General features: G+C 43.5%; 10 protein-coding genes and 1 pseudogene across 11 annotated transcripts; 8 read left to right on the forward strand and 3 right to left on the reverse strand.

Annotated features, from left to right (window-relative positions):
* The first annotated feature begins 7,715 nt into the window (after window positions 1–7,715).
* On the forward strand, window positions 7,716–10,157 carry LOC128331093 (vomeronasal type-2 receptor 26-like). Its single transcript, XM_053264452.1, has 2 exons — window positions 7,716–7,734; window positions 9,592–10,157. The coding sequence occupies exons 1-2, from the start codon at window positions 7,716–7,718 to the stop codon at window positions 10,155–10,157; spliced, it is 585 nt and encodes a 194-aa protein (XP_053120427.1).
* Window positions 10,158–15,400: 5,243 nt separating this feature from the next.
* Window positions 15,401–16,381, forward strand: LOC128331094 (olfactory receptor 14I1-like). Its single transcript, XM_053264453.1, has one exon. The coding sequence runs from the start codon at window positions 15,416–15,418 to the stop codon at window positions 16,379–16,381; it is 966 nt and encodes a 321-aa protein (XP_053120428.1). The 5' UTR covers window positions 15,401–15,415.
* A 20,277-nt stretch (window positions 16,382–36,658) lies between these two features.
* LOC128331095 (olfactory receptor 14I1-like) lies at window positions 36,659–37,636 on the forward strand (annotated as a pseudogene).
* Window positions 37,637–38,299: 663 nt separating this feature from the next.
* LOC128330108 (olfactory receptor 14A16-like) lies at window positions 38,300–47,239 on the forward strand. Of its 2 annotated transcripts, none has more exons than XM_053262423.1 (5): window positions 38,300–38,614; window positions 43,753–43,978; window positions 44,372–44,497; window positions 44,612–44,674; window positions 45,849–47,239. In XM_053262423.1, exon 5 carries the CDS (start codon window positions 45,869–45,871, stop codon window positions 46,832–46,834), a length of 966 nt encoding a protein of 321 aa, XP_053118398.1. In that variant the 5' UTR covers window positions 38,300–38,614; window positions 43,753–43,978; window positions 44,372–44,497; window positions 44,612–44,674; window positions 45,849–45,868; the 3' UTR covers window positions 46,835–47,239. The 2 variants fall into 2 exon arrangements, with proteins under 2 accessions (XP_053118398.1, XP_053118397.1); XM_053262422.1 differs by having other exon boundaries at window positions 43,863–43,978.
* Window positions 47,240–54,906: 7,667 nt separating this feature from the next.
* Window positions 54,907–55,833, reverse strand: LOC128331096 (olfactory receptor 14C36-like). Its single transcript, XM_053264454.1, has one exon. The coding sequence runs from the start codon at window positions 55,831–55,833 to the stop codon at window positions 54,907–54,909; it is 927 nt and encodes a 308-aa protein (XP_053120429.1).
* A 10,999-nt stretch (window positions 55,834–66,832) lies between these two features.
* Window positions 66,833–70,654, forward strand: LOC128330109 (olfactory receptor 14A16-like). The gene is made up of 2 exons (XM_053262425.1): window positions 66,833–67,731; window positions 70,197–70,654. The coding sequence occupies exons 1-2, from the start codon at window positions 66,833–66,835 to the stop codon at window positions 70,270–70,272; spliced, it is 975 nt and encodes a 324-aa protein (XP_053118400.1). The 3' UTR covers window positions 70,273–70,654.
* A 2,447-nt stretch (window positions 70,655–73,101) lies between these two features.
* Window positions 73,102–74,064, forward strand: LOC128331097 (olfactory receptor 14A16-like). Its single transcript, XM_053264455.1, has one exon. It carries the CDS (start codon window positions 73,102–73,104, stop codon window positions 74,062–74,064), a length of 963 nt encoding a protein of 320 aa, XP_053120430.1.
* A 7,277-nt stretch (window positions 74,065–81,341) lies between these two features.
* Window positions 81,342–82,268, reverse strand: LOC128331098 (olfactory receptor 14A2-like). Its single transcript, XM_053264456.1, has one exon. The coding sequence runs from the start codon at window positions 82,266–82,268 to the stop codon at window positions 81,342–81,344; it is 927 nt and encodes a 308-aa protein (XP_053120431.1).
* Window positions 82,269–98,115: 15,847 nt separating this feature from the next.
* On the forward strand, window positions 98,116–99,033 carry LOC128330110 (olfactory receptor 14J1-like). The gene has a single exon (XM_053262426.1). It carries the CDS (start codon window positions 98,116–98,118, stop codon window positions 99,031–99,033), a length of 918 nt encoding a protein of 305 aa, XP_053118401.1.
* Window positions 99,034–105,800: 6,767 nt separating this feature from the next.
* Window positions 105,801–106,742, reverse strand: LOC128331100 (olfactory receptor 14C36-like). The gene has a single exon (XM_053264457.1). It carries the CDS (start codon window positions 106,740–106,742, stop codon window positions 105,801–105,803), a length of 942 nt encoding a protein of 313 aa, XP_053120432.1.
* Window positions 106,743–113,933: 7,191 nt separating this feature from the next.
* On the forward strand, window positions 113,934–127,279 carry LOC128331101 (vomeronasal type-2 receptor 26-like). The gene is made up of 6 exons (XM_053264458.1): window positions 113,934–114,082; window positions 115,915–116,206; window positions 118,703–119,566; window positions 124,958–125,185; window positions 125,707–125,833; window positions 126,372–127,279. Exons 1-6 carry the CDS (start codon window positions 113,934–113,936, stop codon window positions 127,277–127,279), a joined length of 2,568 nt encoding a protein of 855 aa, XP_053120433.1.
* Window positions 127,280–133,056: the final 5,777 nt, after the last annotated feature.

Here is a 133,056-nt window from a genome sequence, read left to right on the forward strand (position 1 = left end):
CAATGCACCTCTGAAACAATGAGTTCTGGACGCATATCATTCTGCGCTCCCCTGTGGAGCACTGCTCATCTGGGTGCAAAGGAGGCATGCCAAAGACCCGGGGCTTGTTCATCTGGGGGGAATGTAAGTTAAAAGCAGTCTCTCCTGCCCTGCCCACACTCAAGAGTGATGAGAATCACCTCAATGTGCCCCACTCCCACCACAGATAGGTAACCTTGAAAGTCTGCTATGCACTTCACATGCCCTCCAGCAATCTGAACACAAAGCTCTCCAAAGGTGCTGCTGCTCTGTTTCACAGATAGGAAAGAAATGGAAATTGGCCACCATTAGCCACAGGAAACAATAGGCGGCACAGACAGGGAGATATTTGTAAACCACTCTGCAAAACAACCTGCCTAAGCCTTAGGCAAGTTGCAGATTTAGACTAGAAGAATTTCAGCCTCTTCAGGTCAGGTCAGGATTCTAGTTGCAGCATTGAAGCTAGAGGGACAGATAAACTGTAAAGCAAGCGAGCTATGAGGTAGGGAATTCTCTTGCTTCCAAATGTGGGGGTGGAGGGAGCTGCTCCATGGACTCCCATGGACACCCCCCCCCCGAACTTCCACCCTTATCCCTCATTTCCCATTTTACTCGTAGGGACAGTCTCTCTCTTTTCCCCTTTTGATTCTCAATTTTGACTCGCTGACCAGTCAGTAGCAGAGTAAAACTATTCAAAATTCAGAGGGCAGAGAGGGAGGAACAGAAAACACACACAAGGATGATTGGAAGCGAATGGACTGCCTGCTCACAATAAAAAGGCAGCCTCTGAAGCAAGAAAGCAAAGTAATGATTGGCAAAAGCAAAGCTATATTTTGGTTTCGGCAATGAATTATAATAATATAAAATACCCGAGCAAATGTATTTGAGATACAAAAGTATTAAAAATATATATTTTAAATACTTGTATTTTAGATATTGCCCATCTCTGCTGCCTGCCTTAATTTAAACTTTTCTTAGCAATGTTTCAATGTGCATCACATCTCTTACAATTTATGGATGTGACATAACTTCCCCAGTGATTCTCAGATGTGGCATCACTTTTTCCCATGATTCTCAGATGTCAGTACAATTTCTGGATTACTTTAAAAATTAATTAAATATCAAAGGATGGACAGATTTAACTGAAATTAAATACACAGAGTCCTGTCATCCTGGACTATTTGTCCAGGATGTAGAGCTCTCTGCCAAGTTCTCTTTCAGAGCTCTCTGCAAAGCTATTTTTTTTAAAAATAAAACTTAACTTCACATACAAGCACTAAGAATAAATAAAAAATTAAAAAAAAATCAGTAAATACTCTAAACTTCAAGAACCAGAAGAGCACTTAAAAGGCAAATCATTATAGGACAATCAAGGCACATGAGAACAGGATTAACCACCGAGTGACTATAATGCACACTTGTTTAGAGAGTGAGCCCTCCGTTTGGGTGCCACACAAAAAAGGCCCACCGTGCAGTTGCCACCTGCCTCATCCCAGAATGAAGGAGTGAGAGGACCCTTAAGCAGATCCGAATTGGCAGGTAACCTCATGTGGCAAGAAATGTTCTTTCCCAGGTTCAAATCCAGATTTTAATCCATGTAGAGGTTTAATGCTCAAAACCATTATGTTGAACTGAGTCATTAATAAAGCAAACTTTCTGTTGATTCTCTCAAACTTTTAAAAAGTGTTCAGAATATTTAAATAAAAAAGCATACCCCAAACCTAGTATTGCTAGGTAGCTGTAAATCAACACAACCCTCTGAATAACTGTTTCTTCCAAATGCTGTTAATTTCATTTCCCCCACATTAGCTCACTTATGGCGCATATGAGGCTACGCTCAAAGGTAAAACTGATTTCTCTTCTTTGTACCGGATCTCACCAAGGGAAAGAACTCAGCCCACTGGGATTGTCCAGCTACTCTTGCATTTCAGATGGACGTGGGTTGGCCTCATTGTCACAGATGATGACGACGGAGAAAGCTTTCTGCAAATCCTGACATCTTTGTTTGCCCAGAACAGCATTTGTGTTGCCCATTTGCACAGAGTAGGAGGATCAAACTATATTTGGGATGATGCTTACCGCGAATATATGGAAACACTAAATTCAAAACTTCTCCAAACGGAAACCAATGTGGTTATTGTCAGAGGGGACTGCCCTTCTCTAAGAGGTTTACAAGTGGTCCTAGAGGAAAATGAATATTTCAGAAAAATTGATAGCAGGAAGGTGTGGATCATAGCTGCTGGATGCGATTTCACTCAAATAATGAATATATTTGTCTTGCCGACAAAAACATATCATGGCACCTTGTCTTTCTCAATCCAAACAAATCCAATGTCCAAATTCCAGGATTTTCTAAAGACCTTAAAACCTGACAGGTCACTGATGCACTTTCTTTGTGGATTCTGGGGAGATGCATTTGCCTGTACGTTTGTAGGAGAAAACTTCTCACATTGTTATCAGAATCCAAGGAAATGTACAGGGAAGGAGAAACTGGAATCCTTTAATACGATTATGGCTGGTGAGAGCTACAGCCTCTACAATGCTGTCTATGCTGTAGCACATGCTTTACATGCCATTCATGTGTCCAGAAAAGGAACAATAAGGAATAGAGGCAAAATCAAGCCCCTGACTATTCAGTCATGGCAGGTAACATTTTCAATCCAATGAACTTCTTGGCACAGATGAAATAAAGTTTGCTGACTAAACCTCTATCACCAAATTCTAAGCCAGGAAATAATTTACCTAAAGGCAACCATGAAATTTATTTTCCTTTTGGAAAGGAATCAAATAAAAATAAGTCACCCAGATTTAGATGCAGAGCAGGATCCAGACCGCTAGTAATCATGACTAAGCACCTTTGACATCAATGGGACAAGCTAATCATGAATAATAACTTCAGTCCTACTCATTTCAAGGGTCTTAGTCATGACTAATATAGTCTGGATCTTGCCAGTGGTGTGTGGTTGTAAGCCAACAGGATGATAACAGATATCTGCAAGGCAATATTGGGGTCCAATATGCAATTTGGGTCCACAGTAAAATGTCTATAGTAACTGTATTCTGTAGGAAACACATCTGAGAATATATCCCACTTTATAAAATTTGTTTAGTTCTCTCGCAGTCTAATTCCTCTCCAAATAACAATTAATTAGACTTTTTGAATGAGAATGTGATGATGGGAAGGTGAGGGAAATCGCAATGATTTGGAAATCACATTAACCGGCTACAAAACTCTTGGCTCCATTTGATAGCATCGGCACTGTCTTGGGAACTACAAGTATTCCTTTATAGTTGTTATGCCACTGAAGAAGGCCCTGTATAGGCTAATATGCATATGGCAATATTGGACAAGGAAGTATATTGTTCCCACATCCCAGCCCCAAGGAACATACACAGACAGATTGGGTGAAAGGGACACAACTTTATTGATTAATCGGATTAGCGAACTGGGGTGCATGATTAGCGAACTGGTGTGCAACTGGGGTGCATCATGCAGATGTCATGCCCCTGACTCAATACCAGCTCTGGGCTGTGTTGCATAAAGTTCTCATTCGGATGGCTGAGCCAGCCCACCTTTTCAGTCCCCACTCGTTCTGCATTGGTGCTGCAACGACAGCCCATAGGCTTGGTTGTGTGGATACAGATATGAAGTGTATTGGACACTGGAGGTCCAAAGTGTTTTTGTGTTATGTGCATTAAGCACTGTTTTGTTATTGTTTTGTTATGACCAGCCTGTTGCTGGGTGTTCACCGCAAGGCCTGCACCAAGCACAAGGTGCCACTTGCTGCAGCAGCCAGTTCAATCACCTCAGCTCTGTCCTTCTGGTAAGTCTTGGAATGTTGTTAAGTGCAGCTGCACAGCCACCCCAGAGAAGGAAATGTCTGAATGTTGCAGGCACCGATCATGGGGTGCCTGGTTGTTATGGGGAAGTACCTCTCTAGGCCTAAAGCCCCAGGAGAAAGCTACTACTACCTCCATCTTAAACAGTTCCACCTCCCATGGAGGGTTACATAGGGATTTAAACTGCAAAAGAAGGTCTGATAGCAGCTCAACAGTCATTGGCCACCACTTATCTCTAGCCCAGGGTCTCTCTCTAGTCCAACCCTCTAACACAGGCCTGACCCTACAGTCCCCCACGACATAAGCCTAGCAGATCAAAGTCTGAAGGATGCACAGGCAAAAGGCGGATGGCAGACTCTATGTCACACTTTGCTAACAGGACCCCAGGGCTGCAGCCGCTTACCATCCCAACCGCTTCATCAAAAGAAGTGTATCACACAGAACAGAGATGCTCAGGGATCCCATCATTAACGGATTACCCCTTGGGATAAGAAAGATCATGTATTAGGTGAAATTTACCAGAGCTCTTCTTGGGAACCACTCCTAAAAGTGACTGTTGCTGATCTTATGTTTCTTTTTAGATTGTGAGCCCTTTGGAGGCAGGGTTCCATCTTATTTGTTTGTTATTTCTCTGTGTAAACCACCCTTAGCCATTTTTGGAAGGGTGGTATAGAAACTGAATTAATAAAAAAGAAAGAAAGAAAGAAAGAAAGAAAGAAAGAAAGAAAGAAAGAAAGAAAGAAAGAAGGAAGGAAGGAAGGAAGGAAGGAAGGAAGGTGACACTCGCAAGTTAGGAAGGGCAGGGGCATCAAAGGAGCCCAGGACCCTACCTGCTGTCACTTCCTTGCTGATCTTTTTAACCACTACAATTTCCATCACAACTACAGACTGCAAATTGCGAGCAACAAAAGCCACGCTTCCAGATAACGAAGGAATCCTAAAACCTTCACTAAAACTGTCCTTCAAACAGACTTCAGCCCATCGGTCAGGGTAATCCACCAACAGCTGACCCAGTAGACAGGGAAGGGGGGGTTGCCTTGCTTAGGTGGGCGGTTCCTGAAACCTGCAGTCCAGCCCTTAGCCCTGTTACAAGCACACCTGGAGTGCTTGGTACCACAAAATCCACAAGCGTGGTGGAACCTTCAAGGGGACCTGGTACAGTGCCCCCCGCCCACTGCTGAATTCCCAACATACCAGGTGAGTCTGAACCCACTGCTGGCCAGAATCCAAAGAATTGGTAACAGAAAAAGAAGGCATTTTGGATGGGAGATGACCACTATCACCTCCATTATTCTAGAGTTGTGCACCAAGCCTTACTGCAAAATGCTGCCATATCTCTGAATGACAGAGAGAACAAGACAATAGCTTCCCTTTTGAAGATACTTGATGGTATTCTTTCTTAATCTAGCTCCACCGTTTACTGAAAAACATCCAGTTTAACAATGGTGCTGGGCATGAAATCTTGATTGAAGATGGAGAATTGTCAGCTGGCTATGATATCATCAACTGGCACATTTTTCCTAATCTGTCCATTTGTCAAGTCCATGTTGGAAAAATCACAGCAAGCCACCAGTTCACCATCAGGGAGGATGCCATTGTGTGGAACAGCAAGTTTAACCAGGTAGGAGGAATCAACTGCACTTCTTAAAGTGACAGCTGAATGGGAAATTCCGCTTCACCATATGATACAGCATTACTGTTGAATGACTTCCCATACATTTTACTAGAGAAGTGTAGCTCTAAAATTCAGCGCATCACATACTCATTTTTCATTTATTTTAAAAGAATTTATATTTCTTCTGCTGAGGAATATTTGCCACTGTCTGTAATCTTTCTGGTTTTGATTTTTTACAGCAAAAAAGTGATATTGGCTAACAAAGGCCATTATAAGCATAGTAGGACCATAAAAAGAAAACACACACACATCACACTTTCTAAGACCATTGGCAAATAATTTTTAGCTTTGAGGGTTATAAAGGAGGTATCAGGCTTAAAAAAGACAGCAATTGTGTTATTACTAATGACATTCACACTTAGTCACTTCACTTCTCTAAATATTCCACCATCATACATTTCCTTTTAATACAGCAGATAAATGAATTTTGAAATTTTGCACATATTCAGAAACTGAATTTTAATTTTCCAAGTTTGAAATGTTTCATTAGTTAGAATCATATCATTCACAATGAGCATTTGTTTCCCAGGATGGTACTGACCACCCCAGCCGGCTCAAATACTAATTCAACCCTAACACAACTTCCCTCTGGTGGTGTCTTTTTTATATTTCTTTTTAGATTGTAAGCCCTCTGGGGTGAGGGAACCATGTTCTTGTTATTTTTTGTCTATGTTCTTGTCGTTTTTTGGGAGCCATGTTCTTGTTAATTTTTGTCTCATTTTGTGAACTTTCTGTTTAAAAATGGCATATAATTAGTAGTAGTAGCAGCAGCAGCAGCAGCTGATTTCCTGATTAGCAATAGCAATAGCAATAGCACTTACATTTATATACCGCTTTATAGCCGGAGCTCTCTAAGCGGTTTACAATGATTTAGCATATTGCCCCCAACATTCTGGGTACTCATTTTACCAACCTCGGAAGGATGAGTCAACCTTGAGCCCCTGGTCAGGATCGAACTTGTAACCTTCTGGTTACAGGGCGGCAGTTTTACCACTGCACCACCAGGGGCTCTTGATTAACATAAATTCCAGCCATGGAATTTTAACATTTAACATTGGAGCAGAACTTGGAGGTCTTCTCCAACCTGCTATAGAAGCTCTTCAAAATAATCTAGAAAGGAAGAGCCTAGCACTGTACAAGGGAGATTGTTTCACTGTCAAACTCTTATAGTTAGAATTTGCTTCCTAGTGTCTAGGGATGTGCATAAAACTGGCAAAGCCAGGTTGGCTTGACTCCGAACTGGATTGAAGCCAACCCGGCTGGTTCCGGTCCCATGCACTGTCAAACCGGACCTGGTTTGTGTTTGAACTGAGCTGGTTTGAAAGGGCTTGGAGGTCTACTAGTAAAGGGGAATCCAGTGAGGATTCCACTTTACCAGTAGAGGGCAAGGGGAGTAGGGGGGTTTCCCTAAAAGTAGAGTGGGTGGGGGAGTTAAAAATACTTAAGTGCTGCCACAGGCTGCGGGGGTGCGGAGGCAGTGATACCCCACCTCACCTGTAGATGCATGGCCTCTGTGCATGCATGGAGGCCATTGTAGTGGCCTCCATGCCTGTGCAGAGGTCCGAACCAGGCCCGGACTGGCCAGGGCTACTCAGGGGGAGGCTGGCAGGGTGGGGGGAGCTGGTCTCCACCTGAGTAGGGGTCATACACTTTCTTACTCTCCTCCTGCTCAGTTTACTTTTAGGGAAGCCCCCCTCGCCCAGATTGGTTCAAACTTGAACCAGCCAATGTTGCGGCCACCCTGGCTAACACACAGGGCCCGGAGATACAAATCCAAAATTACGTGAAATCAAGGCCTGTGTCTAGTTCTTAATATTGCTTCAGATATTGTGGTTTTTACAGGCATTCTTAAAATCAGACATTGACATTCCATCTTCACCTTCTGAAAATATTATCAAAAATTGATTCTGTGTGACGTTTAAATTGGGCTCCACTGTGGTCTTGTAATATGAGATATTCATTCTCATAAATCTCTAGAATAAGAATTTCACATGTTGCCAAATAGATATGTGTCTGTACTTGGGGTTAGGAAGAGAATCATGTAACACACCTTCCAAGGTTTCTTTATGATTAGATGGTGCCCCATTCCAAGTGTGTTGAGAGCTGCCATCTTGGACACAGCAGGAGAGTTCAAGAGGGGAAACAACCTTGTTGCTATAACTGTGCTCTGTGCTCAGAAGACATGATATCTAACCAGACAGGTAAGTAACTGTCTGCAGATTTATCTGAGGATGTATCTTGTTTAAGAGGAAATGAGCATGACCTACTTCACAGGGTTGTTGTGAGGAAAAACCTAAGTATGTAGTACACTGCTCTGGGCTCCTTGGAGGAAGAGTGGGATATAAAATGTTAAATAAATAAATAAATAAAATATATGAGGCATTATAGAAATGTGCTGAATAAATAGACAAACTTGACAAGACACCGATGGAATGGGTCTTCCAGACTCCTCCGGACAAATATTCCAAGACCTGTGTCCTCGGGATCCATTACCTGACTCAACTTCAAGCATTCTTTCACTAAATGGTACCAAGCTCTGCCTGTCTCTCGCTCAGAGGCTCCATCCAATGGTTAGCCTGAGTTTGATTTCTCTAGCATGAGTCTTTTGTAGTACATAAACCAATCTTAATTATTATCCACTTCATTTCTCATTCTTTGATTCAGATTCTGGTCCAGAGTGCTTTTTCAATATGAGCTCCCACAGTCCAGCATAGTCCATTTATTTTTATTTATTTATTTATTTATTTTACATTTTATATCCCGCTCTTCCTCCAAGGAGCCCAGAGTACTACATACTTAGGTTTCTCCTCACAACAACTCTGTGCAGTAGGTTAGGCTGAGAGAGAAGTGACTGGCCCAGAGTCACCCAGCTAGTATCATGGCTGAATGGGGATTTGAACTCGGGTCTCCCTGCTTCTAGTCCAGCACTCTAACCATAATTATTAATTACCACTACACCATGCTGGCTCTAGAGAATAAGCTCCTCGTCGGCACACAGTAGTGCCTCTGAGTCAGGTGCTGAGGAGGCAGGAACAGCAGCAGTCATAATCCTGGACCTTGACAGAACTCCGGAACCTGTGCTCCAGTGCTCTAGAGTTGAAGTCTACCTTGATAGTTACCTCAGGACCTGAACTCACTGAGGCAGCACTCTCAATATCCAAGCCTACAGCAGAGTAAGCTTCTCCCACACCTCTGTGTCCCCCAGTATCTGCAAACCAGCATCACCAACAAGCTTGACAGAAGAAGATAGTTCAGAGAAGTGCCAGACTTCAGAAGGCTGTTCCTTTAAGTCTTTCATTCTCGAGACAAATAGGTAGAGTTCAGAAGCGGTGGTCTGAGCTCAGAAACACTAAAGGGATCAGTCTATTTCTGACTGCCATGGGGTCAAATTGCACCCTTGGACTTCTCCAAGGTCTTGTAAACCAGCCTTGCCTCACCTCACTGCCTTTGCCTTGGGTCATTGGAAACCAGGAGAGAATATGATGCATGGGAAGTAGGCCATATAATAGTCCAAAGGAATTACAACAAGGTTGTGTTGAGGCTTGCTTTCGATTAGTGCCGTTCCCTCTCACTTAGACATTTGTATGCATACAAAGGAAAAACAGAAAAGTGAGCCGTTCTTGTCCAACAGTATTCCATACTTCCTTATCTCTTCATACAGAAAATGACACTTGATTAATTAACAGAAGCACTAACACCATTTCTCCCCCTCTCAGATGCAATTCAATGTATGAAGTGCCCTGAAGACCAATATCCAAACGAGAACAAAGATGAATGCATTCACAAGGGCGTAAACTTCCTAAGCTACATTAAGCCATTGGGAATTGTCTTGGTTTCCTTTGCGATTTCTTTGGCTTTGATCACAGTTCTGGTGATGCAAATCTTTCTAAAGAATTGGAAAACTCCCATTGTCAAAGCCAACAACCGCAACCTCACTTGTATTCTTCTCAGCTCCATCCTTCTTTGCTACCTTTCTTCCCTATTATTCATTGGCAAACCTGGGAAGGCCAATTGCCTTCTCCGGCAAATGATTTTCAGCATCATTTTCTCTATTGCAGTTTCCTGTGTTTTAGCCAAAACCATAATTGTGGTCCTGGCCTTCCTGGCTGCAAAGCCAGGCAACAGGATGAGGAAATGGCTAGGTCAAAAAGGGGCCAATGCCATTGTTCTTTCCTGCTCCCTCATTCAAGTGGGCATTTGTGTGGCATGGCTGTCCACCTCTCCTCCATTCCCGGATGCTGACATGCACTCACAGATTGGGCAGATCACCCTAGAATGTAATGAAGGCTCTGTCACCATGTTCTACTGTGTACTGAGCTACATGGGCTTTCTGGCCCTCATCAGCTTCACTGTAGCTTTCTTAGCCAGAAAACTGCCTGACACCTTCAATGAAGCCAAGTTCATCACCTTCAGCATGTTGGTCTTCTGCAGTGTTTGGATCTCCTTCATTCCCAGTTACCTGAGCACCAAGGGGGAAAACATTGTGGCTGTGGAGGTGTTTGCTATCTTGGCATCCAACACTGGCCTACTGACTTGCATCTTTCTCCCCAAATGTTATATTATTATTCTAAGAGCTGACTTAAACACTAAGAAACTGCTAAAGGAAAAAAAGAGTTCACTCTGATTCTAAATTGACATGTTGTCTGTATTTGGGGAGTACAATTATGCACTGAACTCATTTATTTACAGTCAATGACCAAACAAACACTACAGCAAAGAGCAATACAGTGCAATACAATAACTTAGTTTAAAAAAAAAAACAACAGCTTGCAGGCACTTTATTTTACATGCCTCCAGACAAAAGCAAGCAATCCTATGAGTAACTTCTTTATGCCTATCTCCTAAAAAATAAACAATAAAATGTGCCTCAGACCAATCCAAATGTTTCTTTTGATAGGGGGCGATCTGAATGTAACGGGCAATATCATAGAAAGGGTAGTTAAACAAAGTATGTGTTAATGTTTCCACCTCAGCAGCTCCACATGGGCACAAACCTTCCTCCAAGGAGATCCCTCGAAATCTGCCTTCCAACACAGCTGAAGGGAGGACATTAAAATGGGCCTAAGAGAAGACCCTTCTCAGCCTGGGTGTAGGCAAATGTGTAAGGTACACAGCTGGCCTCAGGTAATTTGAAAAGCTGAGATAATTATATCTGGAAGCAATCATGCTAAGATCACTCTGCTTTTCTATGTCTCTTACCCTCTGTGTAATGATCTTTTTTCCTGATCGTAATTTAATGATCGTATGTATATATTGTTCTGAGAGGCCACAATTACTCAGGGTGTCATGTATATTCCTCCTCCAAATGGAACAGAAATCATCCACCAAAGTTAGTGAGCCTAGCCCTTGGAGGCAGCTAGCAAGTTTAAGCCAATATAAGACCGCTTCTGTATTTTCCTGATATTCAAGTAGTGGTCAGCGAAACATGTATTTCAAATTAATGTTTGCTGCTTCCTTTGGGTTTAGTGTGGTGGGTTGTATACACCATTTCAAATTTTCTGCCCCTTCCCCCCGCAAATGGTGACACTGGGAGTGTTAACTTGGATAGGTGGGGGAGTGGCAAAAGATGCTGATTTGCTATAATGAAAACTCAGGAAAGTTCCCTCATCATTAGATATAGCTCCAAATCCTATATGAACATGTGAGGCTGCTTTAAAGTTGAGAACACTTTGAGGGATGGGGTAGTTGCTCAGTGGTAGGATATCTCTATTGCATGCTGAAGGTCCCAGGTTCTCCCCCTTCCATCTCCTGGTAGGGAGGTTGCAACTGAAAAATACTGTAGAAAATACTGAGCTAGATGGACTAAGCTATATGGTCTGACTTGGTAGAACACACAGCTTTCTATTTCGAGAGGAGAACTGGCCTTGTGGTAGCAGGCATGACTTGTCTCCTTAGCTAAGCAAGGTCTGCCCTGGTTGCAAATGAATGGGAGACTAGATGTGTGAGCGCTGTAAGATATTCCCCTTAAGGGATGGAGCTACTCCAGGAAGAGCAGAAGGTTCCAAGTTCCCTCCCTGGCATCTCCAAGATAGGGCAGAGAGAGATTCCTGCCTGCAACCTTGGAGAAGCCACTGCCAGTCTGTGTGGTACAATCACTTTAGACAGTTTCTGTTCTCTGTAACTGGAAATCATTTTATATTGCATGGATTGCACAGTATACGCAGGTGCTGTGTACTATGGATGCTCTGCAGCTGCCTTGGGAAAAAAGATGCTCTAAGATTTAATTTTTATGGGGAAAAATATTCCTATAAACCAGAATTATTTACCATCACAGGAACTCTTTGTTCCAAAGTGTATGGATCAATAAAAACTTAATATAGGATTATGTATTTTTGGTATCTAATAAGTTGTTCCATAGATTTATTATTGGTTGGTTCTATTCAGAGGACAGTGATGTTTTTTGTCATTTTGGGATCTCATAAACCCAGCTGTTGCTTCTCTGCCTGAAAGCAAGGTAGGAGAAAAAGCTACCCAGGTTTTCCTCTAACCTTGCTTCCACACAATCACTTCTACCCAGGTTTTCCTCTAACCTTGCTTCCACACAATCAAAAATTGGGAGTACATACAGCTCCCAAACCCAGGTAGAACACAGTTTTTGATTGTGTGAATGACCTCAGTATCTATCCTGCACTTCCAGCTCTCTGTGGCCTACTCCAAGAGCACCAGATCACAGCTTGTTGAGTCTAGGGGTGTGTACAAAACTGGAAAACCCAGTTTGGCTTGAGTAGAACCAGACTACAGCCAAACTGGTCCCTGTCTGGTTCTGTGGATGCCAAGCCGGGGTCCCCTGTCACCGGGGGGGGGGATCCCTCACCTTGTGGGATTTCCGGGAGCTGGAACAATGCAACTCAACACTCACACCTCCGCAATGCCTGGGGCAGCAGCAGAGCATTTGGGTACATGATCTGTATGCCCAGAGCCAACAGCAGGATCATCTGCAAGGAAGGTAGGCTCCTGCAGCCTACCCCACTTCCCACTCTTAAGCCCTCTCACAGGATTGTGAGAAAGGGCACTTTATTAATTATTTAAATAAGGGGCACAAATGTATTAACTATTGATTAACTAACTTTATTTAAATGAGGGGCACAACTTTATGAACAATTAGTTAACTAACGTCATTAACTATGATCCGACTGGGGATCTCCCATTGCTGGGGGGTTTCTCACCAAGTGCTTTGTGGGATTTCCAGGGGCCAGAAAATTGCATCTGAACCCCCACACCTCCGCACTGCCTGGAGCAGCAGCAGAACATCTGACCACAAAATCCGTGTGCCCAAAGCTGGCAGCAGGATCATCTGTGGGGAAGGTAAGCTCCTGCAGCCTTCCCTGCTACGTGCTCTCAAGCCCTCTCACAAGATCATGAGAAAGGGCTCCTTATTAACTATTTAAATAAGGGGTACAACTTTATCAACTATTTAAAAGGGATATCCAGTGAGGCCATATCCCTGATTGTAGGCATGACTCTCTGGGCTGGAACTAAAGAAGCCAATAACCTCTGCCTCCAAATTCAGATGAATGACACCCTTGCTCAGATGAATGCCAAGGTCAATCAAGGTCAAGCCCCCCCCCCCCCGCAAGAAGGGAAGGTCTAGGGAAGTTCCCGTCCACCATCCAAATGATGCCTTTCCTCCTATTGTCCATTCCCTCATTACCAGCACTAAACCTTAAAGCTGTCCTAAGGTCAATCTTTGTTGGATAAAATATATTCTACGTACTAGCTGCAGGCAACTGGCCAATCTTGGACTGTCACCAAGGGAGGGTGGAGAGTGCTGAGCCTCTTTAAAAGGTCACGGAGAAGGTGACTACTACCAAAGTGGCCAAAGTGGAAATACATTGTCATTGTATTTCTCTGCAATTGCCCTTCATCTGGGGGTGCTGAAATCCTTCCCAAGGGCTTGTCATGTCTGCAACTTCCATCCCATTCAGGAAATAAATTACAAATATACTGTACGTTCCTCCATGCAATTAAAGAAGCACCCTTTCTTATGTCTGATATTCTGCTCTTGGCAGCTGTCAAAGTTTAAAGGCAGAAATGTGTGACTGTAAAGAAACCCTGAGATCTATCAGCCTGGACTCATGAGGGCTGGAAGTCACCCAAAGCATTACCATGCCTACAAATGTCATTGTTTAGGTAGGAACTAATTAAGCCATGTTCATTGCAGCCAAAATTATGTTTCTATTTTTCTCCACTTCTGTTCTCTAGCCAGTTCAGTATATTGATCTTTTCCCCTGAGCCATTATTGATAAATTTGATTGGTCTCCAGGGAGCAGATTTTCAAAGACCCACATAGAGAAGATACATATAAGCCCTACCTAAAAAGATATCCTACTACTGCCATTTTATCATGGAGCCAGCATCATAAACCTTGATCAAAGTACAACAGACCTGCATCTCAGAGGAATGGCATGAGTGTATATTTGAGAAGATACAATAGGAAATGTAACAAAACAAAACAAAATCCAACTGCTAGTATACAGAAGCAAATAGATGGAGAAACCCTGAAAAAATGAAAAGAAAAAAAACAAGAGGAAGCAAAATCTGGATGTAGTGTGAAACAGAAAGACAGGTGATGTGATGGTCACCAACAGATCTGCTGAAAGACAGATAGGCACAGAAACTGATGGGAAATGTGGCCAGGTAAAGGTGTGTTTCCAGGATGAAATAGCTACCAAGCAGAGAGGTAGACCAAAAATAAATAAATACTGAACAAGCATTGGAAATGAAAGAGGAATTACCACAGTTCAGACGAAATCTATACAAATATAAGTAAGTAGTATGGGATGTGGAGAGCCCATCTGAGAAAATCCTTTGTTTCTTCTTGGGAAGATCACTTCTGAAAGCATTGTAACTTTGCTGTCTGGGGTGACATCTAACAAGCAGAAATGAGATAATTTTTCATGTAGTTATTCTGCTTTTGATTGTATTTATTTTCTAGCATCTTGATCCACATTCTCAACAAACCCAGAGGTGGGTCAGAAATGGTACTAAGCAAAATAAGGCAAGCAAGTAAGACAATCATTTATGTTTTCATATATTTTATAGTGAGTGTTAGTGCTGTAGCAAGATGTGTACATTGCAAGGACGAGGTTGCAGGTCTGAATTCTTGCATGATTTCCTCATTAGAAAACCCATGCAAGATTTGAAATATAGGTAAAATTTTGGGGAAATACTTTGCCTAATCTCTAGATTCCAAGACTTGCCCAAAGAAAAGGCTGGCAAAATTTGGTGTACACTTTGATTTATACAGTTCTTGGTTTCATTGTCATGGATGTTACTGTAATTATGTTGACTCTTATTGTCTCACGCAATCATAGAGAAAAAAGTGTGTCTTGTTTAAGAGCCTCCTCTTAGGTGATCAAGTAAACAATATCTAGAAGGTGGACTGAAATGGCTGCTGCTATGGCAGCATTTTCTTTAGGAAAAACTAGCCTGCATCTTGAATTATATTTCAGTTACTATAATTGACACTTGGCAATTCTTTTTTAATTACCCTTATGGCTGTCCATCAAATATAGAATTTGAATTGCTCAGTCATCTGCCTTTTAACTAGTTAATCAATCTATATAAATGTATAAATTTGTATACTGCCAAATCCTCAGTAGAGGTGGCTTTTTGAGAGATTGCACCTAATGGAAGAAAATGTGTCTTCTGCAGCAAAGACAAGGCAGGGGGCAGGGAAGAAGAAGGCAGGGGGTCATAAGGGAGGGAAGAGGCCCATTTCCACTTCCTGGCTCAGGGTCCACTCTAACATTCCTATGTTCCTGCTCAGCTCAGTTCAGTAGTTTATATAGACACTCCATCAAACACATGCCTTGTCTTTCTCCCTTTAATTTCCCCCCTCTCTCCAATAAAAGCAGCACCATACAGAATCCTCAAAAAGAAATGTCCAACCAAAGCACTGTGAGTGAGTTTATTCTCCTGGGATTTTCTGATATCCGAGAGCTGCAGATTTTATACTTTGCGACATTTTTCATCATCTATCTGACAGCCCTGATTGGAAATCTTCTGGTGATCATTGTTGTAGCACTCAACCAATCTCTTCACACTCCAATGTACTTTTTCCTGATGAATCTATCTACTGTTGACCTTGGTTACATCTCAGTGACCATCCCTAAAGTCATGAATAATTCCTTGTGGGCAACTAGACAGATTTCGTATGTTGCATGTGTGACTCAGCTCTTCTTCTTTCTTGTATTTCTGTCATCGGAATTCTTTCTCCTAACAGTCATGGCCTATGACCGATTTGTTGCCATTTGCAATCCATTGCAATATGAACAACTCATGAACAAAGTGTCCTGTGTTCAAATGACAGCTGCTGTGTGGATCATTAGCTTTTGCAATGCTGTTTTGCACACAACATGCACATTTGGAATCACCTTCTGCTCCAATGTCATCAACCAGTTCTTCTGTGAAATCCCACAGATTCTCAGGCTCTCTTGCTCTAGCTCTTTTGTTCCAGAAAAAGGAGCTGTCATTGCTTGTTCACTCCTTGGTGTGGGATGTTTTGCATTCATTGTGATTTCCTATCTCCAGATTTTCAGAGCAGTGCTTAAGATCCCCTCTGCACAAGGAAGGAAAAAAGCCATTTCTACTTGCCTTCCCCACCTCATTGTCCTTTTCTTGTTCTACTTTACTGGAAGTGTTGCTTATTTGAGACCGATGTCTAGTTCCTCATCAGACACTAATTTAGCAGTTGCTGTAATGTACTCAATCATCCCCCCTTTCATGAATCCTATTATCTATAGCATAAGGAATAAAGAGATTATGTCAGGACTGTGGAGGCTTTTATATAAAAATAAAATTTTCACCTTCACTTACAAATGGGGTGTTGGCTTTATTAAAAAATAGCAAGGATAATCATCAACCTTCCAGATGCTTCCAGGTCCAGTTCAACGTGCTGGTTATCACCTATAAAACCCTTCAGAGTTTGGCACCTGTGTACCTTAAGGACCGCCTCTACCGTCCAACTTCGACCCACACTGTGAGGTCATCTCAGGTGGGCCTTCTCAGAGTTCGGGGCCCAGGGGAGGTACATTGGGTGGGAGGGCCTTCTCTGTTGTAGTCCCCGCCTTATGGAACATCTTGCCTCCTGAGATTCATAATCTCCCTCCCTTCTGTCCTTTAAGAAGCTTCTGAAAACTTATCTATTTTGCAAGGCTTTTAGTTTTGTGGGTGTGTGTGGGTGTGTGTGGGTGTGTGTGCGGGCGGGCGGGGGTCTTCTTCACTGTTACTGTTTTAATTTATGTAAATCACCTTGAGTCTACGGAAGTCAGGCAGTCAATACATTTGCTAAATAAAATAAATAACTAAAACCTGTAACATTCCCTTTCCTAGTTACATCCAGGCTTTATTTTTCACAGATTGTTTTGATGTATGATTCTGTTAATTCCCATCTTACAGATAATGCTATTCATGTGACCAGAGTTCCTGTAATAGCTGAAAACAATGGCCGAATTTGGATGTAATAGGAAACTGGAGGGCCCTTCACCACTGGTTGCCATATTTGCACATCCGAATGTGGGAAACCGGAGTTAAGGGTGAAAAGGGGCCCACAGTTTCCCACCCCAAGCTCCAATCTGAATATTTGGTTCAGAGTGGAGTTTTGCCACCTTTAACCCTGGTCTTGTGGTGCCAGTGTTACATCTGAACACTGGCACTACAGTTTTCCCCTCCTAGAACCAGAGTTGAGGGAGGAAGCTCCTCCCTCACTCTGGGTGCCATTGGGTGCCAGGACTGTCCATCATTAAAGCAGGAAGCCACATCAGTCAGTCCTCCATCCTCTCTGCAGTCAGCGAGACTGCAGAGAGGCAGCTGTCTACTTCATCCAAATATGGAAGGGAGGGTGGGGGGGAGAAAGAGGCGCAGAACCATGGGTCCATTGGACCTGAGGTTCTGCATTACATTTAAAGGTAGCAAGAGTCTCTTGACATGGATAGCAGATTGAGTTTTGAAATATAGTGGTGATGGTGGCTTTACATCACATAACATCACAGAAATGATGTTCTATCCATGGTTTTTAAACTATACCACTTCATCACCTTTGTCACTACATTATATACACCTGTCGGATAAGGAATAGTTGGAATCTCCCATAATTCATCACACCAGAATTGCCAAAGGACATGTATAAAGCATGAATAAGAAGCCCAAAAGATACATTCTGGACTGAGATTGCACACTATCAGTCAGCATGTACAAAAAATTGCTTACTTGTTACGCATGGGCCACCACTAAGAAAATATTATGACCAAGTCACAGACTATTCAAAGCAGAACTGAATTCCAGATATGAAATTATCACATGCCAATGTGGACCATTATATCTGATGAATGCCAAGACCTGTGTCTTGAAATGAACGTATGGCATTTCAGGTTCAAAAAAGGTTGTGTCTGCAGGATTTCTTTTTTCTGTATACTAAAGTACAAGTGCCTCATTCCTGCTCTGCACCTGATCACCATAGAGGTCCCAACATACAAATCATGGTTGCCATCCCAACCAAGTTAATCAATAGTACTCCTCAGCAGTTGCTCTAAAGAACAAATTACTTTCCATAGTACTACTCAAGAGTAATTCCATCTAAGTGTCAGTCAATAAGTTCTCCACATGGGTAGAACTGGGCCAGGGGTGCTTTCTGTCAGCTTTGGCTGATATACCAGCTGCATCCATTTCTTGAAATAAACAACCTCATAATAGTGGTACATATGCTGGTATTCTCCAGACTTGACTACTGCAATGTGTTCTATGTAGAGCTACCTTTGTACATAGCCCAGAAACTGCAGTTGGTACAGAATGAGGCAGCCAGGTTGGTCTCCAGGTCATCTCATAAAGACCATATAACTCCTATATTAAACGAACTACAATGGCTACCAATAGATTTCTGGGCAAAATACAAGGTGCTGGTTATAACCTATAAAGCACTACACAGCTTAGGTCCTGGGTATTTAATAAAATGTCTTCTTCACTATGAGCCCCATCACCCATTGAGATCATATGGAGAGGTTCATCTACAGTTGCCACCAGCTCGTCTAGTGACTACACAGGGACAGGCCTTCTCTGTTGCTGCCCCATGACTCTGGAATGCACTCCCTGCAGGAATAAGAGCCTCCCCATCTCTGATAACTTTTCAAAGTCTCTAAAGAGTACCCAGAATGTTGGGGGCAATATGCTAAATCATTGTAAACCGCTTAGAGAGCTCCGGCTATAGAGCGGTATATAAATGTAAGTGCTAGTGCTATTGCTATGTAGGCTCTGTATGTGCACTCAGGGCTGTACTTTTTGCCTACTAATACACAGTTTGCATGCACATAGCAACTATACAGATAGTAGTGAATGCATCTTGGTTGAAGACAGATTTTGCCACTGTTGTTCTGCTATGTATGCTTTCTTTTCAGACGATAATGTGAACACTGTTCCCATGTTGTCTAATTAGAAGAGAAGCAGGAGAATAATCATTTATTTGATTTTCAGATTACTTTGCTCAAGCCAGTACTCTCCAACTGTGGGTGCAAACGCTTTCTTATGTCATATCAAAACACCTGGGGTTTTAGTTTCACAGACAATGGGTGCTGCCCAACGTTACTTGCTTAAATGACAGGGGTAAATTTATGACAATGAATCTTATACCACCGGAATTACTTCTTCCTTTCTGACTAGACAGGGAGCAGGTTATCATTTAAGGAGCACAAGGGGAACAGTGGTTCTGCTTGTGTATCAGTTCTCATGTAACTTGTTCATCAAGAGCAGATACATCAAAATAGCTGACTCTCGGATTCTACAACTACAGAACAATGGGCAGTAAGGAAGGCCCAACTCACACTAATAGGGTGAGGCACACTACTGATCCTCTAGAGCAGTAGTGGTCAGTGTGGGTGCCACCAGGGGCAGCGGCGAGAGGCACCTTTAAGCATAAATTAGAAGGTGCTTACTTCTGCTCCAACAGTACCTGCAAACTGCCTGCCACCAAGCACTCCCCGGGGTGGGGGATTAACTCTGCCACTCACCTGGCTGCCAGTGGGGGATCAGTGATAGGAGAGACAGCGGATGGCATCTTATACCTAAGCTTCTACTTCGGGGTCATCAGTGGGCCCTGGCTTATCAAATGGTCAGAGGAAGCAGTACCAGCAGGAGCAGAGTTAGGGTACACTCAATGCCAGGTGGCTAAAGGTTCCCTTTTTAATTTCCCCACAGTGCTTCTGACATCACATTACTCCAGAGTGACACTTCACAGTGGGTGTTTTGGTGAAATGAAATTGCTGTTCTCAGTGCCAGGAAGGAAAACAAACATGAAAGGAGGCCTGTAATGTTTTGGCAAGTATAGGGTTAACATTTTGTTTTGACTGTGCTAGAGAGTTTCCAAACTTAGCTGTCAATCAAAATGCTCCATTAGAACAAGGATTCTCAATGTTGGGTCCTCATGATATTGGACTTCAACTCCCATAATCCCCAACCAAAGGCCACTGGGACTGGGGATTATGGGAGTTGAAGTCCAATAACATTTGGGGACCCAATGTTGAGAATCCCTCCATTAGAAGGAGTGAGAGGACAGTTTGAACTGCAGCAAAATAATCAGAAAAGGAAGAGTCTCTTTTAGGACTCAAAGAAAATATAGTTTTAGATATAAACTGGGTTAAATAAAAAGAGGGCCTGAAGTGGGTTTTCTTGGTACACCTGCTGAATAACCTATGAATCAGCATCCATTAAATGGAAATCTAAGTATCAATAAAGAAGTTGTGAAGGAAGCCAAACCCCTGAGGCTTTGGGGGAAAGGTTACACATTTGTTTAAAATCACCCGCTTGCGCATTCCTTTTGTGGGGTTGGTGGTAGGTAGCACCCATCATGTCCCACCACAAAACCTACTTTGGTGTTCCTAGGAGCTACCCATGGGGAATAATGGGGCATTTCACATTCCCCTATTGTTCCCTGTGGCAGGGACAAGCTGCACTCAGAGTGTGCATAAAAAGTTTTGCATCGCAAACTGCAGTGCATTTTGCAACCCTGCCTTGAAAAAACACTACAGAAGCAAATGGTAGAAGGGAATCTTTCGAAAAGAATCACTGAACCAGAATCCACTGCCAGCCACAGTGCCTGCACTGCAGTAAATCATTGGCACAAGTTGCTCTCTCATGCACAATTATGACTTCTTACTTCCTAGCATAGCAACAGCTGCCACAGCAACACCCTTAGCAGCAAACACAGCCATAAGCTCAACTAGAGCAACTACATTTTGACTGAGCAGACCTTGTGATGCAGTTTGCAGAGCAGACCAGAGCAGTGAATGAAGCACAAGTTAATTGCATGGCAGGATTGCCTGCCGGCCTTGCCTGGGCCTCTGTGGAGGCAACACGTGAGGCTGATGGAGCGCTGGATGGGAATCACAGCCCACAGGGCAAAACGGCACCAGAGCTCCCCAACTTGATGGCGGAGCAGGAAAAGACAGGCAGCCTGGGCAGCCGGAACACTCCCAAGAAGCAGAGATCTGGCTGTGAAAGGAAGGGTGACGCAAATTGCAATAATGTCAGCAATGTGCATTGAGCTGAAGGGAAAGGGCTGACTGAGGGAGGGTAAGGAAGAGCAAACAGGGAAGGCACAGTAGATTTATGTAAGCAGTTGTGGGGGTTAATAAAGAGGGGCTTGGGCTCAGTTAATGGAGGCCGGGAGTGTGCTGCATGTGCAGGGGCCTATAAAGAGGGTATAGACCTATGATGAAGGGGCAAGGAGTGAGTCACAGGCTTCTGGAGAGAGGCTGTACAGAGAAAGAAACATTGGTAGACTTACCGTGAAGGGTTCTTTTTCTGGTATGGGGAGGGCATCCGTTACTGATGGGATTGTCAGCCTCTGCATGCTCCAAGACAGGGCCAATGAAAAACGAGCACGTAGTCCACTCTCTCCGCTCTGCCCCCTGCTTCCCAGTTCTGGTCTTGCGGAGCACAGGGAGAGAATAATAAGGTAACTTGCTGCCATGAAACATATCAATGAATAACTACGTACTGAACTTGAACTGCCGGACCTCAATAGAAAAAACAGCACAGGGTAAATAACAGAGAAGATTCAAGTAGGAAGAATCAAAGGGATAGCGTTCACTACAACCACTAGGAGTTGCTCCACCACCCAAGGCTTCCGCCTCTGCATCCGCGGGCGGGCTGGATGCCCTCCCCATACCAGAAAAAGAACCCTTCACGGTAAGTCTACTAATGTTTCCTTTTCCAAGGTATGGGGAGGGCATCCGTTACTGATGGAACATACCCAAGCTAACCACCGGGGCGGGATGCGGATGCTGAACTCAAACCACCTTTTGTAACACCGTACATGCTACTGCGGCCTGCGGTTCATAAAATGAAGGAATTTTGTAATGTTTGACAAAGGGTGTTGAAGACGACCAGGTGGCCACCTTACATATGTCTTCCAGCGAGACCCTAGCCGAAAATGCCGCTGATGTAGCAGCACTCCTGGTAGAATGTGCAGAGATATTAGCTGGAGCCTCCAACTGCAAGGTCTCATACGCCAAAGTAATAGTGGCCCTCAACCACCGAGCCAGTGTCTCCTTGTTAACTTTCGAACCTAGATTCAAGGGCAGGAAAGAAAAAAACAGCGAATCTGATTTTCTGAAGCTACTCGTCCTCTTAATGTAGATGCGGAGAGCCCTCCTAACATCCAATTTATGCCATACCTTTTCCTTCTGATGGTGGGGTTTTGGACAGAAGGACGGCAACACCATTTCTTGGCTCCTATGGAAAATTGTATTCACTTTTGGCAAAAAGGTCGGGTCCAGTTTTAACACCACGGATTCGCTTTGGAACACACAGAGTTCGTCTCTAACGGACAGTGCTGCCAGTTCGGAGACACGTCTGGTTGAAGTGATAGCCACCAGAAACAGCACCTTGAATGAAAGGAGGCGCAGGGGAACCTGATGCAAAGGTTCAAAGGGCGACAATGTCAAGGCATTCAAAACTTTGTTCAGGTTCCACGTGGGAAACCTATGAATCGGTGGAGGATTCAGGTTGGTTGTCCCTCTCAAAAAACGGCGGATGTCAGGGTGGAGACATAACGACTCTGTGGAAGTAATGGGGAGGACCGAAGCCAGGGCTGACGTTTGCCGTCGTAAGGTGCTAGTACTGAGCCCTTTATCAGCCCCTGCTTGCAAAAAGGCCAGGACTGCCGAAACTCCTGCATTCAAAGGATCCACCCCAATTGATTGGGACCATTTGCAAAAAGAGGACCAAGTGACCTGATAGATTCGATTGGTCGATGGTCGTCTAGCCACCAGGATGGTATCTTGGACCTTTTTTGGGTACCCTTTGGTAATTAATGCTGAGCGCTCAACCTCCAAGCGTGGAGGTGGAGCCACTCCAGGTCTGGGTGGAAAATGGGGCCTGGATCAACAAGTCCTTCCTTAATGGAAGAGCCCATGGTTCCTGGATCGACAGTGCCATCAAGTCTGAGAACCATGGACACCTTGGCCAATAAGGGGCTATTAGGATGACATCGGCTCTTTCGATGACCACCTTCCGGACAACTGCCCCCAGAATTGCTATAGGAGGGAAGGTGTACAGCAGCCCCTGGGGCCACTTCGTGACCAGTGCGTCCACGTGTTCTGTGTGGTGACAATGGAATCTTGAATAGAACCTCGGGAGTTTGTTGTTCTGTGGTGAGGCGAACATGTCCACCATCGGCAACCCCCATCGAGATGTCAACTGCTCGAACACCTCCGGATGAAGTTCCCACTCTGCTGGATCCAGAAATTGTCGACTCAGCCAATCCGCTTGGCAATTCAGAAGGCCCGCAAGATGTTCCACAGATATAGTCTTGAGGTGACTCTCCGCCCATGTGAACAGGCGGCCGTCTCTTGCATCTGAACGGGACCTCGTTCCACCCTGATGATTTATGTGGGCCTTTGTGGTGATATTGTTGGTTCTTATGAGGACGTGCCGACCCACTAGATGATCCTGGAATTTTTTCCAATGCCAAGCGGACAGCCTTCAATTCCAGCCAGTTTATATTGTGTCTCAGGTCCGCCTGAGACCAGCTGCCTTGAGCCTGGACTTCGGAGCAGTGTGCCCCCCACCCCGAGAGGCTCGCGTCAGTGGTCACTATGAGTCTGTCCTGGACAAGCAAGGGAAGACCCTCCTTCAGGGCCGGAGATGTCCACCAGACGAAAGACCGCTTGACCTCGTTGGTCAGTGGTACCCAAAGATGTTTCTTCTCCATAATGGCATCTTGAAAAGGCAGAAGAAGCCATTGTAACGCCCTGGAGTGCCATCTCACCCATGGCATGCAGTCTATGCACAAGACCATTAGTCCCAGGACATGAGCCAGCTGCATTAGTGGTGTTCTGGATTTTAGCAATAAAGGGCGGAGTGCTCGACAGATCTTCAGCTGTCTTTCTGGGGAGAGACTGATCAATGCCCTCTTGGTATCGAATAGGACCCCCAGGTGTATCAAGCGCTGTGACGGTTGTAAGTGGCTTTTGCTTTGATTGATCTTGAAACCATGCGCTTCTAGGGTCTGGACTGTGTATTCCACATCCCTCGCCGCTTGTGCTTCCATGTCTGACCTCACTAAAATGTCGTCTAGATATGGGTACGCATGTATCCCCCGCATTCTGAGGTGGGCAATGACCGCCACCAGGAGTTTGGTAAAAACTCGCGGGGCTGATGACAGGCCAAATGGGAGGGCCCTGTACTGAAAAAACTGAATCCCGTATGCGAACCTGAGGAAGCGCCTCGATGACGGGTGAATTGGCACGTGCAGATAGGCCTCTGATAAGTCGAGCGATGCCAGCCAGTCCCCTGGAAGAATCGCCGCCTTGATGGTTCTGAAAGATTCCATACGGAAAGGTCTCTTCCGCACGTACCGATTCAGCCTTTTTAGGTCGAGCACCGCTCTCCAGGTGTCGTCCTTCTTTGGGATAAGAAACAGTAGGGAGAACACCCCATCGGGTTTGGGGGACACCGGAATGGGTTCTATGGCCCGGATGTCCAACAGGTGTTGGATCGCGTCTAGCATCAATTTTTCTTTTAGAGGATCCTTTGAAGCATGCGTTCTGGAAAAAGAGTCCGGGGTGGTGGTTAACAAATGCAATATCCCTTTGAAACTGTTTGTAAAACCCAACGATCCGAAGTAATTTCCCCCCATAAATGTGCAAAAGCCCGTAGCCTGCCTCCGACAGGGTACGAGTCATTGCTTACGGTTCTGACGTTCTTGATGGGAACCAAATGAGCCAGTCTTTCGGCTGGATCCTCTGGGTTTCGGGTTCCAGGATTGACGGCAGTGCTGTCTGTACTGGGCTCCTCTGAAGTCTCTGTCTCTGAACCCATCACGGAATCTGGGCGACCCCATCCTGTTGAATGACCTGAAGGGGCGAAAGGAACTCTGGAATCCTGCAGCTCTGAAGGACCTTCTGTCCCACCGTCCTATAGGCATAGCCTTTTTCTTATCATGTGTTTCCACCAGAACCGGCTCGAGGGCTTCGCGAAAAAGCTTTGCGTCTCTGAACGGGATGGAAGCTAGAGCCGATTTTGACTTTGAATCCACTCTCAAGTATCTGAGCCATAAACCTCTTCTGACCGCCAAAGCAGCCACCATGGAACGAGCTGCGTGCTGCAGGCAGTCCAGGCTAGAGTCTGCCATAAGAGCGGACACCCGGGCTACCTTGTTCAGACCTTGCCTCAATTTGGTATTATCAGGCGGGACCAATTTTGACAACTCCTTGGTCCACAAAATAGTTGCCCTAGCAAAAACCGAATTGGTTGCAGCAGCCCTGATAACCGTTGCCGACGCCTCATGGCACTTCCGTAGCAAGTGGTCTGTTTTCTTTTCCTCAGGAGACTTGAGGAACTCTTCGCCTTCCTTGTTGACCAAGGCGCCAGTCACAAGTTGGGCCACAGGAGCATCCACGACGGGAATAGCTAATAAAGACATAATCTCAGGGGGTAAATTATACAATTTCTTTGGGAAATGCAAGGCTGGCTTTGAAGCCACCGGCACCCCCCATTCTGCCAACATAACATCCTTAAAGAGTGAAGGGAAGGGCACCGTGGCTGGAGAAGCTGAAGTAGATGGAAAGACCTCCTGATCTAATCCAGCCACTGGTTGAGAGCCAGAGTCAGTGGAAACATCCTTAATGGCTCTCTTTGCTTTTGCTAATAAAATTTCAAACTCTGCCATAGAAAACAACCTGGCGGTGGTTGGCCTATCCGCCGGTGTCTGTTCATCTGAGAGCTCCCCCTCCTCTTTTTCGGATTCCTCAGAACTCGAACCCGTGTCCCTTGGAATAGGCAAAGCTTGAGGATCACGGGATGGTGCATTCCCTTGTGCCACCAATTGGGGCACATTGGTGTCCCTGGTCTCTCAAGATAGATGCCCTGAGGTAGCAGGCCCAACATACTCGGGGGGGGGGCCTGATCTGGAACTGCCACTTCCCCTATAAAACATGCCCGCTTGGGCTGAGAATGAGTCCCTTGCCGGTAATGTTCCTCCTCAGATGAGGAGATGTCCGGATCTCCACGTAAACGTCTCCTCCTTAGTTTACTCGCCATCCAGACACTCTCCCCTAGGGGAATCAATTGTCTAATAGGGCTAGTCCCTGGGGACAAAGAGAACAATGGGCGACGGCCCCTTCGAATAGGGACCACCAGTGCGGGGGCTACTAAGTCAGCTTGCGCCGTTTTGGTGCCTTGAAGCACACTGGATACAATAGCCATGCACTGTTTTTGAATGAATGCGCTCAGCCAAGAAATCTCTCTCCCTGAAAGCAGCTCCCCGTCGGGTACTGTTGGATCTCCTCCCGTCAGAAACCCCCCCCGTATGAGCGCTCTCCGCCACTGCCCCCGCATTGTTACCCATGAGTAAGGGTTTTTCCTGAAGCGTCCCAGTCAGATCGGCATCCCTGGGCCAGCTGCGGTCGCCGTTGGAGTCGAAATCGGGTCTGTAGCAGCCGCGGACGGAGCAGGGAGAGGCAAAATGGCGGGCGCGATTTCGGCGGGAAGAGCCGTTAGTACTTTCTCCTGCTGCAGCCCTTTTTCCCGCTGCTGAGCCCTGATGGCCCAGAGCTGCAGCCATTCGCTGAGCGGGGCTTTTTCTTATGTCACTTTCTTAGATTTTTGTCTTTTTTTAAAGTCTGGTGCCTCCAGCCCCTTCCAGGTGCTTGGATTTCTTAAGCACTTTAGCTGGCTTAGGTATAGTGGCCAGCGTACTGCTCTCTCCCATAGGAGGAATAGCCGGGTGCATGGTGACCGCAATCCTTCCCTCCCCAACTTCCGCAGAAGTTATTGGGGTAATCTTAGGGGTATCTGAGAGAGGGCCCTCTGACAGGGAACCTCTAAGCATGTCACCGGTCTGTGAAATCTCCATTTTAAAGGTGGTGAGGGGGGGGAGGGGATAGACGCCCGGAAAATAAGAGAAGAGAAGGGTAATACACGTGGAACAAACAGAAGGGCAGTAACTCATGAGACTGAACAATCCGTGAAATAACAGCAACTCCTTACCCCCCCCTGCACACAGAGAACAAGATGAAAGAACGAGGTCCAGCAAAACTAGACTGTCCTGGAGCGAAGACAGGACCAGAACTGGGAAGCAGGGGGCACAGCGGAGAGAGTGGACTACGTGCTCGTTTTTCATTGGCCCTGTCTTGGAGCATGCAGAGGCTGACAATCCCATCAGTAACGGATGCCCTCCCCATACCTTGGAAAAAAAGCACAACAAGCAGGAGGACTGAAGTATCAGGGTTCCCTTGACGCCAATAGGGGAGGTTCGTTCCTGGGCGGATGGAGCCCAATAATCAGCCCAGACGAGAGGACTTAAGATCAAAGATTTATTTGCCCTTAAGTAGCAAAGGTGCTGCTTGGCTCACGCTCAAAGCAGGACAAAGACCTGATACATAAGCAGCACATTTATACACCAAAGCAGGTTACAGATAGTTACAGAAAAAGAAACAGTTATATGTCATAGGTCATAACTCATGGTTAGTTCCCCTTTCGTCTGGAAATGGGTCCGGCATTAGGTCATAAATCAGCCGGGCAAGCAGTAGGCCAGTCTGGTCTTTATCTTGCCCCCTCAGCAGCTGCAGTTCCCATGCTAAATATGAATTCTGCTAACTGTGGGAAACCTAACTACCAGGGGTGAAGATCTTTCAGCATAAGCAAATTCTTATTACAAACTCTAACAAAATGGCGAGGCTTATGTCAAGCAGTTAACATCTATATTCAACTTATATTTCCATACACCAGGACCAGTGAAGACCTACCAGGAGGGTGAAGAACAACCCCCTCCCCTTGGTTTTTCTGAGGCCTCTCCCTAAGGACCTGCCATGCAGCCAGGGCGAGGTGGACGCAAAGCTCCCAAGTTCAGTTTTTTTCAATTTGAGTTCCTACAAAACCCGATAGTTATAGCACAGCATATGATACTCAGTGCTGAGAAAAGAAAACCACAAAATTCAATCTCCCTTCCTCCTTTCCTGATGCATCCTCTTCAAGAGAGGAACAGTATAAGGGCTCTCTGTCACCCAGTCCATTTGAATACATTTTGAACTTTTACAACCAGCCTTCATTTATAACCAGCCTTCATTAATTTTATTAACAGATTATTTTCAGTTTATAGATATCACTTATGCCCTGCATCAGCAGACTTTTACAGTTTTATGCACATATAATGTAATGTAATGTAATGTAATGTAATATACAGTTATATCGTTTTTTTAAATTTTCTATTGTTTTAATGTCATGTCATTATGATATCCCCCATTGGCAGACTTGTACAGTTTTATACATTGCATTAGTTTTATATTGCTTTTATGATATCCCCTATTGCTTTGGTTTTATGCTCGTCTATGACTGTAATAAGGATTATTAATACTTTTTTAAACTCCAACCTTTTGGAGTCCCCCTCCCTCTTCCCTCCCCTCAGCCCATTGGAGCAGAGTTGCCCATGACAACACTTGATTTGTATGATAACAAGCCAACCAAGAGGACCACAACCCAATCAGAAGCCAGTGCCAGAAAACCAATAAACAAGGCAAAAACAGGCCTTCAAAATGGCACTCAAAACACTGAAATTCTTTGATCAAAATAGACCACTTATTTATGTTTTGTTTGGAAACACTCAAAACAGTCTGTTTTGAGTCGAAGCATTTTGATGTCGAAACATGTTGTACATCCCTACATCCTACAATTTTGTAGTGTAAAAGTAAGACTAGCAAAACTAAGTGAAAACCATCTGTTTAATAAACTTTATTCTATTTACTTGTTTTAAACACCAGACAGTGAATTTCTGTCAACCACTCTATCTTTGCAAACCAATTTCAGTGTGCTAAATACCAAGGCTTGAAGTGAATTTTTAAGGTGGCAGCAATTATAAAATCTAACTGAAATCTTCAGGAACATTTATAAATCATAAATAACTTTGAAATATAACTCCTAACGACACTGGGACATGACAGGGCCCAGTGCAGGAGTCAGTGGTATGGGCTCTGCTGGAGCTCTGGGGCTGCAGCATTTGATTGAGAGTGAGGTCTGGATGCAGTTTGTTCATTATTCTGTCTATCTATTTATCTTAGATACTGCCTGATATGGGTGTCTCTAGGCAGTGTACACCATTTAAAATACATCAAATATAAAACAGAGTAAAAACAATTTAAACAATTTAACAGAATAAAAGGTTAAAACAATTCAATGGGATAAAAAAACAGTTTGAATGACAATGAATGAAAAAACAGTTTAAAATTAATTTCAGTTAAAAGCCTGAGAAAACAGGTGTGTCTTGAGGGTCTTTCTAAAAGCAATCAGAGATGGAGATGATTTTATTTTGAGAGGGCAAATATTCCAAAGCTCTGGAGCACCCACAGAGAAGGTCCTGTCTTGAGTTGCCACCAAATGAGCCAGTGGCAACCGTAAAGGGACCTCCCCAGATTATCTTAATAGGTGGCAGGGTTCATGACAAAGAAGGCACTCTCCTGGACCCAAGCTATTGAGGTAATAATCAGCACCCAAATCAACATATCAGCACCCAGTGCAGTTCTTTTAAAAGTAGTGTTATATGGTCCCTATGAGTTGCCCCAGAGACCAGTCAGTCACTGTAGACTGCCACATTCTGTACCAATTGTAGTTTCTCAATTATGTACAAAGGCAGTCCCACATAGAGTGCATTACAGTAGTTAATCCTGGAGGTTACCAGCATCTGCACCACGGTTTTAAGGTCATTTACCTCCCGAAATGGGTGTAGCGGACATACTGTATCACCCAACGCTGATAAAATGCGCTCCTGGTTAGGGGTGTGCATGGAACCAGTTCTGTTTGAATCAGAACCAGTTTTTAACTGATCCAGCTGGGTCCAGTTCCATGTCTGGCTGAACGAGATCCAGTTTGGTTCAAACATCAAACCTGGCCAAACTGGTTTGGGGAATGTACTTGTAAAGGGGAAGCCAGCAAGGATTCCCTTTTACAAGTAAATGTCTTTCCTTGGCAGTGGAGGCAACTCAGGGGTGGCTGGGTGGGGGTGGCAAGGAGGGGGGGAAGCTGCTCTTACCCTGCCCACCGCATTTGCCGGAACTGCTGCTCACCCCCCGGTGCTCCAAGAGTCCTCTCCTTTCCTTTATTGAGCCACCAGCTCAGCGGCAGCTCAGTTCTGGCCACCATGTGTGTTGTGCACCACAATTTGCATGGTGATGCAAATGAGCTCTGTGCATGTGCGGAGGTCATGAAAATGGCCTCAGCACATGTGTGGAAGCCAGAACCAAGCCACTGCCATTCTGGTGGCTTGGTAAAGGAGGGGGTAGTGCACTAGGAATGCCAGGAGGAAGAGCAGCAGTGAGTGGTGGCACAGGCTGCCATGCCGACTGGGGTAAGAGCAGTTTTTCCCCTCTCACCATTCCCGCCCGGCTGCCCCATACATCCCAAACTGGTTTGCTCAAACTGGGCACGTTTGATTCAATCCCAGACTGAACCACACCCAGTTGGGTCTGCGTTCGGACCTCCAAACCGGCCCTGGTTTGAGGAAGACTGGTTTGGCACAAACCATTTGTGCACACTCCAACTCCTGGCCACTGCCTCAGCCTGAGAATCCAGAGAGAATTTGGGATCCAGGAGCACTCCCAAGCTACATGCCTGCTCTTTCAGGGGGAGTGTAACGCCATCCAGAATAGGCACATATACATCATCTCTCAGGTCCCAACCCAACACAGTCAGTACCTCCATCTTATTTCATTTTGTTACCCCTCATCCAGCCCATTACTGCCTCCAGGCAGGCATTTAGGGAGGTTATGCCATTTCCTGATGTGGTCGATATGACGAAATAGATTTGGGTGTCATCAGCATATTGATAACATCCTGCACCAAATCTCCTGATGATCTCTCCCAGTGGTTTCATGTAGATGTTAAAGAACTTTGGAGGCAGTATGGAGCCTTCTGGAACTCCATACTTTAGTTCTCACTTTTCAGAGCAGCAGTCTCCAAGTGACACCATCTGGTCTGGAATCTACTAGAGAAGTAGGAACAGAACCACTGTAAAACAGTCACACCCAATCTTACCTCCCTCAGGTGACCGAGATGGATACCATGGCCAATGTTATCGTAAGCCACTGAAAGATCCAAAAGGATCAGCAGAGTCACACTACCTCTGTTGGTAGCCAATTGGAGATTGTCCATCAGGCCAACCAAGGCAGCCTCAACAGCACCAATTTGAAATGGGTCTAGATAATTAGTTTCCTCTAGGACTGTCTGGAGCCTAGAGGCCACCACCCACTCAATCACCTTGCCCAACCATGGAAGTTTGGAAACCAATCTATAATTAGCCAACTCTGAGGGATCCAATGTCAGTTTCTTGAAATAAGGTCTAATAATATCCTCCTTAAGACAAGGAGGCACCCTGCCCTTCTTCAGAGAAGCATTTATAATATTTACCAGACCCTCTCTGATAATATGATTACCAGATAAAATAAGCCCAGTTAGGCAAGGGTCAAGAGAACAGGTTGTAGGATATACAGTCCAAAGCAGTCTGTCCACATCCTCAGGAGTCACAAGCGGAAAGTGATCCAATCTAATCCTTAAAGTGAAGTTGCTGGTAGACTGTAGAGTCTCTGCAGCAACTGTGGAATCCAGTTTGGCCTGAATACTAGAGATTTTGTCTGCAAAAAGGTAATTGAAGACAGCGAGTGACTGATGGTTCCAAGTTCAAATTCAAGGGGGAGGGGCACATACTAGCCCCCTCACAACTCCACTGGATGTGAATTTTCAGAAGCCATACGGAAAGAAAAGAACCACTTCTTTGCAGCCCACACTGCCGAGCATAGATCTTCAAATGTGCTATGTGTTGTGATCTGTCAGATTTGTGCCAATTCTTCCTGCACTTGTGCTCTAATAATCAGCCTCACTGCTTTAGCTCCCCTAGTTATTTTAAATAATATGGGGCTAATTTTGAGTGAAATCTGAGAGGACACTTAGGAGTGATTGCGTCTACTGCTCTAGTGAGTTCATTGTTCCATGTTTGCACCAGAATATTAACAGAATCACTAGCAGAGCCAACTCTAAACACTTCTCAAGTGTTATTGGAATCCTATTGGATCCAGTAACCTTTCAGGCAGACCAACTTAATAAGTTCACCCCTTCAGAGGTGAGTTGTGATTGCAAGTCCTGCGTTAAGCAGATGGTGGTCCTTCCATGACAATGGGGAGATGACAGGTGTCCCTACTCATGGGACCCCACCTTGATCAGAGCACAAGACCAAATTGAGCTTGTGAACAGCATTATGCATCAGTCTAGAGACCAGTTGGGATAGGCCCATTGTTGTCATGGCCATTATGAGCTCCTGAGCCACTCCTGACAACCCAGTCCTGAAATTAACATTGAGGTCCCACACCAACAACAAGCTGGGCAACTCCAATGCCAACTCCAGATCCATCAGCTCAGTTAGGGACTCTGTTGGGCAGTGCGGTGATCAGTACACCAACAGAAAGTCCCTGTCTATCCTTGGTCCCTAGGCTTCAGTACACACATTCTATATAGGCCTGTTTTATTAATCATTTTACATTGTATCTATTTTAGTAATGTTGTGAGCCACCCTGAGCAGTAGTGTACTGGAGGAGTGGGGTATAAATATTTTAATATTATTATTAATAATTATATTTATATTAATATCAAACCCCTGCTAACTTGGCAACGAGGCACCTTTTAACTTGGTGATTCTCTTTATTTAGTGGGGGAGAGTAACTGGCCCTATTCACCCCCAGCACAGTACCCCTCCAGTGACTGTTGCTGGTGTCTATCTTATGTTTCTTTTTAGATTGTGAGCCTTCTGGGGACAGGGAGCCCTCTTATTTATTTATTATTTCTCTTTGTAAACTGCCCTGAGCCATTTTTGGAAGGGCGGTATAAAAATTGAATAAAATAACAACAACAACAACAACAACAATAATAATAATAATGGGGGGGGAGGCAATGCTCTCCAAAGTCAAAGAGGAAGTAGTGCTTCTTGAAAAGGGAAATAGCAATTAAATTTTTGAGTTCCCTTTCCCTGTAATGGCCCACTGACCTAGCAGGTCAATATCTTTTTTGATTTGCCACCCCCACTGGAAAAGCTGCCCCAGAATCATCCTGAACCTCCCCATCTCTGTAAAACACAAGACACATACCTGCAGTAGGCCCAACCAATTACTAGACAACAATAATACTGTTGTCAGCAGGAGTCTTCCTTTTATGAGTCCAAAACAATATGTTTGGACTTGCCCTCAGTCCCACCCACAAAGGCCACTGCCAAAAGCCACATCCCCCCCCTTGGAGGCCTGCCAACTGGTTGGCTGCGCCCCTGGAGTAGCTCTTCTTTATAAGGGCCAACATTTTAGATGCCCAATAGGCATGGGTCTCATCCATCCCATCAGGCAAACCCAGCCCAGGTGCAAGATGTTAGAGCAATTAAAAGTTAGCAAAACAACAACAGATAGGTAGGCCCAAGGGAGAAGTGCTCAAGTGCCACAGCCAAGTCCCTCTCCCAATCCAGAAGTGGATGGGGTGAGGGAAAACCAGATGAAATAAACTCCTACCCCTCAGAGTCTCTTCCAGTCTTAACAACATTTATACAGATACTTTGTATGGCTTTACTATTGCCTTGTGTTGGCTTCCTCAGATCAAAGTTCTTGGAACACAAAACAGATATTAATAAACCTCCTCTCTGTGGAGATAATCTCTCATTGCCACTACAGATAGACTTTTCATTGCCTTGAAAAGGGCAGGAGAACGTGTGTAACAGGAGAGATATGCAGTGACAAGAGAAGAAAGTGCATGAGAAGCAAAAGCTATCTATGATTACAATTGGTAAGTCATGTATATTATTATTAAATTCGATTTCTATACTGCCCTTCCAAAAATGGCTCAGGGCAGGTTATACAGAGAAATAACAAATCAATAAGATGCATCCCTGTCCCCAAAGGGCTCACAATCTAAAAGAAACATAAGATAGACACCAGCAACAGTCACTGGAGGTACTGTGCTGGGGGTAGATAGGGCCAGTTACTCTCCCCCTGCTAAATAAAGAGAATCACCACATTAAAAGGTGCCTCTTTGCCAAGTTAGCAGGGAATTATATACTATACTATAATATACTATAACATATGTATGTACAATGTGTGTGTGTGTGCACACACGTGCATGTGTGCGCGTGTGTATGATTATCTGCAGAGCCATTTTTCAACTTCTCAGACCAAATTGGAATAAACTTTTACTTAAGAACATAAGAACAGCCCTGCTGGATCAGGCCCAAGGCCCATCTAGTCCAGCATCCTGTTTCATACAGTGGCCCACCAGATGCCGCTGGAAGCCACAGGCAGGAGTTGAGGGCATGCCCTCTCTCCTGCTGTTACTCCCCTGCAACTGGTACTTAAACAATTTATATATTAATCCTGGGGTTATTAACTTCAGTCTGCTGCACATTCTTGACATCTTTCAATTCAATTATTCATGTAGCTCTTTAACTGCTTTCCCACAAACTAATTTTGCCTGTCCCATTAGCCATAGAACTGAACCTTCCAATAAGGCTTTGAACTTCTTGAGTGAACTATTTCCCAGAAAGGAAAAATAACAGCCAGTCACACCAAAGTTCTATCTTTCCTCAGCCAATGGGGAATTCACATTTTAAATTAACTCTTGCTCCTCAAGCTCAACTCTAGAAAACTCTGTGTGCGTGTGTGTGTGTGTGTGTGTGTGCATGTGCGTGTGTGCGTGTGCGTGTATCTATATCTGTATCTATCACCTTCCCTTATCAGAAAAACAGCTTTTAAATCATATGTCCCAATATTTCTGTTTCTCTTTTCTTTGCATTTCCCTAAACATATCAGTTACTGATTAAGTATTCTAGTACCAACCTGAAACCCCCATTTTTTGTCATAGTCCCATTTAAATCAGTGGGACTTACTTCTGAATAAAACTTCATATAGGATTGGGCTTCAAGTAATGTAGTTACGATAAAGCCATCTGCTTTGATTCCTATAAATACCAAATAGGGTTTGGTGGTGACCTCCAAGCCACTGCCTCCACTTACAAGCCACTACCCTGGCTTATAGAAGAATTAACAGTCAGTTAACTAACTTAACTAACTAACTAACTAACTGTCAGTTCAGAGCTGAAGCTGAAGTGCACTTACTTGCGATTACTTATGGTAATTATGTGTCTATAACATCCATTGTGACAGAATGTGGTGATGTCCACCAGCAACTCTCTCTGCAGCAACTAGTCTTGATGGCTATACACTACCTCCAGGTTAAGAGGTCATTTGTCTCCTAATACCATTTGCTGGGAAAAGAGAGTCCTACTCTCTGGCTCTGGGCTCTGCCATGAACTGCGCAGTGGCAAGGGCCTGGGATGTCTTCCTCAGATACAGAACAGCTCCCTGGGAAAACAATCAGAACCATGGCCAGAGCTAATGCTCTGTTTCATACACCTCATTCAGATGTTGTTAAATCAGCTACAGTGGGGAAATTGGGGAGGACATCCCATCCCATCCCATCAGTCAGTGGGGCCAAAAGCGTGATGGATCACTGACTGGATCAACCCAGTTACACAATCTTAGAAGTGCCTGCCATCACACTTTGGATTTCCCCCTCCTCATACAAGACCCACTGTAAGCATGAACAGAGGGTCATGCTGCTGATTGACACAGTCGAGTAGGGCTTCTTACCCCCACTCTTCTGTACATGGCTACAGCAGGTCAACTTCATAACACCTGAATGAGGCTATACTCTGTTTCTAGGGGGGTGGGGTGACTTGGCCACACCCCTTTCACTGGAAAGCCTAGATATTTAAAGGGGCCATGCCCAATTTTGCTGGCGTTTACTCCAGTGGTACTAAAGGGCCTCCACCATGGTCTCAGGGGATTCCTCTGACTCAGGGGATGTGGGCAGTGTCCTTGGATAGGATTACTGATGGGGAATGGCTTGGCTTACATGTTGTGTGGGGTCCCAGCAGCATGGGATCACCCTGTGCCTGAGTGGCTGAAGTCTCCCAATAGATTTCGTCCCCCAAATTGTGTGCTATATCCCTCACTATGGGGATAGTTCTGGAGTCTGGGGGCTTGATCGCTACTTGCCTATATGACCCATCGCTGGACTTCTCATGATGTCTCTCAATACCAGTTGCTGAAGAAAACAGCAGGAAAGGGAGCAAACTTTCATTTCCTGTTTGTGTGCCTCCCTGAGGGATATGGTGGGTCACTTTGGGAAACAGGATGCTGGACAAGTTAAGCCTTGGGCCGGACTGAGCATGGCTTTTTAAAAATGCTTTTATGATAAAAATGGACATTACAGTTGTAATCTAACTTTCCTTGGATTTCTATCACTAACTTTTATTGAAGCCCAAAATACCACCAAAGTGAAATAAATGTCTGTTATAAGATACTACTAGTCAGAGGGCTATAGGCCACCTCCAGCCTCAGAGGCAGGATGCCTCTGAGTACCAGTTGCAGGGAGTAACAGCAGTAGAGAGGGCATGCCCTCAACTCCTTCCTGTAGGCTTCCAGTGGCATCTGGTGGGCCACTTTGTGAATCAGGATGCTGGACTAGAGGGGCCATGGGCCTGATCCAGCAGGGCTGTTTTTATGTTCTTAGAGCTATACATATAACATTTATATTTCTGTTTCCTTCCAGAGTTGAAATGCATCTTAGGAATGAGTAAACTATGGATAATAAGTCTTCTGGTTCCCACTTTATGCTCTTGGAATTCTCAGCCATTTGGGAACTGCAGATTCTACACTTCTTTTTCTTCATGGTGTTGTATTTGACAATATTGACAGGGAACCTTCTCATAATCTCTGCAATCATTTTTTACCAGCACCTGCATACTCCGATGTACTTCTTTGTGATAAACGTGGCCATGCAGGATATTTTTGCAATTTCAGTCATAATCCCCAAATCGATGGCCAACTCCCTCTTAAACACTGGAGAGATTTCTTATTCTGGATGTGTTGCTCAAGTCTTTTTGTCTTTGTTCTTTTTAGCATCTAATTTCTCTTTCCTCACCATCATGGCATACGATCGGCATGTTGCCATTTGCAATCCATTACAGTACACAATGGTAATGAACAGGCAAGCCTGCATCAAAATTGCTGCTGGAGGGTGGTTCGCTGGTCTTCTCTGTAGTGTTTTAAACACTGGTGGCACTTTTGCAACCCCTTTCTGTTCTAATATTGTCAATCAGTTCTTCTGTGACATCCCACACTTACTAAAGCTCTCCTGCTCCAACTTGTATCTAGTTGAAACTGGTATTCTTGTAGTCACTATTGTTATAGAGATAGGTTGCTTTGTTTTTATCATTGTAACATATGTGATGATATTCTCTACAGTTCTGAGAATTCCATCTGTTCAAGGAAGGCAAAAGGCCTTGTCCACTTGCCTTCCCCAGCTCATTGTCTTTTGTACATATGTATCCTCTGGGTGGCTTGCATACCTGAAACCTCCCTCAAACACTCCATCTGCTTTGGATTTGGCATTGACTATGCTATATACCTTTGTTCCACCCATGTTGAATCCAGTGATCTATAGCATGAGAAACAAGGACATAAAGGTTGCCCTAGCAAAACTATTAGTTCTGGTCTGCCCTCCTAATAAAATGTATTCCACATTTTGCATTTAAGTGTGGCTGTTTAAACCACTTAATTACCTTCATTTATGTGGAAGGAGGAAATATTCCCCACTAAGGATATTTCACACCAGAGATTAAGGCAAACCTTCCTTTCCCTCACTCTAGAGGCCAGAGGCCCCGATATTAGGGACTGAAAAGAATTCATTTGTCTTTAGTAATGTGGGTGATGGGTTACAATAAAGGGTTATCTCTATATGTACAGAGACAAATACATTGTAACCAGTGAAAGGTCTGTTTACTTGGCTCACTGACTCTACCTTTGTCTGTTTATAGGCAGTAGTTTTGACTGGTTTTTAGGAAGATTAAGGGAGAAGAGGAAGATTGTCTCTGCCCGAGAAACCTTCCAAAGAGCTGAATATCTGGCTTGAATGTCTCACAAAGAACTTGGGTCCTGCACCTTCACAAAGTCTAGATGTTGAGGGAGCAGCTGGTTTGTGAAGATAGGTTATCTTCGGGGAAACTGCCAGTTGAAGGTCTAAGTAAAAAGGGTTAACTGATTAGATTGAAGTTGTGTCTGAGACAGCAACGAAGGCAAAGCTCCTAAACAGTATATGAACAACTGTAGCAGAACTCTCAGTCCCCAACATTCCAAAGGCTACCTGCCTTAACAGCCATTAGAGGCCGGTGTGTGTGTGTGTGTGGGGGTGGGTGGTGATTGGGACCTTTTTGTTTTGTGTCCTGTGTTACCAGAATGCCTGAGTGAGTGAGTTGAGTGAGTAAGTGAATGTTTTGGGGGCAGTGAACAGGAATCTGGACCAAGGCTTTCGTAGGACTAAGCCCAGATCAATTATTAGACAAACCATTCAGACTTTACTGTATTTTGTCAGATAGAAGACGAGCCCTGCAAAAATAGAGGTTAAATTTTGGTTATACCTGTATTTACCCAAAAGGAAGAGGATTCTGAATTTAAAATGGCCCCCTGATTTCTAATAGCAAAGAACTAGGGGGGAAACCTAGGCTTGTATTCAGGTAAAGATGGTATTTTCTTGTTTCAAAAACTGCCTCATTTTCAGATCACCCTGCTTAAATATTTAATCTTTTTAATTATTCCCTTAACAAAAATACACTGTTTTTACATCAAAGGTATTTAATCTCTTAGTGTATGATTCCATGTCTAACGTATGTCAAAACACTATCTACTGAAAGGAGTGCCTGAGAGGTACTCAAACTTTTGGCAGCAGGGATGCTGATTAGCTGAGTACTAGGCCTGTGCAATGTCAGATTAGACATGTTAGAATTCATCTGAAATTTGAAGAAATAGTAAAATCTGTCATTTCTGATCTGACATTGACTTTCTGATATTGCATTAAAAATATGTGATATGATCTCAGAAAGTGAGAATTTGTGCTGGGAGTCATGTTGGGAGATTGGAAGTACAAAATGGTGAAAACCGCCATTTTAAAACCTTCAAAAAATGGATTTTCCCCCATAGAGGAAAATGGGGAAATTAAAAATTCATTAAAAATCACTGCTTGGCCCTAAAGCCTTTAGACTTGCAATACATGTGGAGAAGGAGGCCAGAGTTCCCTGTAGTGAATTTGAGGATAATTGGTTAATTTTCTGACTTTTGGTGAGTTTTTGAAATTTTTTGTAAAAATTTTGATATCTGGCTTGTTTCAAGCCAAAACTTAACAAAATGGTTCTGGATCTGAAGCCCTTCCTTGGACCATTATTCCTTCCCCAAGTTGGATATTCCTTTGATTTTATATTATTATTATTATTTTCCCCATTGCAGGAACAGTTAGACCTTTTAAAAGGGATTAGAAGGAATTTACACCTTTTAATACCTTAATTGCCAGAAGGGGAAGTAAGAAATTATTTCTAACCACAAAAACAGAAACATTCAAAGTGCTTTAACTTTTATTGACTGTGTGCTTCCACAATGGGAAAGACAAAAATTAATATAAAATCAACGGAATGTCCTTTTTCATCCACGTGGGGTTGGAATGATAGTACAAGGAGGGGCTTCAGATCCAGGACATTTTGTAAAGTTCTGGTCTGAAACAAGCCAGTTTTCACCAATTTTAGCCACTTCAATTTCCTGCAAGTTTTTTTTTTTAACCAAAAATCAGAGGAGTGGCCCAGAGTTTTGTGGGGGGTGGGAAACAATGCAGAGTCCTGCCAATGTCGTTTTCATGTGAGCCAGATTTCATGACTGTGTGTCCATCCATTCCAGAAATATAAAAAGGGGCATGTTGTTACCTTTTTTCATAAAGGTGTTGTGCTGCAGGGGTAGTTGAAGATTTAGAAGACCTTGTTCATGTACTTTTTCTGTGTGTGTAAATTATGTTTATACCACGAGGTGTCAGTAATGTACCTATCAATTTAAACACTTCACTGAAAGTCTTGTCCAATTGATCTCTAATACAACAGGATCAATTTGAAATCTCAGTTGGAGACTTGCCCAGTGGGTCTCCACAGGGTCGATTTAAAATATCTAACCCAAAGACTAGATACTTGACTAAAATCCCAAAGATTGATTTGAGATCTCTCTGTGTTAGAACAGAGACACACCAGCCTGATATTAGTGTCACAAATTTGAGATCCTCATTCCAGGAACTGTTCAATTCCAGTGAATAGAGTACCAGGTCTACAACTTTGAGTCCAAAAATTGTTCTGAGAAAAGGTGCCTCTCAGATGCTCTGTTCTCAGCTTTGAGAACTTTGAACTCTGCATATGCTCTAGCGATACCTCAGAGTAGGGATGTGCAAAACGTTTCAGGTACAAAACGGGCTGTTCCGTAGACCAAACAAAATCCCATTTTCCAAATTCGAAAGTTTGTACACAAAACAAAAGTCTCTGTTTCGGCTACAAAACGTTTTGTTGTTTCAGACCTTCATTTTGTGGTGATTTCTGAGTCAGTCTCCATTTTGTATTTGACCTCTTTGAATTTCCCGCCCTTCCAGTTTTCCGATCGGTGGCCTAAAGCATGGGCTGACCTGCTGCCGATTCCCTCCTTGTTCCACATTGTCTCTTTTGCCTCTTGCCACTCTTTACTGACCCCACATTGGCCAGGGGAAGGGTTGAAGAAGGGGCAAGGGTGGGGGGAGTTCAAGGAGGAGTTTTCAATTCATTCAAGTTAGTTACTCATTCACCATTCTGCCTTTCTGCCTCATTGAAGAGAGAGAGAGAGAGAGAGAGAGAGAGAGAGAGAACAAGTTTGCATTGCATGGCATGCTTCAAGTTGCCATGATGATGCCATCATCACCATGATTATGCCTATGCCTGCCTGCCTTGTTGCCAGCCTGAGCCCAGATTGCCAGCCTGCTAAGGCTACTGCATGCCAGCCTGGGAATGGATTTATCTGCTGCATTGCTTTTTTGTTCCAGAATATTTTTTTCACCCCCCCTTGAGAGATGCCATGCCATTGCCTATGCCTACCTTGTTGCCAGCCTGAGCCAAGCCTGTAGATTCTCTGTTAACACATGAGATTTTTCAACGACAAACCATTAATCCACTCTCATAAGCTACCAGAGAATCTACACAAAACATCTCAGAAAGAACAGAACCCAGTACCCCATGGGTTAGCAATCCATGGGGGTGGTTGGCACCCTATGTTCTCTACACCACCACTTGCTCTGGGCCACCCCAGTGCCCCCCAAAGTGCAGTTATGAGGCTGCTGAAACCTCCATAATTCCCTATGGGGAAGAACCTTAAAGATGTGTAAACTCCATTAAATCTTTAAAAACCAGCCATCTGCCCAATTCCTTTGAAATAATTCTGGCAGCTTCCTTGCCCCTACTGGGCACTACCACCCACCCTACTCTGCTCTGGGTCACTCCCTTTCCCCCCAACATGAAGCTATACTTTTGCTGAAACTTCCATTATTCCCTATGGGGAAAATCGTAACCTTCAAAAATTCACCAAAAATCAGCCCTTTCCCCACCTTCTCTGACATTTGGGTGGTAGCTTCCACCCATAGGGCCCTACCACCCATACCCACTAGATTTGCCCTGGGGCCATTTTTAAAATCCAAAACGTTTTGGATTCAGATTTTACAATTTTGAACAAAGAACAAAATCGGGGTGCTACGGATTGGCTGATTTCAAACAAAGAACAAAATGGGGGTGTTTCTGATTTGGGCAAAAAACAAAACAGGGAAAAAATGCACAACCCTACCTCAGAGTCAAAGGAACTGAACACTACCCCCTGGGGAACTCTCAATGGTCCTTTTATGAGATATAGCAATTTTATGAGATATAGCAATCAGGGAATTTTACAATTCTCTTCAAATTAACTTCAGGCATCTCCAACCTCCTTCCCCACATCTGTGACAAGTTTCTAGACTCTAGGACCAACTGCTGATTTTTTCATCTTAATATGGGGGAGATCTTATTTTAAGTCAGATTTCCAACTGGAAATCTGACCAAATAAAATAGATGGTTTCCTGTCCCCAAAAGGGTTCATAATCCAAAATGAAACATAAGGTAGACACAAGCAACAGCCACTGGCACTGGTGGGACAGGCCTTCACAGGGATTAATTTTAGTTTTGTATGCCCCTCATCAATGTTTCCAAGTGCTCTTCTTTAAATCTCTTCCACAAAACGCAATGGAAGCCTTTGGAATCTGTCTGAAATTGTGTGGAAGTTATGATCAAGGAGACAGCTGAGATAGAGGCAAAGCTAATCCCCACCCAAGATCCTGAAAGGAATTTTGCGTCCAGCTCTCTAATCCTCCAGACTGCAGCCCTGTAAACATCCCATTTAGATCAATGAAATCATTTTCACATTAGGGCACTGTGACATGCCCTCAAAACACATGGACACATTAGCCTCTTTACAGATGTAACTATGAGCACCACTTGGAGTGCTGAAAGTGGAGAGGAAGTCTAGCCCCAGCTCAGTCACTCACCCTCTTCTTCTATCCATACATGGTTATGGCTCCATTTGTCTGAAAAGGGAAGAACTGTAACTGTTATTCAGGATGGGGTGAGTGACAGCACCAAGGCAAGACTTCCTCTCCACTTTCAGCACTGCAAGCGGTACTCATGGTTACATTGATAAGGTCTGAAGAGGGTTATAGCCTCCTCACATTATGATGCTTCTGATACAGAATGTCTTGATTTACTCACTCACTCACTCAATTTCAAGTAAGCATAATACATTGCACCAAATGCCTAGGAATACAGAGACATTACTTAGTGTTTATAAACAAAGTTAATCAAAAGTCTATGAAATTTTATGGGTGAGAGGCTCCAACCCACTTCTTTCCATACCACCTTTCTTTATTCCAGTTCTCATAGCAGCCTTCCCCAGAATTCTTTAACAATTACTGTTTCTTTTCTTCTCCCATTTCATAGCCCCTTGGTTCCCCCTCACCCCTCCATCTGGCTCTCTTCCTCAGTTTCCCCCATGTACACTTGGGAAATTTTCCACATAGAAATAAATGGCAGCCATAAATGAACATAGGAGAAAATGAAGATCCCACACCACCCCAGAGAGAGTTCTAAATCTTTTCTTAGTCCCTGGTTATTGCAGCCATGAAAGACCATTCCTGCTCCTTTCTGGATGCTCCAGTAGCTGTACATATAGACAGAGAAGTAAATTTGGATCTCACTCATGATCCTGTAGCTCTCCTCTGCTCCTGTTGAAAAAGGTGCACCTAGGCATGCTCAGAAGCATCTAAGCCAATAGCGTAGCCATCATTGGACAAGGTGGGACAAATGTCCTGGGATGCTAGAGTCAGAGGGCAACATGGTTCCCCCCTCACTCCTCATTCAGGGCACCTGCTTCTTCTCCTATACCCAGCCAGCAAACAAAGCATTAACTGTTTGGGAGCGTGAGGCGTGGCCCCTTACCTGCACCTTCCCAGCAGGTGAATTAAGTGGTGCAGATTGTCACCAATCCACTATTACAGCCTGTCCTGTTGTGACCAGCCAACTTTCTATGCCCCTGATGAAGGCCTCTCCTTTCAACAGTCCACTTTTCGTGCTTTTGCTACAAGGCGAGGGTATCTGCTTAGGAAGTGGTTGTGGGGCAACCACAACCGCACTCACAGTTCCCAAACCTGGGTAGAAGCCAGTTTTAAATTGTGTGAATGCCTCAGTATCTGCTCATTATATTACCAAAAACACAGATGAGAGAAATAACTTTCTTCTACCTACAGTACTATCTTTCTGGCTTATGTTGAATTTCTCAGACCAAATCTCCAGGGCCACAAAACAGAAATCAATAAATCTCCCCTGTGTGGTGATAACCTTTTTACTGCCAATACAGACAGACTTTTCACTGCCTTGAACAATGTAGAGGAGCACTTATAAAATGCATACTTGGACTCAGTGATGAGAGAAGGAAGTGCACTGGAAGCCAAAAGGAACCTTTGAAGAACAATTGTAAGTCATTTATATAGTTATAATTTTACTAATCAGCAGAGATTACACTGGAAGAAATCTCAATGTATCTGAGTTGCGTCTACAGGCATTTGGCTATGCATATCCATTGATTAAATCGAACTTTGATGGGATCTAACACCACAATATTCTCATTTAGACTGATTCCATTCAATACAACAGCTAGGAGGGACTGCAGCTGAGTTAGTCTGAAAATGTCAGCTACTGGGAGCAAATCTGTCACAATTCTTTGTGAGATAGACTTACCAGCAGATGGAGTAGGTAATGCAGGTTTGTGTGTGACTGTATAATGTGTGCAGATCTGTTCATATGCACCTGTAGATGGAGAAAGGATTGCATATTGCTCTAGCATAGCCAAGTGATCTCTCTATTCAGATAATGGGACATCAGACACCTGTAAGTACAGCCCAAGGCTCTGGAAAACTCAAGAACTGAAATGAATCCTGGTGCATGAGTCGAATATGTCCAGGAACTGGTAGTAACTCTGTAGCGTGTGCAAAGGTAAGTTGATAACAAATCATGACATAGTTTATGTAGGCAGTTATTGTCTATTATGTTGGCATTTATTGGGCTGTTTCCTCCTTCTGTGTTTATGAGATAATCTTTCCTTTTCAGGGGCAAAAGTGTGAACCTGGACAAAGAAACATCTTTGGACTTCAAAACCGAAAATTCTAATTGGTAGCTATAGGGGAAAGGATGAGATTTCTTGTATTCTGTTTTTAATTAAATATAAATATATGTATATATTTCCAACAAAAGAATAACACATCATACTAAGCTAGTCCTTAGCACTCTTGCACTGGAATAACTCATGATTACAGTAAATGCGAAATGCATAAACTAGAATACAGAATCAACTGGTGGCTAGTGGTGCCAAACCATTATTATGCTTATTCCAGATTTGTTTCATAGCCTTAATACTTAATTTGCCCTTAATCTGCCATGTTCTGTCCTTTGTATCCCCATATAGTTTTGGGTAGCAAACAGGACTTGCTGGGGAAGAGAAGAATGTAAAAACATACCTCTTCCCTACTACACTGATGCAGTCAGCTTGGAAGTTCTGTTTGGCTGCATCTTTGCTCTGTACCGTATTTACCTGAATCCAAGACTAGATTTTCCCCAATTCTTTGATATTAGAAATTGATGTGTGTGGGGTGGGGGTCATCTTAAATTTATAATCCTCTTGTTTTGGGGTAAATACAGATATACCCTAAATGTAACCTCTATTTCTTAAATTCAGAGTCATCTTTTATTTGGGAAGATATGGTATGTCACCCTATGGTTAATCTGGTTTATGTTCAACAGAGTTCTTGTAGTCACTATTGTTACAAAGTGAGGTTGCTTTGTTCTTATCATTGTAATTATATTTATTTTTTCTGGGATTTTACAGGCTGTAATTCTACATACATGTAGGCTTCATAAATCTCACTGAAATCAGTGAGAGAATATTTTTAAAAAATGATCACAGATATGAAGCCAAATTCACAGAGTTCTCAAATAAGCATTTCAAAGATGGGGATGGGTGTAGAGCTGAATACAATTTCAGTCTAATTTTCCCCCATGCTCCATGTGTAGTTTGAAAGCATGGGGCTTCTACAGTCATTACAAGGTTCTTTTTTAAAGGTACTTAACAGCAAACTGCTTCAGCCCTGAAGCTGTCCTGTGGTGCAGTTTTTTTTTACAATTATACACTGTAAATATGGATATGAGAGTTTTAATTCTGCATTAGCTGGACAATTGTCTCCCCCCCCCCTTTTTTTTTTTTTTGCAGAGCTCTATATCTCTCCAAAATGAAGCAAATGTTACTGGATTAGTCTCTAATCTTAACATGTATGTTTTTATTTTATTCCAGAGGCAGCATCCTCCTTTGTAATGAGTAAAAGAATGGATAATCAGTCGTCTGTCTCTGAGTTTCTGCTCCTTGAATTTTCAGCAGTCCGTGAATTGCAAATTCTACACTTCTTTCTCTTCCTGGTATTGTACTTGGCAATTTTAGCTGGGAATCTTCTCATCATCTCTGCTGTAGCATTTGACAAGCACCTACACACTCCCATGTATTTCTTTCTGACAAACTTGGCCATGCAGGATCTTGGCTCAGTTTCAGCCATTATCCCCAAATCAATGGCCAATTCTTTCATCAGTGCCAGACACATCTCTTATTCGGGATGTATTGTTCAAGTTTTCTTTTTTGTGTTCTTCGTTGGATCTGATTTTTTTCTCCTTACTGTCATGGCATATGATAGGTATGTTGCCATCTGCAATCCATTACGATATGAAATGGTGATGAACAGGAAAGCCTGCACTCAGATGGTGGCTAGTGTATGGATCACAGGACTTCTCTACAGTGTCTTACATACTGGGGGCACCTTTGCAGTCCCTTTTTGTTCCAATATTATCAATCAGTTCTACTGTGAAATCCCACACTTACTTCAGCTTTCCTGTTCCAACTCTTATCTAGCTGAAGTTGGTGCTCTTGTGTTTAGTGCTATTATAGAGTTGGGTTGCTTTATCTTCATCATTTTAACATATGTACTGATTTTCACTGCAGTGCTGAGAATGCCCTCAGTCCAGGGAAGGCAAAAGGCCTTCTCCACTTGCCTTCCCCATCTCATTGTATTTTCTACATTCATATTTACCGGGTGGTTTGCCTACCTGAGGCCTCCCTCAGACACTCCATCTGATTTGGATTTGGCATTAACTGTGATATATACCTTGATTCCACCCATGATGAATCCAGTGATCTACAGCATGAGAAATAAGGAGATAAAGGTTGCCCTAGCAAAACTATTTGCTTGCATATGCTCTTCTAAGTCCATTTCTTTTACTTTGTGTATGTAACTGTGAACTGTTTATCTTCTGAGTTACCTTGATTTACAGCAAAGAAAGCAAAAATATATTGGCTGACATCCTAACAGTGCATGTATACAATGAACAATGTTCTGCTAGTGGAAGTAGATCAAGTAATGGTGCTAAATCACTGGAAGTTTGTTTGCAAATGTGCTGTTGCATAGACATTCCTTTTTAGACATATGAGGTGTGCCAGCTGCTGCACAAGTGCAAACATGTTTGTGCTTGTGCAATACTACTCTGGAACATTAGCTGCAGACTTAGTGGAACTCACCTGTGCAATGTTCTGGCACAAGTGCAATGTCCTTCCACAAGTGCACAGTTAGTCACGATGTCTGCCACTGCAATTGGAGATGCAGCTGAGATGGTACCAATCCTGATTCCCTTGCTCCAGTATTCCAGTATTACTCAGGTTTAGACATTTTATTCCCTGCCTCATCCACATCCCCATTGTGCTCCCATAAATATCTCCCATCTAAGTCAATGAAGGCTCCTTGTTATTCTGAAGGCTTGCCGTACCCTTGAGCAAGAGGGTGAAGGGAGAGGAAGTCCTGCCCCTGCCATGTTACTCATTCCCAAACCCATGGGTCACAGGTCCGACAGGGCTTGTCTGAAGAAGAAAAAGCCTCTCTGTGATGGTGGGTGGACCCGAGAATGTGAGGATGAATCAGTTCACCTTCTCAATCACGGGTCTGTCCACCATCATGGAGAGGGCTTTCCCCTCTTCACACAAGCCACATTGGATTTGTGAGCAACAGGGCATGGGGATTAGTGATGCAAGTGGGGGGCAGGATTTCCTTCCCCTTTGCCCCACTGGTGATGGGTACAGCAAAGCTTCAATGTTAGTCTGAAGGAGCCTTGAAAGTCTTTGAATTCTATAGGAAGAGGGTGCAAGTAGAAAGGGATGCAAAAAAGACACAGCTGAGGTAGAAGCAAACCCCATACTTCACATAAAATATTGAAAGATTGTTCTCTCTCAACTGACCAGTCTCTCCAGTTAAACTCACATTAGCATCATAAACTCAATGGGATAATTGACTGATAAGGCAGAGAAATGGGTCTGGGAAGTACTATTATTTATTTGATTTGATTTGATTTCTATACCGCCCTTCCAGAAATGGCTCAGAGTGGTTTACACAGAGAAATAATAAATAAATAAGATGCTTAAGGTACTATGAGGAGGTTCAGCATACAGAGACACTTTTCTTCACCTTCACATCTCATTAACCTTTTGACATGGAGCTTCTCTAGTCTGTACCCTCAACAAGAAAACAGAACACATTGTACTAAACATTCCTGTAAAGCCTGTATGAACTGAAAGTTCTTTGTGTGGCAAGCCTCACTGGGGAGGTTATTCCATATTTGTGATGGCACCACTGAAAAGGTCTAGCCACTCACCTTACCTCATTTGGCAGAGACACTCAGATTTAATATTTTAATAATTAATAATATGGCAATGCCCATCTTAGGATATATCTGTTGGTTTCCAGTATGTTTCCAGGCACAATTCGAGGTGCTAGCTTTGTCCATGAATGCCCTAAATAGGCTGAGTCCCTCCACCCACCATGCTTTAAGAGGTACTAGTGGAACCCTACACAGAATACCATCTTTGATGAATAAAAGCTCAGCATCCAGTAGGAACAGAACTTTATAGTAGACTTGTGTCTCCCAGGAGATTCATTGCAGATAAGAATTAAATATATTTTTTGTTCTGCCAGATCTTTGAAAAGGAGACCCCTAATTAATTATTGGTGGGTACTGAGGATTGATCTTTCTGCTGTTGATATGAATGGTTTTAAACTTTACTAGCCAACATGAACTGCAGTGTCCTGTTGACTCTGTGGAACATGCCGGGTCTGCTGTGAATGCATAAAGAAGCCCCAAAACTGTTGAAGACAATGACTGTGCAATCAGCACTGCTGCAATTGCTCCCATTTGCACTGTTGGGAGTAGCTGTGGCAGAGATGAATCCTCTACAATGGCTGTTTTGACTTTCATTCTTCTTGAATTTCTCCCTTTCCCTTAGCAACTGCTTATATCAAGGAAAAAGCCAGCAAGGAGATTCTCACGATCAATAAAAAGTGGGCTAAGGGAGCCTAGCCCACTTTTTACTGATCGCCTGCTGCCACGGGAGCTGTGTGGCTCCTGGCAGCAAACCCTCCTAATTTCCCTTCCCCTTAGCCGAGGTTAGCAGAGCGAGTGCTCTACTAACCCCCAACTTTTTGATTGTGTATTGCCACACCGTGGCTCTGCACCACAGCAACACACAAGGAGACCCCCGTCAGGAGACTGAAACAAGCCTCCCAACCCCAGGGCTCTCTCCAGGTTGCCCTGTGTGTTCGGGCAAGGCATCCTGGAACTTCTGGGGGCTGCGCGGCCCCAGATCCCCACAGCCCCTGCCAGCTCCATGGTGGAGCCAGCAGTAGTGTGAGTGGCCAATCCAGCCACCCAGGGCTTCCCTTCTGATAGTCTGTGGGGAAACCCCCGAAAGGCGAGTCTCACTGATTGTGAGACTTGCCTCTACATCTTTCCAACCTGGTTACCTACTACTTGATAGGGGCTCCTGCCTCAGTCTTTATGTCATAATGTGTTGCAGGGGTTTGATCACAATGAGAAAGAGGATGATGAGTGATGCTTTGAAGTTTGCATTGTTCAAGGCAGTTGCGACTTCAGAAATTATAAAGAGGGTTAGACTAAAGGATCAAATCCCTGGAGTTTAGAGGGTGTTTCCTCATCCTCTGCTATCCAAGGGATACAGAGATTCCCAGGGCCACTACAGAAGATCAGCATCAAGTAAGCATTAACATTGCTAGTTCTGTGGAATTCTGGGGTGACTGGGCTGGAGAATGTTGGGATGAAGGGAGTAGAAACAGAATATTTTCTTCTGTGAAAACACCCTTGCTCACTTAGATCTTCTAAGAGGGTTGTATTCCCAGTGCTACCCCCATCAGAAATGTGGATGGCCATGTCTTAGTTCTGGCCCTTCTTTATGTAAAATAGCATGAGGAGGTTGTTATAGCAGTTACACATGCCAACAAAGAAGCGTGTGGGAGGGAAATCCAAAACACCAAAAGCAAAATACTTTTGTAACAAGCCCAAGATCCCAGAGTTAGCACAAGAGCACCACCAACAGTGTTTGAGACTGATTTCCTGTGGAGTAATAAGCATATTCCTCACCTTTTCCTATTTAGTTAATTCAGAGAGGGCGGAGGGAGTGTTGGTCTGGACATGGGTGAATAGATGGGCAGTGAGCGGACAGGCTGGGGTGGAACTGCATCGCTCCTCCATCAATGGTTGTCCTTCCTTCGCATTCTCTGCTGGATACAAACTCTCCTCCTATTGCTGCTGCAATTACCCAGCCTACCGCTTCTTTTCCTATCTCATGGGAGGTGACATCATATTCTCTACTATTTGGCTTAAGACAAACATCTGTGGTTTTAGTGCAACTCTGGGCTTCTTAATAATATATGACATCTGAGTGGGGCTGGAAAATGCAAATTGTCTGGGCTCGCACCCATGCAGTAAATCTCCAAACAATATATTTTGGAGCTGCATTCTCAAAGAATGAGGGCAAGAAATGAGTGCCATGGCTGCCGGTTTAGGTACAGAGCAGGGCCAGGTATCCCCCCTGTTGGGGCAGAGAGTCATGAATGTGTCAAAATAGGCATCTGGCCTGTCACAATAGGTCTTTGGTTGAGGGATCAGGGGTGTCTTCTGCTGCTCGAGCTCTTGCTTACACTCACTCTCACTCTTTCTTCTTCTCCTGCTGATCTCAGTCCTGCTGTTCCTCCAGCGAAGGCTAGGCTAAGAACAATTTGCAGCCTTGCCACTTTGTCTCCTCACCCACCCAAATGTGTAGCAAAAACAGCAGAAGCAGCATGGACACGTGTATACATATGTGTATGCATATGTATATGTGAACACATAAGCACTGTTGCCTCCTCCTTGCCATGCTGGATGGAAGACTTTTAGAAGTGGCATGGCTCCTCCTGATACAGCCTTGTAAGGTACAGGGGGTCCAACTGGGGCCTGCCTTCAAAGGTCCCCCAATAGATAGACTAAGGCCTGTGTCTATCCCAAATATTTGTATGAGAGATTTGTTTGGTTAGGGGTATGATTAGCTTCTAGGTGAACCAGTCACCCAGAGAAAATGGGAAAATTACCAGACGTACTCTTAGATAACTAAGTGCCTTGAACCATGTTTTGCATTCTTCTCAGAGTTTTGTAACTCCAATATAATGCTGATAGTACTGGGTTTTTCCCCTATCTGTCTGGAGCAGTCTGAATCTTACTGTGCCATAATAATAGTGCTTGCTAAGATATACTGTATTACTATATTGCTGAAATGCTAACAATATTGAAATGCATGGTAGGGGGGAAATAAAGGTAAGTCAATGTTGACTCCTGGCACCCACAGAGCCCTGTGGTTTTCTTTGGTAGAATATAGGAGGGGGTTTACTATTGCCTCCTCCCGTGTAGTATGAGATGATGCCATTCAGCATCTTCCTATATCTCTGCTGCCCACTCCAGTCCCAGCGGGGATTCAAACTGGCAACCTTCTGCTTGTTAGTCAAGCATTTCCCCACTGCTCCACTTAAAGTGAGAGGAGGGAAATACTGACCACTTTACAATGATCCAGTGTTCTCATATGGTACCCACACCCTCCTTTTGTTATTTCTTTGTCACCCTTCCCTGTCCTGACCCAAGTTATTTACATAACTTTACTGAGGTGCCGGTGCAAGTTATTTACAGGTTTCTTCAGAGACAGAGTCTTAGTGATAAAAGCACCATGTAGCTGGAGAGGGGGACGACTGGGAGTGTACATATGCTGAGTCTAGAGCAAATGTTTTAAAGGCATGGAAAAATCCATCTGCAAGTCATAATGGCAGATTTATGAATCTGAACACTATAAGAGAAGTTGTCTTTAGGTAATATGGCAGTATGGCAATAAGGAAAGCAATCCACCTTGTCTGACTGTCTGTCTCACTCTTGAGTATGGACAGGGGTCAGTTTTCATAGAGAGAGCTTTCTGGGCTCTATGAGAGCTTTCTTGGCTGGCTCTCTCTGTGACAGAGCTTTGTTGCACTATGTAATCGGCATGCGAATCAAGTCTCCTATGACAACGTTGTCTGGGCCAGATCCAAGATGCCTGCTTCCTACACTTGCCATCCTGAGTGACTTGAACAGGAATTCATGCCTGACTGCCAAGCCTAAATGGGGTAATACTGCCTTCTGGTGATTCTTTCCATTGAAAATCCTCCCCCTCTTCCCTCTACTGATTAGCAGCAGCCTCCCTCCCTTTAAATGCCTGTATTCCCCCATTCACCCCCACTTCCTCTCCCTGCATTCACCTAAGTTGGTCTTTTCCCCTTCTCAGCTGAAACTGTTGTTTTTGAATTCGGTCAGTAAGAATAGATAACAGCTTACAAGCATTCAACATTAGAAGCTAGAATTGTGCTTTAACTGCTGATTGCTGAATGTTGTATGTAGTATTGCCCAGATGTTCCAGTTATTATTCTAATTTCTTACAGTAAAGCTTACATTTCTTCAGTAGCCTTGGGTCTCGTTCTCTCTCTGTCTAGCACCAGGCATTCCATGAGCCACGCAAAGAATTAGAATTGTGGGGGTTGCAGCACAGGTTTCCCCTTCACTAAGGTTTGGACCCTGGTGGTAGCCAACAGTCTGAGCCCAGACAGAGATCTGTTCCTGTATGGATTAATCTAGTTCACAAGAACATGATAAGCCCATTAACACAGTTTGAGCAACACTCATAAAACAAGTGCACAGTATACACAGATATAGATTTGTAAATAGGGTATGTTTTACTAAATGAAGGTACAAAAGTACATTTCCCATCTGTAAAACATTTGAAGGTCCTGTATCCAGATTCATTATTAAAATGAACATAAGTACAGCCATTCACACAAACACATGTACACTGATATATAGATATCTGTATGTTCATACAGCATAATGTCTACAACTGGCTGATGTTTTGGGTTTAGCTATCTAAATGTGAATTGGTTCCATATCATGTGAGTTATGAAGGGTAAAGGCAAGCATAATTCAAAACATTCCACTTCAGAAGACCTGCATGTGGGGAAAATATTCAACCTTGCATGTGGGTCTGCTCTCATGCAGAGCTGATTTGTATATATAGTAATGCACTTGAGAACCCACGTACAAACCGGCTAAGTGATACTAATACAGTAAAAATTAATTGTAGGTGAATTGTTTAGGGGACTTTGATGTCAATTTATTTCACATTTTACTGCAGTGCCTTCAAGTTCCTTTGCAACAACCAGGGGCAGTTTAAGCTTTTTGCCACCCATAGGCAGCCAAGGATTTGCTGCCTTTCTCTGAGGGCAGGGGAAGCCACAACAGCTGCACGGAGAGGGGGCGAGGGGAATATTCTCCCCTTTTACCTTTTTGAAAAAATGTTGCTGCACAGCAGGATGGGGGCAGCAAGGGCAACAAGAGCTTCTTCCAGCAACCCTCCTGCCTCCCAAATGACTGCACGGGGCAGTCTGTAGACCAATTGGGGCTTCTCTGCGCATGTGGAGAAAGACCCCAAATGGGTTGCAGACTGGCCCATGCAGTCATTTGGGAGGTAGGAAGGAGCTCTTGCCGCCCCTATCCCATTGAGCAGTGGCATTTTTTAAAGGTAAAAGGGGGCTTTCCCCTTTCCCACAGCTGCTGCATTGCTGCCACCACCCCCAGAGAAAGGTTTCAAAATTTGCCGCCCCCTCAAATTTTGCTGCCATAGGCAAGTGCCTACTTTGCCTCTCGGTTAACCCGCCCCTGGCAACAACACATTTCCTCCAAGGATATCAGAGCCACAAGGAAGGGTTTATCATCCATTAAGCTGAGTTTATCATGAGTTACATTTTAGCCTGAAAATTGTGCCTTGCCCAAAATTACCCAGTGAACTCCACGAGCAGGGATTTCATCCAGGGTTTCTTACAATAGGCTCCCAAATGATAATTACTATACGACAGTGTATATTCTTCATTCATTATGTTTTAAACATAATGCACTGGAACTAGATGAATATTTGCACAAGTGGAACAGCACTTCTATCAATGCAAGGGTGGGCAATCCGGCAATAGTGACCTTCAGGGACATATTCCTGTAGAACAGCTCTTTGGAGGGAGAAGAGAGTTACAAAAAGTTATCCCCACAACCACTCTATATTGTTGCAGGGCTGCAGAAGAGGGGAAAAGCCTTGCATTCTAGTAAGGATGTGTACAAATTGATTTTGTATTTTCTTTCAAATTCAAAATGAAGCACAAAATGGCAAAAACATTTTGTAAAAACAGCAGTAAAACTAGCTGACAAAACAACTTGAATGTTTTGAGGTGTTTTGGCCATAGGGAACAATGGGGAACTCAAATCGCCCCAATATTCCCCATGGATAGCTCCTAGGAATACAAAAGTGTGTTGGGTGGTAGGACATAATGGGTGCTACCTGCCACCCAAAACAAAAAGAAATGGGCAAAAGAAATGGGCAAATGGGTGATATATAACAAAATTTTAACCTTTTCAAAAAAAACCCAAAACCATTGGCGCCTATGGGAATGTTGGGCAAAGAATTGTAAAAAATACCTGCTTGCCTATTTCTTTTGCTGGTTCAGGGGAATGCCTTACCATCATAGGATTTACCCACTTCCAGGGCAGACAATTAGATGTAGAAAGCCAACAAAAAGTAAAATTCTAAAGAGGCAAAACTATTAGCAGCCAATGTGATCTGATAAATGAAATGTGAATGATATAGCTGGTGAACTGGAGGAATGAAGGAAGAGTGATTTTGTTAAATAGATACGGTGTCTCCATACCTGTTTCTGTTAGCAAATATTTCAGACAGAGCTTACATTCACAATTAAGCACATGCAGCATTCTCACTGACAGAAGAACATTTGGAGATGGTTGTTGAAATCCAGACAAAAGTCCTATTGATATTTAGCAGTCCTTTAGAGTAACTCCTTAGTAGTAATTTAATAAGAATGATCAATTAAATCAAATTGAATATGAATTTAGTTTAATCAGAATGTCTGCCTGAGGTCTTAGAAGAAGCCCCTTAAATAGAAAAGCCTTTGCAGAGCATTTTTCATCTCCTTATTTCTCATGCTGTAAATCACTGGATTTAACAAGGGTGGAACCATTGAATATATCATTGTAAATGCCAAATCAGAATATGAAGGCGTGTTAGAAGGCTGCCTCAGGTAGGCAAAGTAGCCAGTAAATACATATGTGGAGAAGACGGTGAGGTGGGGAAGACAAGTTGAGAAGGCCTTTTGTTTTCCCTGCACTGTAGGGATTCTCAGAACTGCAGTGAATATGTGCACATAAGTTACAATGATGAAGATAAAACACCCCAACCCAAGTAGAGTACTAAGTACCAAAACCCCCAATTCAACTAGGTATAAATCAGAGCAAGTGAGCTTAAGCAACTGTGGGATTTCACAGAAGAACTGGTTGACAACATTAGAGCAGAAAGGAGCTGCAAAGGTACTACTGGTATGCAATGCTCCATAAAGAAGACCAGAGATCCATACACTAGCAATCATTTGGATGCAAGCTGGCTTGTTCATCACCATTTCATAATGTAATGGGTTGCAAATAGCAATGTAGCGATCATAAGCCATGACTATGAGAAGAGCAAAATCAGATCCTAAAAAGAAAATAAACATGAAAACTTGAGCAACACATCCAGAATAAGAAATATGCCTGGTATTCATCAGGGAATTGAACAAAGATATGGGGATAATAACTGAAACAGACCCTACATCTTGCATGGCCAAGTTCATCAAAAAGAAATACATGGGGGTATGAAGGTGGTGGTCAGTAGCAATTGCAGAGATTATAAGGAGGTTCTCTGACAGAATCACCATGTACAACATCAGGAAGGCAATGAAATATAGCATCTGCTGTTGTCGAACTTCTGAGAATTCCAAGAGCAGAAAGCCAGACTCTGAAGTTTCATTGGACATTTTGCATGTAGAAGCCTGTTGCATCCTGTAGAAGGAAACACAAAGAGCCTGTAAACAATAATGGGCTATTTAAGAAACTAGCCCATTATTTAAGATCCCATCATTTTTGATCTTGACAACAATGACGATGATGATGATGATGATGATGATGATGATGATGATGATGAAACTATTTCCAGTAGGGATGTGTGCAAAAGTGCTTTTGCCAGTTCGGCTTGAGTCCGAACCACATTCGAGTTGCTGTACTGGTAAAGGGGAATCCAGTAAGAATTCCCCTTTACCAATAAATGTGGGGGGCCTGGGCATGGTGGCTTCCCTAAATGTAGTGCAGGTGGGAGGGGAGTAAGCAATTACTTACAAGTGATGTGTTGATGGTGGTGGATGGGGGTGGGGGCAGTGGGGCAGCGGGGGTGGCAGCAGCTCCATCCACCTCTGCTGGTCTTCCCCCGAGTAAGCAGGTCCAGTGGCAGCCTGGTTTGGGCCTTTTTTGGCTTGGCTCAAGGTTCTGCGCATGTGTAGAGCACAGCAGAATGGCCTCCATGCATGCATAGCGGCTTGAGCTGGGCCAAAGGCCCAAACCAGGAAGCTGCTGGCTCTGGCTACTCTGGGGGTGGTCGGCAGGCGCAAACAGGACACCACTGGCCCTGCCTACTTTGGGGGTGTTTGGCAATGGTGGGGAAGTCCTGCCTCCCATGCTATCCCCCCGCTACCATCACAGCCGCCACCATTGGCACATAAGTATTTGCTTACTCCCCTCCAGCCCACTCTAGCTTTAGGGAAGCCTCCCTGCCACTCCTTTACTAGTATAGGGGGATCCTCACTACATTCCCTTTTACCAGTACACCTCTGAGCTGGCTCATTTCAAACTTGGCCAAGTTCAACACTGAACCTGTCGAGTAGAGCTCTGCTCAAACTGAGCAGAATCGCACACTCCTAATTTCTCGCCACTTTACCTAATGCTGATGTTGGTGTTACTGTAATCACACCACAACCTTTGTGTCTTCTCTTTGTGTGTGTTGGTAAATAGTAGCCATAGTGGGGGTCTGGATCAAGACCGTGGAATATGAATATGAAAAATTTATGTCTTTTCCCCTGCAATGATCCTGATTCAGATTGGGGCCATACAGTTGTTATTTCCAATGAGGGGAAAGTTCCCTGATGCCAACAGGAGACTTCAGTCTTAAGCAAATGGCAGCTACAAGAGCAATGTGGATTGGGACCATGGGTGGGGAGGTTAGTTATTCATTTCCTGTTGAATAACTAACAGGAAATGCTAGAAACAGAAACTCAGCCACAGAGATTTGTTAGGCATGGTGGCCTTGTTGTTACATCATAGATTATGTACAGAAGAAAGACTGCTCCACTAACTAGCTTAATACAGTGAGGCTCTACACGCGATCCATGTGTAGAGCCTGCAGGGCTTCTGTGGGGAAAGTGGACTTGACCCACTTTCCCTGCAGATGATCCAGCGCTGAGCCCTGGATGGCTGGATTGGCCGCCCACATGACTACCAGCTCCATCATGGACCTGGTAGGGGCAGCAAGGATTGGAGGCCGCCCATCCCCCAGAAGTCCCAGCATGTCCCGCAGTGAGTAGCCTCCCAGTCAGGGGTCTACCTGTGAGTTGCCATTGCGCAGAGCCACCAATTGTGGTGAATCACAATTGCATAAACAGGGTTAGTGGAGCGCTTGCTCTGCTAACCCCATTTAAGGGTGGGGGTACTTTCTGCATTTTGCTGCCTTTATTCTTCCTCTTACATAAAAAGACTTTGGAATGTAATAGCAGATTTTTAATTTTCAGAATTATCTGGTTCTGTTGCCGTAATAGTGAATATGTCATATGGGTGGTTAGTTAACATACATTGTCCACTGTGAAAAATAAAACCAAACAAAAACTACAAAATTCAGAGATGCTGCCAGTTCATTGATATAACAACTTTCTATAACTATACCCAATTATAGCCTATAACATCCTGCTCAATATGGACAGTTCTTCTCATGAGATGTGGCTGAGACCAAGCATGCTTGAACCCAGGGAAAGTGGCTGGGACCCTCTTCTGCTACCAACTTGTACAAAAAATAGAGCAATACTAACAAAAATCGAAGGGGGAAATCATAAGTAATCTCACCCTCTTCCTTGCAGTCTCACCCTAGCCATCCATACATAAGCACTCATGAATGGGATGGGGAAGTAGGGGAAGGGGAAAAAACCAGAAGTCCCTGGAGAAATGGGGAGTAGGGGCAGCATCTCATAGAATATCTGCTGGAGAAAGGGATGGTGTGGGTATGTCACAAATGGCCATTGCCCATAAAAAATGCACTCGGCAGACATATGAGGGAAAATAAAGGTGTTGTTTGTGCAGTCTATCTTTGACCCGGACAAGTGGGAAGAGAGGGGCCCAATCCTCTCTTCTTGGGGGGTGGGGGCACAAGATCCTTCCTCCACAACTGTGGAAGACAGTGGTGTGAGCAATGTAAGGAAGGGGTTGAGGCACACACACCCCCTTTGAAATTGCAGCCAATGGTTGCAGCTTCACTAGCATGCTGACACTTTGCCAACAGTCTGGTGACATGAGAGGAGTGGAGCTTGCTGGGCTTCAGCCTGGGTGGACTAGGAAGAGTGGAGCTTTCCTCTGCCCAGAAGCCGGCAGTTGCCAAACTGCAATTAATGCATCGTCTGTGGCATGATTTTTGGCTTCACAGATTAACCACAGCTTCGTCTACCCAAGGTTTCACTCTATTTCCGAACGGGGCCAAAGAAAACAGGATTCAGCCCAAATCAAGCATTTTAAGTTCCATTGTTGCCATTGGGAGAGTTAAGTATGTGAATATATTTCTCCCTTTGAAATCAGTGGGACTTAGAATGAATCTGGTTCTTACATGGACTGCCACCAACTTATGTCAACTCCCCCTCTCCTCTTCCTTCTGTTACAGGGGGAGGGGGAGGGAATTTTACTAGTGGGCTACCATTTTCAACAGCTCCTCATGCCTCTTGTATGGATTATTTCTTTCCTGAAAACTCCTTTAAATGGGGTAGATTGCATCTAATTAATAAACAAATTGGATATTTTAATTAACTCATCCAAAGTATTTTTATTAATACATTAAAACTGCAAGTTATGAGAGTAGAGAGTATATCAGCAACTTACTATTTTTCTTCATGGATCTTATTGGTTGCATAAGCATTTCCTTCTCCATCCATCTACCTCAGAGCAATGTGTGTGTATCCAGCCACTGGTGATAATTTATTTAGCATTCTAGCTATCTGGTTTGTGTGTGTGTGTGAAACAGTAAAGAGGTCTCCCTCCATTGACACTAGGAAGTTGTGTCATCATGGGGCGGAGGAGTATTAATTGAAGCTCCTGGAGGCTTGGTCTCAGGAGTCCAGCCCAACTCAGTCATCGAGGCACACAGAGAAGTTAACTTTAAATTAACTTCTACCTAATAGAATTAGCTAGGCTGGATTTGTATATCCTACATCTTGCTACACAAACCTAGATTTGCGTAGATTTGCAATATTTATATAAGACTGAAATAGCAACCATGCAAGCTAATTCATCAATCATTTTTTTCAAATTTCCTTCCAACAGACCTCTGAGAATCTCTACTTCCCAGTGTGTTGTGTAAGATTAAAGGTTTTCATCCCCCCCACCCCCGTGCTGGTCTATGACTGCAACAGAAAGCTAAACCAAACTAAACTAAGATTAAAAGTCCAAGGATTTAAATATATATTTAAATGTTTTAAATTTTTATTGATCCTTATTTTTTATTCATTCATTCATTCATTCATTTGATTTATATACTGCTCTTCCTAAAGTGGCTCAGGGCAGTTTACATTACATTCAAAAACACATAATAACAGAATAAAAATCCTTTAAAGACATATAAACCAGATTAAACTCAAAATTAAACTAGCTATTAAAAGCCAGGCTAAAAAGATGGATCTTTAAGGCACTCCTGAAGGGCTTCTCCAAGGCCCTTATTCAAGGCTCTTGATTATCTCCAAGGAAGATAATCCTCTCATGTTCACAGGGAGTGTGTTCCCCAACCTATGGGTGACAACTGAGAAGGTCCAATCCCATGTCACCACCAGATGAACTGGTGGCACCTGAAGATGGACTCCTCCTGATTATATTAATAAGTAGTGGGGTTTCTGCAAAGAAAAGCATGGACTTAAACCATGCAGGGCTTTGAAGGTAATAACCAGCACTTGGTACATTACCTGGGAATGTATTAGCAGCCCATGCAAAGGTTAAAGAACAGGCACCATGTAGTCTCCCTGGGATAACCCAGAGACCAATATGGCTACCACATTTTGGACTAACTGAAATTTCCAAACTATGTACAATGAAAGCCCTATAGAGCCTATTGCAGTAATCCAATCTGGAGGTTACCAGCTGGTGTACCACTGTTTTCAGGTCATTCTCCTCAAGGAATGGGCAGGGGTGTAGAATCAATTGCACCTGGTAAAAGGCACTCCTGGCAATAGCCTCAACCTGAGGCTAGGGATGTGCAAACCGGTTCGAATTCAAACTGGTTTGAATTTGAATGAGGGTGGTTCGAAGGTTCGAAATCGAACTGAACCAGCCATCAGTTTCAAGCTGCAGGTTCAAATTCGAACCGAACCAGGGGGTGGTTTGATTCGAACTGGTTAAAACCAGTTTGAACCTGTTTGGACATCCAAAAATTGGTAGGACGGTAGCTGGTACCCAGGGGTACCTGTCAGCCCAACCCCAAAGTAATCGGACAGTCCTACGATTTTTAATGAATATTTGAAATATTTTCAATTATTTTTCTCATAGAGTATAATGGGACCAGAACCAGTCCATATCCCCTATTGTGGAGAACATAGGGGCACAAAAGCGGGGTGGATGGTAGACAGACAGGGGTGCCTACCACCCACAAAACCCCAAGGCAATTGGACACTCCTCTGATTATTGGTGAATTTTAAAATTGTTTTTGAATTCCTCATAGAGAATAATGAGGATTGCAGAAAATGTATAGCTTCATGTTGGGGGGAAAGGGGTGTCATAGAGTGGAGTGTGGTGGGTGGTAGTTCCTAGAGTGGGCAAGGAAGCTATCAGAATTATTTGAAAGGAATTGGGCAAAGGGCTGATTTTTAAGTAATTTTTGAAGTTTACGCGTCTTTAAGGTTTTTCTCCATAAAGAAGCATGGAAGTGTCAGCAAATGTATAGCTTCACGTCGGGGGGAAAGGGGTGGCCTAGAGCAGAGTGTGGTGGGTGGTAGTGCCCAAGGGGGGCCAGGAAGCTATCAGAATTATTTGAAAGGAATTGGGCAAAGGGCTGGTTTTTAAGTGATTTTTGAAGTTTATGTGTCTTTAAGGTTAGCAGATGAGAGTGGATTCATGGTTTGCCATTGAAAATCTTATATGCTACCAAAGAATCTACACTCAGAACACTTCAGAAACAACAAAACCCAGTACCCCATGGGTTAGCAACCCATGGGGGTGGTTGGCACCCTCTTTGCACTAGACCACTACTCACTCTGGGACACCCCAGCACCCCACAATTGGCTTTAAGGGTTTTCTCCATAGGGAAGAATAGAGATTTCAGCAGCCCCATAACTGCACTGGGGGGGGTGTGCTGGGGTGGCCCAGAGAAAGGGTGCCAACCACCTCCATGGGTTGCTAACCCAAATAGAAAAATAGATTTGGGTGTCACCAGCATATTGATACCACCCAGCTCAAAATCCCCTGATGACATCACCCAGTGGTTTCATGTAGATGTTAAAAAGCATTGTTGACAGAATATAACAACTTTCTATAACTATACCCAACTATACCCAAGATGAGTTTTGATAGACAATTTACAATTTTATTCTTTTTAATTCAAATGGACAAATAGTGTAATTCAAAGATGTGTTGCATCTTTTTATATTTATATGTCTCCATATGCACAATAAATTAGCACACCATTGTTAGGATCAGGAGAAAATGCGCCTATAAAAACAAAAGCCCTGTCCAGAAATAATGCAAAACCAGAGTTTAATGTGCCAGAGATTTGAGTTTGTGATTGTCCAAAAGTGTGAAGTCGCTCCATTTTTGCTCCCAAACCTGAATTTGAACGATTGGTTTGTAATGAGTTTCACTGCTGAAACCAGAGGCTAGAAGGCAGCATTTTGTCATCTGAATTCTGCTAACGCTATAACCTGGGTTTCATGCACAAGCTCCTCCCACCACCATAGAGAGGCCATAAGAACATAAGAACATAAGAATAGCCCTGCTGGATCAGTCCCAAGGCCCATCTAGTCCAGCGTCCTATTTCTCACAGTGGCCCACCAGATGCCGCTGTAAGCCGCACACAGGAGTTGAGGGTGTGCCCTCTCTCCTGCCATTACTCCCCTGCAACTGGTACTCAGAGGCACCCTGCCCTTGATGCTGGAGGTGGCCCACAGCCATTGATAGACCTCTCCTCCATGAAGTCATCCAAACCCCTCTTAAAGCCATCCAGGTTGTTGGCTGTCACCACGTCCTGTGGCAGAGAGTTCCACAAGTGGATCACACCATCTCAGAGCAGTCCATAAAAACATCAATTTTAGGGCAGCTGTGTTTCTCACTGGCCACCTCCCAGAGCTGATATCCCATCTTCTGCCATCCCCTTGCTTCTCCTGCTGCTGCTGGATGGAAGAGCATTCAGAAAAGCATGCTTTAAATGAAAGAAGGAGAATGGAAACACGTGCAAAGAGCTCTTTCATTGACTTAACACCTAATCTAGCCCCATTCCTGGGGCTCTCAGATCTTATCAATAGTGTATGTTTTCTTTGGGCTTAATGAACACAATGGTGTGGGAGGTGGGGACCAGACTGAAAGTCATAGCTGAGAATCCTGGGGGAAGACACCAGTTGTTGGACCACGGACGGGGTGGGGCTGCTCATCTGGTACACCAGGAGCACTTCAGGAAATACCATACATTGCATTATATGTTACAGGGGGAGGGGGAGGGAATTTACTACAGGGCTACCATTTCTTAGAGCACCCCATGCCTTTTGTATCTTCCACTGCTTGAAAATACACACAATTTCCTTCCTGAAAATACACACTCTGTCAGCGACTGTAAATAAACAGAACTGAACTATCAACTAGGCCAGATCCAACAACCTTTGAGTTAAAACCAAGCTGAGCAGGGTCATGATCAGGCCATGCAGAAGACCATTGCGTGGTGGCCTCCATAATGGCTGCCGCAATGGATGGCGGGCCCGGAACAGGCAGAAAACCACCTGAACTGGACTATTTGGACATAAACAGAGGCTGGCAAGTGAGGGGGAACATCTGAAGACCGCCCCCCCCTAGCCAAATCTAAGCCCCTGGACTGGCTGGCAGTAATTAAAATTTATTTTTATAGTAATTTAAAAAACCCTCACAACCCCTCACCCCCAAAATAAAACTGAATTGAAACTGGGGGGGGGGGGGTTCAGGGGGTGCCAAAACCTAACATGCCCAGTTCAGTTTGAGTCTGGTCCTGACTCAAACCAAACTGGGCAACCCGGTTTTGTGTACACTCCTACTGAATGGAGTTTCTGCTCTGAGATTTGTCTGCCTGTCTGCTTGGAGGAGTGGAGCCTTGGATTCCTCCCCCCCCCATTCCCCCCACCCCACCCCGGATGGCTAGCTGCTTTTATTTTTAAAGAAGAGGAGAGAGCACTGTTTTGCCTGGCTCCTACTGCCTGCCCAGCCAGCCACGCTCTTCTCCTGTAGGTTTTGTTTTTCAAACTCCACTGACTGGGCTTGACTAGTCTGAGACAGAGAGGGGCTTCTTTCTCTCTGTCTCATCCACTCCCCCCCCCACACACATTTATGCATTTATTTATTTTAGATTTAAGCTTTTTTAATTTATTTTCATTCGCTTTTATAATTCTGTTGTTTGAGTGAGTGGGTGGCCCTGCTGGGGGTCCCTGCTGCCCCCCTCTGGCTGCGTGCAAGTGCCAGGTGGAGGGCCTGTAGCCCCTGGACTCCAGCTGAAGAGGGCAAAAGTAGAAGACACCTGAGGGTAAATCTAGTTTTCAATCCCTTGCCCTCCTAGATTTGGTTTTTAAATACGGCCAGCCTGTAGGGGGAGTGTTGCTGTGTTGTTTTTGTGGGTGCTAGGTGCTGCTACTGTAGGTGTTTTCTTAATTATTATTTTAACTAAAAGCATCCAGGGTCAGGGTGATGGCCGACACTCATCGGATCCAGAGCAAGGCTCAAACCAGAGTGGTGGACAGAAGGAGGGGTCTCCCTGCTTGTGTGGTGGTTGCCAGGTGTGAGGCAGGCACGGGGGGAGCTGCCCACTCCCCAAGTCTTCTGCCCCAGTAAAGTGGCATGCAGGCTTTGCTATCCATGCAGGCTTTGCTAGCCCTGCGGCACTTCCTGGTGGGGGAGCTGATATTTGCATGGCACAAGCAGAGGAAGAGGGCTTGATGGCTGCTAGCCCAGCCAGACAGCCCTGTGGTTAGCATATCCTGCAAATCTGGTTACACTCTTTCTGCCCTTGATTTTTCCTTTGTAACTTAAACTTCACTCATGTATCAGGAAGTCAAAAGAGCACCTGAATTTCCTGAGAGTTTTGAAAAACAGTTAAAAAAGCAAACAAGGTGCATCTCTTACTTGTAGGCCTAATAAAGCCTGAATTATCCAGAAACCTTGGAAGCAGTCTGCTCAGTTTTGCCCTAGAAAATGCCCTTCCAAAGCTCTTACACAGGGAAGCTAGCCCCACCAGACAGCCCTCTCCATCTGCCTCCCCACTGATCCCACCCTCAGTGAGAGCCCTGCTGTTGAGCCTTGAATGGAGGAGGACTCTGCTGAGCCTTGCCCTTCTCAGCCCCAAATGGAGGGCGGTGTTGGGGTAGGGGGGTGGGCAGCCAGAGGGCCCAGTAGAACTGCCATCACGCAAACGATTGAAGACTGTTGCAAACAGTGGACTGTGGAAGCACTTTGAGCTCTGACCAACTGCCCTCACACATGCTTCTTATGACTACTGCAAGGCACAAGTCAGCAGGGGAAAGGACGTCAAGCTTTGAGGACCTCTTCAATCTGGCAATACATTCAGCAGCATCACACTCTCCACTGAGGAGTAACCTTCACATTTGCCCCAAATTTGAGAGGCATAATGAATTTGAGCTGGGCTTCAGGCCATCAAGTAACAATAAGAAATCAAGGAATTTTCAAATCAAAAACAATCAGACCACCTATAACATATTCAGCGACTCCATCCTCAGCAGTTTAGATTGTTTTCTATGCATTTGAATATGGAGTCAAGAAAAATGAAACTTTTCATTCCTGTATTGAATGTTTGCCTTCCACTGGGGAAGATTCCTTTCTCCAGAGGAAGGGAATATTTTAATAGAAACCAAAGAGTCTAAAATAAATTAGCCCATGTATTGGTGCCGTTCATTGGGTTATATCCAAAGAAAGTTAGTTGTGCTAAAATTATCTCATTGATTTCAAGAGTGTTTAATCATGATTAACTTTCTTAGGGCAGAACCTATTGATTTCTACTTGGTCTTTAGAGACTTCCTTTATGTAAATGCAGAAAACACAGGAAAGAAATGTGGGAAAAGTCCCTCCCCACCCCCTACCCCCCACCACAGAAGCATTTCTGTTTTGGAGATGGTTATGAATTTTTAAAGACTCTGAAACATACTTGAACACAAAAAAGCATCATTTCTCCTGTCTTTCAAGACTATTAAACCAAGATTCAACTTTTTTTCTCTTTGTACAACAAACCTCCATGCTATATCACAAACTCCATTTTCTCCCTTTAAAAAAAGATAACAAGTTAGTTGAAGAAGAAGCTCTCTCCACAGCATGGATAGAAATGAGAGAAAAAGGCTTCAAACTCTACCATATTATCAAATATTACCAGGCTTTTAGTTTATGATGTTTTAACTTCTTAAAGTTTTATTTATGGTAGGTTTAATTTCTTTTTATGTGACTTTTAGGAATTAGTTGTTTGCTTTAAATTGTAAACCACCCTTATTTTATACTAGACATTAAGCCCGTTACATTAACGGGCTCTAGAAGAGTTGTGTAGAGAACAGTCTTTCTTCAAGGGCAAGGGACGTGGACCTCCTTGTGCTTGTTGCCTCAGGTTTAACGGGTTGCTACGCGGACGTACGATGCAGAGACGGTAACTACGCGCACATGCAGTTGCGTGCATAGTTTCCGTTGGTGCGTCCGTGCGTGCTACACATGCGCAGAACACCTGCAAGAGACACGGACGCAGGTTTGCCTCAGGTGTAACAGGTTGCTACGCGGACCTACGACGCAGAGACGGTAACTACGCGCGCATGCAGTTGTGTGTGTAGTTTCTGTTGCTGCATCCGCGCATGACACGCATGCGCGGAACACCTGCAAGAGACACGGACGTAGGTACCTTAGGGGTTTATTATATAGGATAGGGAGATATAAACATGAGAGAGAGAGAGAGAGGTGGGATGATTATAACAAATTGTATCATTCCTTGGGTGTTGACCTTAATTCAGCTCAAACTCCACTGAATTTGGGCTGCTTCTTTGGGTCTATTATTATGTAGTTACATGAGTCCAAGAAGGTTTAGATTTATCTTCAATGTTAGCCACACTGCCAAAGTGCTTTGAAAACACAGGAGGGTTCCAAAAGCAGCTTGTGATATAGTATGGAGAAGACCATCTTCTCATTTAAAAAGGATTTTTTAAACATTCCAATGGCACACACCCTTACACCAGCTTAAACACACTTTCGATCTCTTCTAATGTGAACATACACACATTGTCACTCTCACATGCTCATCCAAAACTCCACTGTTCTGCTGCAATACTCCTGAGAGCTGAATTCCCTAAGTGTACATTGAAAAGAGACACATATAAAAGCCATTGCCATAGCTTTTCCCCACACAACTTCTACTACAAAGAAAATGATATTCAGAGTGTGTCAGATTGTCTCTCAGACTGGAACAGGACATGAGAAAGAGATAGACAAATATTCTTTATTTCACAGGCACCAAACAAAAATTTGCACACTGCAATGTCTAACCAATCAAAAGTGACTGAATTCCTTCTGCTTGGATTTGTGGATATTCAAGAACTTCAGATATTTCACAACATCATTTTTCTAATCATCTACTTGTTGGCCTCCATGGAAAACCTTCTCATCATCACAGTCATCATTTACAGCCGTCACCTTCACACACCCATGTACATCTTTCTGGCAAATCTGTCATTCCAAGACTTTGGCTCTATATCAGTCACAGTTCCCAAATCCATGGCCAATTCCTTGATGAACACCCAGGCCATTTCATATTCTGGATGTGTCAGCCAAGTTTTCTTCCTCGTTTTCTTCATGATATCTCATTTCTTCCTCCTTGGTGTCATGTCCTATGACCGCTATGTTGCCATCTGCAACCCTCTGCATTATGAGACCATGATGAACAAGAAAGTTTGCATCCAGATGGCAATCGGTGCATGGCTTGGTGGCCTTTTCTATTCAATACTGTATACTGGAAATGCATTCACAGTGGAATTTTGTTCCAATGTGGTCTATCAGTTCTTCTGTGAAATCCCACAGCTACTCAAGATTGCTTGCTCTGACTCATATGATACTGAAATCTGGATTCTTACCTTTGGTGCTAGTTTGTGCTTCATATATTTCACACTAGTTATTTTTTCTTATGTTCAGATTATCAGAGCAGTTCTAAAAATCCCATCTACAAAGGGGAAGCAAAAAGCCTTCTCGACTTGTATGCCACATCTTATTGTCATATCCCTGTTTTTGGTAAGTGGCACTTTTGCCTATTTAAAGCCAACTGCCAGTTCCCCATCAGCATTAGATCTTTTAGTTTCCATATTATATTGCATTGTGCCACCAGTGATGAACCCCCTGATTTATACCATGAGAAACACTGAAATAAAGAAGGCATTCTGGAAGCTTATTCTCTGAATCTCTCCACAATTCTTCATTTAAAAAAGTTCTCCTGTATATACACTTTAGGAAATAGTTTGACCTTTCCATACATATTTCAATAAAAATCTCTGGCAGGCTGTCTCAAGTTAAACAACTTTAAGTCAATTGATATCAGTGGGAGCATTAAGCATACGCTCACATCTTTCACACGGACATCATTGGGACCTAAAATTGTTTTGCTTAGATTAGTTTATGTCCTGTCGGGACATAAATTGTTTGTATCTATTCTCTTGTTTAAAAGTGTGTACAATAGGAAGGTTAGATGAAGGGATGGATGAATGGATGGTGTCCGCAATGGAAATATAAACCTATGGAAAAATATAATTTCATTTAAGTAACATTGCTGCTATGTATATTTTTGTAGATGCTATAAACCTCTCCCAATTTGGACACCATCCTGCATCCTGTGTGCACTACATATAGGATGTGGATGGGCTTTCACACAACCATGGCTTCTTATATCCTATGATCAAGGATCCACAAGTTAGCCCTTCCCAGGTTCCTAACATACAGACTTCTCCCAGAAGAAGGAGGATGGGGTGGGGGGCAAGAATGAGATAAGGTAGGCAGCCAAAGGTATTGTAGCTCCTAAGGCAAGCTCCAAAATGCTGCTTGGCCCAATGTCTGTGGTGGGGTCCATTCCTTTTCAAAACCAATCCTTGCAAGCTCTGAAAGTTCATGGGAGAAGAGAGGAGGAAAGGTTCCTTTCCTCAGCCTCCTCTTCTCCCCTCATGCTGCTTTCAAGCTTAGAAAGGAGTGAGCACAGAGGTGCTCCTTGCCAAGTTTGCAAAAGGCAAATCAGTCCCAAAGAGCTGCTCTGATGGTGACAATAAAGGCCATCTTTCAGCCCTGCTGGTGCCCCAACAATCTGCCTTCTGGGCTAACTGCTTCAGTTTGCTTCGTGAATAGGCTGCCCCTTCAAGTGAAGGATGTTCAAAGGTGTTTTTATTGTGTCTCGGAAAAGTGGAATGGAAATGTTTTAAATAAAGAATCCAAGTGCGTTCAGCAGGGCCACAGTGTACCCCAGCAGCTCCAAGTGCAGAAGGGAAGGGCTATGCTGGAAGCCTTTGTTGGAGCTGCTCTGCATTCCTCTCTTCTTCTGCACACAGCATGCAAGATTTTATCTTTTGCCTTTTGTAAGCTGCTCTGTGATTTTGAGCTGGAGTATGCCAGGAGATGGCAGCATGTCCCCATCTCCTAAGCCTAAGGCGAAGAACACAATTTGCAAGAATATGACATTAGATATAGTCTCTGAATTTATCAGGTTTGTGTGTGTGGGGAGGGGTTGCTTTTTCAAAAAAAACCAGGAGGACTTGAGAAAATAGGTATAGCTCAATGTTCTTCATTCTAAGGCCAGGGACCTGTGGTGGTCCCCATCAAGCCTAAGTGTGATCCTCTGACTAATTGTTTCTTGGAGTGGTGTGAAGCTTCCACCAACAGTCACACTCTACACAATCAACCTGGCACCATGCAGAGATAACCATTCTCATCATGCAGTGCTGCACTTTGTCCAGCACTGTGAGGGGGGGGGGGCTCCTTTAACAGCCTTCTTGATCTCTTGCACCATCTTGGAAAGGATGGATGGGGTGTGCTGGGAAGTGTAGCCCTACCCATTGCCAGGGATATCATTAGGGTACAGGCCATCATGAACAGGCCCACAATGAATTGCTCAGAGCCCTGAATCTCATTGGTAACTTCCTTCTCCATGATCTCTTCCAGAACAGAAGTGCGGCAGTGGAGGCACCTGTACAGAGCATGGGAAAGAGCTCCTTGCCTCACTTAGCTCTCTGCTGCTTCCACCTTCATAGGTGCTATATTATAATATTGAAGACCTTAAAAATGTATGTAATCATGTGCAGTGCGGTTAATTGTATATAAATGCCAAAAGGCAGGCTGTGGGCCCAGGGCCCAGCTCTTTTAAGTAAAGCCCCTGCCCAGCGCTTTCCCCACAGAGCTCTTAAGGGGGGGGGGCTCAGAATCTTTTAGACGGCTCTCCCCACACTGAAAAAGTGCAGAACTGTACAGAAGTTAGCACAGTGGGAACGGCTCTCACATTGAAAGTTTTTTCCCCCAGTTTCCCAACTTGAAAAATAGTGAAGATCACTGTTGTAGCTCTTTGAGGTATGTACTAATGTAGTTATCTGTGATTGGAACACGAGTATCTTCTAGTAATTAAAAAAAACACCACCCATGTATATTAGATGTGTTGTAAACAACTGCACGTGTCTCTGTTCCATTTTGAGAAGATAGAAACTATTGTTGTTTTAACCAAAGGCATAGCAAAAGAAAAGCATCAAAGGAAACAGTGTACACCCATTAAAACAATCTTTAATCATTCATGGCACAAAGCCTTCAAGTTTTATTTTCACATTATTTTGCCTACAGTTAATGTGGAATCCATATTGCAGACTAACAGGAAAGAGTAGAGAGTTTTAGCCTGCCAAGGGCTCACTGCAGGGTTTGGGGGTTTTGTTTTTGTTTTTGTTTTGTCTTTTGGCAACTGAAGGTATTGAACACCTTTGGTGCCACCCTTCTAACTACACCATTCTCATCTTGAACCCTCCACTTTAAACTAAAATAAATCTCAAAGGGAAGCATTCAGAGTAAATGTTGTGCATGGGGGAACTTCATAGAGGAAATTGAATCATCAAAAATTGTTCCTTCCCCTTGTGTGAGTGGAAGCATTCTGTTCATGTAACTTCTAATCTGAATTTGCCCATAATTTCTGATACAATAATATCTCATTGACCTCTCATTGGAACATTTTATATCTAGCAAAAACAAAGTTGTAAGTAACTGACGTGATTCTTAGGTGGAACCTCAGTGTTGAGAGATGGTACACCTTTGAACACCAGTTGTAACTGTAATCTCAAAGTTATTATTTTTTCTCACTCAGAAATGTGGAGAAGTACATCTTCCTGATAAAGGACAGATGACCTTGAAAAATGGGTGTTCTGGAAGTGGGGGGGGGACCATGTGTCTAGGCAACAGCCATGCCTTTTTGCTTATAAATCTTCATTTCTGCTCATATTTAGAGAAACACTAATTTGTTGCTTTGTGTGAATGTATTCAAAAATGTATGTTTTAATAAAGTAACTGACCAAAATGCTTAATAAAGTTTCTGAACTCATTGGGATATGCCTCCAAGGAAGCATGCATAGGCTCAAGCTGCAGTTATGCAAAGGGAAAGAGAAATAAATTAAAAGGTGCTGGGGCACAGAGAAAATCCAAACCAATGAAATTAGAAAAGCAGGATGAGACACAGGCAGTGTCTGAGTCTTCTAAGTTAGCTTTTGCCCAGGGCAGAGAGAGAAAGAAACACTCATGTACTGAAGCAAGCTACTGGTCTGGACATGCATGAACAGATGGGCAGTGAGCAGACAGACTGGGATGGAGCTGCATCGCTCTTCCACCAATGGTGGCCCTTCTTGCTCATCCTCTGCTGCATACAAACATTCCTCCTATTGCTCCTCACAGTTGCCCAGCCCACCACTTCTTTTCCTATCTCCTGGGAGGTGACCTCACATTCTCTACCAGGTGGTTGAAGAAGGACATCTGGGTTTGTAGGGCTACTCTGGAATTCTTTTCAATATATGACATCTGAGTGGGGCTGGGAAATGCAAATTGTCTGGGCTCGCACCTATGAAGTAACTCTCCAAACAATACATTTTGGAGATGCATTCTCAAAGAATGTGGGCAATGAGTGAGTGCTAGCTCATTGCTGCCAGTTTAGGTACAGAGCTGGGCCACGTATCCTCCATATTGGGGGAGAGAATCATCAATGGGTAGTAGGGCTGCCTGTCACAATAAGTCTCTGACTGGGTGACAGAGCAGCCTTCCACTGCTCCAGCTGACCAGGAGAGCTGGTCTGAGGAGAGGAGAGCTGGCCTTGTGATAGCAAGCATGACTTTTCCCATTAGTTAAGCAGGATCCTCCCTGGTTGCATATGAATGGGAGATTAGAAGTGTGAGCACTAGATATTCCCCTCAGGGGATGGAGTCACTCTGGGAAGAGCAGAAGGTTTCAAATTCCCTCCCTGGTTTCTCCAAGATAGGACTGAAAGAGATTCCTCGCTGCAACCTTGGAGAAGCCTCTGCCAGTCTGTGTAGACAATACTGAGCTAGATAGACCAATGGTCTGACTCAGCATAGCAGCTTCCAGCCCTTGCTCCCAATCACTCTCACTCATTCTTCTTTGGCTGCTGATCTCAGTCCTGCTGTTGCTGCTGAATAGACAAGGCTAAGAACAATTTGCTGCCTGGCCACATTTTCTCCTCATCCACCCAAATGTGCAGCAAACAACAATAGCAGCATGCACTGTTGCATATGTATATGTGCGCATATGAGCAAAGTTGCTTCCACTTTGCCAGGTTGGATGGAAGACTTGTAACAGTGGCGTGGCTCTTACTGATACAGCCTGAGCCCAAAATCTGTTTTAGTATGGCTTCATCTCATTCACAAGTACATGATATGTCAATTAACAAATTTTGTTCAACTCTTGTACACCCAGTGCTCAGTGTACACATGTACAGATCTGTACATAGGCACAGCCATTCACATGTTATGTAGAGTGGAGTTACAGAAGTAAACTTCCTATCTGTACCATGCATTTGAAGGGCCTGTATCCAGGTTCACTTTTTAAATGAACACTGGTACTTCCATTCACACAAGCACATGTATGGATGTACAGACATTTATACATTCATAAAGCATAATGGGAAAATCTGGCTGATATTTTGGGTTCAGATATCTAAAACTGAATTGGTTCAATAGCATGTGTTATGAAGGTTAAAGGCAAGCAGAAATCCATAATTATTGGAGATTATTAAAAATTAATCAAAACTATCAGTTAACTATCTATGTGGGTCCAAGAAGATCTTAGATTTCTTTTGAATGTTAGTCACGCTGCCCAAAGTTCTTTGGTAACACAGGAGGGTTCCCAAAGTAGCATCTGATTTAGTATGGAGAGCACCATCTGCTCAGTTGAAAAGGATTAAAAAAACAAAAAACAAAAACATTCCATCAGTATAAGCCATTACATAAGCTTAAGCAGCACTTCGGATCTCTTCAACATACCCACATTGTCACCCTCACATGCTCATCTGAGCCTGAATTGTTAAGCTGCATTACTCCTGAGGGATGGTTTCCCTGAGGGCACATTGAGAAGAGACACTCATACAAGGCATTGCCAAGACTTTCCCCGCCCCCTCAACTGCCACAGCAAAGAGAATGATATTCAGAGTGTGTCAGCTCATCTCTCAGTCTGCAACAGGGCATCAGAAGGAGACAGATATATCTCCATTTCACAGGAAAAACAAAAATCTGCATTCTACAATGTCTAACCAATCAAGAGTGACTGAATTTCTTTTGCATGGATTTGCAGATATTCAAGAACTGCAAATATACCACAGCATCGTTTTTATAATCATCTACTTGGTGGCCTTCATGGAAAACCTTCTCATCATCACAGTCATCATTTACAGCCATCATCTTCACATACCCATGTACATCTTTCTGGAAAATCTATCATTTCAAGACTTTGGCTCTATATCAGTCACAGTCCCCAAATCCATGGTAAATTCCTTGATGAACACCCAGGCCATTTCATATTCTGGATGTGTGAGCCAGGTTTTCTTCCTCGTTTTCTTCATGATATCTCATTTCTTACTCCTTGGAGTCATGGCATATGACCGCTATGTTGCCATCTGCAACCCATTGAATTATGAGACCGTGATGAACAAGAAAGTTTGCATCCAGATGGCAATGGGTGCATGGCTTGGTGGCCTCTTCTATTCAATACTGTATACTGGAAATGCATTCACAGTGGAGTTCTGTTCCAATGTGATCTATCAGTTCTTCTGTGAAATCCCACAGTTACTCAAGATTGCTTGCTCTGGCTCTTATGATACTGAAATCTGGATTATTACCTTTGGTGTTGGTTTAGGTTTCATATATTTCACACTAGTTATTTTTTCTTATGTTCAGATAATCAGAGCAGTTCTAAAAATCCCATCTACAAAGGGGAAGCAAAAAGCCTTCTCGACTTGCATGCCACATCTTATTGTCATCTCGCTGTGTGTGGTAAGTGGCACTTTTGCCTATTTAAAGCCAACTGCCAGTTCCCCATCAGCATTAGATCTTTTAGTTTCCATATTATACTGCATTGTGCCACCAGTGATGAACCCCCTGATTTATACCATGAGAAACACAGAGTTTAAAAAGGCATTCTGGAAGCTTATTCTCCGAATGTCTCCCCAATTCTTCATTAAAAAGAAATCTCCAGTGTATGTACTTTAGGAAACAATTTCACCTTTACATATATGTTTCAGTAAAAATCTCCTGCAAGCCCTGTCTCAAGTTAAAACAAATTGTAAATCAAATTGATATCAGTGGGAAAGTTAAACACATGTTTACATCTCTCCCACTGAAAGCATTGGGACCTAAAATTGTTATGTTTGGATTATATTCTGTCCCATCAGGACATAAAGCATTTTTTCTTAAGAAATAGTGTTTAATAGTAAAAGAGAGTGTAAAAAAGATAGTAAGGAGAGTCTCACGATCAGTGAGACTTGCCTGAATGGGGTTAGCGGGCAGATGAGCAAGCCAGAAGCTCTGGGCAGCTGGATCAGCCACCCACGACTGCTGGTTCCATCACGGAGCTGGCGGGTGCTGCGGGGATTGAGGGCATGTGGCCCTTGGAATTTCCAGGATGCCCTGCATGAGTGTGCGGGGCATCCTGGCGAGACACCCCCCTCCAGGGCTGTGAGGCTTATTTTAGCCTGCCGGCAGGGGTATCCTCATGTGTTGCCACAGCGCGGAGCTGCGGCGTGGCAATACATGATCAAATTGATGGGGTTAGTGGAGCGCTCACTCTGCTAACCTCGTCTAAGGGGAGGGCTACCTAAGCAGGTTACCTGCTTTGATTAAACCGGGCTCGCCTGTGATTCTCACTCTCGCCCAAAAGCAGGCTAGGCTCCCCTAGTCCACTTTTGGCCGGTCAAGAGAATCTTCTCAGTGTTTGTATCTATTTTCTTTTAAAATAGTGTATATAATAGATTATTTGGCTGAAGGATGGATGGATGGATGGGCTCTGCAATGCAAATGTAAACCTAAGGAAAAATTATAATTTAGTTTTAGTGACATTGCATGTGTGTCTATTTTTGTGGATTCTATAATGGTTTCCTCATTTAAGCACCATCCTGCATCCTATGTGCACATCCTATGTGTATCCTTGATGGGTTCCAATACCTTTTCAAAACTGATCTGATCCATTAAAGCTTTGAAAGTGCATGGGAGTGGGGAAGTGGAAAGGTTGCTTTATCAGCCTCCTCTTCTCTCCTCATGCTGCTTGCAAGCTTAGAAAGGAGTGAAAGCAGTGTTGATCCTTGCCAAGTTTGCAAAAGGCAGATCAGTCCCAAAGAGCTGCTCTGATGGTGACAAGGGCCATCTTTCAGCCCTGTTGGTGCCTCAACAATCTGTCTTCTGGGGCAACTGCTTCATCTCGCCTCAAGAACGGCCTGCCCTTGCAGGTGAAGGATGCTCAAAGGTGTTTTTAATGGAAATAAAACTGGAAATCCACTCAGAAAAGTGGAATTGATATATTTGAAATAAAGAATTAATAGAAAACATAAGAGAGGCTCTGTTCAACTTGATTGGTTGACCTGAAGAATCCAAGTGAGTTCAGTTAGGCAACAGTGCACCCCAGAAGCTCCAAGTGGAGAAGGGATCAGCTATGCTGGAACCCTATGGAGCTGCTCTGAATTCTTTTTTCTTCTGCACACAGAATGTAAGATTTCATCCTTTGCCCTTTGTAAGCTGCTCTGTGATTTAGAGATGGAGCATGATATGATATGGTAGCATGTCCCCATCTCCTACGCCTAAGGTGAAGAACACATCTTGCCATAAAATGGAATTAGATACAGATTTTTCTTTCTTTCTTAAAGACCCACAACAGGAAGACTTGAGAAAATAGGCCTAGCTCACTGTTCTTTATTGTAAGGCCAGGGGCCTGTCTTGGCTCCCATCAACCTTAACTGCGGCCTCCTGATTAATTGATTATTGGAACTGTGTAAAGCGTCCACTAACAATCACATTCTGTAGAGTCACCCTGGCTCCATGCGGAGATAACCATTCTCATCATGCAGTGCTCCACTTTGCCCAACATTGGGTGGTGCTCATTTAAGGGAAACTGAGTCCTCTTGAGTCCCTGGACCACCTTGGAAATCATGGATGGACTGTGCTGGGAAGTGTAGCCCTTCCCAGTGCCAGGGATATCATTAAGGATGTCACTGAACATTAGTATTGAAAGATTGTATACCTTTGAACACCTGTTGTAACTGAAATCTCAAAGTTGTTGCGGTTTTCCAAATCATTCATGTGGAGAAGTACATCTTCCTGATAAAGGACAGATGAATTCCCTTGAAAAAAAAAAGGTCAATCTCAGGAAAGAAAGAAAAACAAACAACCTATGTATCTAGGCAATAGCCATGCCCTGTTGCTCATAAACCTTCGTTTCTGCTCATTTTTAGAGAAACAGTAATTTGTTGCTTTGTGCGACTGTAGAGAAAACCCAAATGAATGAAAGTAGAGGGAGCAGGGTTAGATACGGACAGGGTTCACTTTTGCTCAGGAGAGAGAGAGAGAGAGAGAGAGAGAATCGGACATGGGTGAATAGATGGGCAGTGAAAATACCGGCTGGGGTGGAACTGCATCGCTCCTCCATCAATGGTTGTCCCTCATTCTCATTATCTATCTACTGTATACAAACTCTCCTCCTATTGCTGCTGCAATTACCCAGCCCACCGCTTCTTTTCCTATCTCCTGGGAGGTGACATCATATTCTCTACTATTTGGCTTAAAACAAATATCTGGGGTTTTAGCACAACTCTGGGCTTCTTAGTAATATATGACATCTGAGTGGGTCTAGAAAATACAAATTGTCTGGGCTCGCATCCACGCAGTAACTCTCCAAACTTGGAGCTGCATTCTCAAAGAATGTGGGCAAGGAATGAGTGCCATTACTGCCAGTTTAGGTACAGAACAGGGCCAGGTATTCCCCCTGTTGGGGCAAAGAGTCATGAATGTGTCACAATAGGCCTCTGGCCTGTCACAATCGGTCTGTGGTTGGGGGGGCAGGGGTGTCTTCTGCTGCTCCAGCTCTTGCTTCCACTCTCACTCTTTCTTCTGCTGCTGCTGCTCTCAGTTCTGCAGTTCCTCCAGCAAATGCTAGGCTAAGAACAATTTGCTGCCTGGCCACTTTTTCTCTTCACCCACCCAAATGCATAGCAAAAACAGCAGAAGCAGCTTATACACATTTGTATACATGTGTACACACACACACACACACAGAGAGAGAGAGATATATAGAGAAAGATATGTGTATGCATATGTATATGTGCAAACATAAGCACTGTTGCCTCCTCCTTGCTAGGCCGGATGGAAGACTTTTAGAAGTGGCATGGCTCTTACTGATACAGCCTTGTAAGTCGCAGGTGGTCCAACTGGGGCCTACCTTCAAAGGTCCCCCAATAGATAGACTAAGGCCTGAGTCTATCCCAAATATTTGTACAAGAGATTTGTTTGGTTAGGGGTATGATTAGGTTCTAGGTAAACCAGTCACCCAGAGAAAATGGGAAAATTACTAGACATACTTTTAGATAACTGCTAAGTGCCTTGAGCAATGTTTTGCATTCTTGTCAGAGTTTTGTTACTCCAATATAATGCTGATATTACTGGGTTCCCCCCACCCATCTGTCTGGAGCAGTCTGAATCTTACTGTGCCATAGTAACAGTGCTTGCTATATATTACTATATTGCTGAAATGCTAACAATATTGAAATGCATGGTGGGTGGAAATAAAGGTAAAGTGTGCTGTCAAGTTGATATTGACTCCTGGTGCCCACAGAGCCCTGTGGTTTTCTTTGGTAGAATATAGGAGGGATTTACCATTGCCTCCCGTGCAGAATGAGGTGCTGCCTTCCAGCATCTTCCTATATCACTGCTGCCCGATATAGTCCCAGCGGGGATTCAAACCGGCAACGTTCTGATTGTTAGTCAAGCATTTCCCTGCTGCTCCACAAGGTAACTGGGGAAAAATACTGACCATTTAACCATGATCCAGTTTTCTCATATGGTACCCACACCCTCCTTTTGTTATTTCTTTGTCACCCTTCCCTGTCCTGACCCAAGTTATTTACATAACTTTACTGAGGTGCCGGTGCAAGTTATTTACATGTTTCTTCAGATACAGAGTTTTAGTGATAAGAGCACCATGTAGATGGAGAGGGGGATGATTGGAAGTGCACATATGCTGAGTCTAGAACAATTGTTTGCAGCATGAGGTTTGACAGGCATGGAAAAATCCATCTGAAAACTATAAGGGCAGATCTATGAATCTGAACCCTATAAGAGAGGTTGTCTTTAGGCAATATGGCAGAGCAATAAGGAAAGCAATCCACCTTGTCTGACTGACTGTCTCACTCTTGAGTATTGACAGAGGTCAGTTTTCATAGAGAGAGCTTGTTTGGCACGTCACTATGTAATCTGCATGCGAGGCAAGTACCCTATGACACTACTGTCTGGGCCTGATCCGAGATGCCTGCTTCCTACACTTGCCAGCCTGAGTGACTCGAACCGGAATTTCGTGCCTGATTGCCAAGCCTAGATGGGGTAATATTGCTTTCTGGGGATTCTTTCCTCTCAAAATCCTCCCCGTCTTCCCTTTACTGATTAGCAGCAGCCACTTGTCTGGGCTGCTCAGTTTCCAGCCTCCCTCCATTTACTCACCTCTATTCCCCCGTTCACCCCGGCTTCCTCTCCCTGCGTTCACCTACATTAGTCTTCTTCCCTTCTCAGTTGAAACTGTTGTTTTTGAATTTGATCAGTAAGAATAGATAGCTTACATGCATCCAACATCAGAAAGCTAGAATTGTGCTTTAACTGCTGATTGCTGCACATAGTATTGCCCAGATGCTCCAGTTATGATTCTATTTTCTTACAATAAAGCTTACATTTCTTCAGTAGCCTTGGGTCTGGTTCTCTCTCTCTCTCTCTAATGTCAGTCAGTCCATGAGCCACACTAAGAATTAGAATTGTGGGGGCTGCAGCAATGGTTTCCCCTTCACTCGGGTGCCTGTTGATTGAGCATGCACGGAATGTGGTTTGGCCCCTGGTGGTAGCCAACAGCCTGAGCCCAGACAGATATCTGTTCTTGTATGGATTAATTTAGTTCACAAGAACATGATAGGCCCAATAACACAGTTTCCTCAAAACTCAAAACCATAGAATGAGTGCACAGCGTACACAGGTACAGATTTGTAAATCGGTTACAGTCATTCACATGTTTTGCTGAATGCAGGTACAGAAGTATACTTCCTATCTGTAATGCATTTGAAGGTCTTGTATCCAGGTTCACCTTTAAAATGAACACATGTACTGCAATTCACACAAACACATGTATGGATATAATATAGATATCTGTATGTTCATATAGCATAATATCTGCAACTGGCTGATATTTTGGGTTTAGCTATCTAAATGTGAAATGGTTCCATATCATGTGAATTATGAAGGGTAAAGGCAAGCATAATTCAAAACATTCCTCTTCAGAAGACCTACATGTGGTGAAAAGAATCAACCTTGCATGTGGGTCTGCTCTCATACAGAGCTGATTTATGTATAAAATAATGAACTTGAGAACCCAAGTACAAACTGGCTCACAAGAAGTGATACTTATACAGTAAAAATTAATTGTACGTGAATTGTTTTGGGGACTTTGATGTCAATTTATTTCACATTTTACTGCAGTGCCTTCAAGTTACTTTGCAACAACCAGGGGCAGTTTAAGCTTTTTGCCACCCATAGGCAGCCAAGGATTTGCTGCCTTTCTCTGGGGGCAGGGGCAGCCACAGTGGCTGCATGGAGAGAGGGTGTGGGGAATATCCCCTCTTTTACATTTTAAAAAAATGTTGCTGCATGGCAGGATGGGGGCAGCGAGGGCAGCAAGAGTTTCTTCCAGCTCCCCTTCTGCCTCCCACATGTCTGAATGGGCCAGTCTGTAGCCCATTTTGGGCCTCCCTGTGTCTGTGGAGAAAGGCCCCAAACGTTTTGCAGACTGGCCCATCTGCAACCCGTTTGGGAGGCAGGAAGATGTTCTTGCCATCCCCATTCCATCAAGCAGTGAAACTTTTAAAAGGTAAAAGAGGGAACTTTCCCATTTCCCACAGCTACTGCACCCAGAAAGGGGTGTTAAAATTTGATGCCCCCTCAAATTTTGATGCTGTAGGCAAGTGCCTACTTTGCCTATCCACTAATCTGCCATTGGCAACAACACTTTTCCTCCAAGGATGTCAGAGCTGCAAGGAAGGGTTTATCATCCATTATGCTGAGTTTATCATGACTTACATTTTAGCCTGAAAATTGTGCCTTGCCCAAAATTACCCATTGAACTCTATGAGCAGGGATTTCATCCAAGGTTTCCTATAACTGGCTCACAAATGGTAATTACTAGACTACAGTGTATATTCTTCATACCACAGATGTTCTAAAAATAATGAACTGGAACGAGAATATTTACACAAGTGGAACAGCACTTCTATTAGTGCAAGGGTGGGTAATCCAGTAATAGTGACCTTCAGGGATATATTCCTATGGAACAGTCCTTTAGGAGGGAGGAGAGAGCCACAAAAAGTGATCCCCACAACAACTCTCTACTCTTGCGGGGCTGCAGAAGAGGGGAAAAGCCTAGCACTCTAGTAAGGATGTATACAAATGGATTTTGTGTTTTCTTTCAAGTTCAAAATGAAACTCAAAACGGCAAAAAGGTTTTGTCAAAATAGCAATTGAAAAGGCTGTTTAGACAAAACAGCTCATTTTTTTTGAGGTGTTTTGGCCATAGGGAACAATGGGGAACTCAAAGCACCCCACTCTTTCCCCCCATGGATAGCTCCTAGGTATACAAACATGTATTAGGTGGTAGGTCATGATGGGTGCTACTTGCCACCCAACGAACAAAAGAAATGGGCAAACGGGTGATTTATAATTTTTTTTTAACTTTTCCCACAAAACTCCAAAGGAGCCTATGGGGGTTTTGGGAAAGATTTCTTAAAAATCACCCCCTTGTCCATTTCCTTTGTGGGTTCAGTGGTATGCTTTACCACCATCAGATCTACCCACTTCCAGGGCAGACAATTAGATGTAGAAAGCCAACTAAACGTAAAATTCTAAAGAGGCAAAACTATTAGCTGGCAATGTGATCTGATAAGAGAAATGTAAATGATGTAACTGGTGAACTAGAGGAATGGAGGAAGACTGGTTTTGTTACATAGATAATGTGTCCCCATACCTGTTTCTAACAGTTAGCAAATATTTCGGACAGAGATTACATCCACAATTAAACACATGCAGCATTCTCACTGACAGAAGAACATTTGGAGTTGGTAGTTGCCATCCTGACAAAAGTCCCATTGATATTTAGCAGTCCTTTAGAGTAACTCCTTAGTAGTAATTTAATTAGAATGATCAATTAAATCAGAATTGAATTGAATTTAGTTTAATCAGAATATCTGCCTGAGGTCTTAGAAGAAGCTCCTTAAATGGAAAAGCCTTTGCAGAGCATTTTTCATCTCCTTATTTCTCATGCTGTAAATCACTGGATTTAACAAGGGTGGTACCATTGAATATATCACTGTAAATGCCAAATCAGAATGTGAAGGCATGTTAGAAGGCTGCCTTAGGTAGGCAAAGCAGCCAGTAAATACATATGTGGAGAAGACGGTGAGGTGGGGGAGACAAGTTGAGAAGGCCTTTTGTTTTCCCTGCACTGTAGGGATTCTCAGAACTGCAGTGAAGATGTGCACATAAGTTACAATGGTGAAGATAAAGCAACCGAACCCAAGCAGAGCACTAAGCACCAAAAAACCCAATTCAACTAGGTATGAATCAGAGCAAGTGAGCTTAAGTATCTGCGGGATTTCACAGAAGAACTGGTTGACAACATTAGAGCAGAGAGGAGCTGCAAAGGTACCACTGGTATGTAATGCCCCATAAAGAAGACCAGTGATCCATACACTGACAATCATTTGTATGCAAGCTGGCTTGTTCATCACTATTTCATACTGTAACGGGTTGCAAATAGCAACATAGCGATCATGAGCCATGACTGTGAGAAGGGAAAAATTAGATCCTAAAAAGAAAATAAACATGAAAACTTGAGCAACACATCCAGAATACGAAATATGCCTGATATTCATCAGGGAATTGAACAAAGATATGGGGATAATAACTGAAACAGACCCTACATCTTGCATGGCCAAGTTCATCAAAAAGAAATACATGGGGGTATGAAGGTGGTGGTCAATAGCAATTGCAGAGATTACAAGGAGGTTCCCTGACACAATTGCCATGTACAACATCAAGAAGGCAATGAAATATAGCATCTGCTGTTGTCGAACTTCCGAGAATTCCAAGAGCAGAAAGCCAGACTCTGAAGTTTCATTGGACATTTTGCATGTAGAAGCCTGTTGCATTCTGTAGAAGGAAACACAAAGGGCCTGTAAACAACAGTGGGCTATTTTAGTAACTATTTAAGAGGCCACCATTCTTAATCTTGACAACAATGCTGCTGCTGCAACTATCTAGTAGGGATGTGTTGTTTTTGCTGGTTCCTGCTTGAATCTGGACTATATTCGATCTGACTCGGCCCAGTATTGTGCACGGTCAAACATGTTCAAAATGGCTCAAAGCTGTACTGGTAAAGGGGAGGATTCCCCTTTACCAATAAATTTGGAGGGGCAGGGCGAGGCAGGGAGGCTTCCCTAAAGGTAGAGCGGGTAGGAGGGGAGTAAGCAACTACTTACTAATACTGCATTGGTGGTAGTGGTGGGAGGTGGGGGCAGTGGGGGCAGCAGCAGCTGCCTCCACTTCTGCTGGCCTCCTCAGAGTAGACAGGGCCAGCAGCAGCCTTGTTTAGGCCTTTTTTGGGAATGGCTCAGGCCTCTGTGCATGCACGGAGCACAGAGGCCTGAGCTGGGCCAAAGAAGGCCCAAGGAGGCCGCCAATGGCCCTGCCCACTCTGTGGGAGGTTGGCAAGAGTGGGGGAGCTGCTGCCTCCCATGCTGTCCCCCCCTGTTGCTGACACAGCTGCCACATATAGCTCATAAATAGTTGCTTACTCCTCTCCTTCCTACTCTACCTTTAGGGAAGCCTCCCTGCCAGTCCTTTACTGATAAAGGGGGATCCTCACTGGATTCCCCTTCACCAATACAGCTCTGAGCTGGCTCAATTTGAACAGGGCCCAGTTCTACCCCAAACCTGTGAAGTACAGCTGTGCTCAAACTGAGCTGACTCACACACCCCTAATCTCTAGCCAGTTTACTTAATGCCGATTTTAGTGTTACTGTAATGACACCACTACCTTTGTGTCTTCTCTTTGTGTGTTTTTGTAAATAGCAATTATAGTGGAGGTCTGGATCGAGACCATGGCATATGAATATGAAATAATTATGTCTTTTTCCTTTCCATGATCCCGATTCAGATTGGGGCCCATAAAGCTGTTATTTCCCATGAGAGGAACGCTCCCTGATGCCAACAGGAGACTTCATCCTTAAGCAAATGGCAGCTACAAGAGCAATGTAGATTGTGATCGGGGGGGTTAATCACTCATGCCCCAATTTAATTTGCACATGCTTAATTTGGAATGCTGTGTACACAGTCACAGAAATAATAAGCAAGGGCCAATAATGGGATTAGAGTCTAGTTTGGCCCTGGGTTGTCAGAGTGTTTCAAAGCTACCAGGGATGTAGCAGGACCCCGAGGGGCCAGAGGACAAAACCCAGGTCGGGTGGCCCTATCGCACATGTGAAATGAGCTCGTGTCCCTGTACCCCAAGCCACGACCCCTGCATCTGATGTCAGACACAAGGGGTGGGGCAGCCGACATCTCTCCGCCACCACCCCTGCTCTGCCCTGCTGCCATCGCTCCTGCCCCACCACTGCTACCTATCTTGGCATCTGGCTCTGGGTGGTGGGTGGTGATCATCCCCGGTGGGGCAGGACAGGACAGTAGAAGCGGTGGGGGCAGTCTCTTTGGGGGCCTGACCCATTCAGCCCAGAGACACTTGTCCCTGCTTGTCCAATAGATGCTACGCCCCTGAAAGCTACCAGTCTGGGACATGCCCCATTTAACAATGATACATAAATATAATAAATGCATATGTTCTTTAAGAAAAGGAGAAGAAACAGAGCTGAAGATGAGACACAAACACTAAAATGACATCCATGGATCTATAGAACTTGATTATTGGGAGAGAGCTAACATTTTCCTCAAAACAATGTAGTCTTGTCATACAGCTTGAATTTATTTTATTTACTTCAACCAGGCTGTCCATGGTTTCAATTTTAAAAAAAATATTTGCAGCTGTCACCCTGACATTTGCACATGTGGAATTTCCTTGCACAGACCCTGGCTGACATCCTGATTAAAGCTGTGCTTGCACAAATATGTTGTAAGTAGCACAAGGCTGGCTGTTGCTCTAGCTAGTTTCATTAACTCTAGAATTTGTGTCCACACGACACACGTCTGTGCTTCCACAACAAAGTGCTCAATCTGTCACACATCTTGCAGGGAACTTTCTCACATGAGTGCATTTCTGAAAATCCCTGTGCTTTAGTGCTGCTGCTGCACAAACTTGTTGCATTAGCACAACTTCGTTCATTGTGCAGACACAGCTTTAATCAGGTTTGTTCCACCTTCTGAATGAAAAAGCAGGAAACATCATCATTATTACTATTAATATTATTATTATTATATAAAAATAACTATCTCATTGATTTCCTAATTTATTTGCATCTAGAAGCAGAAATTCAGCTACAGAGATTTGTTAGGCATGGTGGCCTCATTGTTACATTATAGATTATGTACAGAAGAAAGACTGCTCCACTAACTAGCTTAATACAGTGAGACTCCACACACAATCTGTGTGTAGAGCCTGCAGGGCTTCTGTGGAGAAAGCAGACTTGACCCATTCTCCATGCAGATGATTGGCTGCCCACTAGGGATGTGCACCAGACCAGTCCAGGGCCATGTTAGAGGCCTCTGAACTGGTCTGGATTGGGTGGGCCGGCGGTGGGGGGGGAGGGTATGTAGCTTTAAGGGTGGGGGTAGTATTTACCCCTCCAGCCGCTTCCCCCCCTCTGTTTTTGGGGCAGCAGTGTTCCTCCCTGCCGCCCCTGCCCCTGTTGTTGCCCAGAAAAAGGGGAAGTTGAGTGCACGCATGCGCCCATTGTGGGGCACACGCCCATCACCCATGTGCGCGCGCCCCACAATGGGCGCATGCATGCACTCTACTTCCCCTTTTGCTGGGCAATGATGGGGGCAGGGGCAGCAGGGAGGAACACTGCCGCCCCAAAAACGTTGCTGAAAAGTCAAGTGCCGGAGGGGGAAAAGTGGTGGGAGGGGTAAGTACTACCCCCCCACCCTTAAAGCTACATACCCCCCAGTGCCGGACCACGCCTCCGTGGTTCTGTGCACATCCCTACTGCCAACACAACTACCGGCCCCATCACCAAGCCAGTAGGGGCAGTGGGGATTGGAGGCCTCCCAGCCCCCAGAAGTCCCAGCATGCCCCTCGTGAGTACTCTCCCAGTCGGGGGTTTACTTGTGAGTTGCCACAGCACAAAGCCACCAGTCATGGTTACTCACAATTGTATAAACAGGGTTAGCAGAGCACTTGCTCTGCTAACCTCATTTAAGAGTGGGGGTACTTTCTTCAGTTTGCTGCCTGTATTCTTCTGCTTACATAAAAAGACTCTGGAATGTAATAGATTTATAATTTTCAGAATTATCTGATTCTGTTGCAGTAATAGTGAATATGTCAGATGGGCTGATAGATATATTGATAGATACTTTATTTACGGCCAATGGCCCAAACATCAGATGGGCAGTAAATTAACATACATTGTCCATAGTAAAAAAACAACAACCAAACAAAAAACAAAACTACAAAATTCAGAGGTGCTGCCAGTTCATCAATATAACAACTTTCTATAACTATACCCAATTATAGCCTATAACATCCTGCTCAATATGGACAGTTCTTCTCATGAGATGTGGCTGAGACCAAGCATGCATGCACCCAGGGAAAGGGGCTGGGCCCCTCTTCTGCTACCAACTTTTACAGAAAATAGAGCAATATTAACAAAAATTGAAGGGGGAAAATCATAAGTAATCTCACCCTCTTCCTTGCAGTCTCATCCTAGCCATGTTGGAGATGAACTTCCACTGCATCGACCTTTTGCACCAAGTGTCCTAATGACCACTAGGGGCATTGGGAGTAGAGACAGTGAGTAAGGGTCTCCCTATCTGTCCCTACACTATGACCCCTGAACTGACTCTGCAGCACTTCCTGTGCTGAGTCACAATCCTTCCTTTCCTCCTAGAGAACAGATGGAAACATCTCTCTTTCTCCTTACCTATCCATTATGTAGTCCTTTAGATTAGATCTAGGTCTTTCCTATCTAAGTGTATTTAACCAATAAATATTTAGTGTTTAGTCATACAAGGATCTCCATGTCTTTTCTCTAAATAGCTGCAATATCCAAACCATCCTCAGCTACCTACTCTGTAACTGGAGTGTGTGCTCATTCCTTAGTGGTCTGCTGTTTTACTTATTGTGGGTGAAAATCAACAAACTCTAACAAGCTGTCCATGCATGAATGGGATGGGGGTGTAGGGGAAAGCAGAGGGGGGTGGATAGAAGTCGCTGGAGAAATGGGGAGGAGGGGCAGCATCTCATAGAATGTCTGCTGGACAAATGGCTGGTTTGGGCCATTGCCCATTAAAAATGCATTCTGAAAACCTATAAGGTGTTGTTTGTGCAGTATCTCTTTGACCAGTACAAGTGGGAAGAGAGGGGTCCAATCCTCTCTTCCTGGGGGGTGGGGGCACAAGATCCTTCTGTGGAAGACAGTGGTGTGAGCAATGTAAGGAAGGGGTTGAGGCACACACACCCCCTTTGAAATTGCAGCCAATGGTTGCAGCTTCACTAGCATGCTGACACTTTGCCAACAGTCTGGTGACATGAGAGGAGTGGAGCTTGCTGGGCTTCAGCCTGGGTGGACTAGGAAGAGTGGAGCTTTCCTCTGCCCAGAAGCCGGCGGTTGCCAAACTGCAATTAATGCATCATCTGCGGCATGATTCTCGGCTTCACAGATTAACCACAGCTTCGTCTAACCAAGGTTTCACTCTATGTCTGAGAACGGGGCCAAAGAAAACAGGATTCAGCCCAAATCAAGCATTTTAAGTTCCACTGTTGCCATTGGGAGAGTTAAGTATGTGAATATATCTCTCCCTTTAAAATCAGTGGGACTTAGAATGAATCTGGTTCTTACATGGGGCTGCCACCAACTTATGTCAATTCCCCCTCTCCTCTTCCTTCTAATCTAGTACATCTTACTCCTTCTCCTACATCATTGTGTTACCATTGTGTTACATCATTGTGTTACCAATGATGTGGAGAAACAGTAAAGAAAATGCATAACAAATATGACTTCAGGAAATACCCTACGTTGCACTATATGTTACAGGGGGAGGGGGAGGGAATTTTACTAGTGGGCTTCCATTTTCTACAGCTCCTCATGCCTCTTGTATGGTTCATTTCTTTCATGAAAACTCCTTTAGATGGGGTAGATTGCATTTAATTAATAAATAAACTGGATATTTTAATTAAAACATCAACAGTATTTTTATTAATACATTAAAACTGCAAGTTATGAGAGTAGATGTTGCTGTTAAAGTAAATGGAATGAAATAATGTTATGAACTGGTAGCATATGTAAACTACAGAAATATTTATTGGCATCAGAATTAAAGGTATGTCACTATAAGTAAGTTTAGAGGGAATTAGAGAACAAAATATGCGTACATAGACCTAAAAATGCTGGGTATACATTCAGCCCATGGTAAACTGCTGAAGTATCAATAAAGTATATCAGCAACTTACTATTTTTCTTCACGGATCTTTTCAGTTGCATAAGGATTTCCTTCTCCATCCAGCTACTGCAGAGCAATGTGTGTGTATCTAGCCACTGGTGATAATCAATTTAGCATTCTAGCTGTGTGTGTGTGTGTGTGTGTGTGTGTGTGTGTGTGAAACAGTAAAGAGGTCTGTCTCCATTGACACTAGGAAGTTGTGTCATCATGGGGCGGAGAAGTATTAATTGAAGCTCCTGGAGGCTTGGTCTCAGGAGTCCAGCCCAACTCAGTCATCGGGGGACACAGAGAAAAGTTAACTTTACATTAACTTCTACCTAATAGAATTAGCTAGGCTGGACTTTGTATATCCTACACCTTGCTACACAAACCTAGATTTGTGTAGATTTGCAATATTTATATAAGAATGAAATAGCCACCATGCAAGCTAATTCATCAATCATTTTTTTCAAATCTCCTTCCAACAGACCTCTGAGAATCTCTACTTCCTAGCGTGTTGTGTAAGATTAAAGGTTTTCATCCCTCCCTCCCCCATGCTAGTCTATGACTGTAGCAGTAAGCTAAACCAAACTAAACTAAGATTAAAAGTCCAAGGATTTAAATATATATTTAAATGTTTAAAATTTTTATTGATGCTTATTTTTTATTCATTCATTTATTCAATTTATATACTGCTCTTCCTAAAGTGGCTCAGGCCATTTAAATTAAATTCAAAAACACATATTAAAAAATTCAAGATTCTTTTAAAAACATAGAAGCCAGATTAAAATCAACATTAAACTAGATATTAAAAGACAGGCTAAAAAGAACCACAATGATCAGCATGAGTAAAATTTGGAAGAGCAAAGATACTGGTTTCCTAACCAAATGCAGATTGGTTAATGCAATAATATTTCCAATAACCACATATGACTGTGAAACTTGGACTTTGAAGAAGGCAGATAGGAGAAGGATGGAGGCTTTTGAGATGTGGTGTTGGAGGCGATTGTTGCGTATCCCATGGACAGCGAGAATTACAAATAAGGAAGTTTTAGATCGAGTTAAACCAATAATATCACTAGAAGCTAAGATTACCAAACATAGACTGACATATTCTGGTCATATCATGCAAGCTGACTCACTCGAAAAGACAATTATGCTGGGAATGATCAGTGGGAGAAGGAGACGGGGATGGCCTTGTACTTGGTGGTTGGATATTATAAAAAATGACACTGGAATGACCATGGCAGACTCAAAGGAAGCTGTCTGAAATAGGATGGCATGGAGTGCAGTGATCCATAGAGTGACCGAGAGTCGCACACAACTGAATGGATAGAGATAGGGAAAAAATGGGTCTTTAAGGCTCTCCTGAAGGGCTTCTCCAAGGCCCTTATTCAAGGCTCTTGATTATCTCCAAGGAAGATAATCCTCTCCTGTTCACAGGGAGTGTGTTCCCCAACCTGTGGGTGACAACTGAGAAGGACAAATCCCATGTCACCACAAGATGAACAGGTTCCTGGGGAGCAAAGCACTTAGTGCCCTTCCTGTCATCCTGTCCCCTTTCCCTCCTGCTTGTCAGAAGCAGGGAGCAAGAGACAGAGTGGGATGAGGGGATGCTGCTTTATTACTTTGCTGCTTGACAGGCTGACAAGCTTGGGATGGGATGTGGCAGTGTCCCTGTTGCTAGGCAACTACATTGGTGGATCCCTGAAGATGGACCCCTCTTTATTATTTAATCAGAGGGGTTCCTGCAGAGAAAAGCATGGACTTAAGCCATTCAGGGCTTTAAAGGTAATAACCAGCACTTAGTATTTTACCTGGGAACATATTGGCAGCCTGTGCAACAGTTTAAGAACAGGCACCATGTAGTCTCCCTGGGATACCTCAGAGACCAATATGACTACCACCTTTAGGACTAACTGAAGTTTCTGAACTATGTACAAAGAAAGCCCTACATACAGATTATTGCAGTAGTCCAATCTGGAGGTTACTAGCTATTTTCAGGTCATTCTCCTCGAGGAATGGGCAGAGTTGTAGAATCAATTGCACCTGGTAAAAGGTGCTCCTGGCCATAGCCTCAACCTGAGGCACCAGGGCGAGATTGGGGTCCAAGAGCACTCCCAAGCTAAGAACCTTTTTCTTTCTGGAGGAGTGTAAACTCATCCAGAAGTTCTATCCCCCTTGCAGATTATGACCCCAACAATTAGCACCTCCATTTTGCTTGGATTCAGCTTCAGTTTATTATCCCTCATCCAGCACATTACTGCCTCTAGGCAGGCTTTTAGTTAGTTCTTTTATTGCAGCTGTAGGCCAAAGAGAAACAAAAGTGACAACAACCATACAGAATTACAATAAATAGAGTAAATATAATGATACATATACAGATAAACTAAAACTACCATAAAATCAAACCTATAAAAGACCATGGCTGGATGTCTGTCTCATCGCCCCATAAATAAATTTGGCTTCCACTTTGGTGACTTCATCCTCTAGACAGGCATTTAAGGGGCTAAAGCTATTTCCTGATATTGATGACAAGGAAGAATAGATTTGGGTGTCATCAGCATATTGATACCACCCAGCTCCAAATCCCCTGATGACCTCACCCAGTGGTTTCATGTAGATGTTAAAAAGCATTGTTGACAGAATGGAGCCCTGAGGGACTCCATATAGTAGCTCCCATTTTGAAGAGCAACTGTCACCAAGCACCACCATCTGAAATCTACCAGAGACATAGTAGCAGAACAACTATAAAACAGTGTCCCCACCCCCCAAACCCCCATGGTCAGTGGTATCCAAAGCCACTGAGAGATCCAAAAGAACCAGCAGAGTCACACACACCCTGTCAGTTCCCTGGAGAAGGTCATCTGTCAGGCTGACCAAGGCCATCTCAACCCAATAGCCTTCCCTAAAGCCAGTTTGAAATGGGTCTAGATAATCAGTTTCCTCCAAGACCATTTGGAGCAGGTAAGCCACCACCCTCTCAACCATCTTACCCAACTATGTGATGTTGGAGACTGGCCTGATAATTATTCATCACCAGGGTATCCAGAGTGGGCTTCTTAGGAAGGGGTCTAACCACTGCCTCCTTCAAACCAGGTGTCATCCTGCTCTCACTCAGGATGTATTAATGTCAACCTGACCAGTTCCAACAACCTCCCTGCAAGATGAAATCAGTCGTGTTGGGCAAGGACCCAAATAACAGTTGGTAGGCTGGAACACTCTTAACAGCTTGTCTGCATCCCCAGGAGTCACAAACTGAAACTGCTCCAATCTAATCCTGCAAGAGGGATTGCTGGACATCCCCCTCACTAGCACTGCAGAAATATTGTTGTCCAGATCAGCCCAGATGAAATGCATGTCCATGATTGCTGGACACCCCCCTAACTAGCCCTGCAGAAATACTGTTGTCCTACACACACACACACACACACACACACACACACACACACACACACCACCACCACCACCACCACCCAAATGCTATCTGCAAATAACTCATTGAATGCGTCACAGTATGACATTGTTTCCAGAAACAGATTTGAAACAGCTTTCTTGTTGCACTAGTGCAGTATTAAGAACATAAGAACATAAGAACAGCCCTGCTGGATCAGGCCCAAGGTCCATCTAGTCCAGCATCCTGTTTTGCACAGTGGCCCACCAGATGCCGCTGGAAGCCACAGGCAGAAGTTGAGGTCATGCCCTCTCTCCTGCAGTTACTCCCCTGCAACTGGTACTCAGAGGCATCCTGCCTTTGAGGCTGGAGGTGGCCCACAGCCCTCTGATTATAGTGGTCATTGATAGACCTCTCCTCCATGAAGTCATCCAAACTGCTCTTAAAGCCGTCCAGGTTGTTGGCTGCCACCACATCCTGTGGCAGAGAGTTCCACAAGTGGATCATACGTTGTGTGAAAAAGTACTTCCGTTTGTTGGTCCTAGACCTCCTGGCAATCAATTTCATGGAGTGACCACTGGTTCTAGTGTTGTGTGAGAGGGAAAAGAATTTTTCTCTCTCCACTTTCTCTACACCATGCATGATTTTATAGACCTCTATCATGTCTCCCCACAGTCGTCTTTTTTCTAAACTAAAAGGCCCTAGGTGTTGTAGTCTTGCCTCATAAGAATGGTGCTCCTAGCCCCTGGTCATCTTAGCTACCCTCTTCTGCACCTCTTCCAGTTCTACAATGTCTTTTTAAAGCTGTGGTGACCAGAATTGTATGCAGTACTCCAAGTGTGGCTGCACCATAGTTTTGTATAATGGCATTATAATATTAGCCATCTTATTTTCAACCCCCTTCCCAATGATCCCTAGCATGGAATTGGCCTTTTTCAAAGCTGCCGCACATTGAGTCGACACTTTCAATGAGCTGTCCACCACGACCCCAAGATCCCTCTCCTGGTCAGTCACCGACCACTCAGATCCCATCAGCGTATACTTGAAATTAGGGTTTTTTGTCCCAATGTGCATCACCTTACACTTGCCAACATTGAACCGCATTTGCCTTTTTGTTGCCTACTCCCCCACTTTGGAGAGATCCTTTTGGAGTTCCTCATAATCCGTTTTGGATTTCACTACCTGAAAGGGATTGGTATCATCTGCAAATTTGGCCATCTTGCTGCTTACCCCTACTTCTAGATTATTTATGAATAAATTAAAAAGCACCGGTCTCAGTTCAGATCCCTGGGGGACCCCACTTCTTTCTTCCCTCCATTGTGAAAACTCTCCATTTATACCTACCCTCTGTTTCCTGTCTTTCAACCAGTTAGCATTTTGTATTGCTATCTTTAGAATGAACACATTGCTGATAAGTCCTTCATGAGGAAGCCTCAGTGAAAAATACTGAATATCCAGACAGTTTTTAAGGACTTACTAGTGAAGGAATTATTATTACAAGCTTCAGATAACAGAACGGATTATTATTACAACATTTCTCTCTATGCTAAGGACCTACTTGCGAAAGAATTATTATCCTTACAAGCTCCAGATAACAGAACGGACTATCATTACAGCACATTTCTCTATGCTGATTTTAAAGGAGTGGAACTTTGCCAACATCTCCTATAAATTTATGTACTTTGGGAAATAGTGAACTTGTTTTGGTGTTCTGTTGTAACATCACAGTCCTTCATACTGATTAAGCAAGATTGGAATACTTTTACCATCTTCATTATTCTGTGCTCTGGGCAACTTTGGACATTTCTTAGTGTTCTTTTGAAATATGTATGTATATTAAGAGATATTTTTAAAGAATTTATGACACACATATATATAAAATATAATTATTTAATTTCTGAATTTGCATGTTTATATATATTTGCTGTTTGCACACGGTTTATTGCTAGTTTTGGTTGGAACAGAAGTTAAGCTAACCGGCCTATAATTTCCTGGATTGCCCTGGATCCCTTTTTGAAAATTGGTGTTACATTTGCTACTCTCCAGTCCTCTGGTACAGAGCCCGATTGCAGGGATAAGTTATATATTTTAGCAAGGAGTATTAGTCTGGATGTCTTGGCAAAGACATAATTTTGCATCTGCATACCAAAATATTTCTACATCTGACATCTCTGTATTGTTATAATTAAGGACACAACAACGTTCAGAATTCAAACTTTCCCCCTTGGCTACGGTTTTAGAAACTGAAAATTACCTTGGAACTCTGGCCGGCAAATCTGAAGTTTTTTACTGTCCTCATTTCCCCCCCTACATAAATTTTATGGTTATGGTAATGGCATTGGGGTAATGGGAGAGTTTAAGATCTATAGAACATTTACTATGTGATGACATCTGGAAGTAAATCCTTAATTAGTAAGTCATTGTATATAGTATATAGTGCAGGAACAACTCCCAAAAGACTGTACATCTGTTAAAGGGGTGTGATGAATATTGTGCCATAGGTGCACCTAGGTAATTTTGAAGCCTGGAGCTAAAGGCCTTTGGAGCCCCCCACTGCAAGTTAAACACCATCTCCCTACACACACACACACACACACACACACACACACACACACACACACACACACACACCATGACACTCACAGTATTTGAGGCACAAACAGCAACTTAACTCACTAGAATGTAAGAATATAAAACAAGTATATTTATGCAAATATACATTAACAGAAACTTTTCAACATGCAACTTGACATGTTGCAAACCCACATATTTCTTTCCCCCCTCCCCCTTCTACCTCTAAAGCAGAGGTCACGCTCAGCTGCCCGGCACAGGTCACAGTCATGCTCGGCCACTTGGAGCAGCGAGATCGTGCAGTGTGGTGTGCTGACCTATCCGCCAGGGACAAACTCAAGAGTAGCGTTTTGCACAAATCATTATTTAAAATTCTATTTGTGCCCAAATTGAATCACCCCTGATTTGTTTTGTGTTCAAATGTGTCCCTCTAAATCACCCCAGATTCGATTTGCATTTGGTTTGATTTGATTCAGATTTGGATTGATTCGGACAACTTATAAAGGTCCTAGGGACACCATGTTTGGGTAGTGGGTAGGTCCCCATGGGTGCCACCTACCACCCAAGTTTCAAGGCAGTGGGGCACTTGGTTGATTTTTTAAATATATATTTTTTAAAAATTAATGATTTTGTATATTTCCACAATAGGAAATAATGGTAATTCAAAGTCACCCTATCCTAAGCCTAACATGGACCTCTTAGCTGTTTCTTTTCTTTTTTCTTTTCTTTTTTAAGAAAAATGGGAATCTGGAAAAAATAATAAGAGGAATCCAAATCTTGAAGCAATTCAAATCACATCTGGCAGAATTTGGACCTGAATTTTTTCTGTCTCCAAATTGCCCAAATCAGCTAGATTTGGGTACAAATTGATTTGTACCTGAATCGATTCTCTCATCCTTAATAAAGAGGATTTGGAGGCCCTCAAGGGTAAGAGCACCTCTTGAAGCAATTCGAATCACATCTGGCAGGATTTGGACCTGAATTTGTTCTGTCCCAAGTTGCCTGAACCAGCTAGATTCAAGTACAAATTGATTTGTACCTGAATCAATTCACACATCCCTACTAAAGAGGATTTGGGGGGGCAGGGGTAAGAGCACCTCTGTGCTGTGCTGAATTCTGACACAAGAACCCTTAGAGACGAAAAGTTGGCTTTTGAGGGATGTGAATAAAATAAAAACATAATAAAGAGCTGAAGTTAACAAAATAACCAATCTTGTAATCAACCATACAGTACTTTCTCCTTTAGAGGCACTCAGCTCATTTGCACTAATGATCACTTCAGTTTCTGTGGTAAACTTGATGCAATGCTGGACTCCTGAGAATAAAACACTCCAAACTCTGAGGAGAAGTGAATAAATCTCCAGGAATTTTTTCACACTCAGATTTTAGTTTGCATCACCTCCAGAATGAAGGTGTGCATTCACATATCAGTTAGCTTTACCCTGATATTCCAGTGAGCTATCAGGGAGCACTTCACAGGCAATTCGGGTTCTTCATTGCACATTCGAGTGTAGCCCGATATATATCTGGGGCAAAAAAAATCCACTTTTTGGATTGGTTTTTTGAGGCAACTTCAAACTGGCACTAAAGCCTCGCAGTAAACCTATGGTGAAGCCTGCTGTCTGGGGAATGTCCTACACTTGCAAGCCTTTTCTTGCTGCTTGTCAATCAGCTGCACAGTTTGTGCTTAGCTCCAAAGAAGACTAAAGTTCTACAGTTCTCTGTAATGCTCTAGAATGGATAGACCTTCATGCCAAGCAAATATATGAATGAAAAGGTAAGTTATATATTTTGTTACTCTATGAGCATTTTCCTCTTTCTCGTGCATGCTCCATATTCTCTCCCCCTCCCCCATATTAGATGTGCCTGGAACAGAGTTTGCCAGTTATTCAGGCCTAGTCACGGAAATGATGGTTTAATGCTCAGGAATTCACTGTTCTTATAGTTGCTTACTACCAGGATTCTATTGGGGTGACTACACTAAGTGTGGGGAAAATCCTTTCCAGTCTGGTAACCTTCCATGTTTCTTTAAATCACATTTTGTGTTTTCCTGTTGGTTATTTGCCTACCCAAACACACACTCTCTCCTTTCAGGGTAAAGTGAGACTTTTTAAAATTGTTATTTGTAACAATAATAATAAATTACCTAGAAGTTGCCTAGAAGCCTGGCAGCATCTGTTGTAGGATTCTCTGATTGTCACTTTGGTCCTAAGTCTCCCCCTTCCCCAAATTCTTTCTGCCATGCTCAGAAAGATTAGCAGTATAAGTTGTGCTTTGTGTTAATATACTGAGAATGCAAAAAGTCTTTACTGTCCTTAACTGACATCTAGGGTGTGCATTTTGGAATTTTCTTGTTTCGTTTTGTATCCAAATAGAAATACCCCCATTTTGTTTTGTAACCAAATTTTCTGAATCCGAATCACCCATTTCGTTTTGTAACTGAATTTTCAGAATCCGAATCCGAATCAATTTGGATTTTTAAAAAAGGGTCCCAGGGCAAAAAGAGTGGGTGGTGGTAGTAGTGTTCAATGGGTGGAAGCTACCACCCAAATTTCAAAGGAATTGGGCAAAGGGCTGATTTTTTGTGTGAATTCTTTAAGTTTACACGTCTTTACGAATAATTTTGGTACTGAAAATGACCTGCTACTTCATTAACAAAAGCTGCACCAATTCTGTTCACCAATGACCAACCCTTCATCTCCAGCTGTTAGGATCCTTATGAGTGTCCTGTGACATAATAGCAGATTATTGTGGTATTGCCCAATGGGGGCAAGGAAGCTACCAGAATTATTTCAAAGGATTTTAGCAAAGGGCTGATTTTTTGTGATTTGTTGAAGTTTAAGTGTGTTTAAGATTTCTCCCATAGGGAATAATGGAGGTTTCAGCAGCCCCATAATTTCACTTGGGGGGGAATGGGGTTGCCCAGAGCAAGTGGTTGTGTAATGCACACAGGGTGCCAACCACCCCCTACTGACAAGTCCCTGGGGTACTGGGTTTTGTTGTTTCTGAGGTGTTCAGTGTAGATTCTCTGGTAGTATATGAGATTTTCAGTGAAAAACAAGAATCCACTCTCATATGCTACCAGAGAATCTACACTCAGAACACCACAGAAACAACAGAACCCAGAACCCCATGGGTTAGCAACCCATGGGGTGGTTGGTACCCTATGTGCACTATACCACCACTCACTCTGGGCCACCCCAGTGCCCCCCAAGTGGAGTTATGGGGCTGTTGAAACCCCCATTATTCCCTATGAGGAAAAATCTTAAAGATGCGTAGATTTTAACAAATCACAAATAACCAGCCCTTTGCCCAATTCCTTTGGAATCTGGGTGGTGGCAGACTGGCAGGCACCCATTGGGGCACTACCACCCAACCCACTCTTCTGCCCCTGAATCCATTCCCAGGCTGATATGCAGTACCCATAGCACGCTAGGCTCAGGCTGGCAACAAGGCAGGCATAGGCAATGGCATGGCATCATGGCAATTTGAGGAATGCAATGCTGTAAACTAGTTTTTCCTCTCCCTCTCTCTCCAATGAGGCAGAAAGGCAGAATGGCAGCTACTAACTTGCTGAATGAATTGAAAACCCCTCCTTGAACTCCCCCCCACCCTTGCCCCTTCTTCAACCCTTCCCCTGGCCAATGTGGGGTCAATAAAGAGTGGCAAGAAGCGAAAGAGCCAATGGGGAACAAGCAGGGAATTGTCAGCAGGTCAGCCCATGCTTTAGGTCACTGATTGGAAGGCTGGAAGCCGGGAAATTCAAAGATATGTCAAACACAAAATGGATACTGACTCAGTGATCATCACAAAATGGAGGTCTGAAACAACAAAACGTTTTGTAGCCGAAACAGGGACGTTTTGTTTTGTATACAAAACTTTTGGATCTGGAAAATGGGTGTTTTGTTTTGTCTACAAAACATCCACAATGGGCATATCCTAAACGTTTCGTACATCCCTACTGACATCCATACAGAAGTCACTTCAGCAGTACTGTAGAACTGGAAATTGATGTGATGTAAGTTACTGTAAACTGCATTAATTCTCCTGCAATTTTATATTTTTTTTCTTGTTTTTGTTTTCTGGTCTGCGACCATAATATGTTTAATCAATCTTCTGCAGCAGTTGATTAGAATTTTTATATTATTAATATATTGCTTGACCAGATTAGCAAAATTTTTCAAGCTGCATAAGAGTGACTATTTATAACTTTAAATGGCAGTCTCTTTTTTTTAAGATTGTCTCCTTTACCAACACAAGCATACTAAAGGGTAGCTAAGTCTTGTCCACCTCATTGAGATAAAATGAGATTAATTCAATTGTATTCCAGATTAACTGTTCTTTGGAATGGCCAATAGTAACAGATTTCTTTCTTCTTTCTTCCATATCCCACAGTTTTAAAAGTGAGAGGGTGGAAAATGACCAACCAAACATCCATGAAAGAGTTTCTACTCTTGGAGTTCTCTGATGTCCGAGAACTGCAGATCACATACTTTATTGTGTTCTTGGTTTTGTACTTGTCTGCCATAACAGGGAATCTTCTGATCATCTCAGTAGTAGCTCTTGATCACCATCTTCACAGCCCCATGTACTTCTTCTTGATGAACTTAGCTTTGACAGACCTTGGTTCTGTTTCTGTCACCATCCCCAAATCCATGGCAAATTCCCTCCTGGATACCAGGTTGATTTCTTATTCTGGATGTGTGACTCAAGTTTATTTCTTTTTAGTCTTTGCAACATCAGATTTCACGCTCCTCACAGTAATGGCACACGACCGGTATGTTGCCATCTGCAATCCACTACGATACGAAATGATTATGAATAAAGGTGCCTGCATTCACTTGGCAGCTGGTGCATGGATTACTGGCATTCTCTATGTCATGCTTCATACTGGTAGCACCTTTGCCATGACATTCTGCTCCAACATTGTGGACCAATTTTTCTGTGAGGTCCTGCAGCTGGTAAAGATCTCCTGCTCTGATTTATACCTCTTTGAAGATGCACTTCTTGCCTTAAGTGTCACTGCAGCATTCGGCTGCTTTATCTTTGTAGTTGTTACATATGTACAGATCTTCACAGCAGTGCTGAAAATCCCCTCATCCCAGGGAAGGCAAAAGGCTTTTTCTACTTGCCTGCCTCACCTCATTGTTTTCTCCATGTTCCTATTCACTGGAGCGCTTGTCTACCTGAGACCTATACTGCACACCTCTTCACAAACAAATATGGTGTTTGCTGTCATATATTCGGTAGTCCCACCCATGATGAATCCAGTTATCTATAGCATGAGAAATAAGGAGATTAAGGTTGCCATGTGCAAACTGTTGGGATTGAAGTAGTTGTTTAAGAATGCATGTTCTGTTTTTCCTTTGTGATGATGAGCTTGCCATGTTGATCTGTGTAATAAACTCCTGATGTATGAATGTTTCAGAATGCACTCAGGACTCCAGAACTTTTTTTAAAAAACACATTTTATATCCCACTCTTCCTCCAAGGAGCCCAGAGTGCTGTACTACATACTCAAGTTTCTCCTCACAACAACCCTGTGAAGTAGGTTAGGCTGAGAGAGAAGTGACTGGACCAGAGTCACCCAACAACTATCATGGCCGAATGGGGATTTGAACTTGGGTCTCCCTGGTCCTAGTCCCACACACTAACCACTACACCACCCTGGAACTTCACGTAGGAAATGGCACAGGGTTGATTTTTGTAAGTGGCAAGTAGTTTGAGGCTTCTAGATTGGCCAGTTCTATTGTAAATACTAGGATACTGGCTTGCTCCCTTGCCCTGATTATCAGATAAATAACTTACGCTTCCTGTATTTTAGGTTCCAAAAGACCTTTGCCTGATACTACTATTTACATACCACTTCTGAATGAAAGTCCTTAAAGCAGTTTACATAGAATAATAAGAAGGTGGTTTTCTATGTGCCTTCCTCAACTCACTGCCTTCTCTACATTTTTCTTGACTGAAAGTTTGCTTTTCGCTTTCAGTCCACTTCTAATGCCCTGTCACATCTGTATTTGGCATTTATCATGATACAGTCCATGGTCCTACTTGCGCTCATTCTGCAGATCTGGATTGTCAATAGCCTGGCTGCATAGCTTTGGCCCTTCTACAGATGTTGCCTACAACTCCCATCATCCTTTACTACTGGCCACTGTGGCTGCGAATGATGAGAGTTGTAGTCCAATAAAATGGCCAAAGTTGTGCAGCTCTGGTCTATAACATGATGAACAGGGACGGACATCTAAACTAATGCTGTACATGTGCAAACATGTTGCACTGGAGCTTGCGTTCTAGATTAGTGTTGCCCTAGCACAAGGCTGCACAATGTTGGTCCTCCAGCTGCTGTTGGAATGCAACTATGTGAATGCAACTTCGCTATGAGCCCAACCGGCCACTGAGGTCACTTGAGGAGGTCCGTCTCCAGTTGCCACCAACTCGTTTGGTGGCTACACAGAGACGGGCCTTTTCGGCTTCTGCCCCGAGATTGTGGAATGCGCTCCCTGCTGAGATACGATCCTCCCCATCTCTGGCAATTTTCAGAAAACACCTGAAAACACATCTCTTCAGCCAGGCTTTCTCAGCTTCTTAAAATTTGTTTTTAAATTGTTTTGATTGTTTAATTGTAGTTTTATGATGTTTTTAATTGTTAATCATTGTTATGTTTTATAATTTTAATTTTAATTATTAACTGATTTTAAGGTGTTTTAATGTAAACCGCCCTGAGCCTTTTGAAAGGGCGGTATAAAGTTTTAATAATAACAACAACAACAACAACAACAACAACAACAACAACCCTCACCCACAGTGGACAATAGTCAGGGATGATGGGAGTTATAATCCAGCAGCAGCTGGAGGGCTGAAGTTGTGCTGCCCTGCCATAGTGTTAACATATTTGCACTTGCACAACAATGTATGCAACTTGTGGTGCTTCTCCTGATGCTCATCCTCTTCCTCAGTCCATATTGAGGCTATTCACATGATTGCAGAAAATCGGGCTAGCCTCCCCTAGCCCGATTTTCTGCAGTTGTGTGAATCACCGGGCTTGGCTGCGAGCCTGGTGATTCTAGAGTGGGTAACCCGCTCAAGTACCCTTACCCTAAAACCAGGTTTGCAGAGCGAGTGCTCCACAAACCTGTTTTTTTAATCGTGAGTAGCTGCGCTGTGGCTCCGCACCACGTCTACTCATGAGGATACCCCCAGAGGGGAGGCGAAATGCCACCTCCCAGCTCCGAGGGTCTCTCCAGCATGCCCTGCGCTGGCACAGGGCATGCTGGAACTTCCAGGGCCAATCGGCCCCCGCTCATGTGGGCAGCCGATCCGGTCGCCCAGTGCTCCCACTGTGATAATCTGCGGGAAAAGCGGGCTTAGCCCGATCTCCCCACTCAGCTCACCAGACCGGGTCTCACTGATCGTGAGACCCGGCTCATTAATAAAGAAGTTTATTGTTGTGACCACAGGTCATAACAAAGTGTAGAAGAAAGAAATACAACATACTGAAAAGTTACATAAATTAGGTTGAGCTAAAACCTATGCTACATATACATTTCTTTCTGTTTAAAAGAAAGCAAAGCAAAGCTGGTAAATTGGCAGCTGACATTAAGAATTCCATCCACAATAATATAGGTCAGAAGTTCTACATACAACCTGTTACGTTTAGCGATCTTCAGTGTTTTCTCTCCTGATCTCATCATAAATAGTGCAATAATAGCATAGTGGGGGTGCCTGTGCCCAGATGCCCCACACCCACCCATATGGGTAATGTCCGCCACTTGACTGGTGCTACAGGGACAGAGGCTCTGTTCCACTGGAAGTTTGTGAAATCACCCTTCGGGTTATGCTGAGGGCATAGTCTGGAAACGGAAATTTTGTAAAAGCCTTCCTCAGTGGTGCACTGGTAATATTAACCAGATACAGTGAGCAACTTCTATGTTTCTTATAATGATGGTACCGGGATGAGAACTCTGAAGACTGAACTGCAGCTGCATCTGTACTGGTGTCTCATTCAAAGAGCCGATTCCCAATATTTCCCCTGCTCCAACAATTAAATTCTCCCACTGGAGGCACGAAGTACAACTGTAAGATGTGAGACAAATGTTTAGTCAATTGATTCCCATTAGAGATATGCAAATTGATTCGGTGATTGTTTTTGGAGACAAAACAAATCACTCCTGTAGTCCATTGGCTTCTTGCTGATTCGCATGATTTGGAGACAAAACAAATCAGACCTGTAGTCCATTGGCTAGATTGGGGTTCAAATCGAATTGCGCCTGATTCGATTTGAATTGATTGGAGATTCGGATCCCTCCTAACATTTTCCCCAGATCCCCATCTTTCATTTTTTAAAAATGAAATAAAATAAAAATTATGCTCCAGCCCTTGTAGAAGTGGAATTATGGAACAAAATGTGTGGTCACTATTTTTCAAGTGTTTTGATTCTTTGGTGTATAATAACTTTCCCTCAATGAATCCCTATGAGGATTCATTACACACCTTCATTGTTTCTATTCATTTTGACTGTCTTTTCAACAGTGCCAACTGTCAACTGTCATGTGCCAGCTATACCCCACTTCCACCTGCAAGGCAGTGGGGTACTACTCAGTTTATGTTCTAGGATATTTTCCAAGTGTTTAGGCTCTTTGGTTCCTAATAACCTTTCCTCATAATGAATCCCTATGAGAATTCATTGCACACCAAAGAGTCAAAACACCTCAGAATTTCCTACAGTATAAACTGAGTACAGTATAAACTGAGTTTTTGGGGTAGTTGGAAGATGAGATGCCACTAATTCTCCATCCCCACCTGCAAAGAGTGGGATCAAAATGAACAGAAGAAATGAAGATGTGTAATGAAGACACCAAAGAATCTAAACACTTCAAAAATACCTAAAACATAAACTGAGTACCCCAGTGTGTGTGTGTGTGTGTGTGTGTGTGTGTGTGTGTGAGAGAGAGAGAGAGAGAGAGAGAGAGAGAGAGAGAGAGAGAGAGAGAGAGAGTAGTTGTCACATGGCAGTTGACAATTGGCACTGTCCAATGATAGTCAAAATGAATAGAAGAAATGGAGGCATATAATGAATCCTCATAGTACAATCATCTACCTTTTGAAAGTGCCAGTTTCATTCTTTCCTAATTCCTGTAGGATTGGAACTTAGACTGTTGCTATTTCGGATGAGCTATATGTATCAATCCACTGGTAAAGAAACAGGGCAAACCTAATTGAAATACTCTTGGGGGTGTGGTCAAGAGGGGAGACCACCAATGTATGGGTGTAGTTGTGGATAGTTCCCCTCTCCAAGAGTTGATCTGAGAGATGAACATCTCTCAAATGGCAGGCAGACCAAAAGAATTCTCCATCATTCACTCCTCTCTTGAAATCAGGGCTCCTTAACTTCTGCTGTTGCGTTATGCCATTTACTGTAGATGTCATTTTAAAAGCCCTTTATTTTCTATCAAGCCTTCAACACACATTGAACAATCATAACATCATGTTCTGACATAAATTTAGTGTGGCAGAGTTTCCCTAGATGTGCTACTTTTCTATATAATGCAGCCTCCAATGGCAGTCTGAAGTGATATAACCTAGGAAGATGTTTTTCCCCCACTTGTGGGAATGGGGCCATAGCTCAGTGGTAGAGCATCTGCTTTCCTTACAGAAGGTCCCAGGTTCAATCCCTGGCATTATTATGTAGAGCTGGGAAAGATTCCTGCCTCCAACCTTGTAGAGCTTTTGCCAGTCAAGGCAGAGTAGGGACTCAGGAGGTGCCTGGAGCATATGTGTGGCATGCTGGAGGTGCCATGAGCACAGAGCCATGGGGATGTCAAGCCCAGTCAGAGATGGCGGAGGTGGTGATGCCGCTGCTGGTGCTCCAGGCGGGGGTGGTGCTGGAGGTCCAGCTGGGAGCTGCTCTGGACCTGTGAGGAGAAGGGAGGAGGAGCAGGAGTGGAGGAATCTGGGGCTCAGATGAATCTGAATTTGGAACCAGCAGTTGCTATCTGTGATGCATCCAGGCCCAGATGGACTCCACAGTTACTACATAGTCTACCATAGAGGTGTCCAGCAACAACTCTTATAGGTTTATTTTGGATCACTTACAGTCTGTGACTCCTGAAGACATGAACAAACTGAGCATCCTACAACCTGTTCTCTTGATCCTTGTCAAAGTTGGGCTTATTTTATCTGGTAATTGTGTTATCAGAGAGGGTCTGGTAAATATCATAAATGCTTCTCTGAGGGAGGGCAGGATCTCTCCTTGTCTTGAGGAGGTTTGGTTTGTTTATCCTGTTTGTATACCAACCCAAACTTCTGTCTCTGGGCAGTTTACAACATGAAACAGTTGAAAATAGAAACCTAAAAATTTAAAACTACAGTCAAATTTAAAAGCTTGGGTGAAAAGATGTCTCTTTAAGGACCTTTCAAAGGTTGTCAGGATGGGGAGTCTATTATTTCAGCTAGAAATAAATCTCTGAGTCATGGCACACAGTGCTGTTTTCCCTGACAGGGCTGTAGAAGAATTCAATAGGGATGTACACAAACCTGTTTGGCATTCCATTGAAGGAACGCTGAACAGGTTCAAAACCCCTGTGTTCAAACTGGTTCGAATGCAGGTGCGGGTTTGGCTTTAAGGTGCAGGGAGGGTGATCTTACTGGGCAACTTGCATTTCATGTGTCACTGTTGCTGCTGCTGCTGCTGCTGCTGCTGCTGCATATATGGAATCCCTCAGCACTCCATTCTGTCACAAATGCTTTTTAATATCTACATGAAACCGCTGGGTGAGGTCATCAGAAAGTTTGGTGCTGGGTGTTACCAGTATACTGACACCCAAATCTACTTCTCCTTTTCATCTTTATCATCAGGAAATGCCACTCATTCTCTAAATGTCTGCCTACAGGAAGTAATGGGCTGGATGAGGGATAACAAACTGAAGCTGAATCCAAGCAAGATGGAGGGGCTCATTGGAGGGGCTCAGCATCTTAGGGATGAGTTAGATCTTCCTGTGCTGGATGGGGTTACACTGCCCTGGAAGGAGCAGGTGTACAACTTGGGAGAACTGTATCCACCTGGTATCTCAGGTGGAGGCCATGGCCAGGTGTGCTTTCTATCAGCTTCGGCTGATTCTACAGCTGCGCCCATTCCTTGAAGAGGACAACCTCAAAACAGTGGTGCATCAGCAGGTAACCTCCAGGCTTTACTATTGCAACGTGCACTACATAGGGCTGCCTTTGTACGTAGTGCAGAAACTTCAGTTAATTCAAAATGTGGCAGCCAGATTGGTCTCTGGGGTAACCCAGAGAGACTATATTATGCCTGTTTTGAAACAGTTATACTGGCTGCCGGTATGCTTCTGGGCAAAATACAAAGTGCTGGTTATTACCTTTAAAGCGCAGAATCTCTTAGGTCCAAGTTATCTTAGAGAGCACCTTCTACTGTATGATCCCCACTGCACGTTAAGGTCATCTGAGGAGGTCCATCTCCAGTTACCACCAGTTCATCTGGTGGCCACTCAGAGGCGGGCCTTCTTTGTATCTGTTCCTGGGCTATAGAATGCACTCCCAGCAGAAATCCGTAATTTGAGTTCATTGCTGTCTTTCAGGAGAACCCTTAAAAACTATCTGTTTGGCCTGGCCTTCCAGGGTTTTTAAACTGCTGTAAATGCTAGGCCGGGTTCACCAGAGTTTTTAACTGTTTAAATGTTTTGTTAATTGGTTTTATGCTATTTTAATAGTTTTTATTTTAACTGTTAATTGATTTTAATTTTCTTTATTTTGATGTAAACCACACTGAGTGATTTTTGGAAGGGCGGTATACAAATCGAATGAATGAATGAATGAATGAATGAAAATAATACTGCTTTTCATCAGGAACAGTTCTCAAAATGGTTTACATAGCAAATTAATGAGAGAATGGCTCCCTGTCCCAAAAGGATTCACAAGCTAAAAGAAAGAAAAAGGTAATGTGCAGTTCAACAAATACGTTCAGCCTTTGAATAGTCACCTGCCACTGAAATCATTATAAATCACTATGACACACTTCATATTGCCATGCTGATCAACAATCAACAACTTTTCTTTGAATCCTCCTGTGTTTTGGGAAATGAGGTCAGGTCACCATGTGAAAGCCAAACCTTGTCTTGGCCATTTTCCATAAAGCCCTTTGGATTTCTTGGTTTCTCAGACTATAAATGATGGGATTCAGAAGTGGTGGTAAAATTATATACAGAACAGCAGCTACCAAGTCTACTGATGGAAAAGACAAGGCTTTTGGTCTCATGTAAGAAAACATAAGAGTAAAAACAAACAAGCAAAACACAGTCAAGTGAGGGATGCAGGTGGAGAACACTTTGTAACGGCCACGATCTGACTGAATCTTGAATACTGCAGAGAAGATGTAACCATAGGAAACAAATACAAATAAAAAACAAAATGATCCCACACACACTGCAGTGGCAACCATGAGCAGTTCATTGGCCTCTGTGTCTGTGCAAGATATCCTTAATAACCGGGGGATATCGCAGAAATATTGCTCAATTATGTTTGACTGGCAGAAATGTAACTGAAAAGTATTTACAGTGTGCACCACTGCATTGATGACACTGCATATAAAGGATGCAGCTGTAATTTGGAGGCAGACATTCCAGTTCATGATCAGCGTGTATTGCAGAGGATGGCAGATGGCTACATAGCGATCATAAGCCATGATGGTGAGCAGGGACAGTTCTGCCGTTGCACATGTGACAACCAAGAAAACTTGAGCAATGCATCCAGAGTATGAAATCTGATTGTCATTCATCAGCGAACTGGCCATGGAGTTCGGAACAGTGATAGAAATGTAGCAGACATCTATGGAGGATAGAATAGCCAGGAAAAAATACATGGGGGCATTAAGATTATTGTCCTGGGCTATCGTTATGATGATGAGGAAGTTTCCCATCAAGGTTGCTAAATAAAGAGAGAGGAAGACAGCAAAGTGCAGAATCTGTAGCTCTCGACTATTAGAAAATCCTTGAAGGAAGAATTCAGTCACAATAGTTTGGTTTACCATTTGTTTCCTTTGACAAACTCTGTGGAGAGAAGAGGGACATTGAGGATGTCAAGAAACAGAGCATTTCACAACTTTGTGTGTCATCTTTGTGCTGGTTATAGTAAAACATAGAGCTGATTCGGCAAATATTTTACCAGTGAAAAAGTTGTAATTATGTGTGAAGTCCATAGGAAATACATTCAAGAAGTGTGAAGTAAAAAAGAGACGTGTGATTGCAAATGCACAGGGAACATGTGTTAACTGTGTCTAGTCACTGTTTCATCAACATGATCACAAGCTTCTGTTTGGTAGCATTGCATCCCCTATACCAGGGCTGCTCAACTTTGGCCCTCCTGCAGATGTTGGCCTACAATTCTCATAATCCCTGGCTATTGGCCACTGTGACTGGGGATTATGGGAGCCGTAGTCCAAAAACAGCTGAAAGGCCTAAGCTGAGCAGGCATGCCCTATACACTACATGAGCATGTGTGTCAGAACTCAATCGAGTCAGCTGTAAGTTTGAAATACACTCAAAAGTCAAAGGTTGCACACCTGCAGTGGTAGCATCCTCACTTCTCAAGTGCGGTTGCTGGTATATGGGAGGGGGAGCAAATTTCACTGATTTCCCCTTCCCCAAAAAACACCTTGAACAAATCACAGTTGCTCACGTAGCTCTCAAGGACGCACAACTGTGTTTCTTAGAGCACTTCCAGGGGAAGGGAGACTGGCAAAAATTTCTTGCTCCCTGAATGTAAGCATCCATGCTTCACAAGTGGAGATGCTACTGCCATAGGTGTGCATGCTTTGGCTGCACATGTGCAGCTCTAGTCAAGATATAATCTCGTGTTCTCAAGTTCTACAAATTAAGTTAAAATGTAATAATTTGCTTGGATCCAATAGTACTCTTCCACTAGTGTAAAGCTTCTTCTTCACACGGAAGTGTGATTATTATTATTGTTAATAATAACCATCAGGTTCCCAGCTGAGTACAAGAGTGCTGCGCGAGAACAGTAATCCTAGATCCAGAGGCTGTCTTCCATTTGTGCACATTCTTGTACCAGACTTTTTAATAGCAAGGCACTGCAAGTATTCAAAACCACTAGCGTTTATATGCTACACAGTAAGGCATTTCACACAATTATTAACATGGTAGGACAAGCATTCTATCCAACTTTAGGAACTGTGCATATGCATGAATTTTGATTGTGTAAATAACTTGATTAGCAAGCCACAGGTTGCCAGTTCGAATCCCTGCTGGTATGTTTCCCAGACTATGGGAAACACCTATATCAGGCAGCAGCAATATAGTAAGATGCTGAAAGGTATAATTTCACACTGCATGGGAGATGGCAATGGTAAACCCTTCCTGTATTCTACTGAAGACAACCACAGGGCTCAGTGTTCGCCAGAAGTCAACACTGACTCAACAGCACACTTTACTTAACTCTATTAGCAAAAACCTAGGTAGGAGGAGAGGGGCAGTGATCCCTCTAAGGAGTGTGCACATGCCTGCACTCACAAGTTTTTTGATGTCCACTCAGTTAATTTTAGATCTCACTCAGATTAAATCAGGAAGGCCCCGTTATGAGTGCATGGGTACACAAACTGCCTTGATACTCCCGCCCAGAACAAAACTCATTCCACACACAGATGAAGAAAATTAGAGAGAACAGTGTAGGGGAGTGATTGTGAGATGGGAGTTGACTAGCACAGTAATGTGTTACCCTGTACATACCCAGCATTTTAATATGCTAAGAGGAAAAGCTGTCCTGCCCCACTCCTGTCCCACAGATAGTCACTTTCCCCTCCTCCTACCTAGACTGTTGCTAGCACGCCATCGAAACAGCTTCCAAACCTGCGTGGATGCTTGTCCTACCCAATTAATTCACAATATGATATAGCCTAGAATGGCAAATGCAGGATTCCCAATACAGTGTTTGTTGCCGAACACAAATGTGGGACTAGGGGATTCAAAGTACAAGAGTGGAAGTGCATAACCCCCACTGACAGTTTTCTCCATTCTGGCCTCTTTCCTTCTTGCATCTTCTTCCAGCTAACATGAAGCCCAAAGAGAGGGGAATGGGAGAGGTCCAACAAGAAGGCGAATGTGGATAGAAAATCAGTTGGTACAGGAGTGATTCAGCAGTCCCATCTCCCTGGCAAATATCTATCCCCAAATTTGTGTTAGGCAGTGATCATGAGACTGAGTAGTTCAGGTCATGTTCCATAACATGAAAAGTATTAATACTTCAGTCCAATAAATATTTTGATTTCACTGTCTTTGTCATCTGAATTTCCAGAAAGCTTTTAGCATTTAAAATTCTGAATCCCACGGTAATATCTGCATTTCCAAAGAATGCTTAAGCAAAATGAAACATCAAAGTGAAGTTTTCACATAAACAATAGCAAATAATGAGTAGGCCTTCCAAGACACATTGCTGAAATATCCCCTGATTTCCTATATGAACCAGATCTGAGTCAGGTCATAAGGTCATTGGTCCATCTGGCTCACTTTTGACTACATTGACTGGTAGGGACTTTCCAAGATTTTGGCAAGGATTTTCCCCAGACCTACATGGAAATTCCAGGGATTCAGTCTGGGACCATCTACATGCAAAGCATTTCCCCTGTTACCAAACTATGGTCCTCCCCCTGTAGCCCTTTATGAAATTCAAGCACCAGTAGCAGCCACTTACAGCCCCTTGACTTTTGACTGCTTCATTCCTTCGTCTGCAGATTGAAATGGAGTCCCCCCCCCCCAATGCTGAGTGATGTTATCCACTTCTAATTTTATCTAATTCACCCTTTAACAATGATATTGATGCATTGGCTAGAAAGAAAACATCCTTTTAACTGGCCACTCAAGGGGATTATAAGATTATTCACCTCTTCCCTTCTCTTCACAGTTCTTCCTGGAGGCAAGAAGATGGGTCTGTGACTGGAGAGAATAAATTGCCCCGTAGTTTCACTTCTTTGTATTTCAGGGAGCTGTTCTCTAGAGCACCTCATATATGGCAACAGAGTCCCAGAAGGAAAAGTCAAAATATCTCCTGAAGAACAGAATTATAACCACAGGGAGTTGTGATATTTCAGATCCCTTCCATGAAGATTCAATCCTTTATGATTACACACACAGAGAGAGAGAGTCTGAGAACTTAAATATGACCAAAAAACAAAGACTGAAATCTAGATTAATGCTTTACTGGCACAATAAATGTGCACTAATGTGCACATGCAAGAAGTTCTAACAGGCACATGCAATTGGTCACATAGTTACACAGATGTGCAAAGTTGCACAGTCTTTCTCCGTCTCCCTCTCCCTCTCCCTCTCATTAGGTCCAGGCTATTTGAGATAGTGCCTCCTTTGTCGTAAACCCTGCTGCCTGTTATGATCCTCTGCAGAGGTCTGGTTACAGATGCCACTGGCTAGTTTGGTGGTGACCCATGACTGGGCTTTCTCTGTGGCTGCCCCAGGGCTTTGGAATATGTTCCCTACTGAAATAAGAGCATCTCCTTCTCTGTTTGTTTTCAGGAAGACCCTCAAGACTCTCCTGTTTTTGCAGGCTTTTGATACGAATAAATTTTAATAATTTTAAAACTTGTTTTAATCTCTATTTTATTCTATTGTTTTTAAATTACGTATAGAAATATGAGAAATAAATAAATAGCTAAGAACACCCCAGCTGGATCAGGCCCAAGGCCTATCTAGTTCAGCATCCTGTTTCATACAGTGGCCCACCAAATGCCTCTGGGAAGCCCATAGATGAGGGCATTTCCCTCTCTCCTGCTGGTGCTCCCCTGCAACTGGTATTTAGAGGCATCTGAGACTGGAGGTGGCCTATAACCTCAGACTAGTAGCCATTCCTCCTTTAATTTATCTAAACCCTTCTTAAAGCTATCCAGGCTGGTGGCTGTCATCACATCTTATGGCCGAGAATTCCATAGGTTTATTATGGATTGCGTGTAAAGGTCTTTCTCTTTTTTGGACCTAAATTCCTTGGCAATCATGTGATGACCCCTGGCTGTAGTGTTATGAGAGAGGGAGAGAGATTTATCTCTATCCACTCCCTCTACATCATGTATAATTTTATAGACCTCTATCATGACTCCCCTCTGTCATCTCTTTTCTAAACTAAAAAGCCCCGGGTGTTGTAGCTTAGCCTCATGAGAAAGGTGCTCTAGGCCTCTGATCACCTTGGTTGCTCTCTTCTGCAAACTCTCCAGTTCTACAATGCCCTTGTCAGGCTCTCAGTTAGGGATGTGCACGGAACCTGCAGGGGCCAGTTTGAAAGCGGGGGGAGGGTGCACTTACCCCCCCCCCCCACACACACAGTGTGTCACACACCGGTGCTCACTTAAAAACCGTTCCAGTGGGGTGACAACGTACCTCCCTGCTGCCCCATCAGCTCCTTGGACTGGAAGTGACCAGAAGTAGCGCATCTGTGCAAGCGAGCATGACATGCGCGCACACACACCTCAACATGCACATGCTACTTCTGGTCACTTCCGGAAGGGGAAAGCATGGCGGGGGGGGTAAGTGCACCCTCCCCTACCCTTAAAGTCATTCCAACCCTTTGAATCACCTGGTGTTCAAACCTGTTCAGAGTCCCATAAAAGGGCCTCCGAACAGGTTTGTGCACATCCCTACTCTCAGCACAGCCATCAGCCTTCCACTGCCAAAGGAGGTTGAGTTGGCCTCTGAGTTTTCAGGCAGGGGAGCTTTAAGGCTTACAAGCAGGGCTTGTTCCTTTCACCAGCCCTGCCCTAGTGTTGCTATCCCCCTAGGCTGTGGTGGCAGTGGGGGTGGGTGGGATGTCTCTCTCTCACCCATGCCAGCCTCCCGCTGAGTAGCCCGGGTCTGCAGTGAACAAGTTCAGGCCTTCTCTGGTCTAGTTTGGACCTCACCATCTCTGGCCTCACCGAACTCCCCTTTACCAGGAATGCTCCAAACTGGCCTAGTTTGAATGAGAGACTACATGTGAGCATTACATGTAAGTTAACTTGTCACTGCATCTAAACGTGACACTTCAGCTGGGGCTGTGCAGGGTCGCGACATGCGTTTAATGGGTAAAGGTGTAGAATTGGTAATTTGCCAGGCTAAAACCAACCAGCGTGGTAAAGGTGCCATAATTAGTCTTTCTCCAGGTGATACCAAATCTTTGTGTCTCGTATTGGCAGTTACTGCCTACCTGGGGGTATGTGAGGACATTCAGGGTCCTCTTTTTTTGTCATGCCAATAACTCCCCACTTAGCCATTACCAAATTTGGGCTGTGGTACAGGATCAAGTCGCCGGGCCTGTCTCTCTTTAGGCTGTTTCTAGTGGGGGATTTCTTTGTGGAAGATTCAGTGGCCTTGCACCAGAACTGCTTGCGGGATATATTGTTGGGCACCCACAACTAGCAGTTTCTTGCATTATTTTTTTGTCTATGCCAAGATGGATACTGCAGGTTGTGGTCCCTCCTTGACACTGCTGCCTTAGGTGTGTGATCTGTGCATCCACAGAAAGCATACTTTTTATATTTAAAATTATTTGTTGCACTAGAATGCACTTCTGACTTTCCACAGAACCCACCCCCATACTTCTGCAGAATCCACCCCACATACCCCTGTTGAATCTCCCATGGAGCTCCTGCAGAAAGAGGGACAGAAGGGAGAAAGCAGGGATTTCATCTGGCCTCTCCCCAATAGGGCTGTGTGCGGAACTGGTGGGGGACATTAGGAAAGTGTGGGACACCTTTAAGGATGGGGGAGGTGCACATCCCCCCACCATGTTTTCCCCACTGGTGCTCCTGTGAAAACCAGACTGGTGGGCAGCAGAGTACCTCCCTGCCACCCTGTCCCCCTCTTCGGTCTGGAAGTGACTGGAAGTAGTGTGTGGCCAGAAGTAGCCGGGGTTCCAAACCTGTTTGACATTCTAGGAATAGAATGCTGAACAGATTTGTGCACATCACTACCTACCAAATAAACAAGCTAGTAAAAGATCAGACTTATCAGCGAGGGAATCCTTGAGAGCAAGGTGCTTCCTCCAGCCCCTCCTTCCCTGCCTGCAACTTCCTCTTTTGGTCTTACTGGCTGGAACAGCTGCTACTCAGGCTGCTCCAGCCAATCTGATTCTGAGGGGGCTCCTCCTGGCACTGCCCTTAGGAAGAAGGGGAAAATGTATTAAAAAAATATACTCCCCGAAGCAACCAGGAAGTGCATTTTTAACCATTATTTTTGTTCTTCCTGGGGGCAGTGCCAGGAGGAGCCCTCTGGGAATCGTTAGTTGGAGCAGCTTGAGTAAAAGATGTTCCAGCCAGTAAAACCAAAATGAGATGTTACAGGTAGCAGAGGAGTGGCTGGAAGAAGCTCATTGCTCTGAAAGTTGCTGCTGGTACGTCTGATCCTTTATTAGTGTGTTTGTTTTTGTTTGGGGAGGGGCACTGCCCCTCCTGCCCTTACTGACCATCCACCACTGCTTGCATGCCTGAGCCCCCAAGATCTAAATGATGGACTTCATGCTGAGTCTTTTCTCCACTACATTAGACTTGTTCTCTCCACCAGTTTATAATATATCTACATGAAACAAGATGCTGGAACTTTTGAATAGCAACTCATTCATTGCCATAAGCAGAGGGAATAGGAAGGTCCAGTTTATCACTGTCACTTGTATCTCAGTTACATCCATTTCCTATGCCTCCATCCAAGGGCTTTATTGTTCTTCTGCCATTTATTTTGTCTGGGTCCTATTGAGACTGTATGCCAGATGTGACCCACAAATGTATAATGAAATCCAACAAATATCTCTTGTTTTGCTCTACTCCTGTAAATGGTGTCTCATATAGCACAATACCCTGGGGAGATGGCTTTAATCCCTGTGATTATCTGAGATTGTTAGGAGCCATCCAACCCCATCTGGATTTTCTGAACCACAAACACAAAGTCTCTTGTATTGAATAGACCGGGCAGGAGTCTGGACTCTTTTATAAAAGATCATTGTGCCATTCAAAGCTGGGGTGGGGAACTGTGAACAGGCACAGGCACAGCAGTCTACTGTTTGTCAATTTCTCTTTATCAGAAAGATCCAGAACCATTAAGGGAAGGGTGTTGAAAAGAGGTTGATGTTGAATGAAAAACTGCAACTGGACATTCTGTCAAGATTTGCCATGAGATGGCAGGAATATTTATATTGCTGCTACTTTTTCTGCTGCATTGAATGCAAGGAACGTACTATGATGTGCACCATAAGTGATCCCCTACAAATCCCACACAAGTACTACCAGAGAGGGGACCTCATCATTGGAGCAATCACTTTTCAGTTTGGGTACATCTTTGATGAAATACCTTTCCATGAGTGCCCCAAAGCAAAGTTTGTGCCTTTGTAAGGAGATAATATCTTTTTCTCCCTCAAGATTTTAAAATGCATTTGGGTGTATGGAAATTATGTGTGCACTTCTTTTTTATGTGCCAGTCTTGACTTTTCCCTTATTGTGTTTTCCTCCCTTTCTTATCCATTCTATGATCCTCTGCCTATTGTGTGTAATTCACCATTTTCTTCATCTTCTTCCCACTATGTGTCTTTTCTTGAACTTCTCATTTTCTGTGTTTGGTTCTATCCACATTACATCAAAGGCCACACACACACAGCCCCCCCCCCCACCCCATTGCCAGGTTATTTACAGACACGGGACCAGTGCAGATGGACACTGCCCAGCACACATGATGAGGCTGGCGGAAACATGTCCAACCTGACATCACCAGGGGATGTCCCAACATGCCCTTGAGGTGTCTTTTAATCACATGAGAGGGGCTCTACATGTTTAAATCAAATTTTGGATCATGTGTAGAGGAGCAAATGAAATGAATGCCCTTCTCAAGGAACTAGAGGGCCCTTGTGGGTGTGTTGGAACATCTTCAGGTGACATCAGGCAGGCATGCTCTCAGTGGATCCCCAGCCTTATTGCAAATCCTGGACAGAACTAGCAAATTACAATTTAGTGTAATACTGTAGAAATTGAAAACAATGCACAGAGTTGTGCTAATGTAAGATAATGCCTGGGGATGTTCAAAGTTTTACACTTCTACAAAAGAACTGCACTGGCTGCCGATATGTTTCTGAATGAAATACAAAGTGCTAGTTATTACCTATGAAGCCCTTAACAGCTTAGGTCCAGGGTATTTAAGAGAGTGCTTTCTCTGTTGTGAATCCTGTCGCCTATTAAGATCATCTGGAGAGATCCGGTTACAGTTGCCACAAACTCATTTGGTGGCGACTCGGAACTGGGCCTTTTTTGTGGTTGCCCTGGGGCTTTGGAACACGCTCCCCACTTAAATAAGAGCATCTCCTTCTCTGTTTGCTTTTAGGAAGACCCTGAAGATGCACCTGTTTTCCAGGCCTTCAAATGAGACTTCCCCCCCCCTCAATTTTTAACATGTTATATGTATTTATCTATTATTATTTTATCTTTTTATGAATTTTAAATGTGTTATGTTTAATGTTTTTAATTCTGTACACTGCCTAGAGATTTTTATACTAGGCAGTATATAAATGTAATAAATAAATAAATAAATAAATAAATAAGTTAGTTAGTTAGTTAGTTAGTTAGTTAGTTAGTTAGTTAGTTCCCTGCAAAACATGTCAAGGAGAAGTGCAAGGAATGCCACCTTGTGTTCAAGTGGAAACAAGGTGCAATCCAGTTGCTAGAACCAATTATTATAGACAACAGTGGTGACTGTGCACCTCAGTTTTGCACCCCCAGATAAGGGGCTATATATTTTGCAAGATGGGCATGATGCACGTAAATCTTAGATCATTGATTTCAAATTGGGGAGAGTGATAGATAATTCTGTCCTTATCACTGTCATTGAAATCAGTTGGAATAACAGGTATTTAACTTTGAATCATGCTCATGGACTTTCTTTAAAAACTGGTACCAGTTTTATACCGTATTTCATTCATAATCTTGTTTAGTGGCGTGTGCTGAAATAAATTGAGAAGAACATGGTGTAGCTGTAATGCTTATCTTTGCTATTAAGCTGGAAAATATTGTGCAAGTTAAAATGATCTATTTTCTGTTTCTTTTGTGGTTTATTGAACCAGAGATACATAACAGTTGCAGTGAAATTTGTACTACAATGAGATATAAAATAGTATGTTCTCAGACATATGCTTCATGAAGAACTGAATATGTCTTGTTATTCTTCCTGGTTTAGGTCAACTCCAAAGAACTACCAACATGTTCTGTCCATGGTATTTGCTGTGAAGGAAATCAATGAGAATTTCAAGATCGTACCCAATGTCAGCTTGGGGTTCCACATCTATGATGCTTATTTAAATGCAAAAATTACTTCTCAGAACACCCTCAAACTCTTATCAGCCAGGGAAAGAATGGTCCCAAACTTCAAATGTGATGAGCAAATGAATCTGATAGCTGTTATTGGGGGTCTTGACTCTGACATTTCCCTTCAAATGGCTACTATTTTGGGTATTTACAAGATTCCACAGGTGAAATGAATTTGTGGATTATGTCATTTCCCCAACTCTTACTATAACCCTTCTTCTCCTTCTCATACATGCTCTGGATTTTTTTCATTATTTGCTGAATTTTGGAATAGAGAGTAAGCGTGACTGTGTGAGAGAAAGAGATATGCTGAGAGGCAGAGAAGAATGGTGGTGGTGGGGCTTTGTTTATTTCCCACAAAGATTATTATTATTATTGTTGTTGTTGTTAGTAGTAGTAGTTCAATTTTTAGACCGCCCTTACAAAATAGCTCAGGGCGGTTACACAAATTGTAGAGATTCTAATAGTCCAACAGCCCATGTCAAAAATTTTGTGTGATAAGATACAAAAGGTTTGACCATCTCAAGTTGCTAAACTTGTTCTGGCATTTCCAAAAACACCAGTCTTATGAACAGCCACCTAATGGCACAGCTAAGAAGCAACCTGCCTAGATTGCAGGAGGCTGTTGGTTCAAATCCCTGCTGGTGTGTTTCCCAGGATATGGGGAACTCCTATATTGGGCAGCAGCGATATAGGAAGGTGCCGAATGGCATCATCTCATACTGCACAAGAGAGGGCAATGGTAAACCTATATTGTATTCTACCAAGAAAATCACATGGCTCTGTGGTCACCAGGAGTCGACACCAACTCAATGGCACAACCATTCCTTTCCTACTGGGGCATTTAGGGGTGCAGGCCCCCCAAAACACCTTCTTGGGGCCATTACTTACATCATAAGATACATTGATGAAAAGAAGCAGTATTTGTTGGGGAAGAATGTTCCTAATTCCATACTGTCCAATCTGAATGACTTTGTTGTGGTTTAACCCTTTTCAGACAACTCCGGCAAAGGCTAATGGGGGCCATGAATTACATCACAGGGTACATGGATGAAACTGATAAAATTTGGTAGAGATGGGGAACAGGGGCCAAGATGGCAACATTATTCAAGAGTTCCTTCCTAAAGATTGGATTTCTTCTTATTGAGGGTGGAAACCCCCAACAAAAACCACAGAAACGTCAATCATGACCAAAAACAGAAAGAAAAGATCCAGGAACAGCCCAAACAATGAACACCAATCATCTAAAGGAAAGCAAATGAGAATTGATTCCTCCCTCTTTCCTGCAATTGATTCCTACATTCTTCTCCAAGAGTTATTTGCTTGCCCTCATAATTACAAGATATTACAATATATTTGGCTTGGGGTTTATTTTTCAAACAAGTTGGTAGGAACCACTGAGGTATGGGAGGTATGGGTGCTTGGGGGACTCCTTTCACCCTGCTTTTGACTCAGGCTCTCTACTATAGTCTCAGAAGATCTCTATAATTTATCATAGAGTTTTGTGGAGTCCAAAGGAAAGAGGTGAGGCACACAAGGATAAGGCAATGCCAAGGCAGGAATATTAATGGTTTAATGAAATAGATGTTGAGGCTCTCCACATAAACAGTGTGGAAAGCCAGATGGGGTTTGGTAAGGAGAGCGGGTCAAGCCTGCTCTCCCCATACAAGAGCATCAAGCCCTCTCTGGGCAGCTGGATCGTCCACCCACACAATTACCGGCTCCTTCACAGAGCCAGTAAGGATGGCGGGGATCGGGGACTGTCTGGCCCCCAGAAGTTCTAGCATGCCCATGCGAGTGCATGGGGCATTCTGGGGGATCCCCAATCCTGGGAGGCTTTCTGCAGCCTCCCGGTTGGGGAGCCTACTCATGAGTTACGAAGGCATGGAGCCACACTGTGGCGTGGAACTGTGCTGTGGTGTGGAGACACTCCGTGGCATCTCACAATCGAAAAAATGGGGTAAATGGCAGGGATGTACATGAATTGATTTTTTTCAATTCAAGTTGTACCTAAATCAAATCACCCCAATTCATTTTGGGTCCAAATCTGAACAGCTAGCACAAGGGTGATTTGTTTTGTCCACAAATCTCCCAAAACAAGCAGATTCAGATACAAAGCAATTTGTAAAAAGATTTGGGTACAAATCGATTTGCACAGACAGCAGGCGCAGGTAGCAATTCTCTTAGCAGCAGGAAGGAGCTGAAAATTTTTTCTTCTCTTTTCCTCAATCAGGAAAGCATTTAGGGGTGCAAGCCTCTCTCTCTCTCTCTCTCTCTCTCTCTCTCTCTCTCTCTCTCTCTCTCTCTCTCTGTCTCTCTCTCTCTCTCTCTCCATACACACAAAGTGCAAAAGGCAGAATGGTTGCTGGCTACCTCCTTGAACTCCTCGCACACTTGTCACTTCTTTGACCCTTCCCTTAGCCAATGTGGGGTCAGTCACCCCTGGCAACACAAGATTTGAATGGGTCTTGCATCTGGTAGTTTGTTAGCCCCACCTCTACTCCAGGATTGAACTAAAAATAACTAAAGCACCATACAAAAGCTGGTCTAGATCAAGGAACAGGTTAACCAAAAACTCCACAGGTTTCACTATTTGAGACGAGTATTTACTATTTGGCACACATTCTACACATGTGCAATTTCAATTCCTTTTTTGTTAGATTGCCTACTCTGCATTAGCTTCGGTGACGGATGTTAAAAGTGAACTCCCTTTCTTCTACCGCATGGTCCCCAATGAAGCACATCTGTATAAAGGAATTGTCCAGTTACTTCTGCATTTCCAGTGGACATGGGTTGGAATCATAGCAGCAGATGATGAGAATGGAGAAAGGTTTTTGCACACGCTCATGTCAATCTTTTCCAAGAACAAAATTTGTACAGCCCTAAGAAAGAAAACACCAGTCATATCTCAAACGGAAGAGACTGTGAGTTCAACAGAAACTATCCTGGCCAAGGCCATTTCAATAGCCAACTCCAAAGTAAATGTTTTGGTTGTAAATGCAGAACCTCATGCTATTGCATGGTTGACATGGATGATATATTTTTATTCATTATTAGAAGACATTTCAGTAGATTCGATCAGTAAAGTGTGGATTATGACGACCCAGTGGGCTTTCTCTAAGCAGACTATGCACAGAGCTATTGAGATACAAGTCTTCCATGGTAGCTTGTCTTTTTCAATTCACTCCAATGAAGTGGCAGGGTTTACAAAATTCCTGCGGGACTTCCATCCTCATTTGCAAAAAGGAGATGATTTTGTCAGGATCTTCTGGGAAAATGCATTTGACTGCATATTTCTTGAGTCAAATGATGGCAAGAAAAATCATGCCTGCAGTGGTCAAGAGAAGCTGGAGAACCTCCCTGGAACGTTTTTTGAAATGAGAATGACAGGCCGAAGCTACAGCATCTACAATGCAATCCATGCCATATCACAAGCTTTACATAAGATATATACATTCAGGCCAAAATTCAAGGTAATTGAAGACAAAGGAAGACTTGCTTCTGCATATCTACAACCTTGGCAGGTAATACTTCAAATCCACAGCATTATTTCTGTCATGGCTAGTGATATGATATGGTACTGGGATTAAACCACACACTACCATACCCAAATATGCACATAACATTATTTATTTATTTATTTATTGAATTTATATACCAGCTAATATCAAAATCTCTAAGTGGTTTACAGAATTAAAACATAATATAAAACATAAAACATTTAAAATACATAAAAAGATAAAATAGATAAAAACACATTTTTTTTTAATGGTATCAATTGAAGGCCTGTGAAAACAGGTATGTCTTCAGGGTCCTCCTAAAAACAAACGGGGATGCTCTTATTTCAACAGGGAGCGAGTTCCAAAGCACTGGGGCAGCCACAGAGATGGCACAGTTCTAAAATTTTAAAACAGAATCGTTAATATAATGATCTCATGCCAATCTATGGTGCTGCCACATTTGGAATAGAGTGTACAGTTCTGGTCTCTATATCTGAAGCTTCTTTGAACAGCAGACCAGGCATGGAGGGAAAGGCGGGGGTGATTTTGGTATCTCTCCCCTTCCTCCAAAAACCCTTACCATTTGTATTAGTACTCGTTGGCGATTGGTTAATAAGGAATTACTGTTGTCTTAACTTTTTCAATTTTAGATGTAAATGTATTTTAAGCTCCTTAAATTTTTTACTTAATGTACTGTGTATATTGCACTGGTCTGTGACCGTAACAATAAAGTGACTGACTGACTGACTGACTGACTACCATTTGTATAAATTTGTTCCTGAGGGTCACACAGCTAGCTTTCTAGAGAAAACTCAGCTGGAAAGCAGACTGAAAGGTTTAGCTTATCCAAAAAGACATTCGGCTGGTTCACACAATCATCATATTCAAGGTATGAGGCAGGCTACCCAGGTTTGCATGATAGTGTGAACTCACAAAACTCCCTCCTTTACTGTCTAGTCACCAGCAGGCCTAAAAGAGACAGCTGTAGCTATGGAGGATACTGAACATGGATGTACCATTCTGCAAAGCACACTCTACAATTTTATAGCTGGAGCGGCTTCAGCAGGACTGTGTCTGCTTCCTGCTCCTTCATGGCCAGTCAGCTGCTGATGTAATAAGGTTTTCCAGTCTACTGGCAGTGCAAAGCATGCTGGGAAGCAGGGGCGTAACGATAGGGGGGCAGGGGGGGCACGTGCCCCAGGCGCCACTTGGCAGGGGGCGCCAAAAAGTGCCCCCACTAATCCCCTGCCTTTGGCAAAAAAGATTTTTTGTGTGATTTTTTTTCTCATTACGGAGATCTCCGGCGGGTGGGAGCTCCCATTGGCTGCCGGAGAACACATGCCGACCATGCTGGTTGTCTCAGTTCCTCCCTCCCTGCTTGCTGCACACACGAGGAGGAGCGGAGTAGCTTGGTTTAGTTGAGAGAGCAGCTGCTGCTGCGGACGTTCTCTGACTCTGCCTGCCTGCCGTTTGCCCACCACACTGCCCTCTGGCTGCATTTTATTCTTCTGTTCTGCATTAACAAAGTAAGTTTCATTGCTCAAATCTCTCTCTCCCCCGTGTGTGTTGTGTGTGAGAGAATGTCCCTACTCCCTTGCATAACGTCCTCCTTTTAGCTCTTCTGTGCTTTGCATAGAATGTCCCTACTCCCTTGCATAACGTCCGCCTTTTAGCTCTTCTGTGCTTTGCATAGCAGGCTCCCTCCCCACCAAACCGAGGGTAGTTGCCTGCAAGTGGAGCCAGTGGCGCTCTCCTGGCTTGCATTGTGTTTCTGGCTTGCATTGTGTGAGTTTCTGGCTTGCATTGTGTGAGTCCCTGTGGGATTGCAAAAGGAAACTCACGCAATGCAAGCCAGGAGAGCGACTTGTGGCTCCACTTGCATTGCGCGAGTTTCCTTTTGCAATCCCACCTCTGCAAAAGGAAACTCATGCAATGCAAGTGGAGCCACAAGTCGCTCTCCTGGCTTGCAAGCATGAGTTTCCTTTTGCAGAGGTGGGATTGCAAAAGGAAACTAGTAGTACTAGTACACAAGATCTTTGCAGCTCTGCTAATAATTACAACTTCTGGATCATCCCTTAGCATGGGGGGGGTGGGGTGGCAAATTTAATTTGGAACTCATTAATATAATTTTTGAATAATATTCAGTCTGTCTGGATTAATACTAGGTTTATTCTTTATAGCAGATTTTTATTAGCAACATACAGTCTACAGCATTTTCAGCCTTGTTCATTTGTGCCTTGTGCATATTGTAGATATTCTGTCTCCAAAACATAAGTACAGCATCTATATTTTTGAAGGGGGGGGAAATCCCATTTAATACAGTGTGAACAAATTGGTCCAAAAAGTAGCAATGGGAAATTTTTCTTTCTGCCCCTGTAGCTTTAATAAGATAGAGTGCACAAATATCACTTGATTAACAGCTGCGATATTAATTTCCCTTTTTGGTTGCTTGACTCACAGTGAGAATCATGTCAAGGCAGTGGAGAACCAATTAAATTGATTTTAATCTTTGTTAGGGAAGATAACATGCCTTTTTCTCTCCTTGTTTAAATAATTAAAGTTTCAGTAGGTATTATTTCTGGCTTTAAAGAAATTGGTATCTTAATGTAATGGAATCCTTCTAATTACATACGTAATAGTTTTTAAAAAGTTAATCACAGTTTTTCATTCAATGTGTATTTTGTTTTACATATTAAACTTATATTTTCCTTTGAGAGAGTTTTAAAAATAAGAGGAAATTGGGAAGGCTTTTTTAAAACAAAGAAAAATCTCACCCCTACTTATTCATGATCTTTTTGATTTGCCTGTGTTTTTATTTCAAGCAAGTCAGATGTATGTTGGGGGGTATTTATTTATGTGTATTTATTTCAAGCAAGTCAGATGTGATTGCAAATAACATGCAGAAGATCCCAGGTTCATTCCCTACCTCCAGGTAGGGCTGGGAGAAACTCCTGCCTGAAACCTTGGAGAGCTGCTGCCAGTCAGTGTGGGCAATAGTGAGCTAGGTGGACCAATATCTGACTCTGTAGACAGCTTCCTACGTAATCAAACCATAACTTGCCCTTATGTTCAATCCAATTGGATGCATTCACATTCACAGCTTACATCCAATAAACTGCTGAGTAAGCCCTCCAAACTAGAATCACACAGTGTGGTTTGCAATTCTGGTATATGAAGGGCCCAAACCTCAGTTTTGCTGTTCAGGTGCGTAGGCAAACGGTGATTTAATTAAACCAGGAGGTTATTTATTAAGACTGTGTATGAGAGGGAAGCATAAAGAGGAGGAGATCATGGCTCAAATAATGGTGGCTGAATGTGGCAATTGAGTTTCCCAGGAATACAACCAACGTAAAGTGTGCTACAAATAGACATTATTATAGAATTAATAAACATAGAATATCTATGATAGACTAGAATATATGTCTATTATAATTTAAGTCTCTATTATAATATAAGCATAAATCTTGAATAGACTAGAATATCTATGATGGAAAAGACTAGAATACCTGTCTTGTCTTTACCATTTTGGGACACAAAACCTATTACTATGTTTAAAAGCATTTATTTTCTGGCCATGAGGACTGCAAACTTAGGCTGTTGGTATGCAAGACATTTCTTTAAAATATATATTTCTAAAGAGCCTTGTAGCCTCATGTTTCCTTTTTCCTGTCCCAGTATACTTGCACGGATGCAGCCCACAACCCACATTTGACTATGGCTGTGACACATTTCCATATTTCCGGGGGCGGCTGGGTGGGGGGAGCGTGGCGGGGGGGGCGCAATTTCAGTGCTTGCCCCGGGCGCCGTTTTCCCTAGTTACGCCTCTGCTGGGAAGGCATGATGGTTTCAGAGGGCAATCAGCTCTTAATTTCAGCATCAGATGCTGGGCCTGGCTTAATCACATGTTTCCTGGTTTTGGTGACCCAAATGGAGCCTCTGCTTGTGTGCTGCTACTGGGGTAGGAGTTCTCTAACCCTCCAATGCACACTCAGTTAGTTGTGTGAATAGGCCTAATATTTTTCAGGAAGAAACTGGCCCATTTAATGAATAAGTTAGAAGATGTCAAGCAAGCTTCATTAATGTGGTAAATACAATAACATTAATTACATCACTGCTGTATTTATTATAAGGAAAAATCCTTGCTCCCTTTATAATGTTCTTTTCCTCCCACAAAATATTTTTTTTCTAGAGTCACCCCTGGAGGGAAGAGAGGGAAAAGAGAAAAATGGATTCATTTTTCAATGTAAAGTATTTGCTATTGATTCGTTATTGGAAATAAAGATAAAGGGCCAAAACCTTTGGTTTTGAAAGGCTTTTTTGGCCAGAAAAATTAATTAATGTTCCAGAAATTGAGGACACACTGTCCCATCTGAAAGCATGGGGGGTGAGACCTAATAGGGATGTGCATGGAGCATGTGCATTGTCCATTCTAAGAGCACCAAACTGGTTCCATGGGCCGGCATTTGAGCTGGACCGGAGTGCGGGTGGGGATTCTTTAAGGGGCACAGAAGGCACTGCCTACCTGCCAGCCCCCACCCCACCACTTTTCCAGTGCTGGCGCTCTCATAAAAATCAGGCATATAGGACTGCAGCGACCCTCCCTGCATCCTGGTCAGCATCACCTGCCTGCTCTCTCGCAACGACAAGGGCTGTGGGAATGGTAATGGGAGTGCATGCATCCTGGTGACATCATCAGGGCACACAGGCTCTGAGGGTCAACATCAGGGTGCATACACTTTCATTGCCATTCTCAGTTTGCTTTTGGAGTGGTGAGAGGGCAGGCAGTCTCTTTCACTTGCATGAGAGAACCAATCTGCCCGCTTGCAATGGCAAGGCAACAGCTGTTTCAAAATGGCACACACATTTGATGTTCTCCATAAGGGCACATGTGCTTCCATTGACATTCTCAGTCAACTTTTTTAGCAAGAACTGTTTCAAAGTGACATGAGGAGGCACTGGTGGCAGGAGTCGTGGTGGGACTGGTGGTGGGAGCGATGGTGGTGGGGGCCAGAGAAAAGTCAGGGAGGACAGTTCCCCCCCCCCATGCTTGGACCACTGTGCTTTCCTCCCCGCATGTCACTGGCAAGCTAGGGCCGGGAGAAGAACTGGAATGGTGTTCCAGAGCATTCCGGCCCCACTTCATCAATGTCTGTGTTCGTGTGTGAAATTTGTTTTTAAAACATTTTATTAAAAAGAGAACATTACATAATATCACAAATCACAGATTACTTCTTTTTTTGATGATGAAGAAGAAGAAGAAGAAGAAGAAGAAGAAGAAGAAGAAGAAGAAGAAGAAGAAGAAGAAAATGTTTTATATCTGTATACACAGCAGCATGAAGGGTTGTGTTGTTTTTTTAAAGACAGATTTTCCTCTTCATCATTTGGTAAAATCAGTTTTTGTCTCTTTCATTTTAGATTCACCATTTTCTAAGGACCATGACATTTAACAACACTGCCGGGGACACATCATCTTTTGATGAGAATGGTGAATTAGGAGCTGGATTTGATATTATCAACTGGGTTACTTTCCCAAACCAGTCTTTCCTTAGAGTGAAAGTAGGAGGGATGGATCCACAGAGTTTACCAGGTCAAGAGTTCACCATTAATGAGAAGGCTATTATGTGGCACAGCACTTTCAATCAGGTGGGAGCTCTTCCAGGACACCTGGATGCCTTTTCCTCGTTGTATGTTAAGAAGGGGCTGTGTACCTGAATGTTTCCTCTACATGCACTGCAAATACTTCTTTTAAAGCACTCTTTGATCCACTGACTGTATGTGCTCAAGCCAGTCAGATAGGTATTGTCTGGACTTGCCAAAACACAAATACTTGTATGTATATACAGACACCTGTACGCACATGCAAACATGTCTGAAAAGGTCTATGATGATGAAGCAATTCAGGAAGTGTCTTCAGTGAGACATTCCAGTTCACTTCCTTCCTAACCTGGCATGTTCTGCATGATGTCACACAGGTATCTGTCAATCAGTATAGGTCCCTCAGTCTGAAGCTTAAGTAAGTAAATAGGTAAACAAACAAACAAATACATAAATAAATAAGTATATGGTTCACCCTGCTCCTTGAGAGAAACAATATTGTTGTTAACTGCAAAGGGTTTGTTGTTCATAAGATAGCAGAACCATACATTATTCTCTTTTGTGTACAGGTGCTGCCCCTCGCAGTGTGTAATGCAAAATGCCATCCAGGTTACAGCAGAAAAAAGAAGGAAGGGAAGCCATTTTGTTGCTATGATTGTGCTCCCTGTCCGGATGGGAAGATTTCAGACAAGAAAGGTAGGAGACATAAATGGACATTTTTTAGTAGGTGGATGCTTGATGGTGTACTGAACAGTCAGGCACAACTTCTCAAACGTGAACCACTTTGTGTTATCAAGCTAGCCCCTGCTTCTTCCCACCTCCCTCCTGGTGGGTCAGTCAGACTTCTCCTCTCTGTGGCTTCTCCTCCCCCTCTGACTCCCGCCCCCATTTTCTGTAGTTCTCTCCTGTGCTCTTCCTATTGGCTCTTGTTGGCCTCACTGCCATGCAAGCGACCATCTGATGGATACCTGTCTCTCTAGTGCCTCCCGGCCTCCACTTGGGTATTCTCTGTCCTAGGTGTGGAAAAGGCTTCTGACAGGGCTTAAACAAGGTCATAAACAAATGAAAAAAGCAGGCATGTTTATCCAATGTGCAACCCACTCTCAGAAAAGAAGATTCTGTCCACACACACCCAAGAATTCCCTGACAATATTCATAATTGGTGAGTCATTCATGAATAAAAGTGAGGAAGATTTATTTAGTGGCTGACACAGCATTTGTTCTATTTTTTCAGACATGGATGACTGTCTCAAATGCCCAGAAAATCAATTTCCACACAAGAACCGAGATCGATGCCTTCCCAAGATCCAAAACTTCCTCTCTTTTAATGCACCTTTGGGGATAACTTTGGCTTTCTTGGCTGTGTCTTTTTCTCTGATCACAGTTTTGGTACTTGGAATTTTCATCAAGAACCAAAACACGCCTATCGTCAAAGCCAACAATCGGGACCTTACCTTCTCTCTGCTCATCTCCCTGCTGCTCTGCTTCCTTTGCTCATTGCTATTCATTGGCCAGCCTCAAACAGTGTCCTGCCATTTACAACAAACTGCTTTTGGCATCATCTTCACAGTGGCTGTTTCTTGTGTATTGGCCAAAACCATCACTGTGGTTCTGGCTTTTATGGCCACCAAGCCAGGGTCCACAATGAGGAAATGGGTTGGGAAAAGATTGGCAAACTCTATTCTTCTTGGTTGCTCCCTGATTCAAGCCATTATTTGTACTGTGTGGCTGAGCACTGCTCCTCCATTCACAGATTCTGACATGCACTCTCTAGCTGAAGAGATTATACTGGGATGTAATGAAGGGTCAGCCACTATGTTTTATTGTGTCCTGGGATACCTGGGGTTTCTAGCAATTGTCAGCTTGAGTGTGGCTTTCCTAGCCAGGAAATTGCCAGACAGTTTCAATGAAGCTAAGTTCATCACTTTCAGCATGTTGGTGTTTTGCAGTGTTTGGCTGTCCTTTGTTCCCTCTTACCTGAGCACCAAAGGGAAATACATGGTGGCTGTGGAGATTTTTTCCATCTTGGCCTCTAGTGCTGGACTACTGAGTTGTATCTTTTTCCCTAAATGTTACATAATCATTCTGAGACCTGGCTTGAACAGCAAAGACCAATTATTTGCAAGAAATTTAAAAGTGTGAGTATCCAGGTAGTTTACAACTGCATTTCGGCTGGACCTGGGAAACCATATTTTTTTTGCAAGCCAGACTCCAGGGGGTATCTGGAGTAGGGATGTGCACGGAACCTGGCGGGGAAGGTTCGAAGGGGTGGTGGGTAGGATTTTTTGGACTCGGAAGGGTGCACTTACCCCTTCCCCACATCCCCTCCCCCGCTGGTGCTGGAGTCCTGTAAAATCTCTCCGGGTGGCAGCATGCCTCCCTGCTGTCCTTTCCCCTCTTTGGCCGGAAGTACTGGGCGTGCATGTGCACACCAGGCACATGTGCGTGCACATCGCTCACATGCTCATGCACATCAGATGGGCACACACGCGATTGTGACATGCGCGCCCACGCCCAGCGTGCGGACACATGCCTGGTACTTCCAGTCACTCCCAGCCAAAGAGGGGAAGGGGCAGCAGGGAGGTATGCTGCCCCCCGAGGGATTTTACAGGACTCCAGCACCAGTGGGGGGAAAGCAGGGGAGGGTAAATGCACCCTCCCCCACCCTTAAAGTTCTACCGCCCCCCCACCAAACATTCGAACCGGCCAGTGTTTGATCCTGTTTGGACGCTCATAAAAGGGCCTCTGAACAAGTTTGTGCACATCCCTAATCTGGAGTAATGAACTTACTAGCGTGGTAGACACAATCACTCTTAAGTGTCCTCTACAACCTGCTTTAAAGCCAGCCCTGTGGTATTTGGTTGCACTGCGGAAGTTGAAGCAGAAAGGTAGATGACTAAAGGGCAAGTGGAGGAAGACTCAGCGTGAATCTGACATATTGCAACACGGAGCTCATTTGAGGATCTATGCTCTGGTAGTCCGGATGGCAAAGAAGCGGTTTTTCTCTGCCCACATTGCTTCTGCAAGTTCATGTCAAGCTGAGTTGTTTAGGGTTGTGAGGGGGCTAGTTCATGCCCCCTCTGCCTTGAATTTGAACTTGGAACCATCTGTTACTCTCTGTGATGTGTTTAACAATTTTTTGCTGGTAAAATACCTTGTATTCGTGCTGAACTAGACTCCACAGTTACTGCAGAGTCTGTTGTAGAGCTACCCAGCAACCCCTCTTGTGGGATTGAATTGGATCACTTTCAGTTTTTATTTCTGAGAATATGGACAAACTGCTTCAGACTGTATGCCCTGCCACCTGCTCCCTTGACCCTTGCCCAACTTGGCTTATTTCCTCTGGCAATCATATTATCAGAGAGGGTCTGGTAAATATCATAAATGAGGGAGGGCAGGATGCCTCCTTGTCTTAAGGAGGCTATTATTAGACCTTATTTGAATAAGCCTGCATTGGATCCCTCAGAGTTAGCTAATTACAGACCCATCTCTAATCTTTCTTGGTTGAGCATGGTGATTGAAAATAAAACGGCTAATGTTATAATGCCCTTATACAAAACGATGGTGCGGCCATACCTGGAGTACTGCGTACAATTCTAGTCACCACATCTAAAAATGGACGTTGTAGAACTGGAAAAGGCTCAGAAGAGGGCAACCAAGATGATCAGGGGCCTAGAGCACCTTTCTTATGAGGCAAGGCTACAATACCTGGGGCTATTTAGTTTAGAAAAAAAGACAGCTGCAGGGAGACATGATAGAGGTCTATAAAATCATGCATAGAGTGGAGAAAGTGGCTAGAGAGAAATTCTTCTCCCTCTCCCATAACACTAGAACAAGGGGTCATCCCATGAAATTGATTGCCGGGAAATTTAGGACCGACAAGCGGAAGTATTTTTTCACACAACACGTAATCAGCTTGTGGAATTCTCTGCCACAAGGTTTGGCGATAGTCAACAACCTGAATGGCTTTAGGAGGAATTTTGATAACTTCATGGAGGAGAGGTCTATCAACGGCTACTATTCAGAGAGCTATAGGCCACTTCCAGCCTCAAAGGCAGAATGCCTCTGAGTACCAGTTGCAGGGGAGTAACAGCAGCAGTGAGGGCATGCCCTCCACTCTTGCTGTAGGCTTCCAGTGGCATCTGGTGGGCCACTGTGTGAAACAGGATGCTGGACTAGATGGGCCTTGGGCCTGATCCAGCAGGGCTGTTCTTATGCTCTTATGTTCTTATGACTGTACACACATTTGCAGAAACGTCTCTGAAAACCTCCAGGAAACCCACATGAAGAGGAAGCCCGTGCAGAGGAAACCCCAAAGTTGGAGTATGAAGAAGCTGGCCTATTTTTTATCACTCTTCCTATGAACAGACTTGGGATCGAATGCACCCCTTTTATTCCCCTTCCCCCATCTACAAAGCTGATTATGAACTAGTACTCCTCTAGAATACTCAGCCTCTACACTTGCTTTCAATGGCAATAAGATTCAGCGCTGGAACAAAGCAACACTGCCTCTGAGATATGCAGAGTATATTCTGTAGCATATACCCAAATAGATATCCCACATCTGGCATTAAGAATGAGCCTTGGAGATCTCCATTTCCAAGTAGACTGGAGCTCCAGGGTACCCATTTCTATTCTCAAATGCTAAGGAATTGCGCGCAGTCCATTGCAGAATGAGGCCATTTGGACAGAGACCGGGTCGAGTACTTGTGTGTGGAATCAACTTCTTTTTTAAGCTAGAACCCCAAGGTCCACTAACTATAGCCTGGTGAGAATTGGGGGCTGGAGGAGAGGGCAGGCACACACTTCAAATTAAGGAAAGCGGAGCTTCTCTGACCACACATCCTGCCAAGCATTTCAGTCCTACAACTGAATTCTGCTACAGTCTTTCACGCAAAAATGCACTTCTGGTTCCCATGGCATAACAATCCCAGAAAAGGTCTGCATGGAAGAATTGAACTTGGGCTCCATCAAATAATTTCCCCATAGGGATAAATGGGAAAATAAACAATATTAATACCTCCAGAATGGCTAATGAGAAAGCCCTGAAATTTCACTTAGAGTTCCTACAAGCTGATGTGTGGATCAGTCCATGTTGAAAAATACATAAAAAATCAACAGGTGAACTGATCTCCTTGAACGTCCACTCATTTAATCCTATCCTCATGTGGGAACTCCACATGAAATTTCAGGACTTTCTGACCAGCCATTCCAGAAATATTAATACTTCTGGGTTTTCCATTGTTCTCTATGGGGAAATTATGATTTAAGTTGGAAATTCTGGCACAGCTCCCCATAGTGGCAGCCTGTGTTCAATGCACAAGTTTGAACACTGGTAGGTTCATTTCTTATCCTTGCACTAGCACAATTTGTTTGCACTATTAGACTGTTTGTCTAGATGTCAGTCCCCCCATTCAAAGCAAAAACCTGTTCTTCTAAGATTGCTGAGAGTACAGATATCCCAATTTTTTCTTGGAATCTTGAGCTTTTATTGATTTTTTAAAAATGCTACAAATCAACTATTTTATAGCACACACTTAGCAGCTGTTGGCCTAGGCTGCATAAATTGGGATTACTCTGCCACAGCATAATGAGAAGAGGCATCCAATCAATTCCCTGGTGCCTGGAGAAGAATCATAAGGCACTAGGGTTTGTACATGCAGATCAAGTCTGCATTCAGGCTGAATATATATATGGAAAGCTGCTTCTACATACACATTTCCATTACTTGATCATGCCTAGTTGCAGACCATATGGTTTGAAGGAAGACTGTAGCAATCGGCCCTCCCTTACCCTAAAGAGCGAACCGGAACTGAACCCTGTCCTGACTGATAGGCAGTGACCTCTGGGGATCAGCCACTCAGCACATGGTAGCCAGAACCTAGCGGGCCTGGCGGCAGCAAGTGAAAATAGTCTTTGTTCTCAGAAGGAGCTAGGAGGGCAATGAGAGAAGATGGGGGGCAGGCTTCATGAGCACCAGCCATGAAGTCTGGTGGCCTCATGGCCAACAGCCAGCCTGGAGACATCTCTCATGGAAGGACATCTGCAGATCTTTGAGAGACAGGATTGCAGGAAACTTGAATTATCTCCTGGAGTTTGTGGTGAGTTTCAGGGGAAAGGAAGCCAAGGGCTTCAGGGAAAAGGTTTAGCCAGGGAACCGTGTGTTAGGTAGCCTGAGTTAGATTTCTTTTGATTTCGTGCTTTTGCAAATCCTTACAATTGGTCTATAGTGGTTTTATCTGTAACGTAACTAAGAGGAACTGAACCTGAGTCCTTTTATCCAACCAAGGCTCTTTAGAATTCTCTGTACCCTGCAAAGATGATTTGAAAGGTTCCTTGCAACTGTGGGTGCTTTTTGAATTATCTTTGCAACTAGGTAACCACAATTTTTAAAGTGTGCCACTCCAAATACCAGCTGGAGTGCTCTTTGAAAGTATTCTTGCAAATACTGAGTGTTTCTGTTACCTGTAACTAAAAGCTGAGAAAGCCTCAGACTGAAGCAGTCTGTAGTATTTTGAATAAAGTCCCCCCCCCCCCCTCTTTTTGTTCTTTGGATTTTACCTGCCTCTGAGTGGATTTTTAACTCAGCAAAAAGGGATTTTACTCTGGTGCAAACATGCCTCAATGTTAATTTTTCAGCAACCTACCAAGTTTTCCCACCATATGGAAGGTGCATGTGGAGGGGTTTTCTATACTTTTCCATTTGGTAATGAGAAGGAGAGTTCCCTGGAATTTCACCCACATCAGGGAGGGAATTAAACTCTGTTTAAAAAGTGGGCATGGTGGCAGCGAGTACCAAAGGAATAGTTTAAGTTTTAAAGGCCTTTGTTAAGCCTTCATTGAGCAAACATGGAGGAAATGATTCAGCAGTTTTCTTTCCCCCACGTGGGCTTGCTCTGAGGCAAGGACTGGGTTTAAATCCGCTATTCGCTACAAAGACAATAAAATAAAAACATCTATATATGGGACCAATAATGATACATGACAGGGGGAAGATGAGACTGCAGCTCAGTGGTAGAACATCTGCTTTGCATTCAGAAAACAGGTTCAGTCCCTGGCATCTCCATGTAGGTCTGCGAAAGACTTCCTGAAACCTTGAAGAGCTGTTGCCAGTCATTATAAACAATACGGACCTATATTCATCGTATTCATCATATTTGTTGTATATGGACCAAGGATCTAACTTGGTATGTGGCAGCTTCCTGTGCTCCTATGGTCTGCCCTTCATAGAATATTTCAGAGCTTTCATGCGGGGGGGGGGGATCTGAAGTCCTCCCTACCCCCTTTGGATTCATGTCCAGCTGTGTTCCATTTTTTAGTGTTTGTACCTGGAGTTGGGCACTCGATACAGTTTGAGGATTGTGTTAGTATGCAGTATATGCTGCTGCCCTATGGAGTCCCTCCCGAAGCTGACAGAAGCGATCTTGTATTTAGTATTGAGGACCTTCAGACTTGGACTGGGGAACCTCAATAATCATGTTGAAACTACATTGTCTGGGGCATCTTGGGACAATAAAGAGACTATCCCAAAATGTCATCAGCCCAGCATATGTGGCAGGATTTTTAATTAAAAACAACAAACCACCTTTTGAGCCATAGTAATTATTTGATTTACAAGGAATAGCTGAAAGCCCTTGGGAGTATATTTAAAAGAGGATAGGTATGACTCACTCTACGGCCCTTGTAACTTAGTAAGAGAAGGTTACATTTTAAGCTGATGAAGATTCACTTTTTAACTTTTCTATTATAAAATATTTTCTAAAGAGAAAAAAAGGGGACCTTATACACAGGAGGAACAGTGTGCCAATGTGTGAGTCAAGATAATTTGCAAGATTGTTTTATTATTTCCGCTTGTTGATGAGGATAAGGATTGTGTGGAAATCATAGCAACTTTCATATGTTAGTTGTTTGTCTACAGA

The sequence above is a fragment of the Hemicordylus capensis genome, chromosome 6 (assembly GCF_027244095.1).
Source record: "Hemicordylus capensis ecotype Gifberg chromosome 6, rHemCap1.1.pri, whole genome shotgun sequence".
Classification (NCBI taxonomy): Eukaryota; Metazoa; Chordata; class Lepidosauria; order Squamata; family Cordylidae; genus Hemicordylus; species Hemicordylus capensis.

What these genes read in the sequence shown, in the direction of transcription:
- LOC128330109 (XM_053262425.1), top strand. Translation starts at nt 66,833, where the DNA reads ATGTCTAACCAATCAAAAGTGACTGAATTCCTTCTGCTTGGATTTGTG. An exon ending in ATAAAGAAGGCATTCTGGAA is followed by an intron (nt 67,732 to 70,196) that starts GCTTATTCTCTG and finishes GAAAGAGTAGAG; the next exon opens with AGTTTTAGCCTGCCAAGGGC.
- LOC128331096 (XM_053264454.1), bottom strand. Translation starts at nt 55,833, where the DNA reads ATGTCCAATGAAACTTCAGAGTCTGGCTTTCTGCTCTTGGAATTCTCA.
- LOC128331097 (XM_053264455.1), top strand. Translation starts at nt 73,102, where the DNA reads ATGTCTAACCAATCAAGAGTGACTGAATTTCTTTTGCATGGATTTGCA.
- LOC128330110 (XM_053262426.1), top strand. Translation starts at nt 98,116, where the DNA reads ATGACCAACCAAACATCCATGAAAGAGTTTCTACTCTTGGAGTTCTCT.
- LOC128330108 (XM_053262423.1), top strand. Translation starts at nt 45,869, where the DNA reads ATGAGTAAAAGAATGGATAATCAGTCGTCTGTCTCTGAGTTTCTGCTC.
- LOC128331100 (XM_053264457.1), bottom strand. Translation starts at nt 106,742, where the DNA reads ATGGTAAACCAAACTATTGTGACTGAATTCTTCCTTCAAGGATTTTCT.
- LOC128331098 (XM_053264456.1), bottom strand. Translation starts at nt 82,268, where the DNA reads ATGTCCAATGAAACTTCAGAGTCTGGCTTTCTGCTCTTGGAATTCTCG.
- LOC128331101 (XM_053264458.1), top strand. Translation starts at nt 113,934, where the DNA reads ATGATGTGCACCATAAGTGATCCCCTACAAATCCCACACAAGTACTAC. An exon ending in CATATCTACAACCTTGGCAG is followed by an intron (nt 119,567 to 124,957) that starts GTAATACTTCAA and finishes CTTTCATTTTAG; the next exon opens with ATTCACCATTTTCTAAGGAC. An exon ending in GAAGATTTCAGACAAGAAAG is followed by an intron (nt 125,834 to 126,371) that starts GTAGGAGACATA and finishes CTATTTTTTCAG; the next exon opens with ACATGGATGACTGTCTCAAA.
- LOC128331094 (XM_053264453.1), top strand. Translation starts at nt 15,416, where the DNA reads ATGTCCAACCAAAGCACTGTGAGTGAGTTTATTCTCCTGGGATTTTCT.